The sequence below is a fragment of the Pinus tabuliformis genome, chromosome 8 (assembly GCF_031772625.1).
Source record: "Pinus tabuliformis cultivar Carrire ecotype Pingquan chromosome 8, CPIR1, whole genome shotgun sequence".
NCBI classification, from domain to species: Eukaryota; Viridiplantae; Streptophyta; class Pinopsida; order Pinales; family Pinaceae; genus Pinus; species Pinus tabuliformis.
Window position 1 is genome coordinate 710249922 of NC_142294.1, and position 144179 is coordinate 710394100.

General features: G+C 36.6%; 1 pseudogene; it reads right to left on the reverse strand.

Moving 5' to 3' along the window:
* Positions 1-65738: 65738 nt before the first annotated feature.
* On the reverse strand, positions 65739-67393 carry LOC149237586 (very-long-chain aldehyde decarbonylase GL1-1 pseudogene; annotated as a pseudogene).
* Positions 67394-144179: the final 76786 nt, after the last annotated feature.

A 144179-nucleotide genomic window follows, 5' to 3' on the forward strand; every position in this document is an offset into this window, starting at 1 on the left:
CTCAATGTACCACTTGGAAGCATTGCTAGTAAGGGTGCGGGGGAAGAGTCTGAGCTAGATACTGTCATCAACCATGGAGTTCGATACACACCATAAATGGTAGGTGGTGACATGTGTAGCTGGATCATCCCCTTGTTTCCCTTCGAATTTCAGAATGTCTGCAGGTATCTTGTGTGGATTTGAAGGCCAATACAAGTTGTGATTGATGGGATCATTAGTCAACTTATATAGATCGGGGATATAAAGTGTTTCCAAAAAGGGCAAAGGTGTAGGTTCCCCCGAATCTGACCAAGGTGGTGCACGATTACTTGAAGGACTAGAAGGTCTCCCCTTCAAGTTGTTTCCAACATGATACATGGAATTCATCAGATAATAACATCTTGGTTATGGTGGTACAGTCATATAAGGTGGAGGTCCATACTGGACATTAGGTTGGGTGGAAAAAGACCGATTTCCCCTTGGATAGAAAGTGACCCCATGACTCAATTGTGGTTAAGGAGGGGGTGCCCAAATGGATGTAGCAAGAACGGGTTGAGGGAGACTAGCACATGGATGACACTAGAATAATGTCCACTTGGAGGAGGTAAGTTGATCAATGAAGAACCAGGTTGTCCTATAGGCGGAAGGGGAACAAAAATGCCCCTGACTGGTATATGCATGTTGGGAAAATTTCCCCTAGGCATCTGAACCTAGGGGTTAGAACTTAGCAATGGGTTCCAACCAAAAGGGTTATTGAAGGCAATCATGATAACAACACTACTAGGAGTGATAGCTAATGGTCCAGGAGTTGACACAAAAGGGGTGGAGACCAGGATGTGCTGGAATCCACTCATAACTAGTGTAACAAGGTTGCTTGGACTGGGCATAGTCTAAATAGTAGGGTGACCAATCAACTATGTAGTAGTGGCCATAGGCAGGGGAAGTGATGGTGGAGTGAAATTGTCCACAAAGGACCATGACCCATTTTTCACCACAAGAATATTGGATGTGGGAATTGATGAATACATGACATGTACAAGTACTACTTGAACAAACACTGGACTAAGAGGATCGGTGAGGGGACAATTGTAAGGAGGTACAACTCCTTTGTGAAAAAAGTCCTGAGGAAGTATGGCTTCTTGGGAAATTATATGTGATTCAGTGTTGGAAACTCGAGACTAATTTCCCAAAGAGAGAGAATCTGACTTACCAAGGCTCGACAGGTCCTCCAAGTTTAGTGGAGGAATACCTCATTGTCATCTAGATAAATGATAAGAGCCAAATGTAGCCACGGTGCAGATATATTTTATCAAAAAATATTTTAAGTGATATTTGTTATAGTCTTAATGTCAATAATCAAACACCTAAAAATCAAGAAATACTCTAAAGGAAATTAGCAAGAAACTAGGGAACATAACTCTTTCTGTTAACCACCACTAGGTGGAGATGAAAACCAATATCACATTGGATAAAAGAGAGAGCCGACAAAATGTATAGTTACGACTACTCCTGAGCTTCACATGAACTTCTGTAAGAAGGGGCCAAACACTCTCGTGAAGATGAGCAGCCTCCCAAAAAACCAAAGATAGAGTAGGTTTGTTTGTTTAGGTACCAGGGCAGCCTGCCCTAGTCACCTTGTGTTCGTCCCTAAAAATTATGGCCATTAACCTCAAATCACAGACACCACCGAGGGGGTCACGGTCTTAGATAGTACACTCTATGGGTATGACACCTAAGTCCCTAAGTCATATCTGATATCCTTAAGGGGATACCCAATACACAAAATTCCCACAAGAAATGTAATCAAAATCGGGATACCTTCTCTCACACTCTGATGTTGTCTCGTGCTTAACTCCTTTGTGAGGGGAGCAATCTTGGATGATATGAGTGCAACAATATTTTACTCTCATTAATGACACTAGTCTCAGTTTTGTGATCTTGGGCAGTTTACTCACCACTGCCTAGCCCAAGACCCTAGCTTAAACTAATCTGTGTGTAAGCTCAAAAAGAGAGTTGCTGATTACTTTTATTAAGTGATTGATTTTATGTGAACTTGTATTAGTGTCTCTGGAGGGGGTGTTGACGTATGGAGTTCAATGAGACTCTGACTCAAACCATGCAAGAAAAATGCTTTAAGTTTTTCATTCGATGAGAGAGCTTCTTACAAGGAGATATTATACATCATTTCAGCAATCTACATCCAAATACAGAAAAACACATGCACAAAATGCAGATATACAATGCTTTAACAACTAACCCAATATAATCAAAAGAAAACCAGCTAAAACATAAAGATAAAGTAATTTTTTTTTTTCATTTTCTGAAAATAAAATGCAATTAAGTTGTTCTCTAAAAATAAAAATGACCATTCAAGAAACCAACCAAGCAAAATTCACAGTTGCAGATCCCAAGGCCACACCACAAGCAACCTATCAACCCAAGAATCCATAGAAAAAGGTGGATGTCAATATAATGGTTTAGTAACGCATCATAGAATTACAATCAAAGCATTATCAGCAGGACTAATGCATTGCTCCAGAGACTGGGAAGTGTTATAGTGCTTTGGATTACACAGGGAAGCACATTACATAGAATCATGGTGCAAAAAGTGTCTAGTCAGGGTCTAAGCAGAAGATGTGAGTAGAAGAAGAGGTTGGGAAGCACACAAGGTGATCAGAATATGAATCTAGAAGAGCAGGAAGGCTGGGAGAGAAAGAGATATCTAAGAACAAGAAGAAAAAAGCTAGGAACTAAGAGCATTCCCAAATGGAGTCGCCAATTCTGCTGTAGGGATTAATGCACAGGTGGTTGTGGATAGAAAAACCCTCTCGAGTCTCCTGGGACCCAAGGAAGATGAAATTATATGACCTGCAACTACTCAAAGACACATGCACATATTCATGTTAATCTAGAATCGACAAAGTAAAAGAGAATAGTTACCTCTCAATCTCTAGTGTAGTTCCACTGGAGATCTTAGTGTGACAAAGGGAGAACCATTTCGCCTACTCCTAGAACCGAACATGCACATAGACAAGACAAGAAGTAACCTTCATAGAATATAGACCTTGATGATTAAAAACATTAACATACAAGAATATGTAAAACTAACATGCGTCTAAGAGGACTATCAATCTAGAAATGGTATCAACATATACTGAAAAGAGGTCTCAACATCATCAAGTAGACATAATCTGAGAAGATCTATATTATCATATGAGAGAATAATTATTACAACCATGGTTTCTGAATCAAGTATTCCCTTATCTTGTTGGCTCCTTTCCCTCTCTCTCTCAACTCTTCGACAACATAACAATATTAGTCTTAATATTCAGATCCCTATTACAATGGTCGAGCCTTTGAATTATAGATCAGGAGAGGCTCTCTCCTTTAAAATTTATTCATGAGTTCCAATGAGGAAAAATCTTGGATGTTACCTTCATTTATTTCTCTTTCCCTTCCCTTGAAGCTTTGTTAGGATTAGCAATGTCCTTAGTTAGAACTGAGGAGGATGTTTCCTTCTTTTCAAGCTTACATTTGAGTGAAAAGCAGAGTTTTAGACAATCAACTCATGATTTGACCTCCAGAATACCAAAACTATCCAGTAATGCTTCCCTTTAGGCAAAACAAAGCATTAACCTATGGACTAATGCTTTTTGTTGAGTCATGGGTAGCATTATAACTCCCTTTGTCTGTTTTTGGGATGCATTACCCTAGAAAATGGGCCTGCAACTTAGTGTTTTTCTTCCAGTCAAAGTGACTTCTCCTCTGAGCTGATGAGGAGCTCATTTTGTGTATAACACTTGTACCTCTTGTGGTGCATTGGCATAATTTTTATAACAAAATATGAGAGGTCGAGGGAGTTAAATCCTGACCTCCCCATCGTGGTGGTGTGATAAAATATACAAATATAAAAAATTTAATATGTGGTGGCGAGGGTCTAGCCATACCCACCGCCCACTCCCTCCATAATATAAAATGTATAAACCACATGGCCCGTGGAAAATCCACCATATAATAACAACCTTATCCCTTCATTAAAAATCACTCCATGTAACTCCATTAAATCTAAATCCCATATTATAATTAAAATATGGCTTTTAATTAACCATATTCCATGGCATAAAATATGTCACCCATATCATAATGTGTTTACCATAGAATAATTCGTTGGAGGAGTTGGAGCAGAGTTTGGATATTATATTTGGAGTGTCAATGGATATGGTGGAGCCCACGTGTTTCCCTAATATAGGGACATGTGTCACTGTGCAATTGGTCCATATGCCACCAACCAGAAACTGCCACTTGTCTCTCTCTCGTGATGCCACCTGGTGGTCATAACCATGACCTTTGACTTCCCAGAACCATGAGTTTACCATTTATTTTGACCAGTTGACTTTTACTTTTTGGATTTTTCCATGAAAAGTTTAACTTTGCATAAATTCTTCATACGAAGTCGTATTTTTCCCATTCAAGTTGTGTTGGAATCCTTTTTCCAAGTTGTACGTGATGATGCTTATTTCACTCAAATCCAAGGAATTTTAATTTTTTTCCATTAATCCCTTTTGGTTCAATCTGAATCATTTCTTGGTCATTTTAGATCATTCATGATCAACTGGGTAACTCGAATTATTTGCATGCAACAATTATTTTGGTTTGATTGATTAGTTAACTGGTGGATCACTTAGTGTGGTTGAATTTCCACTTCACAACTTGACCTTCACTAGTTCTTCTAATAGTTAGAACTAGTTAAACTAACAATAACTCAAATTAACTGAAATATATTGCTACAAATTAGCAATCAAACATACTGAACTAAGCTCAAGCTTCCCCATATTGAATTAACTGGTTTAACTGAGTGACAAGAGCCATGTCACCTTATTTAACTACCTCCAATATTTCTGTTAAAATAGAAATTCGAATTTTAATCTAGTTTGACCAAGGCAAAGTCAAAACTAGATTTTCTTACTACATTTTCAACGCTCCCTCTTAGCAAGAAAGGGATTATCAACCACCCATATCTTGCACTTGTGGAACTTGAAATTCCCTCTTGACAAGGAATTTTTCAAAATATCTACATCTTTTTCCTCTATTGGAATGTACTGCAACATCATAATCTTCCTTTTCACATAATCCCGTAGATGGTGATACTAGATACCAATATTCTTGGATTGATTGTGCAAAACAGGATTTTCAGAGAGTTTGATACAATTTTTATTATCATAGTAAATCATAGTAGGACCCATCATCTAACCAAATATGCCAACAAATATATTTCTTATCCATATCGCCTCACATGTTGCTTGACTTGTAGCCATGTATATCTACTTCCTGTTGTACCAAGAAATTGTTGCAGACTCAACATTGAAAATTCCAGCTGATGTGTTATTCCAGTATGATGGACTACCAGCCCAATTTACATCTATGAAGCCACACAACTTCACTCCCTATGTCTGTCTGTACAAAATTCCAAACTAGGTAGTGCCTCTGAGGTACCATAGGACATGCTTAATTTCCCTCCAAATTAGTTTGGTTGGCCTAACCATAGCTTGACTAAGCTGGTTGATTGCATAACACATGTTTGGTCATGTGTTCACAAGATACATGAGTGAACCCACCAACTACTAGTAAACAGTCGCATCCACTTTAAGAGGCATCCTCCTTCCTCCAATTGGTCGCTAGAGGAGTCTCCTTGGGTTTTCACCTATCCATGTGGAACCTATGAAGTATCTCATTGGCATACTTTCCCTGAGAGACAAATAGTTCCCCATCACCCTGCCATACTTCCAATCCAAGGAAGTCATGCATGAGACCCATGTCCTACATCTTGAACTCTCTTGCAAGGTCCTCTTTGTAAGATCTAATCAGCTTCTCATCACTAGTCAGGATCAAGTCATTAACATACAAAACAATAATCAACAATTTACTTTTTACCAAAATATGATAGATGTTTTAATCTTCTTCACTTTTGGTGAAGTAAAAACCAATGAGATGTTTATTAATCTTGGTGTATCAAGCACATGGTGCTTACTTGAGACCATAGACCTCTCGCTTTAGTATGCACACATGAGACTCTCGACCAAAAGTCTCAAATCCTTCTAGTTTCTCGATATACACCTCCTCCTCAATAACTCCATTGATGAATGTTGTTTTCACATCCATCTGGTGGATCTTCCACCCCATCTATGTAGTCAAAGCAAGGATTGATCTGATGGATGAGTACCTTGCTGTAGGTGAAAAGGTATCCTCATAGCCAATCCCCTCCACTTGAGTGTACCACTTGACCACAAATATAGCCTTGTACTTTTCTATGCTTCTATTTGCTACATGCTTCACATTAAAGACCCATCTTAAACCCACAACTAATTTTTCTGCTAGTCTTGGGACCACTTCCCAAACATTTTTCTTTACAATGGAATCATACTCCTCCACCATTGAATCAACGCAAAATGGTTTCTCTACTACTTCATTGAAAGAGGATGTCTCAACCTCTACTAGCTCAGTCATAAGAGCCATGTAGCCAGTGTACTGATCTAGTGGCCTTCTCTGCCTACGCTACTTTGAAGGAGCATACACATTCTCCCTCACATCCTGCACAAGTCTCTCATCTTCTCTGGTTCTCTTCTTACCTTCTCTGGGTGGTTTTGCTTGAGTGGTTGTCTCCACTCTCTGCTCCTCAATTTGTGGCTACTCCACAACATCCTGAGGTTCCTTCTTTGGAGCTAAGAGCTCCTCCTCTCGAGAGATATGAAGCTTCCTCTCAAGAGAGTACCACATGGATTTGTCTTCATAAATTCCACATCCCATCGCACAATTGTCATTTCGAGGGATGGAAAATATGCACAGTAGTTGTGGGGAGTTTCTATCTAACCCACAAATAACCCCAAATTTTTTGTCAGCTCCAACTTCTTCCTTGACTCTTTGGAGACATGGAAATAGATAAAGGCTCCAAAGGTCCTGAGGTGTGACACATACGACTTCCTCCCTGAGAAAGCCTCTGATGTGATCATGCCAAGAATCCGATGAGGACTCTTATTCTGCAAATAGACTATTGTGTTGCATGCTTCAAGCCATAAGTGTATAGTTAGGATTTAGTCATGCAACATCGCTCGTGTTGCTCCCACATGCTTTGGTTCTTCCTCTCAGCCACCCCATTATGCTGTGGATTTTGGGATGTTGTCAACTCTCATCAAATTCCTTCTTTTGCAAAGAAATTTTAAAACTCATTTGACACGTACTCACCTCCATTATCACTCCTAAAAGCCTTCATCTTCTTGCCCGTTTCTTTCTCCACTAGCACATTGAACTCTAAGAAATTGGAGAAACTCTCATCCTTCCTCCACATGAAGAAGATAAAACACTTACATGAGTAATCATCTATAAAGATGATAAAATACTTATTCCTAGAAGTAGAGGCTATCAAGAAAGGTCCACAGATATCAGAGAGGATCCTTTCAAGGACTGCATGTGCTCTGTTGTCCTGATCATGGAAAGTGGATTTTGTGCACTTCCCTAAGGTACAACCTTTGCATGTGTTCTGCTGCTCTAGTGGTCCTTTCAGGAGGCCTATGGTAATTTGTTGCATGATCTTCAAAGCGAAATGATGCAAATGGCCAAGTATTCTATGCCAAAGTTCATCGACATCACGACTTTGCACCTTCTCCACCTTTGTTCTCAATGTAGCACAATCCTCCACATATAGCTTGTAGAGGTTATTCAAAAAAACCATGATCTTCTTCACCTATTTCATAGAAATGTGTATCAAGAATTCCTTTACTTTGTTGAATATCACATAATAACCACAGTCTTCTAAAAATGCGACGGAGACAAGATTCTTCTTTCAACCTAGAACAAACATCACATCCTTCAGCCTGAGAGGGGAGCCCGACTCCCTTTGAATGGTGATTATATCAATCATGGTTGCATTGTACCTTCCATCATCTCCCATCACAATGTGCATATGGAGATCCTCCTACTCCAAATCACTTAAAAATATCTATTCCCTGTCATATGGAATAACGCACCACTATCGAGGCACCACACACTTCCCATCATTATGTTGGCCACGCATGCAATAAGAATAAAATAAAGCTCAAGTTGTGAAGCTAGAGCTTCACCTTCTACTCCTCTAGATGTCTTCTTGCTTGTCTTCTTGTGTGGAAATTTCATGGCATAGTGCTCGAATTCATGACAATGAAAGCACTTGATTCTGGATAACTCCTTCTTTCCCCCTTGACTAGATTCTACTTTGGGTTGGGATTTGATCCCTTTCCCTTTCTTTTCCTTTCCATCCAAGGCACAATTCTCCTCATCCTCACCCTTGGATGAAGTCTCATCTCTGGTATTTCACCTTATTTCTTCTTACACCAGGTTGGACCATAAACTCTCCCAACTTGGTAGTTTCTCTCTACCATTTACTGAATCTTGATAGGTATGCCAGCTTTTAGGAAGGCCCAGAAGGGCTATAACTACCAAGTCTTATTTAGGGACATTAACAACGACCCCTCTAAGTTCATCAAGACAATGTGTAAACCTACTCAGGTATCGCGGAATTGTGTCATTCTTCTGCATCTTGATACTTTGAATCTTGTCCTTGAGTGTCAGCTTCTTGTGGTCACTATTGTTCTCGAACAACTCTGTTAGTTTTTTCCACATCGTGAACGAAGTCTCTTTTCCATGGAGATTTAAGATAATATGATCCCTTACTCCATCCAATATGATTCTCCTCGCTTCGGCCACATCTTTCTTCCACTGATAAATATTATGAGCATCAGATGTTTGGGCTTTTTCTACATCTATATTGATGTATTCTAGCAGCCCATTGTCATCCAATATTACTTGCATGTGGTCCTTCAATGCAAAAAAGTTTGAGGTTCCTTCCAAGGCATACTCGAGCCTGAGTCCATTGAAAGCCATCTTCTAAGTCCTGAAGAAAACTTGAAACACTGATCTTCAAATTCAAACCTCCTGTAATGACAACTTCAAAATATCTTCTCTACAGTGATTCCAGCTATGATACCATATATAAATTAATGTGTAGATTCAATATTTCTCATGAAATTTACTAAATCAAAAGACTTGAAGCTACTCTACTGATTTGTGGAAGTAAATTCACCATCTAGAACAAGAATTATAGACATGCAAAACGAATCATCACACATGCACAAAGATTTATCTCGGGTAAAGAAACTTCTCAAAACCCCTTACTATCTATGTTGCATTAATAAGAGAATAGAGAAGAAATACATTTGCTTTCTCAAGCCTAAGCACACCCTGCAATTGTATAGTCTATCCCTTTGCCTAAATGACTGAACCTAGCCAAGACTTAGTCAATTTTTCAAGCCTCCAAGTTCTTATTTCCTTGTGTCATTACCTTGGGAACTTTCCCCTATTTTTTTAGGAATTTCACACCCACAAATTGCGCAATTTTGGTAAGTCATTCTCTGACTGCATGCACCACCTGTATACATTGGAATATTCTACAATTGATAGTACAATGCCTTGGAATCTCCATCTGAACTGGCCAACTCAAATTATATGCATGCAACAATTATTTTGGGTCGACTGATAAGTTAATTGGTTGATCATTCAGTGTGGTTGAAGTTCCACTTCCATAACTTGACCTCCACTAGTTCTTCTAATAGTAGAACTGGTTGAATTGACAATAACTCAAATTAACTGAAATAGATTGCTACAAATTAGCAATCAAACATATTGAACTAAAATCAAGCTTCCCCAACTCGAATTAACTGAGTTAACTGAGTGACAAGAGCCATGTCACCTCAGTTAACTACCTCCAAGATTTCTGTTGAAACAGAAATTCGAATTTTAATCTAGTTTGACAAAAGAAAAGTCAAAACTAGATTTTCTTGTTGCATTTTCAACAATTTATTGTTATGACATGGTGGTAGCTCCCTGATTCCTTCACATGGATTAACCTCAATATGTGTATAACCCTAATATTTAACAACTACAATTTGGTTCTACCTGATCAACAGTTGAGGAGGTTTAAGTTTTAATTGGTTGCATTGACTATCCCTTATGTTGTTTGTTTTCCCATTCTTTCACTAGCTCAAGGATAGAGCTCTCCTCGCTTTGCAACTAATCATACCCTAAATTTTCCACCTTTAAAGTATATGTGATAGTTTGAAGACTCCTATTTTCTACAAGCCTTCGTTATTTTTTCAAGGAGGAAATGTTTGGCCAAATGCTTCCACTCATTTCTGGATTTTTTATTAGAGGCAATTTCTATTTTTATGGAGGGTTTTACAACATATACTCTAATATTTTTATAACTTTGGGTCTATGTTTCCAATACTAACTCATTATTTTTTCCTTATGTTGCTTTATAGGTTTAATAAAGGGTTTTTGTATTGAATCTGGTTCATTTTCCAGTTCCAACCTTTGGTAATAATTTATTCTACGAAGGTTTTAATGACTTCATTACCACTAGTAGAGTGATACTAGTTATGTTCTCATAATTTTATGGGTAAATACAAATCATACTATTTTGACAATCTACTATTAATAATTATTTTCTTTGTAAGTTTAAGTTTCCAAGAGTTTAACCCAAACAATTTTGGTTGTAGAGTTTTCAAGTACTTCCTGGCCATTCCCAAACTAGATTTAGCTTTCATTTTCCAATAGAATTTGTTCTCAAACTCTTGGAAAATGATTTCTCCTATGCTCAGGTAAATTTCCTTAAATTTCTAAAGACTTGTTTTTAAGTGCACTCTTCATTTTTCTAGTAATACCATGTTTAGGGTTTCTAATTAATAAACATAACCTTCCATGGTATGTGTTACAGGTCATTTTGTCACATCCAATTAAATGGATTGAACACTGGATCAATCAAAATCCATTAACACTTTTCATTTATTCTCTGCAAAGCCTAGAACATCCTCTCTCCAAAAAGGTCAAGAATTCTCAGTTAAACAACTTAAAAACCTAATTTTTGGCCCCATCACACTTTCCCTTCATGCAACCTACAATGTTGCAAGTTTTACATAGAGAAACTTTATTGACCAAATCATGTTGCCTTTGCTGCAGGTGCAATGGCCTCTGGAATTCAGTAAAAATAGAAAAAAATAAAACAATTTTGAATCTTATCTTTCTAGAAGCTTCCTAAGTGGTTTTAACTATTTACTATTAGATAAATATCTTGAATTCCTATACTTGAGGTCTTATCTCTTATCCCTAGAACTTATCCTCCCTCATATATGGATCTAATTCCCAGATTAGTAAATTCAAAACCGCCCTATTTACCCTATAAATTCACTGCCTCCCATAGAGTCTGGGTTAGATTTTTGAGACTCTTAGTTATGCCCTCATGTTGTTGCTTTGTGCTTAGGGATCCATTATCCATCCCTGCACTTGATTTGTGATTGAAGGCTTTCTTTATGGAAAAGGAAGGAAAAGTTAGTTGGGAGACATCTACAAGGGTTGTATTTTCTCCTACATTCATTAATAAAAAAAGTGCCTTATACTTATGTCTTATTAATGCATATGTATTACAATGCCTTCTTGACTCATTGTTTGGAGATGTTAGTACGCATTATTTGTATGTTGTAGTTCTCTTGATTGTTTTAGCTGTTTTGCAGGTTCCATTTTTAGCATTCATAATTGGAGTTAAAGATTACAAGAAAGGAGAAGAGGATAACTTGCATTGGATTCTAGGTAGGTCTTTCCTCCATGTTCTAATTTCTCAAAGGAAAGCATACGTCTTTTTGTCTCCATTGTTTCTAGATCGCCACTAGGTTTAGGGAGTTCACTTCTGTCCACAAAAGGGAATTATTCGTCAAATAGTATGTATTTAATTTTTAATTTGTTTAGTCCAAATTTATTATCTTGGCCGCTCCTATGTGCACTTGGGAATGGTTGTAGAATTCGTTTGTTTCGTGTATATATTTTATATAAACCTATACTATATTTTATTTAGGGTTTTAACCCTACAAGAGTTTTCACATTCCTCTCTTATACTTGAGTTGTTTTATATCATATTCGAGATATTTAATTAATGATAATTCTATTTTTCTCATTCTATAACTATTTTTTTAGCCATATGTTTGTTGTTAGTTTGCAAGGTTAAAATGTAACATCCCACAATGTTTAATTCTCCAGGTGAATATGGTTCTCAGACATCTGATTATTATTTACTTAGTATTATATGAATTTTGGTTAAGATTTATCCATCGACTCTAACCAAGAGATTTGTTCTTTGGATACTTGTAAATAACATATAAAGCCTTGGGGAAATGTTGAAATTTTTTCCTTCAAAAGCTACAACTTAGAAATATTTTCCTTAGTATAGAATGTTGGCTTCCTTTCTGCAGGTTAGGTGTTCTTGAAACTCCTAGTTACTTCTCTACTTGTGCCTGACTCTGTGTTTGAGGACAAGATGCCAAGGTTTTCTATATTTTTAAATTGATGTCTCAATATTAATTCCTATTAGGAAGCTTATATTCTACGCGATTTTATGCTTGATGTGTATTTTGTTAAAGGTATTTCAACCAAAAACATTTAACAATTGTAATTTAGTTATTGTTCTTCTCATCATTTTTACCAACACTGCAATCTTAGTAGTTTATTCCTTGTTAATAAAAGCATTATGTGTTGACCTATTCAATTTAATGACTATATATGTTTCTTTAAACATTCTTATACTTTTGTCTCTATGTTTTTTATTTAGAAGTATTCATGTGAAATGTTTAATGCATCTATATATTTAAACAATCTATCAAGAAATTCATATATAGTATAATTATTCTTATTTCTTGTTTAATACAAAGTTTTCTCATGTATTTTCGACCTTTTGTACATAACTTGTATAGTACATTCACAACGTATTTATTTTTACTAGACCATGTTACAAATGGATTTTTCTGAGTCTTATACTTTGTATTTATGTTGTAGTTCAAACTACCTAATACATGTACTCACTATTATTAGTTAAGCTCCACTCTTTCTTTTTTTATTTAGGTTATGAGTTTATATAACCTACATACGTAAAAGTAATCCAAATTAGCCTTGGTTGATTATCAACATTTCATTATTTACTAATCATCATTCTTATATTTTGAAGTTTGAAGAGTATTCATTCACTATGTACATATACACAAAATAAATCTTCTTGTTCAAGCCACTATTTTGTAATTTCACTATGCACATAATGAAAATGCATATAACATCATTATAGCTATTTTTAAAAGACAACTTTAAGTCTTTTCATTTTCTCTTTTCCAACCTACTTACTCAAAGTTACTTTTTCCATTGTAGAGAAATTCATTACTTAAGCACCTTATAACTTAATTTCATAATATAATAACATAAGGAGAATTTCAGAATACTAACTTAAATAACATAAATTTAGTAACTAATCTTGGAGCTAACCAGATCCACCCAACCTTGACACCTTTATCCAAAATCACCCCCCTCAGCCCCCAAGCACTTAGGTTTGCAAGTTTCTTTCTATAGCTATCCTGTCACTTTTTGCCTCTCACTAGTTTTTCATTGTGTGGATTTTTCCTTTGCAAAATATAAAATAGGAACCCATTTACCAAAATATTGGTAGTTGGTAACCAAATATACCTCATCCAATAGGTGGCAAGTAGTTACTAGCTCATTTATGAGCTCCACTTCCCCACTCTCAAAGATAGCATCCTACCTTTAATAGAAGTGATTTTTCAATGTTTTCCATCATAATTAATAATTTAATCATGTAGATTAGGTTCCTAGGACCTAATAAATAGGGGTAATCACTTTCCATAATCAATTTGCAACCTTATCTCTTTAAGCCAGATGTAGTTTCAACAGTAATTTCCATATTATTTTATTTTATTGACAACATAATAATTACAAATTTGCGTTTAACATGTATCAGCAGTACAACAATGATAAACTGGTTCCAAATAGGTCTTCAAATTTAAATAATAACCACACTAATCATATATAAATTTACAATATAAACTGGCTAATCACATTTTCCATTAATGGAAACACCATCAGGCATTGAGGATCATTGATGGACATAACATGAACTCCCCTTGTCAAGTTGTTGCTAGTTCAAGGTCTACTTTTTCTACATTCTCTCCCAATTTCTACTTTCTATCCCTCTATATCTAATTTATGTGTGCTATTTTCTCAATGTATTCTTTCTCTCCCCCTTTGAAATCAATGGTAAAGGGTGCTACTAATCATGCCTCCTCATTAATGCTTCATAATTGTTCTTTCATTTTCATGTGGACCTATTTGATTTGTGAATGAATTTTTCCCCTCAAAATATGCTCTCTATCATGTGAATCTCCCCATGTAAATAAACTCTCTTTCAGTGAAGTTTATTTCTATGTAAACACTCTTCCTATGTAGGCTTGTACAGAAACTCCTTTATAACTGCTTATTTCCATATGATTCTTGAAATCATCCATGTATTTTATATATGAGATATCACTTCCACCCATCATTTTTACAAATGTATTGATATACAATATTTATCCCAATATGAGTTGCTCAACTTCCCTAGACTACTTAATTGCTCCTTTTGATTGATTTTTCTAGTCAAATGGTTGTACTCCTCTTGCATAATCTTGCTTCTTCAACTTTTATTACAAACATCTGTATGCTTGAAGAACCTATCACCAATGGATTAGATATGAGTGCTTAGATCTAATCTTCATTCTTCCTTTTTCGTTCTCCATTCATTGGTGTTCATTCTTGAGTTAATAGATATTCCTTCTCCCTTGTACCATCTCAAATTGATCTTAAAATCATGAGCTATATGTCCTTCATTGTGACATTAGTAACATTCTATATTGGGCTTGAATATTGATGGGAATGGCCCATATGACATGTTGTTTTTATTTCTGATTTGATTATTTACATATTTGTTCCTGGGAGACTTATAATGTCCTCTATATATTTTATAGTCATTTATGATATAGTTTTTGCAGTCCCTTGTTTTATGTCCAAATTTACTGCATGAAAACCAATGACCCAAAAATATATTTCGATACCTAGTTGCATGAAGTTGACTTGATGAAGCATGTCTTTTGAATTTTTTCCTTGGAAGAGATTCATCTCCTTGCTAGTTTTTAACTCCTGTTCCACTGCGACTTGTGGAACTATTGGAAATATATTCCATCATAGTGGTCCTTCTACACTCATTTTTGCCTCTTTCTTTACTTGGGCTAGTTGTATTTTTCTGATTCTTGATGTGTTTTTTAGTGCTATCTAAAATGTTAAAGTGAATGTGCTTAGGCTGATCCACTACTTGCATGGAATCTTCAATTGTTTTTCTACTTGATCTAATGAATGCACTATGCACATGACTCTTAGGTAGTTCTCCATTTGATGTCTTTGAGAGATCTTCATCTTTGGATTTCTCATGATCATCCTGATAACTAGGATATGTTTTACTGATGGGAGATATTTGGATGTTGAGGATGTGATCTAATGACTTAAACCATTCAATGAGCTTCAAGTTTCAATTGATATGATATAACTCTCCTATCAAAATTATAATTTCTTCTTCCAATCTTTCATAGAGTTTGTCCCATTTGTTTAGTTGTTCTGAAAGAAATTCCTTTATTCTTTTATCTTCTTCTAGTTTGAATTTGAGAAAGATGATAGAGTCTACATCTTGATCTCTATCTTTCAGTTGTTGTTCTAGTTGATCCATCATCTTTCTAAGATACTTTAGCTCCTTCAATGCACTTATGAGTTCTCCTTCAAGGTCTACTTTTGCTTCTATTTTTTCTTCTTCAACTATGAATAATATTTCATCATCAGATGCACTTCCATTTATTTCATAGTCAATCTATTCATTTGAGTACAAGCTCTTCTTTTTGGCATTTCATCTTTTCTTATGATATTTAGATTTGAATTTCACTTCATCATTACTATCGTTCATTTTTTCATAAGTACATTTAGAAGCATAGTGTCCTATTCTTCCACATTCAAAGCATTTAAATGGAAGCTTACCTTTAAATTTCTAGTTCCCTTCTTTAGATTTCTAACAAACTTGGCTTCTTCTTTGTCTGATTCCTGATTTGAGTCTTCTTGATTCTCGTGCTTGCTTCCTTGGCTTCTTAGAATGAAATTTATTTAATCATTGAGTTGTCTTTTTCTATCATCCGTTCATATGTAGTAAGAGTTCCATGAATCATGTGCATGCTCAAGTTATCCATGTCTGATAACTCTTCAAGGGCTGATACTTTGGGATTTAATCTTGAAGGGGGTGATCTCATCATTTTCCAAATAATGTCAACTTTGTTGAATTCTTCACTAAGACCTATGACAGAGTTGAAAACATTGTCTACTTGATGAAAGTTTGAAGTGATATTTTCATCTTCTTCCATTTTAAAACTTTCAAATTAGTCATTGTAAGTTTACATCTTGGCCCCTTTTACCTTCTTATCTACCTCATAACAAATTATGATCTTATTCCATCAATACTTGGCTTTCTTGCAATGTTTTCCTTTTAGAAACTTAGTATCTGATAAGCCAATATATTGGGTATGTTTTATTTTATTTGCATGACTAGCTCTTGACATTGCTATGTTGTAATTGGGGGGGGGGGGGGGGTGGGAGTGTTACAGTAGACTGGTAGCCCCCTCTACCAGGGGGTTTTTTGGGTGGAAATAGCCCTCCTGCATGGGGTTCGAGGTACTGCCCCAAACATATTTTATTTATGCAGACCCAAGGATGGTTGGGTGGACCCAAAAATGGGGAGTAGACCCAAGGATAGTGGGAAGACCTACCCATGGTTTTTGTGCATGGTTTTAGGAATGATGGCTTTGGCCATGGTATTTTGTATATTTGGTCAAGGGAACTATGGTTATGTTCTAATCCAAGGTTAATGGATTGGGGTTTATGAATGCTTCAACATGTATATAATGTATTGTAACATTGAAAGGAATATAATGAAAAATCAATTTGGTTTTCCCGATTTTGGGTTCCAAGAGAAAATTCTCTATGTATATTTTGTCTTCTTGCCATTGTATATTTTTTGTTTTTTGTTTTTAGAATTTGTTTGCAGGTAATTTATATAAATGGTTAAAACCTTCATTTGGTATTAGAGCAGTTAATGAGCCACAACATTACTATCATTTAACATCTTATTTTCCTTATATTTAATCCACTTTCATTTATGTGTAACCCTAATTAGCCATTTTAATTCTCATCTCTGAGAATTATGAAAAGTTCCTTCCATTTATATTTCTTAGTATTCCATTAAATTTCTAATTAACATTAGGGGAAGTAGTGGACTATGTATTTACTTTTGAAGTATTGGCTCACACATTGACAAGTTGTTATAGGGTTCTTCTTCAAAGGTTCTAATATTCCAGATTCTTCAAGCATTGTCATTAGACATCTCTTACCAAAAATTAAAATCTCTTGCTACAGCTACATGGTTTTTATGTTCAAAACAGTCTGCTGCGAATTTTCTGTAACAGTCTGCTACTAAATTGGTCATTATGAAATTATGATTGTTTGCTATGAAAATATATAACAACCCATTTTTTGAAAAATTGGGCCTGTAGTGTATTATTATGGAATTTGGCACATGGTTCTCCCATCTAGTGGCCAAGACAAATCCAACATGTGATATAAAGCAATGGTAATATTCTCTTGGGTGCATTTAATTCACATAATTAAGGACTTTTTGAACTATTGTGTAATTAATGAAAGATACCACAAGTGAGCCCATTCAATAGAACATCTGCAACAAAATTAGATAGATTCCCCTATTATTGAACTATTACACTAACAATAATTGAAGGAAATTTTTTTTTAACAACTAGTATATGGAAAGAATTCATGAGGAACCCCATAGCTTACTTATCGGTTTGCTTTCCTAGTCATGAAGAAAGGGTCCAACGTGGAAATTTATGGATTAACATGATTTTGCACAACACGTAACATCAAGTTTTACTTTTAATTATTAAAATATTTATTTTAGAGGTAGACCATTACTATTTTGGGGTTTCACATGAGCTTGAGTGCAACCTCCATGCACAACACTCTAAATTTTAGTTCATAACCAACAACATAACATCCATGAATATAAGATGTTGTTATTTCTACTTCTATGCAGAAAACATACCTTCACATGTTATATACATAGGGAAACACTCTCTGTTTAGAGATGGTGAATTCGCTATTATGTGACCCTCTGTAATTTTTGCATTCTAGTTTAATATATACTTGGTCATGAATGTCTTGTGTTATTTACTAAAGTTTGTGTTGCCAATTTTATAGTTCGACACATAGGCCGAAGTCTTGGAGGGGGCCCACTCCAAGGCAAAGGCATTGTTTATGCTCTGTACATATTTTTGTGGTAGGTTTTATTGTTTACTTTTAATCATTAGTGTTAATTACTTTTCTAGTTTTTATGTGTGATTAGTGTGTTTATTAATTACTTTCAGTTATAGCATTTTTTATATAATTTAGCAGGCAAGTGTGCTTTAATTTTCTCCAATGAAATTTTTTGTTTTTTTTGTTTAAGGTGGTGATTCCCATGGAATCCAATTGCTATAGATATTTGTAGTAGTTATCATGGGATCTATATGGTGGAGAATTTTCCAAAGTTTAATTCCATCGGAGAAACATAGATAAACATCCTAACTTTGGATGTGTGGGGTACCACGTAGCTATGCTTTGGGGCTAAGTTGTAGAAATGTCTTCCACCCAAACTCTGTGTCACATTAGGATTTCCTTTCTATAGTGTAGGTCATTTAGGAAATGGGAAGAGTCATTTTCTTGTGTATATTGCATGAGATGCCTCACAAGATTAGTGACCTTGGTCTTCCAAATAAAATACATAATGTATCGCAAAACCTAATTAAAATAAATAACATATAAATACACCATCATTTTTGGCGTTGTTGTCGAATAGGCACTCAAAATAATTAGGGCTCGTTACCTTGGTTAAATAGGAAATATACTAGGAGTAGAAGTGACAAAAGGGAATTTTCGACTACCCCTTTCAATAACCAATGTCCTTTCTATCCAACATTAGGTCATATAAATGCATGAATTAACTTAAATTATAAGAGCCACCTATAGTACTAAATTCTTTTGCAGGAAGCTCGATAGGAGAAAGAAGTATTATTAAATCAGGATTCTATTGAAAGAAGGGTCAAGGAGAGGTTACCTCAAGAAGGTATATTTCATGAAAAAATTTAAGCCTTCCATTTTTTTAAGAATTTTTAAATGAATATCCATTTTTAAATATTCTAGATTCTTTATAACATAGTGTGTAAAAATTTCATGGATAACGAGAGACTCTATGAACTCTCTAGAGTTCTCATGGTGGTTATGTCAGTTTCTCGTTTCATACTTTAGATGATGGGGCACTTCGTGGAATCTCTAGGGTTCCCACGGTGGTTATGTCAGGATCTCATCCTCTCATACCACATTTGAACTAGATGCTTCAGTAAGCAAACCTTTAATGATTCCACTTCCAGTTCATCTTTTGTGACATAATGGTTATAACATCGTTCTACATCCATTATGTTGTGGAAACCCCTATTGTTGTCTTAGGCTAATAAAGAATCCCTCAAATGTATATGTTTCAACTTATTTCCACAATCATTCCATGCAAACACTTGTTTTCAATATTCTACATTCATATTTATTTACACACACCTAGTGTATTTGATCTTGAGAAACCAAGGAAGGAGTAAATATCTCTTATGTCTTGGTTGTGCATTTAAATAATTCCATAGGGCTTGTGTTGTTGCAAGATAAAAAAATAAATGTTCAAATACCTATTTGAAATAGAATATTATTTTTGATTCTTGCACTAATCTTAAGCATTCTTGGTACTTGTTTCCCAAGGTTCTATAAAGGAGGCTCTAATTGAATTATAGTATTATTTCTAAAAGGTTTATGCTTACAGGTCAAGATAGGGTTGATGGTGTTTGTTGAGAAATCTAATTGATTATTAAATTACTTCATTAATTTTCAACCAATGTTCATGTACTTATGAAGTGCATGTGCACAATATATGCTAGGAGTTTTATTTCTTATTATAAATTGACACAACAATTTTTTTATCTATTAAATAAAATTGCAAAATGCAATAACTCAAGATCAACTCATCTCAACTTTACACACATGTTATTTCTATCAAAACTTGAAAAGATAAACTATGCTTTCAAAAACAAGATTAATGACAAAAATTAAATTTTTTCTACTTGCACCAAATTGAGTTAAATAACTATTGTAATTGCAACAAGAACTATTCTAATTGAGTTAAATAAAAAAGACTATGCTAATTGTGTTAAATAGAAAATATTATTCTAATTACATCAAATTGAAATAACTAATCTAATTGCTCAAATGAAATCTTGATATATTGCAACAAATTAAAATTCCATTATATTAGCATAATCCAAACTAGTTCCAATACCCAATTGATTGAAATCAAATTTATAACATGAATTAAAGAGAAATGAAATTTCAACATGTGATAGATTACTAGTGTGTGCAACGAATATCTGAATAAATTCAAACATCTAAATCTGACACTAAGTGGAAAATATTAATGAAAATAACAATTGAAATATTTTTGGTTTTTTTCGATTTTTAAGGAAAGCTCAATCCTGTGCAATAAAATCAACAGTGAGTAAATGAAAAAAAGAAACTAGTGGCAACTGTAACTAATTGAAATAAATATAAGTGTAACTAATTGAAATAAAAACAAAGCATATAAACTATTTTACAACTCTCTAGGGGGCCCTCCCGTTGAGTGTAAGGTAAAATGAATTCAAACCAAATTGACTAAGGATGCATCCACACTTTAGGAGCATAGTATTTGTATTAATGAAAAAATAGAGTCTTCCCAATCGAAAAAATTATTATATAACTTAAGGATTGGTCATTATCTCTCTCCATGGATATTTATAATCCCCTTTTGAATAACAGTTTGAACAGATATAAGCTAAAAAGCTAGATTGTTTTTGACAGCTAGGTATCATAATTAAAATAGGAATCATGCTTCTCATGATTTGCTACGAAAAGAAAAAATCATGGGATGATTTCGATTATGATTTCAATTTTCCATGTTATAACTTTGATTCCAAAATTTTCTCATTCAATGCAACCCTCACTTAATGATGTCAAGAACTCCCTTGAAATACTATGCAAAACTGGAGTATTATAACCATAGTTGACTTATGGTTTGACCCTCAGATTTCTCAAACCCTGTGAGTTGCCAAATTGTTGTAATAGTTGGATGTCCATGTGTTCACCATTTTTCATCTACCTATATTCTTTGTTCTCCTTAAAACATGCTAAAACCTATTTAAATATGGACGTGGCTACAAAATCTCTGATTAGCTACAAAATTAGCGCAATTCGGTAGCTATAGAAATGTTTTAGATTAAATTTCATCAATAAACTAGAGACTATAAAATTCAAATGAATGATACATTTTATTATATTTGAGAATATTTAGAGTGAATTTATAGCTTGAAAATGTAACAAAATTATCATATAAAAGATGGAGATAAAGGAAAGGTAGTGGCAAAAAGAGGACAATTCAGGATCGCCCCCCACACCAAATATTTTTCATGTCCTTATGCAACAAAACTTCAAAATTGGAAAAATATTATGTTTATTTGATTAAGACATCCAAACTAGTGGATCCCATCTGAATTTTAACATTGAGTGCTAGTCTTGGATTTCTCATTAAGATCCTTCCTTGTAATCTTCTAACTTAGTTTCTTAGAATCTTGTTGTTGGCCTTGAGTTTATTTTTTTTCTTATACCAGTGGAATAATTTTAACAACATACTATCATCTTGAGCCCTCAAAATTTCATGTTGTATTTTCACTACCTCATTTTCTTCTTTTAGATGTCCGTTTGATAATTCTAACTCTTGTATATCTTGGTTCAGAGAATCTACAATTCCTTGTTCTTTTTTAGGAATGACATCAATCAAAGGGACCTTTTCATTAAAAGTGTCTCATATTCATTTTGGAGAGGAGAATTTACCTTGTGTTATGCCCTCTGTTCGAGTGTTTCAAAGTAGTCATAGTTGAATAGGATCACTTTCAGATATTTTCCTTGTTGGACTTGGAGCTTGATAAAATAGAGTCTCTACTACTATTTCTGCTTCATCCTCATATTCTTCTTCAAGATTTACATTTTCTAGAGGCCCTTGTCATTTAATTTATAGTTTAGAAATGTTCTTACTCCTTCGCAATTTTGGTTATGACTCCACTCGCACAACTTTTCTCTTGTTTCCTGGTTTCCGCACTTTCTTTTGTTCCTTATTAAATGTCTTTGTCTCCTTAGCCACTTCTGATTTCTTGATGTTTGAGCTAGCTTTCTTTCTTCTAACATTTTGTTTTTCATTTTTCTATTTAAATTTCTCCAAAAGTTGATGAAGGGGAGTATTATCTTCAAACTCGTCTGGTAGGATTTCCATCCCTTCTAACTCATTAACATTCAAACCCTTTTTTTCATTGGTTGGCTCAAGGTTAGGATTTAGAATTGTCCCATGCAAAATTATTCTAGTTTTTATCAAACCTCTTCTTTAGGAATCTCTATAAAATGATTTCAAACTAGAAAATTTTTCCAGTTATCCCCTTTAGTCCTTAAATGAGCTTCAATAATAATTTTGATTAATGCATGATGATACAGGGCATTGTCAAGGTTTTCAAAGTATTTTTGTACACTAGAGGTTATTTTCATGAGACTACATAGTAGGAAATATGGTAAATTCAACTCATTCCCTTCAATGAAGTGCATAAATAGCCAAGCATGATAGAAAAACATTGTGCCATATCATTCTTCACAAGTCAAAATTTCTAAATGACTAGAAAAATGTTTCTCCATTTGGTTTTTAATACATTCACTGGTATCCCTTTTTTGAAGATGGAATGATCCATACCTAGGTTTTTGAGGAAGACTATCCATTCTTTTTCTTTGAAATTTCTAATTTTGAACCAACTCTCTCTGTTCCTAGGTAAGCTTGTTTCCTTTTCCATCATAGACTCTGTAATGATTAGCTTGATGTCCCCAATTTCAACCTCTACTCCATTACATTCCAGATTAAATTCCTTTGTAACCTCCACTTCATATCCATCAAATTTCTCAAAGAAATCAAGCTAATGTACTTTATGCAATTGAAATCTGACCCATGGATATGATTGAAGAAATTTAACTCCATAGGGCTCAAATCTAATGATGATATGCATGGTGAAGGAGGATTTTTGATCCTGAATTGAATCTTATGACAAGCATGAAAGGAGGATATTGAATGGATTTGATAGTAACAAAATTAGAGGATGAGTGATGGGGTAAGTTGGCAGATGGATTAGAGTAAAATAGGTTTCTCTTAAGGTGGTGGATGATTCCCTATGTAATTATACCTCTTCCATCAATAATTCACTAGGATTCGAAGTTCAATTTTTATAGGACCCTTCAAATCTTAGTGATTTTCGAATGGAATGGAGAGGTCTTAATGTGATAGATAGGGTTATGATTATATCTAATGGACTAGGAATGTTCTAAGGTCATGATTTACTCATTTATTGAAATAAGTGTATCATTATCATTCAATAAGTCTCATGTATATCATTTCTAAACTAAAAATAACCTAGCATTGTAATTGCACACCTTATCACACATACCTTTAATGTTGATGCTTTTCTCTCTTTTGTAGGTCCGAAGTACTTTTGGAAACTTGACGATCCCACAGGTTAAGGGTATTTGAAAATTTCATATTGGATGCATAATTTGTAATCTACTATAGAATGTCACATATTTTGTAGTCGTTCCTTTAAAATTTCTTGGAATCCCTCATGTTGTTGATGTAGTTGGTCCTATTTGGTGTTCATGATTTCTGAGAATACTTAAAGGAAAAATCAGGTCTCAAACTATTTATTAGACTTGAAAAAAATTATTAGGGGAAAGGAATAAGGGAAGAAAAGAAATGGGACAAGATAAGACAAGGGATTGTGAAAGTTTAAACTACCAAGAATTCTTGGTTTTCATATATATATATATATATATGTGTGTGTGTGTATATATATATATATATATATATATATATATATATCTATATATATATATATATATATATATATATATATATAAACTATGCCCATTAATAAGAAAGGTAATATTTTCTTCATCAACGGTCTTGATTCTAACTGTTCCATTATCAAAGATAATATCTATCTCGGTAATTATGCAGTATCTATCTTAATTCTCGTCTCTGAGAATTATTCTCAAAGTGCCTTCCATTTATATTTCTTAGTATTTCATTAAATTTCTAATTAACATTAGGGGAAGTACTATACTATGTATTTACTTTTGAAGTATTGGCTCACACATTGACAAGTTGTTACAGGGTTCTTCTTCAAAGGTTCGAATGTTCTAGATTCTTCAATCATGGTCATTGGACTTCTCTTGCCACAGATTTAAAATCTGTTGCTACAGTGACAGGGTTTTCATGTTCAAAATAATCTATTGTGAAATTTTCTGTAACAGTTCGCTACTAAATTGCTCGTTATGAAATTATGATTGTTTGCTATGAAAAACTATAACAACCTATTTGTTGCAAAATTGGGCCTGTAGTGTATTATTATGGAATTTGACACATGGTGCTCCCATATAGTGGCCAAGACAAATCCAACACGTGAAATAGAGAAATAGTAGTATTCTCTTGGGTGCAATTAATGCACATAATTAAGGAGTTTTGAATTGTTGTGTAATTAGTGAAATATGCCACAAGTAATCCCATTCAATAGAACATATGCAACATAATTAGATAGATTCTCCTATTATTGAACTATTACACCAACAAGAATTGAAGAAAAAATTGTTTTAACAGCTAGTATATGGAAGGAATTCATGAGGAACCCCATAGCTTAGTTATCGGTTTGCTTTCCTAGTCATGGAGAAAGGGTACAACATGGAAATTTATGGATCGACATGATTTTGCACAACATTTAACATAAATTTTTACTTTCAATTATTAAAATATTTATTTTAGAGGTAGAGCATTACTATTTTGGGGTTTCACATGAGCGTTAGTGCAACCTCCATGCACAACACTCTAAATTTTAGTTTGTAACCAACAACATACCATCCATGAATATAAGATGTTGTTATTTCTAATTCTAGGCAGAAAAGATACCTTCATATGTTATATACATAAGGAAACACTCTCTATTTAGAGATGGTGAATTCGCCATGATGTGACCCTTAGCAATTTCTACATTCCAGTTTAATATAGACTTGGTCGTGAATGTCTTGTGTTATATACTAAAGTGTGTGTTGACAATTTTATAGTTCGACACACAGACCGAAGACTTGGAGGGTGTCCATGCCAAGGCAACGACATTGTTTATCCTCTATACATATTTTTGTGATAGTTTTTATTGTTTACTTTTAATCATTAGTGTTAATTACTTTTCTAGTTTTTATGTGTGATTAGTGTGTTGATTAATTACTTTTGGTTATAACATGTTTTATTTAATTTTGCAAGAAAGTGTGCTTTAATTTTCTCCAATGAACTTTTTAGTTATTTTTGTTTAAGGTGGTGATTCCCATGGAATCCAACTACTACAGACCTTTTTAGTAGTTGTCATGGGTTCTATGTGGTGAAGAATTTTCCAACTTTAATTCCATCGGTGAAACATAGATAAACTCCCTAACTTTGGATGTGTGAGGTACCATGTAGTTGTGCTTTAGGGCTAACTTGTAGAAATGTCTTCCACCCAGACGTTGTGTCACATTAGGATTTCCTTTCTGTAGTATAGGTCATTTATGAAATGGGAAGAGTCCTTTTCTTGCGTGTATTGCATGAGGTGCATCGCATGCTTAGTGACCTTGGTATGACAAATAAAATTCACAATGTATCGCAAAACCTAATTAAAATAAATAACATAGAAATACACCTTCATTTTTGGCGTTGTTGTCAGAGAGGCACTCAAAAGAATTAGGACTCATTACCTTGGTTAAATAGGAAATATACTAGGAGTAGAAGTGACCAAAGGGAATTTTTGACTACCCTTTAGTAACCAATGTCCTTGCTATCCTGCATTAGGTCATATAGATGCATGAATTAAGTTAAATTAGAATTCTCTTTTGTGGTGTAGTAAGAGCCACCTATAATACTAATTTCTTTTGCAGGAAGCTTGATAGGAGGAAGAAGTATTGTTAAATAAGGATTCCATTGGAAGAAGGTTCAAGGAGAGGTTACTTCAAGAAGGTATGTTTCATGAAAAAATTTAAGCCTTCCATTATTTTTAGCAAGTGTTAAATGAATATCTATTTTTAAATCTTTTAGATTCTCTGGAACATGGTGTGGAAAAATTTCATGGATAACGAGAGACTCTGTGAACTCTATAGATTTCTCATGGTGGTTATGTCAGTTTCTCGTTTCATACTTTAGATGATGGGGCACTTCGTGGAATATCTAGGGTTCCCACAGTGGTTACATCAGGATCTCATCCTCTCATACCTCATTTGAACTAGATGCTTCACTAAGAAAACCTTTAATGAATCTCTTCCAATTCATCTTTTGTGACATAATGCTTATAACATCGTTTTACATTCATTATGTTGTGGAAACCCCTATTGTTGTCTTAGGCTAATAAGGAATCCCTCAAATGTATATGTTTCAACTTATTTCCACAATCATTCCATGAAAACACTTGTTTTCAATATTATACATCTATATTTATTTCTAGATGACTAGCAAAATATTTCACCATTTGGTTTTCAATACAGTCACTGGTATCCCTTTTTGAAGATGGAATTATCCATACCTGGGTTTTGGCATTCTTTTACTTTGATCTTTCGAATTTTGAACCAACTCTCTCTGTTCCTCGATAAGCTTGTTTCCTTTTCCATTATAGACTCTTTAATGATTAACTTGATGTCCCCAATTTCAACCTCTACTCCAATAAATGTCCGAGAAAATTCCTTTGTAATCTCCACTTCACATCCATCAAATTTCTCAAAGAAATCAAGCCAACATACTTTATGCAATTGAAATATGACCCGTGGATATGCTTGAATAAATTTAACTCCATAAGGCTCAAATCTAACGATGATACCCATGGTGAAGGAGGATTTTTGATCTTGAATTGTATCTTATGACAAAGATGAAAGGAGGATAGTGAATGGCTTTGATAGTAACAAAATTAGAGGATGAATGAAGGGTAAGTTGGTAGATGTATTAGAGTAAAATAGGTTGCTCTTAAGGTAGTGGATGATTCCCTATGTAATTATACCTCTTCAATCAATATTTTACCAGGATTCAAAGATCCATTTTTATAGGACCCTCAGAATTTTAGTGATTTTCAAAAGGAATGGAGAGGTCTTAATGTGACAGATAGGGTTATGATTATATGTAATGGACTAGGAATGTTCTAAGGTCATTATTTACTCATTTATTGAAATAATTGTATCATTATCATTCGATAAGTCTCATGTATATCATTTCTAAATGAAAGATAACCTAACATTCTAATTTCATACCTTATCACACATACCTTTAATGTTGATTCTTTTCTCCCTTTTGTCGGTCTGAAGTACTTTTGGAAGCTTGACAATCCCACAGGCTCAAGGTATTTGAAAATTTCATATTGGATGCATAATTTGTAATCTACTACAGAATGTCGCATATTTTGTAGTCGTTCCTTTAAAATTTCTTGGAATCCCTCTCATTGTTGATGTAGTTGGTCCTAGTTCGTGTTGATGATTTCTAAGAATACTTAAAGGAAAAATCAAGACTCAAAAGGTTTACTAGACTTGAAAAATTTTATTAGGGGAAAGAAATAAGGGAAGAAAAGAAATGGGACAAGAGAAGACAAGGGATTGTGAAAGTTTAAACTACCAATAATTCTTGGTTTTCAGTTAAGATGTTTTGCATAGATATGCCAACAATGTTTTTTTTCATATATATATTACAATGTAGTTGGAGGATGACAAGAAAAATCTCATTTTTCAGCCAAATTGATGTCAGAATTGAATTACAAATATTTGACAAATTATTCTCTTGTTAAGAACTTATGATATAACTTTAACCTATGCCCGTTAATAAGAATATCCCAATCACCTCGCTTGAAGTTATTGGTTTTGATGAATTTATCATGCCATCTCGATCCTTGTTGCTAGATTTTGTTGGTTCTTTAGATAACATCTTGTTGGATAACATCTAGCTCATTAAATTATGCTAATATTTTTGTTTGAGATTCAAATAGATCAAGTCCCAACTTTTCTGCTATTTTATAAGTCTCGACCTGGAATTCAATTGGAAGCAAGGATTTCCTTCCATAGACAAGCTCATATGGAGTATGTCTAGTAGTGTTTCTCCTTATGGTATGGTATGCCCAAAGTTCCCTCGGAAGTCTTTCTTCCCAATCTCTTCTATGAAAATGTATAGTCTTGGTCAGGATTGCTTGAAGTACTTTATTGGTGGATTTGACTTGCCCATTGGCTTGTGGATGGTATGGAGTATACTTTCTATGATTGATTTTGTATTTCTCTACAATTTTCTTCACCGAATTTGATGTGAATTGACCACGTTGATTTGTTACAATTTCCCTTGAAACACCAAAACAAGTGAAAATATCCTTAAAAAGAAATGTAACTATAACATTTTTAATAGAAAAAGGAAGTGGTTTAGCTTCTACCCATTTTGTAACCTAATCTATACAAACAAGAATGTACCTTTTTTGTTTAGATGGAGGATTGATTGGACCAAAAAAATATAGAGCCCACTTTTCAAAAGGCTCTATAACTACCTAAGGTTGTAGAGGCACTTCATCTGATGTATGGATCTTCCCATTCTTTGAAAACTATCACATCTTTTGACATATTCCTTAGCATATCTAAAAAGAGAATTCTAGTAACATCCCAAAAGAAGGCCTTTGTATGTGTTTATTTTATCACCAAAGTGTCCTCCATATGTTCCATCATTATAGGCTTTCAATATCTTTGGTACTTCATCCTCTTGAACACATCTTCAGATAATTACATCAAGTCTAGTATGTTACAATTCACCTTCTATCCATGAATAAGTGTTGGTATTTATAAATTTTTGTCTTTCTTTGGTTGATAAATGTTGAGGAAAATTTCATGTAGCTAAATAGTTAGCAATATATGCAAACCATGGAGATTTAGTAGATACTGCAAAAAAATATTCATCAGGAAAATTTTCCTTTACAAGGGCATCAATATTATCATTTTGCGTACTAGAAAGGAAATCAACAACTGTATTTTCCTTTCCAGATCTATCTAGAGTGGTAATATTGAATTCATGTATTAATAGAACCATCTATTTATTCTACCATTAGTAATTGGTTTATTCATCAAATATCTAATAGAAGAATGATATGTATGAATTCAAGTTTCATAACAAGTAATATAATGTCAAAATTTATTGATAGAAGGAATAACAACTGAAAACTCATTTTCTGTTACTACATAATTTAACTTTGTAGGAATCATATTTTTACTTGTGTAATAAATAACATAATGTGTTAGATATTTTTATCCGAGTACAACTCCTAAAGTTGTATCTGAAACATCAATTGAAATGTGAAGAGGAAGAGACCAATCAGGTCCTCTTAAGGTTGGTGCTTCAGTATTTTGCTACTTCAATAATTCAAATGCTTTATGATAGTCACAATTCTAAACAAACTCACAATCTTTTGTGTTAAGTTTAAAGAGTGGAGAAGCTATTTTTGTGAAGTTCTCTATGAATCTTCTGTAGTATAATGTAAAATGAAGAAATTTTCTAACATCTCTTTGACATGTGGGAATTGAAATTTTAGAAATTACCTCTACTTTAGATGCATCCACCTTAATTCCATCCCTTGAAATATGGTGCCCTAAAAAAACTCCCTCATTAAAATCATAAAACAATTCTCATGAATTAATCAAATATTTGTTTCTTTGCATCTAATGAGTACTTTTTCTAATTTTTTCAAGAACTTCTTCAAAAGTGTTTCCATAAATAGTGAAATCATTCATGTAAAGTTCTACACAATCATGAATTAGGTTAGAAAAAATTATGAGAACTAGTCTTTGAAATGTTGCAAGTGCATTACATAATACAAAATGAAGTACCCTATAAGCATATGTACCCCATGTACATGTCAAAGTGGTTTTGTCTTGATCTTCTGGTGCCAATTGGATTTGGTTATATCCACTCAAACCATATAAAAATGAAAAATACTTCTTCCCTACTAAAATGTCTATGACGTGATCGATGAGAGTTAATGGAAAGTGATACTTTAAAGTAGCCTTATTCAATTCCATATAATCAATGCTCACTCTCCATTTTCCATTATTCTTATGAACAATTACTAAATGTGAGACCCATTGACTCTCTGATATTGGATAAATGAAATTGACATTAAGCAATTTTTGTAGTTCCTCCTTAGTAGTTTCACCCATATTGGGATTCATCCCTATTTGAGCTTGTCTAATTGTTTTAACATTTTCTTGGATGTAAATGTGATGCATACATGTGTTGGATCAATTCCCTTCATATCAGTGTATTCCCATGCATATGCATAAGAATGTGTTTGTAGTATATTTATTAATTGTCTCTTTTAGAAATATTCCAAGTTACAACTAATGTTTAATGTTTTACCTGGAAATATTTCAACTAAAGAATTGCCAAACTTTTCCATAGAATGTAAAACTACTTTAAATTGACGAATTGATAAATATTCAATATTACATTTTTCTTGAAAACTTTTATCTTATTCACAATATGAAGAAGGATAATTATTATTCATCAAATGTATTAATTGATCCTCCTCATCAATTTTTGAAAGAGTAAATATAGGATAAAAATTTTGAAAGTCTTCATTATCATCATCAATCCAAGTTTCACTTTCTACTTTAGTCATTGTTTTTGTAGGTGGATATAATGTGAATTTCTTAGTATAGATGGCATCAGAAACGTACATATCACCAGATATACAACTTATTAATGCATCAATTTTAGTTAGCTAATGTCTACCAAGGACCAATGGATGGCCTCCTAAATTATTCTTGGGAGTTAAAATCAGGAAATCAATAAGAAAATCCCATGAATCTAGAGACACAGATACATCTTGTAATATACCATCAAGTTTGATAACAAATCTATCTACTAATTGTAATAAATTTGGGGTATACTAAAGGTTGTAAGCTTTAAGTGATCCATTGTTTTCTTGCTCATGCTATTAATGGTTGCTCCTAAACAAATCAGATTGTTTGGAATTTCAATACCATTGATGTGGATATTCACAATAGGGGTACCTAGAACTAAATATTTTTGAATTATTGGTTTCCCCATCATAATATCTGCAATATTTCCTATCAATTGAATCTTATATATATATCTTTTGTTTTCCTTCCTGATTTTTTAGTGCACAACTCCTTTATTATATTTGCAAATATAGGTATTTCATTTATAGCTTGAAGTAAAGGAATTTTTATGCAAATAATTTTTAATTCATCTAGCATATCATAATTGGTAAAATGATGCCCTTATCAATTTGAAACCTTCCTAGAAAAGGAGGATTTTGTATGGAAATAGAAGGTTGATCTACTAGAGGAGTTGTAGGATTTAATTTTATTTGGTTGTCACCTAATTGAGTAGGAACATCTTCCTTTGGAGGAGTCTTTTCTTGATCAAGAGGTGTCTCATTTTCAAGAAATTTATCCTCCTTAAATTCTTGGATGACAACTGGTGGTGACTTTTTCTGCAAAACCCTTCCACATCTAAGTTGGACATCATTCAAACCTAGAGGAGATATCATGCAGGCTTGAAAATTTTGACCCTCAATATTGTAAATGGGTTGTTCAGGATTTTTATTGTTTGGATTCAGAAGTGGTTGAGGAGGTATTTGATTATAATTTTGAGGAAATAGGGCATATGGAAGAGGAAGTGGTTGATTAACCAATTGGGTTTGAAATTATGGTTGAGAAGGCTCTGAAGCTTTAGGGGGGTAATATTTTAGTTGGTATTGAGGATATGTCTCTTGGAATTGAGGATACTGAGGATTTATACCATAAAAAATTTGCCAACCTTGTACCCAAGTTGCTTTTTCTGGTTGAGGTGGCCAAGTTTTCCAAGGCATAGGTGCATTCCAATTGCTCCAAGGTTTTGTATATGATTGATATTGAGCATTGGGACGTTATGCCATACCTACTTGTTGAGGCTACCAAGGTCTCTTATCTATAAACCAAAGTGATTCAGTGTGGCTTATTCGAGCTTCATCTTGGAAAACAACCCTAAGCCTAGATATTGAAGGACATTCTTTGGTATCATGGTTTTCTAGACATATGACACATATCTCAACACTATTAAGAGGAAATTATCATAGAGCATGTTTTTTCATACACTTGGGAGAGAAGATAGATTATGCAACATTCTCAGCTTTTTTCTAGTTTTATATCTTCAGAGTGCCTATTTGTTCACTAAGATTTCCGTGGATATCTATTTTAAAATTTTAAAGCGAATTTCCTAATTATGCTCTACTTATTGTTTTGAATGTATATTTTCTTACTCTATATAGGAATGGATCTCTTTTATTATTACCATATCTTTCCCTTCCTCTTGAAATATGTTTTCATAACTCACGAATTTCATCAAATGACAGCAGGGATACATCTCCTTTTCCCATTAAATTGAGAAGATCATTCCACTCATCCATTATAGTTTTTAGAAAACGATCTTTTAATGTTTCCTCATCTAAATTGTGCATCTTAGCCCTTGTGATATTATAGGCACATCTTTCCACCAATTCTTCAAGTTTTTCTTCCTCTATTTGAGCCATCTTAAATACTTCATCCTTAAGGTTGTGGTGCATACAATAATCCTTGTATTTTTCTAGGAATATCCTTTTCATTTCATCCCATGTTCTAATAGAATGTGTTCCTAGGCCCATAAACCATTTAAGAGTTGCATCTTTTAGAGTGGCTGGAAACAATTTCAATTTTTGAGTATCAAGTAAATAATCATATGATCTACATAGTACCTCAAACTCAAAAAGAAATGTTTTAGGATCCTCAGTTCTTAAGCCATGAAAATTAGGAAGGATAGAAGGTGAGATATTTTTCATGGTAGTTGTGGTATCTTCATCCAATATAGGGAATCTAAAAGTATTTGCATCTCCACCTCTATCACCTCAACCTCTTCTACCACCTCCCATATCACCTCCTCTACCACCTCCTCTACCACCCCTTCCACCTCTTCCACCTCTTCCCATACCAATCCTAGGTCCACCATCTCCATTATGTACTTCTCCTTCCCCTTCTCCTGCCATTGTAGATTCTTCAGAGCTAATGTAAGGTTCAACAATGGGATTGTCTACTTCTTCCTCTGGCTCTTCTACTAGGGGTATGTCAAAAAACAATTCCTCCTCTTCACTAGGCACTTCCAAATCCTATCCTAAGAGTTGTTCTCCTGTTGAAGAGAGAAATATGAATCCTTTAGTAAGGGATGTAAGTTCTTAAACTATAGCTTTTATAGATGAGGTTGGTGAATCCCTTGATTGGATTTCAAACCTATGTAGTTTAGGAAGTATGTGTCTACCTGTTATAAATGGAATGCAAGTGTCGGTGGATGGTGTAGCACTACATGGTCTAGTAGGGGTGGTAGGTAATGTTGGTATTGAACTATATCCTCTAGCTATACTTATAAATATACACCTAAAATCTTGTTCTCTGTACACGCATTCTAAATTATTTTAATATGCTTTTATCTATGCATCTAGAAAATGAATGTATGTAATATAATATAAAAATCAAAATAAAACCCTATATATACTTCCCCGGAAATGGCACCAAAATGTTGAGAAATCTAATTGATGATTAAATTTCTTCATTAATTGTCAACAATGGTTCGTGTACTTATGAAGTGCATGTGCACAATATATGTTAGGAGTTCCATTTTTTATTATAAATTGACAAAGCCATTTTTGTATTTATTAAAGAAAATTGCAAAAATGGATTAAATCAAGATCAACTCATCTCAACTTTAGGCACATGTTCTTTCTATCAAAACGTGAAAAGATAAACTATGATTTTAAAAACAAGATTGTATGAAATTAAATATTTTTACTTGCACCAAATTGGAAAGACTATGCATTGGATTGAATGAACAATTTAGATTGTGTTAAATCGAAAATACTATTATAATTGCTCAAATGAAATCTTGATCTACTGCAATGAATTAAAATTCTATTATATCAACATAATCCAAACTACTTCCAAAACCCAATTGATAGAAAGCAAACTTATTGCATGAATTAAAGAGAAATGAAATTTATACTTGTGATAGATTACTAGTGTGTGCAATGGAGATCTGAATCAATTCAACCATCTAAATCTAAGACTAAGTGGAATATCTTAATGAAAAAAACAATTAAAATATTTTTGGATGTTTTCAATTTTAAAGAGCACTCAATCGTGTGCAATAAAATCAATAGTGAGTAAATGAACAAAATATACTAGCTACAATTGTAACTAATTGAAATAAAAATCCAAGTGTAACTAATTGAAATAAAAACAAAGCATCTAAACTATCTTACATCTCTCCAGGGGGCCCTCCCATTGAGTGCAAGGTACTATGAATTCAAACCAAATTGACTAACACACATCCACACTTCAGGAAAGAGGTATTTGTATTAATGAAAACATAAAGCCTTTCCAATAGAAAAAATTATTATAGAACTTAAGGATTGGTTATTATCTCTCTCTAGATCTCTTTATAATCCCCTTTTGAATAATAGTTTGAAGAGACATAAATCGAGAATATAGTTTGTTTTTGACAACTAGATAACAAAATTAAAATAGGAATCATGCTTCTCATGATTTGCTACGAAAAGAGAAAATCATGAGATGATTTCTATTATAATTTAAATTTTCCATGTTATAGATTTGATTCCAAAATTTTCTTGTTCAATCCCACCATCGCTTAATGATTCCATTACCTGCCTTCAAATCCTATGCAAAACTGGAGTATTATAACGAGATTTGACTTCCTGTCTGACCCTTGGATTTCTCGAACTCTGTGAGTTGAAAAATTGTTATAATAGGTGGATGTCCATTTTTTCACCATTTTTCATCTACCTATATGCTTTGTTCTCCTTCAAACACGTTGGAACTTGTCCAACCATGGATGTAGCTGTAGAATCTCTGATTAGCTACATAATTAGTGCAATTTGATAGCTATAGAAATGTTTAGATTAAATTTCATAAAGAAACTAGAGACTTTAAACTTCAAATGATTGAAGCATTTTATTGTATTTGAGCATATATGGAGTGAAATTATAGCTTGAAAATGTAACACAATTATGATAGAAAAGATGGAGACAAAGGAAAGATAGTGTCAAAAAGAGGACAATTTAGGATATAGCCATTCCCCCACAACAAAGATTTTGCATGTCCTCATGCAACAAAATGTCAAAATTGGAAAAAAAAAATTACTAAACGATTTCTAAAGCTTGGATTAAGACATCCTAAATAGGGGATCCCATACAAATTTTAACATTGAGTGCTAGTGTTCGATTTTTCATTAAGATCCTTCCCTGTAATCTTCTGAATTTGTTTCTAAGAATCTTGCTTTTGTCCTTAAGATTGAATCTTATTTTTTTTATACCAGTGGCATAATTTTAACAACATACTATCATCTCAAGCCCTCAAAATTTCATGTTGTACTTTCACTACCTTATTTTATTCTTTGAGATGCCTATTTAATAATTCTAACTCATGTATATCTTGTTTCAGGTCATCTACAATTCCTTGTTCTTTTTTAGGAATGGCATGAGTCAAAGGGCCTCTTCATTAAAAGTGCCTTCATATTCATTTTGGAGAGGAGAATTTACCTTGTATTGTGCCCTCTCTTCCAGTGTTTCAATGTAGTCATGAATATATTATTGAATAGGATCAATTTCAAGTTTTTTCCTTGTTGGATTTGGATCTTGATAGAATGGAGACTCTATTATTGTTTCTACTTCATACTCATCATCTTCTTCAAGATTGACATTTTTTGGATGCCCTTGTCATTCAATTGATAGTTTAGAAATGTGCTTGCACCTTCACAATTTTGGTTTTCACTCCACCTATATAAATTTTCTCTTGTTTCCTGGTTTCTGAACTTTCTTTTGTTCCTTACTCAATGTATTTGTCTCCTTAATTTCTTCTGATTGCTTGATGTTTGAGCTAGGTTTATTTCTTCTAACATTTTGTTTCTCATTTTTATGTTTAACTTTCTCCAAAACATGACTAAGGGGAGTATTATCTTCATACTAGTCTCGTAGGATTTCCATCGCTTCCAACTCATTAAATGTCAAACCATCTTCTTCATTGGTTGGCTCAGGGTTAGGGTTCAAAATTGTCCCACACAGACTTCTTCTAGTTTTTATCACTACATCTTCTTCTGGAATCTCTATAAAATGACATCGAACTAGAAAACTTTGTTAGTTATACACTCTTATCCTTAAATGAGCTTCAATAAGAATTTTGATTAATTCATGATGATACATGGAACTATCAAGGGTTTTAAAGTCTTGATGTACATTAGAGGCCATTTTCTTGAGACCACGTAGTAGGAAATATGGTAAATTCAACTCGTTCCCTTTAATGAAGTGCATCAATAGTCGAGCATGATAGAAAAACATTGTGCCATATCGGCCTTCACAAGTAAAAAATTTCTGAATAACTAGCAAAAGGTTTCTCCATTTTGTTTTCAAAGTAATTATTCATATCCCTTTTCTGAAGATGAATTATCCATACCAAGATTTTGGAGGAAGACTATCCATTCCTTTTCTTTGATCTTTCTAATTTTGAACCAACTCTCTCTGTTCCTCGGTAAGCTTGTTGCCTCTTCCATTATAGACTATTTAATCATCAGATTTATGTCCCTAATTTCAACCTCTAATACATTAAATGCCCGAGCAAATGCCATTGTACCCTCAAATTCATATCAATAAAATTTCTAAAAGAAATCAAGGCAACCTACTTTCTGAAATTGATCGCTGACCCATGGATATGCTTAAATAAATGTAACTCCATTGGGATCAAATCTAACGATGACACCCATGGTTAAGGAGGAGTTTTGATCTTGAATTAAATCTTATGATATGGATGAAAAGAGGATAGTGAATGGTGTTGATAGTAATGAAATAAGAGGATGAGTGATGGGATAAGTTGACAGATGGATTAGATTAATAGGTTGCTCTTAAGATGGTGGATTATTCCATATGAAATTATAGCTCTTTCATCAATAATTCACCAATTTAGATATCCATTTTATAGGACTATTCAAATCTTAGTGATTTTTGAATGGCATGTAGAGGTCTTGATGTGACAGACAGGGTTATGATTATATTTAATGGACTAGGAATATTCTAAGGTCATGATTTGCTCATTTATTGAAAGAAGTGTATCATTATCATTCGATAAGTCTCAAGTCTATTGTTTCTAAATGAAAAATAACCTAACATTCTACTTGCATACTTTATCACACATACCTTTAATGCTGATGCTTTTTTCACCTTTTGTAGATCTGAAGTACTTTTGGAAATTTGACAATTGCATAGGTTCAAGATATTTTAAAATTTCATATTGGCTACAAAATTTGTAATCTGCTACAGAATGTCACAAATTTTGTAGTTGTTCCTTTAAAATTTCTTAAAATCCCTCTTGTTGTTGTAGTTGGTCCTAGATGGTGCTGATGATTTATGAGAATAATTGAAGGAAAAAGTAGGTCTCAAAAGCTTTATTAGACTTGAAAAAATATATTTGAGGAAATAAAGAAAGGAAGAAAAGAAATGGGACAAGATATGACAAGGGATTGTGAAAATCTAAATTGTGAAGAATTCTTGGTTTTTAGTTAAGATTTTCTACATAGATATTCCAATAATGTTGGTTTTCATATCTATACTTATTATTACTGTTATATATATAATGGGATGGGACAAGATAAGACAAGGGATTGTGAAAATCTAAAATACTAAGAATTCTTAGTTTTTAGTTAATATTTTCTGCATAGATATGCCAATAATGTTGTTTTTCATATCTATACTTATTACTATCATATATATCTATATATATATATATATATATATATATATATATATATATATATATATATATATATTACAATGTAGTTGGAGGATGAGAAGAAAAAACTCCTTTTTCAACCAACTTGACTTCATAATTGGATATAACTATTTGGAAAATTCTTCTTTTGTTAAGGGCTTATGATATAACTTTAATCTATGCCCATTAACAAGAAAGTTAAGATTTTATTCTTCAATCATCTTGATTATAACTACTCCATTATCAAAGACAATATCTTTCTCGTAGGGACCAAGCTATTGAATTTGAAATTTTCCTTGAAATTCCTTGAATTTAGAGTAAAAAAGAAGAGCCTAATCACCTGGTTTGAAGTTCTTGTTTTTTATGAATTTATCGTGTAATCTTGATATTTGTTGTTGGATTATGTTGGCTCTTTGGATAACATATTGTCAGATCTCATCTAACTCGTTCAATTGTGTTAATAATTTTTTTTAGATTCAGATAGATCAAGTCCCAACTTTGTTGTTGTTTTATAAGTCTCCACCTGGAATTGAATTGGAAGTAGGACTTGCTTTCCATTGATAAGCTCATATGGAGTATGTCCAGTAGTGTTTCTCCTTGTGGTATGATATGCCCAAAGTTCCCCCAAAAGTCTTTCTTCCCAATCTCTTCTATGTAAATGTATAGTATTGGTTAGGATTGATTAAAGTACCTTGTTGGCGGATTATGCTTTCCCATTAGCTTGTGGATGGTATGAAGTAGAATTTGTGTGCTTGATTTTATTTTGCTCAATGATTTTCTACACCAAATTTGATGTGAACTAAGCACCTTGATCTGTTACAATTTCCATTGGGACACCAAAACAAGTGACGATATGCTTAAAAAGAAATGTAACTATAACATTTTCAGTAGTGGAAGCAAGTGGTTTAGCTTCTACCCATTTTGTAACATAATATGTACAAACAAAAATGTACATTTTTGGCTTAGATGGAGGATTGATTGGACCAACAAAATATAGAGCCCATTTTTTAAAACACTCTATAAGTACTTGAGGTTGTAGAAGCATTTTGCTTGGCTGTATGGATCTTTCCATTCTTTGACAACTATCACAAATCTACCCCTAGAATCTGTAACAATAAGCTTGATGTCCCGAATTTCAACCTCTACTCCATTAAATGCCAAAGAAAATGCCTTTGTAATTTCACTTCATATCCATAAAATTTCTCAAGGAAATCAAGCCATCCTACTTTCTACAATTGATCTCTGACCCATGGATATGCTTGAAGATATTTAATTCCATTGGGCTCAAATCTAACAATGAAACTTATGGTGAAGGAGGAGTTTCAATCTTAAATTAAATCTTATGAAAGGGATGAAAGGAGGATAGTGAATGGCTTTGATAGTAATGGAATTAGAGGATGAGTGATGGGGTAAGTTTCCATATGGCTTAGAGTAAAATAGGTTTATCTTAAGGTGGTGGATGATTCCCTATGAAATTATACATCTTCCGTCAATAATTCACCATGATTCGAAGATCCATTTTTATAGGACTATTAGAATCTTAGTGATTTTCAAATGGAATCGGGAGGTCTTGATGTGAAAGACAGGGTTATGATTATATGTAATGGAATAATACTTTTCTAAGGTCATGATTTGCTCATTTATTGAAATAAGTGTATCATTATCATTTGATAAGTCTCAATTTTATCGTTTCTAAACGAAAAATAACCTAACATTCTAATTGCATACCTTATCAGACATTCCTTTAATGTTGATTATTTTTTCTCATTTGTAGGTTTGAAGTACTTTTAGAAAATGACAATCCCACAGATTCAAGGTATCTGAAAATTTCATGTTGGTTGCAAAATTTGTAATCTACTGTAGAATGTCATAGATTTATAGTTGTTCCTTTAAAATATTTTGAAATCCCTGATGTTGTTGATGTAGTTGGTCCTAGTTGGTGTTCATGATTTTTTAGAATACTTGAAGGAAAAAGCAGGTCTAAAAAGCTTTATTAGACCTGGAAATTTTTATTAGAGAAAATTAGATGAAAGGAAGAAGGGAAGAAAAGAAATGGGGAAATATAAGACAAGGGATTTTGGAAATCCAAACTGCTAAGAATTCATTGTTTTTAATTAATATTTTCTACATATATATGCTCACAATGTTGGTTTATATATATATATATATATATATATATATATATATATAGATATTACAATGTAGTTGGAGGATGAGGAAAAAATCTCCTTTTTCAACCAACTTGAAATTAGAATTGGATTGAAAATATTTGACAAATTCTTCTTTTGTTAAGAGATTATGATATAAATTTAACCTATGTCCATTAACATGAAAGGTAATATTTTCTTCATCAATAGCCTTGATTCTAACTACTCCATTATCAAAGACAATATATATCTAATAGGTACCAAGCCAGTGAGTTTGAAATTTTCCTTAAAAATCCTTGAATTTAGAGCAAAAAGAAGAGCCAAATCACTTTCCTTGAAGTTATTGGTTTTGATTGGTTTATATATATATATATATATATATATATATATATATATATATATATATATATATATATATATATATATATATATTACAATGTAGTTGGAGGATGAGGAAAAAATCTCCTTTTTCAATCAACTTGAAATTAGAATTAGATTGCAAATATTTGACAAATTCTTCTTTTTTTAAGAGATTATGATATAAATTTAACCTATGTCCATTAACATGAAAGGTAATATTTTCTTAATCAATAGCCTTGATTCTAACTACTCCATTATCAAAGACAATATATATCTAATAGGGACCAAGCCAGTGAGTTTGAAATTTTCCTTAAAAATCCTTGAATTTAGAGCAAAAAGAAGAGCCCAATCACTTTCCTTGAAGTTCTTGGTTTTGATGAATTTATCATGCCATCTCGATCTTTGTTGTCAATAACATCTTGTCGTATATCATCTATCTCATTCAAGTGTGCTAATATTTGCTTTTGAGCTTCAGATAGATCAAGTCCCAACTTTTTTGTTGTTTTGTAAGTCTCCACCTGGAATTAAATTGGAAGAAAGTCTTTCTTTCCATAGACAAGCTCATAATGTGTATGTCTAGTAGCGTTTCTCCTTGTGGTATGCTATGACCAAGGTGCCCCGAGAAGTCTTTCTACCCAATATCTTCTATGCAAATGTATAGTCTTGGTCAGGATTTCTTCAAGTACCTTATTGGTGGATTCCACTTGTCGATTGGCTTGTGGATGGTATGGAGTAGACTTTATGTGCTTTATTTTGTATTTCTCTATGATTTTCTGCACCAACTATGATGTGAACTGAGCACCTTGATCTGTTACAATTTCCCTTAGGACACCAAAATGAGTGAAAATACCCTTTAAAAGAAATGTAACTACAACATTTTCAGTAGCAAAAGGAAGTGGTTTAGCTTCTACACATTTTGTAAAATAATATGTACAAACAAGAATGTACCTTTTTTTAGATAAAGGATTGATTGGACTAACAAAATATAGAACCCATTTTTAAAAAATCGCTATAACTACCTAAGGTTGCAAAGGAATTTCATCTGACTATGTGGATTTTCCCATTCTTTGACAACTATCACATATTGACGTATTCCTTAGCATTTCTAAAAAGAGAAGGCCAGTATTATCCACAATAAATAATTTGTATGCAATTATTTTATCAGCAAAGTTTCCTCCACATGGTTCTTCATGACAAGCTTTCAATATATCTAGTACTTCATCCTCTTGAACACATATTCATATAATTAGATTAGGTCCATTTTGATAAAATTGTCCTTCTATCCATGAATAAGGTGCACTGAGCTTAATAACTGGCAGTCTTTCTTTGGCTGGTAAATGTGGAGGAAACTTGCTTGTAGACAAATAGTTATCAATATTTGCAAACCAAGGAGATTTAGTAGATACTGCAAAAGGATATTCACTAGGAAAATTTTCCTTTACAGGGGTATCAATATTATCATTATGCATCCTAGAAAGGAAATAAACAACTGTAACTTCGAATCCAGGTCTATCTAGAATGGTAATATTAAATTCCTATAGTAATAGAAACCATCTAGTTATCATGCCATTAGTAATTTGTTTAGTAATTATATAAAAATGATCTTTATGAATGAAGGTTTCATAACCAGTAATATAATATCGAAATTTATTGATAGCATGAATATCTAAAATATCCTTTTCTGTTACTATATATTTTAACTCTGTAGGAGTCAAATTTGTACTTGTGTAATAAATAAAATAACAAGTTAGATATTTTGGTCCCAATATAACTCTTAAAATTGTATCTGAAGCATCAATTGAAATGTGAAAAGGAAGATACCAATTAGGTCCTCTTAAGATTGGTGCTTCAATAATTCAAATTCTTTCTCATACTTAGAATTCCAAACAAAGTCATTGTTGTAGCCCAATATTTCCACAATCAGAATTTATATTTTTGGGTTAGAAGCGAGGCTAGCAATCAAAATTAGAGGAAGCTTGTTTCAATGATGTCATGAAATCAATTTACATGTTATTTCCTTCATACTGAAGCCCCATGCTTATAGTTTTATTTTTGTTTAAGAAAGAATTATATGAGCATCAATATACCCTCGGCCTTTTATGTATGGGAGTGATGGCAATAGAGATATTGAAAAAGATGAAATGCCTACTAGATAAGATGATTCTAGTCATTGTTAAGTGAATAAAGATGAGCTGGGGAATTTAAATATGGAAGATACAAGTTTTGAAAATGAGATCTTATGCAATGCATCTACAGGTGGAAAGAAAAACCCAGATAAAGGCTAATCATTTTCTGTCTAATTCATAGGTGGCAAGGAAAGTGGTATGTCAAGCCTTTGTTACTGAAAAAGTTGTTGAAGAGTGATATTCTTCATCTACCAATAAAATGAAACAATCATCCACACTTAAGGAGTTTCCCATATCAAAATAATCAAGTGCAGTGGATGAAGTAAATAAAAATGAAATATTATGTCAACTTGATGACAAAGGACTACAAAATCAACATAATGTAAAATCTTTGAAATGTACAAAACCTATGACTGTGGAACACATTGTTGCAGAAAATATAACCAATAAACCTAAAGTTTATGAATAGTGTGACTAGGGAGATAGTTTCTTGCAATGATGGGGATGTTCCTCATAATTTGAATCAGCTTAAGGCAATGGTAAATCAACATCCTGAAATTTTATCTGAGGAGGACTTAATGAGAGAGGCAAAAGAAGTTGACATTTCAAATTGATGAGGTGGAGATCAGATACACAGAAAAAGAAGGCATTTCCAGGTCATGAATTCCGGACTCACATTTTGAGAAAATGGTGTCAAATTTTAAAAATTCGCGATCTAGGTTTTTTGCAGAATAGCCCCAATTGACTTAAAAGTGGAAATTTTCCAAAAATTCGAATCAGTTTAAGATATATCACTAGTTCTTCTGTAAGGTATAGGCCTAGCATTTGTAAATGCCTGCAACAATTTTTTTTTTTTTCCAAGTAAACTAGATTAAAAACCAAGATTTTTTCAGTTCCAAAGCAATGGAGTTACGGTGGCACAAATTCCACAAAGCTTAATATGAGGAGTGACCCTGGAATAAGTGGAAATGTAAAACCACTTATCTAAAAATCTACGGCTATAGTTGATTACAACATCACCTCCCAAAAATTTTGAAATTGCGAGAGATGTTCCCTTAGGTAGGAAATGGTTTCCACATTTAAACCAATGGAAGTTTTAAATATACACAACATTAATAGCGGGACCCACATTCCATCTATATTTACTATCATTCCTAAAGAACATAGGTCAATAGTTGGTCCAGTTCTCATTTATTTACAAATTTAACTTTATTTAAATGTAATGAGAACTAAATTAAAAGCCTAAAGGATAAATTTGTAAAAGGAGAAGGCTTATTCCTTTTAAAATGCAAAGGGGTGAAGGATATAAAACAATATTATATATATATATATTATGTTATGTATATAATATTAAAACTATGAAGGTACTTTAAAATGAGTCTTACACATCATAAGAAATCTTGTTTGTAGAAATGCAAAAGACAATTATGTAATTGTCTTTTAATTGATTTTGTAACTAAATTATTCTTGGACAGTTAAAGTAAGGAGAAAATAAGAGTTTGAGATCTAGATTTGGGAGGGGCTTGAAGATCAAGGAATTCTGGGAAAAATGTAATGTGAAATTTCCTTGGGGATGAATGAAAAGATCAGTGTGATTCTAGCTCCTTGATGCATTGTAGTATGTCATGTTTACTTCTTATGTATTATTTTCATGCTTGTTTTTATTCATGTGAGGCTGATGTATGATGTAGTTGGTCTTTCCTGAACATTCACAAGTTTATTTATGCTATAGTTTATTGCAACCAATACCTGGGTCTATTCAGAGAAAGCCTTAAAGGGCCCTCCATAGCCTCAGCAATCTCATTTCCTTTGTTTGCAATATTTCATTAATCATTGCTCTTGGCCCAATGTGAGAAACTACGTTTCCAACTATTCCTTCTTTCATTTATGAATTTGAAATATGCAGTCTTTAAAGAAAAGGCCACCTTGGTCCATTAAGTTTGTCTCCAATTTCAAGATGACATTACATTCAATGGTGTTTGGTCTTCAGGCAGATATTTAATCTTTATTGGTTTTGTGGCTATATTGGGCACTGACCCCTTGCAACCAGGGGTTGTCCCAAGGGTTACAACATCTTTTGGAGCCATTTCTGGGGAACAGAGACACGAAATTATTTTTCCCTAGGTATTAAGTTCTATTTCTTGATGGTGAACAAGATTTAGATATAAAATTGGCTACTTATTATTCACCTGGAAACTCCACTAACGAAGGCTCCATTAGAAAAGAAATTTTGCTAGCAAGAAAATGAGGAAGCAACATTGAAAATTCAGGTATCAGACTTTTGAGGTTTTTCAAGGAAATTCTATTTTTTATTATCAGCTTTGTGGTCCATTTTCCCCTACACATCAAAAATATTGTTTCCTGCTTTATATTCTCAGAATATTGTAAGACCCAAAAAGTACATTCTTTATTGAAAAAATAAGACCTCCCTTCTTATTGTATTATTGATTTTGGAACAACTTCACCTCCTTAATCTAAAGATAAAATTGATTATTGCATTACAATTCTTGAAGATAACCAATCACAATCTGAACATAAAGAAGATGATTCATCATATTTGACAAATATCACTATGCCTCATAAAAAATCCACTAATTTTTAGCTCAAAACGAGGGAAATATTTAAACACCTAGAACTTCCTACAATCCTTCATGAATATCCTTCAAAAAGCTTCAAATTTATGCCACATTTCTTTGGAGAGAATGATGATGTTACAACTGAACAACGTGTTTTAGTATTTTTTGGACATATTTGAAATTTCTCATGAAAACGTGGCTATAAGGTTGTTTTGTCATTCATTAAAGCATGATGCTCAACAATGGTTCCAACATTTAAAGGAAAGTTCTATTAGCTCATGGCTGGATTTTTAGGATATTTTTCTTAGATATTGGGGACAACACAAGTCATATGAACAATGCCTCTTGGAATTATATACTATGCAGAGGGAGAGTAGTGAATCAGTCATTGAATTTAATAGGAGGTTTCAGAAAATGTATTTCAGCATGCCAAAAGAAATTTGACCTCCTGAAGTTGCCACTATGGTGTATTATTCAAAGGCTCATCCTATTAACTTGGCCTTTTATCTCAAGGAGAGAAATCCTTACACATTGGAGCGAATGTTTCTTTATGCACAGGAGATTGAAGATCATATATGGGCTTGTGGAAAACATTCTTATCATATTGAAATAAAATGTTTTGTTGAAGACAAGAGGGTCTACCAAGAAAACAATGGAAATTATTTTCAATAAAATGCAACTTTAAATATAAGGAGGGGATTTCAAGAGGTGACAGAGGATGCCCATGTTCTTGAAACACAAGAATTCAAGAATTCTGAGAATTTTAATCAACAACTTGATGAAAAAAATGAATGACATTTTGAAAGACTGGAAGATCATTATAGTCTTCATGACTTTAGTAATTTTATTAACAAAGGAGGATCTAGTATAGTTTCTCAAGCGTTATTGTAGAAAGGTAAAGAATAGTTTCAAGAGTTGGCATTGCATGAAAATCACCAACAATATGGGGAACAAATTATGGATTATTCTACTCATCCTAAATGGTTGTCAGTGGAAAATAAAAATCAATCTTCTGACATTTTAGACCTAAAAAGTGGAGTTTGTGCAAAATCTAATTAAAAAAAAAACTACTTTGAAGATCTAGTGGCAAACATAATGGATTCTTACTTTTCTGAGTCTTTAAAAAGTGCAGATTTTAGCATATTGGTAGTTTCCAACTATAGATATGTTTTTTTGAAAAAGTTTTTATGGCTCAGGTTATGTTATTTGCAAGTTTCATTAGTTAGCTATGCAAAAGGAACTATTTCTCTTAAAGTTTTAGTCACTTGGTTTCTTTGGAAATTCACGTACACTTAAGTAAATGGTCAGTGTAAATAAATAGGCTCAGTAATTGAGCATTTCTTTTTCAATTTTCAAATTCCAGTAGTTTTAATTTTGGTTTACAATCTTCAATAAAGAGTGACAATCTAGGAAATAAATCTACCTGGATATTTCAATTTTTAGAAAGCAATTTTGGTTTGACTCCATGCGCAACCAGAGGCCACTGGTATATGATTCTCAGTGCTTTGCAAGCAAAGTGTTGTCCTCAGGTGGAGCCAGATGTTGTAGCCCAATATTTCCACAATCAAAATTTATATTTTTGGGAAAGAAGCGAGGTTAGCAATCAAAATTAGAGGAAGCTTGTTTTGATGGTGTTATGAAGTCAAAAATTTAGATTTTTGGGAAAGAAGTGAGGTTAGCAATCAAAATTAGAGGAAGCCTGTTTTGATGGTGTTATGAAGTCAGTTTACATGTTATTTCCTTCATACTGAAGGCCCGTGCTTATAGTTTTATTTTATTTTGAGCAAAATTCTATGAGCGTCACTATACCCTCGACCTTTTATGTATGGGAGTAATGGCAATAGAGATATTCAAAAAAATGAAATGCCTACTAGCCAAGTTGATACTAGTCAAATGAATAAAGATGAGGTGGGGAATTTAGGTATGGTGGATATAATTTTTGAAAATGAGAGCTTTTGCAATGCATCTATAGGTGGAAAGAAAATCTCAGATAAAGACTCTAATAATTTTCTGTCTAATTCATAAGTCATAAGGAAAGTGGTATGTCAGCCTCTGTTACTGAAAAAGTTGTTGAAGAGAGATATTTTTCATCTCCCATTAAAATGAAATAATCAGCCACACTTAAGGAGTTAACCATACCGAAATAATCAAGTACAAAGTGGTTTGAAATGTGTCGACCTAATTCTTCTGATGTGATTTCTTCCGAAAATGTTTTTATTCAAAATATGGATCACAAAAGCTTAAATTCGAATATGAAAGATTATGTCAACCTAATGATAGAGGACTACAAAATCAACATATTGTAAAAGCTTTGAAAAATACAGAACCAATGACTATGGAACACATTGTTGTTAAAAATATAACCAATAAACCTAAAGTTTGTGAATAGTGTGATTGGGAAGATGGTTTCTTAAAATGATGGGGATGCTCCTCATAATATAAATTAGGTTAAGGTAGTGGTGAATCAACATCCTAAAATTTTATCTGAGGACTTAATGAGAGAGGCAAAAGAAGCTGACATTTCAAATTGATGGGGTGAAGATCACAAACACAGAAAACACAATCATTTCTAGGTCATGAATTTCATACTCACATTTTGAGCAAATTGTGTTGAATTTTAAAAATTTGTGATCTGGGTTTTTTGCATAGTAGCCCCAATTGACTTAAATGTGGAAAAATTCTAAAATTTGAATCAGTTTAAGAGATATTGCTAGTTCTTCTAGAAGGTATAGGCCTATCGTTTGTAAATTCCTACAACAAATTAAATTTTGTTTCTAAGTAAATCAGATGGATCACCAAGATTTTTTCAGTTCCAAATCAATGGAGTTACGGTGGCACAAATTGCACAAATATTAAGATGGGGAGTGCCCCTGGATTTAGTGGAAATTTAAAGCCACTCATCTAAAAATCTATGGGTACAGTTGATTACGGCATCACCTCTAAAATTTTCTGAAACAGCTAGAGGTGTTCTTGTAGGCAACAAGTGGTTTCCATGAAACCAATGGCAGTTTTAAACATACATAGCATTAATAGTGGGACCCACATTCCATCTACATTTACTATCATTCCTATTAGCACATAGGCCAATAGTTGGTCTAGTTCTCATTTATTTACAAATTGAACTTTATTTAAATGTAATGAGAACTAAATTAAAAGCCCAAAGGCTAACTTTGTAAAAGGAGCAGGCTTATTCCTTTTAAAAGGCAAAGGAGTGAAGGATATAAAATAATATTATATACATATTATATTATGTATATAACATTAAAACTATGAAGGTACTTTAAAATGAGTCTTACACATTATAATAAATCTTGTTTATAGAAATGGAAAATATAGTTATGTAACTGTCTTTTAATTGATTTTGTGACTAATTCTTGGACAATTAGAGTAGGGAGAAAATAAGAGTTTGAGAACTAGATTTGGGAGGGGTTCAGAGATCAAGGAATTCTTCGAAAAATGTAATGTGAAATTTCCTTGGAGATTAATGAAAAGATTAGTGTGATTCCAATTCCTAATTGATGCATTGTAGTATGTCATGTTTACTTCTTATGTATTCTTTTCATGTTTGTTTTTATTCATGTGAGGTTGATGTATGATGCAACTGGTCTTTCCTAAACATTCACAGATTTATCTATGTTATAGTTTATAGTAGAAAATATATGGGTTTATTTAGATAAATCCTTAAAGGGCACTCTATAGCTTCAACAATATCATTTCCTTTGTTTGCAATGTTTCATTCATCATTGTATTCTTAGGCTATAAGCATTGGATTCCTTTTGGCCCAATGTGAGAAAATTTGTTTCCAACTATTTATTCTTTCATTTATGAATTTGAAATCTGCAGTCATTCAAGTAAAGGCCACCCTAGTCCATTAAGTTTGTCTTTGAGTTTAAGTTGACATTACATTCAAAGGTGTTTGGTCTTTGGGTAGATATTTAATCTTTACTAGTTTTGTGGATGTCCTGGGCATTGACTCCTTGCAGTCAAGGGTTGTCTCGAGGGTTAAAACAGTTACAATCTTTTTTGAGAAGTTTAAAGAGTGGAGAAGCTATTTTTACGAAGTTATCTATGAATCTTTTGTAATATTCTGTAAAACCAAGAAAACTTATAACATATCTTGTACAAGTGGGGACTAAAATTTTAGAAATTACCTCTACAATAAATGCATCCACCTTGATTCCATACCCTAAAATATGGTGGCCTAAAACAATTCCCTCATTAAACATCATAAAATAGTTCTCATGAATTAATGAAATATTTTCTTCTTTGCATCTAATGAGTACTTTTTCTAATTTTTCAAGAGCTTCTTCAAAAGTGTTTCTATAAACAGTGAAATCATCCATGTAAATTTCTACACAATCATGAATGAGATCACAAAAATTCCTAGAATTTCTCTTTGAAATGTTGCAATTGCATTACATAATCCAAAAGGAAGTACCCTATAAGCATATGTACCCCATGGACATGTCAAAGTGGTTTTGTCCTAATATTCTAGTGGCAATTGGATTTGGTTATATCCATTGAAAAAACCACCTAAAATGAAAAATACTTCTTCCCCGCTAAAGTGTCTAGGACCTAATCAATGAGAGGTGATGGAAAGTGATATTTTAAAGTATCGTTATTCAATTCCATATAATTAATGCACATTGTTCATTTTCCATTCTTATTAGGAAAAATTACTAAATGTGAGACCCAATGACTATATGATATTGGATAAAAGAAATTCACATTAAGAAATTTGTGTACTTCCCGCTTAACAGTTTCTCTCATATTGGGATTCATCCTTCTCTGAGGTTGTCTAACTAGTTTATCATTTTATTGGATGTAAATGTGATGCATACATGTGTTAGGATCAATTCCCTTCATATCAGTGCATTCCCATGCATATGCATAAGAATGTGTTTGCAACATCCTTATTAATTGTCTCTTTCAGAATTCTTCCATGTTACTATAAATGTTGAATGTTTTACCTAGAAATATTTCTACTAAAGAATTTCCAAACATTTCCATAGAATGTAAAGCTATTTTAGACTGGCGACTTGATAAATATTCAATATTACATTGCTCTTGAAAACTTTGGTCTTGTTCACAATATGAAGAAGAATGATTATTATTCATTAAATTTATTAATTGATCCACTTCATCAATTTGTGAAAGAGTAAATACAAGCTGAATATTTTCAAAGTCTTCGTTATCATCATTAATCCAAATTTCACTTTCTACTTCAGTTATTGTTTTTACAGGTGGATATAACGTGAATTTCTTAGTAGATCTAGCATCATAAATGTACATATCACTAGATATATAACTTATGAATGCATCAACTGTAGCTAGCCAAGGTCCACTAAGGATCAATGGATGGCATCCTAAATTATTCTTGGGAGTTAAAATCATGAAATCATGAGGATACTCCCATGAATATAGAGACACAAATACATCTTCTAATATACCATCAGGTTTGATAACAGATCTATCTGCTAACTGTAATAAATTTGTAGTATATTGAAGGTTGGTTAGACTTAAATTATCCATAGTTTACTTTCTTATGATATTAATGGACACTCCTAAATCAATCTGAGTGTTTGGAATTTCAATATATTTGATGTTGATTTTCAAAATAGGGCTACCTAGATCTAAATATTTTTGAGCTATTGGTTTTCCCATCATAATATTTGAAATATTTCCTACCAATTGAATGCTTTTTATATCTTTTCTTTTCCTTCCTAGGTTTTTAATGCACAACTCATTTATTTTCTTTGCAAATATAGGTATTTCCTTTATAGCTTGAAGTAAAATAATTTTTATGCACATATTTTTTAATTCATATAGCATTTCATAATCAGGTAAAATGATTTTCCTTTCTATGCCCTTATCAATTTGAATCCTTTCTGGAAAAGGAGGATTTTGTAGGGAAATAGAAGGTTTCTCTACTAGAGGAGTTGTAGGAGTTGATTTTATTTGGTTGTCACCTAATTGAGTAGGAACATCTTCCTTTGGAGGAGTCTTTTCTTGATTAAGAGGTGTCTCTTTTTTAGGAACTTTATCCTCTTTAAATTATTGGATGAAACTGGTGGTGACTTTTTCTACAAAACCCTTCCAGATCTAAGTTGGACATCGTTCAAAACTAGAGGAGCTATCATGCAGGCTTGGAAATTTTGACCCTCAACATTGTAAATGGGTTTTTGAGGATTTTTATTGTTTGGATTCGAAAGTTGTTGAGCAGGTAGTTGATTATACTTTTGAGGAAATGGGGAAAATCAAAGAGGAAGTGGTTGATTAACCAATTGGGGTTGAAATTGTGGTTGAGATGGTTGTAAAGGTTGAGTGGGGTAATATTGTGGCTGGTATTGAGGGTATTGTTGTTGGAATTGAGGATTCTAAGGATTTATACCATTAAAATTTTGCCAACCTTGTACCCAAGATAGATTTGGGGGTTGAGGTGGCCAAGTTTTCCAAGGCATGTGTGCATTCCAATTTCTCTATGGTTGTGTATATGATTGATATTGAGCATTGGGACCTTGTGCCATACCTTCTTATTGAGGCTACCAAGGTTTCTTAGCTATAAAGCAAAGTGATTCAGCTTGACTTGTTCTAGCTTCATGTTGGAAAACAACCTTAAGCCAAGTTATTGCAGGGAATTCTTTGGTATTATTGATTTTTGCACATATGACACATATATCAACACTATATGATGGGAAATTCTTGTAGAACATGCTTTTTCCTACACCTGGGAATGAATATAGATAATGCAACATTCTCAACGTTTTTCTTGTTTTGTATCTTTAGAGTATCTAGTTGTTCACTAATATCTCTAAGGATATTTGTTTTAAAATTATAAAGAAAATTTCCTAATTTTTCTCTACTTGATATTCCGAATGAAAATTTTCTTACTCAAGACATGACTGGATATCTTTCATTATTACCATATCTTTCCATTCCTCTTGAAACATGTTTTCACAACTCACAAATTTCTTCAAACTATAGTAGGGATATGTCTCCTTTTCCCATTAAATTAAGAATATCAATCCACGAATCCCTTATAGTTTTTAGCAAAAGAGGCTTTAATGTCTCCTCATCTAAATTGTTCATCTTAGTCCTTTTGATATTGTAGGGAAAACTTTCTGCCAAATCTTCAAGGTTTTCATCCTTGTTGTGAGACATCTTAAATAATTCATCCTTAAGGTTGCAGTTCATATAATAATCCTTGTATTTTTATAGGTATATACTTTTCATTTCATCCCATGTGTTATGGTGTGTTTGTTGCTATGGAGTAGCAAAGACACCTTCTTTGGAGTTGGTTTTATCTACAAGGAGCATACAGATAATTGGTTATTGTTAGTGGACAAACATGGATAAACAAAGCATTGAAAGTAATGGAAGCAATGCATAAATAAATATACACTAAAAAATATACTAGATAACACATAAACAATGGTTAATGAAGAAAATGCATAAAAAAGGGTTAGGAAAAGGGTCTCCTTTATTGACTACTGAATGTAGAAGAGTTACAATAGATGAATAGAGAACACTTGGAGAGAATTGTTTGAGAAATGGTGCTAAAAAATACTCAACAAGGAAGTTCCTTTCTCAATCTCCTTGCAAGATTTCTCTCTCTCTCAAATAAGTATAGAAGATACTATGAATGATGGAATTCTCTTCTCAATGAAATGCTTGACTCCTAAGGGAAATTTTGACAACATAACAATGCTCTATTTCTTCTTGTTTCTTAGCTCTCCATGAACTTGTATTTATAGAGTTTCTTGGACACTCCTCCCCTCCTTGGCTCATTAATGTGGTGGTTCACCCCATAAATGATATGAGAGCTACCATTTCCTTGCCTTTAAGGTTTGTTGGGGCTTTGGGGCTCAAGGCTCAAATTTTTTAGCCCATCATGTCAAGTTTTGGATTCTTTCTTAAGGAAATTCGCGACCCGAGGTGCTCACTAGATTTTTCACAATTGTGCGACTATCGAAGAAATAGTCTTGCGACTGTTAATTTCCAATAATGGTGCACCCACACGGTTCAATATTTTAACTTCAAACTTAGGAAATATTTTAATATTTGGTCTTCGTGGTCCTTTCAACTGAAAATGCAACCTTTGCATGTATTGATCACTGAATTTGAGTGTCTTCTAATGTTTACAGATGATTGTACAATCTTCACACGATAACAGTTGTCCCCTAATGTATGACGTTAGGACCAAGCGTATAGCTGAAATACATCACATTTTTTTTGATCTGATTGAGAGTCCTTATAAATTCCTGAGAGATAGGTAAACTTAATGTGGAGATGATTAGGGAAAATCCTTTTCTGAGAACTAAAGAGAACCATGCTCTGCGTAAATACCTATATAAAAGTATCTATATGAGGCGGGCATATCCTACACTCATTTTGATGATTGTGACTAAGTATTACAATCATACACGAAAAGGTCCTGTCACATTAACATTGACATGGATGATGTGATGAAGGTCGATGAAGCCCTTAAGGGTTTCTTTGGAAAATAGACTTAACTAGGTGCCCCCATGAATCAAATTTGAAGCACTATTGAATGAGGTGTTAAGGGATTCATGGGTCTTCGACTCTAGGTACCTTCCATCCATCGAAATGTACGTACTGCTATATCAGGTGCTAAAGGATGAATGGGTCTTCAACTTTGGTTACCTCCCATGCACCGAAATGTAAGAACGTTTCAATGAGGTGCTAAAGGATGCATGGGTCTTCGACTAAATGAGAGAACTACAACAGTCACAAAGTATGATACTATCTTCAAATGAAAATACATTTTGGTGTCAAATTTCAGGGAGACCGATGACATCAATGGTTAATAGTGATTCCCACTGTGCCACCCAAGGTGGTCCCTTAAGGGGGGAAGTAACCAAGATATTTCTTTGATCCTGGAAGTTAAGTGTTGAAGTAGACAGGAAAGAAGTGCCAACTGCTCGAAAAGTTGTTTTGAGAAATGGTTTTGAAGGAATAAAGTTGGATGTGATATGATGGGTCATAAAGGCATGATAATAAGAGTTGAAAGTATGGGTAGATACAAAAAACTACCCAAGGTTGGAGTTGTAATGCAAGTGGCGGCAACCAAAACATTTTTTTGGGGGGAATTCCCTTGGAGTTGGTAGGAAATCTAGGGTGGGTATGAGTATGTTCTAACTGTCATGGTAGGTAATAAATGAATATGGGTCATGGTGTGGTGATGAAAGCAAGCTCAAACCAAGGGTGACTAAGGACTATCGCTAGGTGACTAACACAAAAATATGGGTGAGAATCCTTTTCCTTAAAATATTTGTGTACACATACCAAAAGAATGTAAAATTGGTTTGGGATGTAGAAACACGGAGATGGTTGCCCTGAGAAAATGGTGGCCTATGTAATTATGTAGGTGGGATTTTCGCTGAGGGAAGGGGGCCCGATTGGTTGGTCTCAGTGTTAAGTTGATGAGGCAGATAAACTCACGAAAATGGGCTATGTTGTATGGAGGGGTGATAGGCCAAATGTAGAATGCGAGTGTGCATTCAATTCAATCTGATAAAGAATAAATATGGTGGAACAGGAGTTGATTTGGTAAGAAATAAGTAAAGAAGAGGAGAATAAGACTAATCTTCAAGACATTTGTATGAGATCACTCCTAGGCTTTGGGGAATGTTCATGGATCCCAATAGTGTAAGGTGAACTACAAAATAAGGTGATCCATGTAGGTGAGGTGTTATCGACCAACGTGGACATTTACCATGTGTAGGTGGAAGGTCATGGTAAATGTGGTCGAGATGATGGACCCTATGGTTTATTTATGAGAAATGATGTCAATATATGTAGAGATTTCAAAGAAGCCTATCATGTTGAGTGGAGAATGATACCTTAACCATTGATTATCACCAAGGGACTGATTTTGCTGAGAAATTGCAAGGAACCTACAAATTAGATAACCAATACCCCAAGTGAAAACATCTTGATGAAATGAAATGTAAATTGAAATTCTCGAAACAATATGAATCAAAAAACACAGAAAGACACACCTGATAGGTACTTTGAAAAGTGAAACGAGCCCAAAAATGAGTATGTTGCTAAAAATAAAAGAAGGGGATGATGATGTAGATGATGATGTACTGATCCCAGTGCTACTTATGGTTTTGTGAAAGGAGGTCATGAAATCTTGAACATGCCTATGGAAAATGATAAAGAGGATGATATATAGGGGGTATGGGCCACATGCCACCTCATTACTTGCTGACATGGACTCCAAAGCAAGATCCATGAGCTATTTTCTCTTGTAGTGGCCAGTGATAGCATTCAAGTAGTGCATGAGGAGAGCCAGGTAAGAGGTCATGACCCCATCTTTGTGATTTCATTAGTATAGGCTAAATAGGCCATACAGGAATGGCACATATGGACCTTTTTAGGGAAAGAGTGGAAACCTATGCAGGCGACTACGAAATAGTTGTGTGGGGGTGCACTGGTAAGGGTGATACAATCGCGTGATGCACACGACTATGACTGAGACAACTATGAGGTTTTCGAGCCGAATATCTCACAACTTAATAAGTGATAGCCGCATGAATCACGTGAATTTGTTTGAAACAATCATGTGTATCACGCATCCATGTATACAACCTTAGGGATAAGGTCCTCACAATTATGGGGTGTATAGTTGCACTCGACTATATAGGAAAAATTAGCATGGTATCACACACCTGTTTTTGTAACAGATGTGCAATTGCGTGCTTGTTCGCAAAACAGTCATGCGATGCTGATGAAGGTGAAATTTTTAGGTTGAATTTTTTTCCATGCTTTGGTCAGGATGTTTGCAACATGGTGTGAGTAGTACTGGGACCACATACACACAAAAATACCTACTGTTACTCAGGCTTGAGCACAAATGGCCAGATGGGAGTTATTGAAGTTTGTTCGAAACCATCTACTGTGATCACAGGAGGACTTCCTGCGATTCATAATTTAGAGATGGAAGTTAGACCAACAGGTGTTCAACATCCAGTGCCAGGATGTGGCATTCACCACTAAGTTGGATGTTTATTTCATGATTGGGTTAGTGCCTTGAGGTGAGGTTATACCAACAAAGCTTCCTCTTAGTCGAGTGGACCTGCTAATGTGGGCCGACTTGCACTGCAAAGAGGATCCATTCTAGGAGGGGTGCATCTGCATCGCCTCTATTTTATATGTAGTTAAGAGAACAACATCAGCTATGATTGTATGGATACTGGGTTCAATAGCTATGGATTGAATTTTTGGGCCACAACTCAAAGTCCTCGAGAGACTTCAGGTGATATTTTTCTATGACCGAGTGGGTTTCCTTCAGAGGAGGATGATAGCATAGTTGACACTAGTTCACAGAGGCAAGGCGAGGAGATTTTGCTATAGGAGTGTGATGTGAAAAATTCTATACGAGAGGGTTCTAATGTTGCACCCTATGCTGGCAGTGTTGATTGGGCCACAAAGGCATCCATAGATGTGATGATGGGTACCATTGATGCTGCGGGTAGGTAGGGGAGAGGTAGGGTGCTACTAGACGCCCATCTTTGAGGGTTGGTTCTTGTCTAACCCTCGAGTTATTATGGAATTCCCTTATGCTGGCGTAGATTTCTGTGGAGATATAGAGATGGGATTTCCCTTAGGCAATTCTTGAGGCCCAACAAGTATATGATTGTGATTTCCGCATTTTAATGATTTATATGTACTCATGATATATCTCCATATTGATACCATGTATGTTTGATTGCAGATGTTGGACCTACTAGCCCATTGGCCATATTGGTGGGCAATGATCCTCAGTGTCCAGGTGGAGTGGGTGTGGCTAGTGGGCCGTGATGCCAAGTAGATGAAAAGGTGGAGGGGGACCCTTACAGGTCGGTTCAACGCCAATGTCTAGAGATAGGTGGCCCCTATGGAGAGGGTGAGGTTTCATCTCTTTGAGGTGAGGTGGAGAGATTGTGGGCTCATGTTGAGGCTACTAAGGCATGAATAGAGGTTACCGAGGATGGATAGGATTGTGTAGAAACCTTACACTAGGGGATGGATGATGTTTGAGGACGATGTGATCGCGAAGATGATGGCCTATGATAGGATGAGATGCCATGTCCTCTATCATCTTGTAGTGGTAGTGTCTACTTCTCGACCAATCTTGGTTCCAACAATGAGTGAGGTAGGAGGGCCTCATGTATGGGTGCAAGTGGTGATAGGGAGGTTGGGCCCAAAACCTAGATGTATATATATTTTTTTTTGTATATACTAGGGGAAGCACCCATTATGAAGGTGCTCCCATTTTTTATGACTCATTTTTTTCGGCACATTCTAGCAGATGTAAATTTGTATATTTTTTGATGATGATATCTATATATATATATATATATATATATATATATATATATATATATATATATGAGTTTAGTTTTTTATGGCTCTCATGATATGTCTATGTGATATGCTTTTCATACATGTGATGTACTTTTGCATTTATTGATGGATATTCTTATCATGATTTATGTGTCTCGATGATGATATATATGTGATGCATGCCAGTCTAGGATTTGATTAACTATGCGGTCAACTACATGATTTTGATTTTTTGGTATATGTGAAAATGTGATATGATCAAAACCACGAGCTAACCTTTGTGAATGCAGATATTTTCAAAAAGGCAAGGGTCATGTACCCTGAAGGTTTTGTTCAAATGTGATACGACAAGTTGGGAGTTAAGGAACACATGCATATGGCTAATACCTAGGTGAGAGGCATCGATCAAGAAGTCTATGATGCCATCCTATTCAACTTGATTTTTGGTGGTTGACTTGATGCAAAACCCATACTAGTGGAAGGGTGTCAATTTAGGAGAGTATATGGCCTTGTTGCAACGAGATTTTGTGACCATCAAGAAGCACCATCAATGAACCCATGATGATAGGCTATTGGGTGATTCATCCGCGAAACATAATGAGAGTATGGTTTTAGTGTACATCCGTGATGAGGTGATCATCATAAAAAATAAGTCATGGTGCATATTGTACATTCTAGGGTTGAATTCAATGTTATGGATATAGAGCCCATTGACTAGGTCTTTGAGGCAAGTCCCATCAGGCTCTACTAACATGTATTCTCCTTTGAGGAGGCAATGTTTAACTATGTATGGTCCTTTCCATAAGGTTTTGAACTTCCCTAGTCCTAAAGCTTTTTTGGAAACATCATAACGAAGGACTAGTAGATCCCCTTCTATGAATAGGCGAGGGGTAACATTGCGATCAAAGGAGGAATTTGTCCCCTTTTTGTGGGATTCTTTATTCTGGAGAGATTCCTGCATACTTTCATCGACGTTTTCCAACTGTACTAGCCTCTACTCTAAAGGTGAGGTATCTAAGAAGAGCTCTATGGCTGAGTGTAAGGTAGGGATCTCACACTCAATCAGGAGCATTGCTTCAACCCCAAACATTATTTGGAAATGTGTGAACCCTGTGCACACTTTGACTGTTTGCGATACGCCCATAGGGCTGACAGAACCATGTGATGCTAATTGGTTTTGTGGTTGTTCACCATACACTGCAACATTTATTTGAGGACTTTGTTGACAACTTCTACTTAACTGTTAGACTGGGGGTAATATGGGGAAGAAAACTCATGTGAAAAACGAAGGTGTCAGGACAGATCTTGAAATGTCTCGAAGTGTTTTCCATGATTCAAGAAGAACTCTTTGGGAACATTGAACCATGTGATGACATAATTGAAGAAAAACTGTGCAGCCATTTCAACGATGTTATTATAGGTGGGCATTGCTTCTAGCCATTTCGTAAGGTAATCGACAGTGACCATACCGTACTTGTGGTCACCTTGATATTATGGGTTGTAAGTCATGAAGTCTATGCCCCATTTATAGAAAGGGAATGTTACAACGCCTGGGTGAAGGGTAGCTAGAAGAGCTTGCTCTTGTGAGTGTATCGTTGATAACGTTCACATCGTTTGACTACTTGAATATAGTCATGAAACAAAGTGGGCCAAAAATAACCAGCGTAGAGGACGTTTTGGGTAGTGTCCATCCCTGATAGGTGGTTGATTCATACATTTAAGACCTATTCAACTTTCTCAAATGAAAGGCATCGACAAATAATGGTGTCGATGCCATGACGAGAGAGGACGTCCCCCATAAGAAGGTAATGGGGGGATTACTAGTGAATGTGCCTTTGATTGTCACAGGTGATCAGAGGGTCGAACTTCTAAGTTTGAAGAAAGAGAAGGATATGACCGTACTAGGAGTTGTTCATAGATATGATGAATTATTGTTTGTCTGGGAAATAGACATTGATGGGATACCCTTGGGATTCTATGTGGAGATCCACGATGAATTCTGCAAGGACAAGATATTCTTGCTTTTAGGGGAAGAAAATTGTAATTCAAACTCTAGAAAAATCACTTCCCATTGGGCATACTTATGGTTCATAATGCAGTGTGTGAGAAATTATCTCATGGGGTTAAGCTTGTTATTATGGTTGTGGTTTGTAAGATGATATAGTACCAAAGCTTCTGTACTAAGTTTGCTCATACTTTAAAGCAGGATCAGAGAGGTTTTTGTTTATGTAGTAGATGACATGTTCTCTATTATCTGCTCCTTCTTGGACTAATACCCCCTCTATGGCTACTTATGATGCAGATAAGTAGAGGGTGTAGTCCTTGGTATGGTCAAGAGGTTTATTCAACAATGCCTGGGATAATGTATATTTTAATGCTTGGAATGATCTTTGGGCTACTTCATCCCAATGGAAGGGAATGTCCTAATGAAGAAGTTGTAAGAAACTATGTGCATAAGTGGCATACTCAGGGACAAATTTGTGTAAGAAATTGGCCTTACCTTGCAGGCTTTGTAATTGCTTCAAATTTTTTGGAGGTGGGATTTCTCGGATGGCTTGGAACTTCAAAGGGTTGACTCTAATACCTTGTTGGGAAATGATGAATCCTAGTAGTTGTCCTACGTTGATGAAAAATACACACTTGAGAGGGTTCAAGCATAGGTTGTATTGGCTATATCTCTAAAAAACAAGGCAGATATCTTCCAAATGGTCTAAGCACTTTTTGGATCGCAAAGTAGGACATCCAAATAGGATATTATAAGATGAGCCAAGTCGTGGAAGATATATTTCATGGTCCGCTGAAAGGTGGAACTAGTTCTCTTAAGGTTAAAAGGCATTACTTGATAGGTGAATGTGCCACATGGGGTTGTAAAGGTTTTTTTTTACTGATCGGTATGTCATATCTGAATCTAGTTATACCATGAGAAGCCACTCAAAAGGATAAGGATTCATGACTAGTACATGCATCGATTACTTGATCGATGAAGGGTGTAGGATAATTAACTTAGGGACATGCCTTTTTCAGATATTTGAAATCAATACAAACTCGAATGGTTCCATGTTTCTTCATGAAGGGTATAGGGTTAGAAACCCAAGACATGTAAGCAATCAGGTATATGAAACTAACCTTATGGAGCTGATCAAATTCTTGTTTAATTGCTTATGTTTTAGAGGGTTGGAGTGTTGGGCAATTTAATTGCTTAAATTGCTTTCATTAAATAATCAACCAGGGAAACTTGTAAGCTTGTGATGATGTCAGCAAAATATATGCGGGAGTAGGCAACTAACTCTATGTCTAACTAAATTATTTACAATTCAATATAATATGCAAGGGAAGAGGCTCCTAATTAAGGAGGTCTTGGTTGTCCTTCCCTACAGTATCATAGATTGAAAAGAAATCCTTGATTACATAAAACCAGAAACTTGAAATAAAGACAAGAGAATGAACTTTAATTGTTGTTCAGATTCAAAGAGAGAGAAAGACTAACTTAGTCTCTTGATTGTCCCCTCATATACTAATCCAAACTAAACTAAGATTCATTCAAAAGCATAAGAAATGAAATAACTTGAAACATAAAAGCAAAAGAATGAGTTTCATTATCATGCAAATCAAATGGAGAGAGAGACTAACTTAGACCCTTGGTTGTTCTCTCATATGCTTGATAAGATTTTAATTTAAAACTCATTCATCAATCACAAACAAATCCTCAAACATCTAAGCAATGAAATAAGATCTATTATGAAATAAAATGTTCCTTTGATCCTTTTAGAGTGAGCTCAATTCTCCTAAGAACAAAGTGACAAGTTATTCCATAAATTCATATCCTACATTAACACAATTTATATCTAAAACTATATAATGGAAATTTATGTAAAATGAAGCTTTATTCTATTCCATCATAAGTTGGATACATGCTCCAAGAGTCCTCCCTTGGAATGGAGGAGGTACTCCTATTTATACAATGGGATGAGATAACAAACTCATAATGATGATCCACTAATCTCTCTTTAGTTCCATACATTTCTCAACCATCTAGACACATAACCCCCTTTTGTCCTTGATCTTCTCCATGAGATCATGATCTTTTCCATGAGGCTTATCTTATCAAATTCGAATTTGATCATTCAAGGCCACATAAAGATGCCTTGGAAGCTTCCTTTGTACCTACACATGTCAACAAACTCATTCTAATTGTTAGGTATAAGTATAAGCATATTATTTTCTAAAGTTTAACCATAAATCCACTTTAAAATGTTAAGAATTAATAAACTTTGGAAAAGCATAGTTATAACCCAATAATGAGGTAAATGTAATGATGTGGAGGTGGAATGGAGGTGACATGAAGGTAAAATGTGAAGATATTGGTGAATAATGGAGTGAGAATAAGGACAATTTTGAAGCCCAACATACCCCCAAACTGAAGGTATTGCATGTCCTCATGCAATCTATTACATTACTTTTTGGTACTTGAGCTTTGGCTTAAACTCTGCATGATATCATTTACTTAACTTTTGCAAAGCGTTATTTTGATGAACTACAACTTGGTTGGTTCTTGTGTTTCAACCATATTTTGTTTGTTGCATTCAATGTATGATCTTTGCATATTGATAATGTGATTTTTATTGCAGAGTATTTTTGTTGGAATGCATCATAGTTGGTTCTTGTGTAACAACCATGATTGTGTTGGCATCCAATTAACTTTTAAATACTTTTGACAAAGCCATTTGTATGCTCATGTAATAGTGAATATATTTTGAAGGTAAGTGGGGTTTAGAATGTGATATATGAATGTGGATGTTATATGAATGTGACAAAGTATGTATGTAAATGTATCCTTCCCCTTAAATAGATGGTTTGGGTAGTTATGTGAAATGGGGAAAGGAAGGGGAAAGGAAGTGAAGTTTTTCCAAAATTATTATTCTAACTTTTCAAGGAATTTAATGGTTAAAAGTTAGAAAATATCATACCTTGACTTACCCTTCCAAAAATGGATGAGAGTCGTGAATGTGTGGCTGTAAAAATTGTTGTTCATAGTCTTCTTTACTTGGTTGTGAAAATGGTGGATGAAATCGAAAAAGTGAATCTTTTATTGTTGCTGCATCTACTGTTGAATCTGTTGTTGGATCTTCTGCTGAATGTTCGGAATCTGCTGCTAAATGCGGCTGAAAATGTATAAGGCTTGGAAGGTATACAAAATATAGAAGTTACATTTCCCCCCCAGCCTTATTTATTGACTTGTCCTCAAGTGATGACAAACTGAAAAACAATGAAAGGAAATTGGCTTCATCTGCTACAAAATATGGGTCTTCAAGTCTTCAACGCTCGATGGCACAAATCTTACTATGTGATTAAATGTGTCGATGTCGAACATAGCAAGAAGTTGTTGACTTAGTGGCCGTTAATGAATGCCCCTAGCCAACACAAGAGCTCCCACCATTGATTCCAATGGGAGTCAGGATGCCTAACACATCTTTGTAGGTACGAATAAATTTGTCGTGGTCGAGTCACCTACAAGATCCAATGAACAAGGGATATTAATGTACTCCCATTTTTCATTGGCAAGAGTACTTGCCATTAAGGCATGCAAGCCTCTAGGTGTTTTTTTCAATGATACTTAGACTCTAGGACATTGACTCAAGCAGGGTTTTATTTGCGGAAATGAAGGGGAATGGTAATGACATGGAAAATGACAATAAGCTTGTAAGGAATGGATGTAAGGAAATGCATGGTGTATGAATAAGAACTCTTGCTGTGAAAAATGGATATGGAAATGTCATGCTTACAATTGGTGGAATTCAAAATCTTTTTCAGAAAGGGAGGTGCAAGGTAGTGGTTGTGGAGATGGATTTGTCTTCAGAATTTTTCATGAATTTAGTCTTTGGAAGACTAATTGTCGTCACAATGCAATCTCCTTAATGATCACTTTATTATCCTGTAACCTGTAAAAAAACTTGGCAGAAAGAAAACATAAGTTTGTTCAAGAAGAATTGCGCATTTCCTTCATGATTCTTATACAAAAATTTCATACCAAATAAAACAGATTTAAGAAAAATCAAAGTGTTGAAAGTAACTCAATTCATGATATCAATTTCAATCCATTCTTAAATATAACCATGAAAAGTAATACTCCTTGTCAGATAACTCATGAAATGTGCTCGGCAAAAAGATTGACATTAGAAATATCTGTTGTGTTCTGCATATTAGTATGTCACATAAAAGCATTTAACAGAAAGATGTGATGAGTTAATGCCAACTTGAAGCTATCGAAACAACAATCTGCCAATGTTTGATAAATCGATTTTGAAATTTGTTTCCAAGTATTCCATTTTTTTATTTTCAAATCTGTGTGAATTTTGTGAACTTTTATTTTTTATTTATTATTTATTATTTATTTATTTATTTATTTTTATTTTTTTAAACAACAAATTTTAAAAAGAAAATATCAAAAGTAATAAATAAATGAAAACATAATTTTTTTATTTTCTTTTTATGTTGATTTTATTTATTTATTTAGATTTTTTTTAAACAACAAATTAAAAAACATAAATTTTTTTAATTTATTATTTAAGTTGAGATTTTTTTTAAGTTGTAAAATCAACAAAATTTTATTTATTAAAACCTAATAAAGAAAAATTCTAAAAATAAACTATAACTAAAATGAAGGTTTTTTTTTTTAATTAATGGATTGTCTTCCAAACTCATCAACGTTTTTGTTTGTTTTTTTTTTAAATTTGTTTTGTATTGTTATTAAAAATAAAATAAAAATAAGAAAATCACAAGAAAATTGTTTTGTGTTGTTTTGATTTTTTTTTTTTTAATTAGTATTTTGTTTTTTTTTTTTTTTTAACAATAAGAAATAAAAATCTAAATAATATATTAAAGAAAAGAAAAAAAAATGAAAAGATAAGTGATATATAAGAATAAAAATAATAATAAAAAATGGAAATCTAAATAGGCATATATCGTATGCCTGGGATTTTATTCTTACTAAGATTAGTCTTCCCTCTCATCGACAGAAAGTGTTGAGCGAATGAGTGGAAACGGTGGCAACCAACCCATCAGAACTGACGCGCCTTTTAATGTTCATGATTTTCCTCATGTGACCTTGTCCTGTAGAGACTTCATCAGAAAACAAGTAATCTAGTCTATGAGAAAACAATTTGATAGTTCCAGTTTCATTTGCTAACATAGAAAACATGACTTAGCAAAATCGTTGTCAAGATCTGGACCAACTATTGAATAAGACTGCATAATCCAATAGAACCCCAACACCAATCCAATACCAGTACACATATGGAAATAAACCCCGAGATTTGAGAAATATTACTCCTAAAGTCTCATTACCAACACGCTTATGCCACGAATGCCCCAGAAATTCATTCACGCTAACAACATTCTGACTACGCCTTTTCTCTCTGGACATTTAAAGCTGAGAGATTCAAAGAAGCCGAGCACGTCTTCTCAAGGTCCTTGATACACAATTTGACCTTCCGATAGAAGAATAATGTCATCAAACAATTCAAATGTTTCGGGAGCAGGCTGCAAGAGCGAGATGACGGTGGTGCCATCTAACGCATGCATGGATTGACGCAGGTACCTAATAATCTGGAAAGTTGTGGAGCTATCTAAACCCATAGATATATCATCCATAATATATATTCTCTTATCTCCTTAGTTCTCCAGAGGCCTGCGTTCTGTGACCAGAGGCCTGCATTCTGTGAAGACTCTGCCTCTTCTGTTTTATAAATTCCATTTTGATTTGAAAAATATGCATGCGAGGCCATACTAATAACGTGTTATGCATGCAACAAAATAGAGTTAGATTACTGCGTTGTTTCCATAGTGTTTATGCCACGATACATGCGACTATACCTATGAATCTTATCGCCAAGCCACATATTTGTTAAACTCATGTCATCTGATCCTTAGAGTTATTGCTTCTAGAGTTTTTCGGCGTTTTTACCTGGCTATTGACGAGCGCTGAGGAGTGTTAAATGGCGCTCTGAATCCCTGTGACTGCGTTTGGCTGACTGGTGGCAAGAGCAGGTGCGTTAGTCATTAAATATCAGCAATGTTTCAACACGACTCATGGTTTGCTAGCTAAGTAAATCCCGCCATTACCTGAGTTATCCCGCGATTTCAAGATCACTTTGCATTGTATTCGGGCGTTTTACCTTCTTATTTCTCCACAGACCGGCTTCAGTTTCTTCTTTGCTTGCGACTGTGCAGCTCTCAACACAACACTCTGAGCTGTTTGGCACTTCTTGAGCAAATGGTATGAAATACTGGAATCCAAATCTTGGAACGATCCAAGTCTGATGGAGTCGGCCTTTCAATCTGTGACCTGTGTTGACGAATGGTTTAGCCCATACCCACATTGCCAAAGCAAAAGGTATGACCACGGGCCACAGAGGGAGGAGAAACCACCATGTTGCGAAAGGTGTCGAGCAGAATCCCCGAAGCAAAAACGTACATGAAGTGATGAAAGCACGTCTACAATATGAGCTAGGAAAACGTAGTCTGGCACTTCCTCCACTTGTCCTGCACTCATAGAGCGATGTACATCCCATGATTTTGAGTTGAGTGTATGCCCTAGATAATCGTAAAGGGGCATAAAAAGGCAAAAATTGGTGTCCATTTCAGTGTGATGCAGAGTATGATACGAAGGAGTATATATAAGATATTTGAGTGGGGGTAGCCAACGGAAGATCGTATCTGGCACGATTTCCACATTGCTGTGGCCCATATATCTGAGAAAATCAAATAACAAACAGTAAAGGTAGATCATGCCCATTGATGCACCTCCCATCCATGAGGCTCCCACCATGGGAACTGCCATGATGATCGTCAGCCCAAAATGCTCTAGAAAGGTAGCCGTCCCAGCTGTTTGAGGCTGCAAAACCATCGCAGCGTGATGTAGGGAATGATACCGCTGGAAGAGGATATCCTTGTGAAACGCACGATGTACCCAATAATACAAGGCCTCAACTGGCCCCATGTGCAAAATCGCAAGGAAAATCAGCCCTCCTGCGTTCCACGCAGGCATGTCACAGAGAAATGGTAAGAAATGATGCGTCGCAGTAGCCATGAACGCCTGCAACAAGAGAAAATTGTCCTAGTCCCATTCTCGGTCCATTTGATCGAACTCCGCATCTTTTTTTTTTTTGCAAATTTTATATTTTGCAGAGAGGCAGTACATGTTGGAGTAAGTGGCCCAGAGTTGGTAGGTAACATATCTGAGAAACGTAAGCAATAGGATGTGCAAGCACCAATTATCAACCTCATTGCCCCCATACACGTTGGTGTGCACAGCTTTGGCAATCAGGGGACCATACAGGACGTAAGGCAACACACTGTGAAAATTTCAAGAAATTTGTTCTGCTTTTATTTTTCTGATGAGAGATTCAGGCAAGTCTACGAGTACCACAACAACAAGATCAACTGCCATGCAAACGATTTTCAAATAAACCGAGATTCCTACACCTCAGGCTATCATTGCAAGTTTTTATTCAAACACATCATTTTGCCCACAATCCAAATTTGTTCAAGCAAAATTATCGAGATATATATATATATAGTTCAAAATTTGTATTTGCTTGAGAAAAACAGATCTGCACAGTTTTCACACTGAATTTTCCGAGATTATAATTGGGATTGCGTACAATCACTGGGGAAAATTGAAATCTTTAGTTACGGAGAGAAAGTTCCCAATCAAGCTATAGCAAGAAGGAGGAGGTTTTCCTTGAATTTTAGCCTTTCGAGATTCTTCCGGGAACGCCATAATTTATTTTTATTTTTAAGATTATTAAAAGAAAACTAAATTTTATCTAAAATTTTAAGATGATCTTTTACCTACTCACAAAATTCTTTATTGTCGCATTGCAGATTAATTTTCCAGCAAGAGTATTTTTATTTGAAATAAATCAATGGATTTTCTGATCTTCCTGATCGCACGAAGCGCAGGAAGAGAGCATACTAATCGCTTGATTTGTTTTTATTTATGTAGGGGGGTTTTAAAAAGACTGAATTTAAAACTAGCTAAATACTAAAACATCAAAAAACTCAAACTTGAACTCCTTTGTGAAGATCCTGCTGTCACCAGGTTTCACAAGTTAGTTTTTCTAAAGAAAAATACTAGTACTGAATTAAATTCCTAATGCCTGATCCCTTAGCACCATCCCCGGCAACAGCGCCAAAATGTTGGGCAATTTAATTGCTTAAATTGCTTTCATTAAATTATCAACCAGGGAAACTCGTAAGCTTGTGATGATGCCAGCAAAATATATGCGGGAGTAGGCAACTAACTCTATGTCTAACTAAATTATTTACAATTCAATATAATATGCAAGGGAAGAGGCTCCTAATTAAGGAGGTCCTGGTTGTCCTTCCCTACAGTATCATAGATTGAAAAGAAATCCTTGATTACATAAAACCAGAAACTTGAAATAAAGACAAGAGAATGAACTTTAATTGTTGTTTAGATTCAAAGAGAGAGAAAGACTAACTTAGTCTCTTGATTGTCCCCTCATATACTAATCCAAACTAAACTAAGATTCATTCATAAGCATAAGAAATGAAATAACTTGAAACATAAAAGCAAAAGAATGAGTTTCATTATCATGCAAATCAAATGGAGAGAGAGCCTAACTTAGACCCTTGGTTGTTCCCTCATATGCTTGATAAGATTTTAATTTAAAACTCATTCATCAATCACAAACAAATCCTCAAACATCTAAGCAATGAAATAAGATCTATTATGAAATAAAATGTTCCTTTGATCCTTTTAGAGTGAGCTCAATTCTCCTAAGAACAAAGTGACAAGTTATTCCATAAATTCATATCCTACATTAACACAATTTATATCTAAAACTATATAATGGAAATTTGTGTAAAATGAAGCTTTATTCTATTCCATCATAAGTTGGATACATGCTCCAAGAGTCCTCCCCTTGGAATGGATGAGGTACTCCTATTTATACAATGGGATGAGATAACAAACTCATAATGATGATCCACTAATCTCTCTTTAGTTCCATACATTTCTCAACCATCTAGACACATAACCCCCTTTTGTCCTTGATCTTCTCCATGAGATCGTGATCTTTTCCATGAGGCTTATCTTATCAAATTCGAATTTGATCATTCAAGGCCACATAAAGATGCCTTGGAAGCTTCCTTTGTACCTACACATGTCAACAAACTCATTCTAATTGTTAGGTATAAGTATAAGCATATTATTTTCTAAAGTTTAACCATAAATCCACTTTAAAATGTTAAGAATTAATAAACTTTGGAAAAGCATAGTTATAACCCAATAATGAGGTAAATGTAATGATGTGGAGGTGGAATGGAGGTGACATGAAGGTAAAATGTGAAGATATTGGTGAATAATGGAATGAGAATAAGGAAAATTTTGAAGCCCAACATGGAGTTGATGCTACTTTTTTCCTAATGAGGTATGCTTCAAGCCATGTGTCAATGTGGTGCTCCATAATTATGGGACTAATGCCTATAATTTTGAAGTGAGACCATGCAAATGTATCCCTATATTCTTAAAAAAAGGCTTTGTATGAGGCCACTTTGTCTTGGGAGTGTGTTTCCCCCAACGAGATTTTTTCAACTATGTCAGGCTTGGTGGAAATATCTACCTTGGTTGTAAGTGAGATATTAGACGTATTCCCTTCCTCAAATGCATATGGGGTAGGAATGGTATTTTTTAACCAATCTACCTATCACAGTGGTACACATTCCTTTTGTTTCTCCTGTGAAAATATTGTGGCTGGTTGCATCAATAGGTGAGAATGATTTTTTATGTAAAAAGAAAGAGTGATGATGCATGGCATCCCAAGGACACCATGGCTCCATCATGCACTCATCTGAGTGAAAAATATTTCCTATTGTTGATAGAGGTTGCGGGAGGTCATGAGGATGGAATTGGGACCTAGTGGTGCTAGTTGAAAAATAAGGGAATGACTTGGTGGTCATTATTATAGAACCCAACGATGTTAATAATGTGAAAATTGCATGGGTCTCCACAGTTGGGGTTGGTACAACTTTACAGTGGGTGTAGCGGTCTTGACACCAAAAAATGATGAGTAGATAGCATGAATCAAGGTTCCTATAGTCGAGGAAATGAATCGTATGTGTTGTTGTGTGTCATCAACACCAACTAGTGGGAGAATTTTTGTGATGGTGGCTTGATGATCTGTGGGAGATGGTTCCTGAGATAATGTTTGCATCTTAGGAGGCAATAAATATTCCTATGTGAGAGGAGGGTGTACATGGATGTCCTAAACCGGGTGACATCATATGCTAAGTTGTCCAAATATTTTCAACATAGGATATGTCTTCAAACTATGAAAATTGTTGGTACAAATGTTACATGGGTGTACTACACATAGCGAAGGTTCTATGCAAATGTAACAAATGGTGTGTGTATCAACATTTCTCATGGTTTGTGAGGATGACGCATGGTTGATGTCATGATGATCTGAAATGGAGCAAATTAGTAATGTTGTGCTAATTCCCCATTCAAAATAAAACCCAAGATGCTTATCATTTTCTTATCAAGTGCTTAAGGATTCACCATTTTTGCTTACTTAACTAATTCCCATGAGAGTTTCTTATGTAAATGTTATAAACAATTTAACATAAAACATATGCTGAACAACAACAAAATAACAACAAAGAACATCAAAATAAAACACACAACACATAGACTTGATGAGGAGTTCACCCCTCTTGGGCTACGTCTCCTTGGTTAGCTTCCAATGCTTGGGCCTCTCTATTATGCTCAAAATTACAACAAAAGTGTGTTTACAATGCTCGAATGCCTTTGAAGCCTATCTCAATGAGTTCAGAATAGCCAAAATTGTTAGTATTAACTTTTTTTGTAACCAATTTGGGTAAGAACTGAATAAGTTATGACTTCTCCTAGTTTTCCCACTATTCGTTCCACAATTTTCTCCACATCCGGCATGATCCGACAAATTAGCCCCAAAAACCGCTAACTGGGCGAAAATTTTTCCTGGTCATAATGTGTTGGCGCCGACTGTATTTATCGCATATCACAATCAACGTAAAAACTTGACGGTATTATGGTCTTGTGAATAAAGCGAGCGATTGTGTGATTGCGATATCGGCAGACTCGATAGGATTATTCACCGGAATGAATAACTTATCGCATTCAGGATCCCATCACACATCGCATTCAGTTCTGAATTAATCGTAATAAAATGTGGGACTTTGCCTTTTGCGGGTTGCGATTGTGATATCACATCACAACTTGGTACCTGCCGGGGTTGATTATGTAGTGATGTTTCCTTCGCCAATCTGTGATTACGACCATCGCAACCCGATTCTTTTCGAAGCCGATTTCTGCAATTCCTTCCCTGTTGCAAAGTGTGATTGTGATTTATTGCATTGCAACCCTAGCCTTTCTTGGCACCGTTTCTTTAATGCAACTCACCTGTGACTTGTGATTGCGATATGCGGGGGCCAATGGTGGCCTGCCACTTGGCACCTCCTCATTCACTGAAGGCCCTACCATGTCATCCAATCCTGCCATGTGTCTAAGTCAAACTTGAATTTTGACTTGCTCTAACTTCTGCATATGAGCTCAGATTTGAGTGTCATTCACACCATTGGAATCAGAATGACGATATCTTTGATCTGAAGTTAAGTTTAACAAAAATTTGACACTTTGATTTTTTAGCATAATTTTGAGCATGTGATCACTCCTCCCCACTAGAAGATTTTGGACCCCAAAATATTATATTCAGTTATTGAAAAGATTAGGGTATTGTTCCCTCACCTTCCCCTCTTCAATCCATTTGGCCTTTAATGGATATTTATCTTTGAGATCCACTCAAAGATAATCAACATTTCCCCTCTTTGATGACCTCGTTCGTCTATCAAGTATGGTGTCTTGCTGAAGCTCATCAAGAAATTATGGAGAAAAATATTCAATTGATGGAATCTATACACTTTCTCCTTCATCTTCAATCAAAGGAGGCTCATACAATCTCAAATTTTCAACATTAACATTGGAATAAATTTGCATATATGAAGGCAAATCAAGCTTGAAAACATTATTACCAATATTTTCCAGAATTTTAAATGGACCATAACGGATTAGTTTCAACTTTTTACCTTCACCTTGAAGCCTTTCCTTGCTAATGTAAAGCCAAACTTCATCACCTATTTGAAATTGATGATCCACGCAATGCTTATCATGCCTTTCCTGATACTTTCCTTGACTCTTTTCTAGTTGTTTTTGAATTGTTTGGTGAATCAACTGAATTTTCTCAATGAATTCCTTTTCTCTCTCTATGTCTCTATGTCCATCTATAGCTACATATTTCTCAAAGATGAAATCCAACGGAGATTTAGGAAAATAACCAAGACATGCCTCAAAATTCGAACTTAGTGTAGAAGAGTGTTTTGCTTGGTTGTAAGCATGTTGAATATAATGCAACTGTTCATCCCACAACTTAGGATGTTTGCTACAATATCCTCTTAGAAAATGAATAACTATCATGTTAACCACTTCAGTTTGACCATCTTTTTACGAACGAAAGGCTGTACTTTTCTTCAACTTGGTGTCCATCAAGTTCCATCAATTTGACCAAAAATTCCCAACAAATCGGGAATCACGATCACTTACAATAGAAGTAGGTAATCCAAAATGAACCCATACATTTTGAAAGAAAATTTAAGTTGTTTGTTCAGCTATAATTTCTTTTTTACAAGGCATTAATATGCACGTCTTTCTGAGCCTATCCACAACTACGTACAAATAATCCTGACCTTTTCTTGATAAAGGAAGACCTCCTACAAAATCCATAGAAACACTCTCTGATGGACATGAAGGCCATGGAAGTGGTGTGTACAATCCTAGTTTCCTATTACTAGGTTTATTTACTGCACACAATGAACAACCTTTGATAAAACATGACACACTTTCAAGCATATGAGGCTAGTAAAAATACTTCTGAATATTTTCCATTGTTTTAGTAACACTAAAATGTCCAGCAATAAGAGAAGTGTGCACTTCCCTTGTGACATTTACTCTCTCTCCCTGTGGAACACAAATTTTTCCAAAATGATACAACAGATTATCATGTACATGTAGTCTAATTCCTTAACTTGGTGGCCTTGACTCAATTTTGAATATACCTCTTGAAAGTCGGGATCATGTGCATATTGTTCAATATAAATTTCAAGCAAAACAGAATGATTCTTGAGTAAAATGGCTACATTAGCAAGTGATCTAGAAATCATATCAGAAACTCTATTGTAAATACCTTTCTTGTACCTGATTACCAAGTGTAATTACTGTAAAAATCCCATCCAATGAAAGTGCCTTGATTGCTGCAATTTTGTTTGAGATTGTAGATATTGCAAAGGTTGATGATTGGTGTGAATAATGGTTTCTTTTCCCATTAATTAATGCTTCCATTTCTTCACACTTTTCACCAATGTGTAAAGCTCTTTATCATATGTAGGATAGTTAATAACAACACCATTAAAAATATCAGAATGAAATGAAATGGGCTTACCATGCTGTAAAAGAATTGCACCCATGGCATAGTCACTTACATCTGTTTGTATTTCAAATGGTTGTTTCAAATACGGCAATGCTAAAACTGGGGCTGAAATGATATTTTGTTTTAAAGCATCGAATGCTTCTTTTTGTTTGCCTCTCCACTTGAAGACAAACTTCTCACTGGTCAAATCATGTAGTAGATCTGCTATGGAAGATAAATTGGCAATGAACTTCCTCTAGTACTACGTTGCTCCCAGAAAAATCCTTACTTCTATGACTAATTTGGGTATTGGGCAATTCAAAATGACCGAAACTTTAGAGGGATCAATCTCCAGCTCACCTCCTCCAACTATGTGGCCCAAATACACTAAGGAAGTTTTCCCAAATTCACATTTAGACATCATCAGAAATAACTGTTCATTTTTCAAGACATCCAACACTTTCCTCACATGCTTGACATGCTCTTCTCATGATTTGTTGAATATCAAAATATCATCTAAATAGACAATTACAAACTCATCAAAAAAGGATCTTAAAACATCATTCATAACTCTGATGAATGTAGTTGGAGCACTGCAAAGACCGAAACAATCCCTGTTTGTTTTTAAAAGCAATCTTCTAAATATCCTCCTCAGTTATTCTAATTTGATGATATCCACTTCTCAAGTCTAATTTAGTGAAATAATTTTCATTCTTCAACTGATCTAGCAAATAATCTATTCTGGGTAGTGGGTATTGATTCTTTATGGTAATTTTATTCAAAGCTTGATAATATACACACATGCACCAAGTTCCATCTTTCTTGGGTACCAAAACAATTGGTGAACCACATGGCGAAGTAGAGGGACGAATTATACCTTTATCTAACAATTCATGGAATTGTTTCTTAATTTCTAAACTTTCTAGAATTGGCATTCAATACATATCGATATTTGGGAGTGGACAATCTTGCTATAGTTGAATTTCATGTTGAATTCCCCTTTTTGGTGGCAATCCCTTTGGTTCTTGAAACACATCTCCATATTGATTGACCACATCAACCAATTTGGATTTCAACTTCACGTCATAGCCTGCAAAGGATTCATGCTTTGTGTCATTCTTTTGCTTGATCATAAGGAGAATGAGATTCTTGTTGGAATTGACCAGTCACTTCATTTGCCTTGCGCTTTCTAAAGATAGATTAAGATTTCTACAATGGGCTCTCATGATATACTCCACTCCATCTTTGAACAAATGATATTTGTTCTCAAATCTATGGAAAACGGCTTTCCAGTCATACAAATACAGGCTTCCCAACACAATTCTAGAAATATCCAGTGACACTACATCTAATTCGACTACATCAATGAAATCGGTAGTAATATCAAACCTGAAAACGCATTTCCTTGTGACCAGAAGATTTTCATCCTTGGGTATCCAACCCAACATATACGGTTTATGATGAGGCACAGTTTCTAGATTCAACTTGTTGACCAAGTCTATAGAAATTAAATTTGCCTGGGATCCATTGTCAAACATCATATCAATCTTGGTGTGTTTGGAAATAACTCTGGTATGGAACAACTCAATTATGTTTTTTTCATTTGAAGAACTGTTGTAGATATTTGTTGTGCTGGTTCTTGCCATGACTTCCTCTTTGCTTGTTTTTGCAATGACTTTTTGTTTAGTGACTGTTGCTTTAATATTTGTTTCATCACCTAAGTCGGAGCCCAAGTCTTGTTGTATAGCAGGGTTTGTCTTCTATTTCCCTTTATTGTTAAATTTCTTCGATCTTAATTCAAGATGAAGCTTCTAGTAATGCGCTTCATCATGGCCCTCTTTGGAACGATTATTACACGTCGGTTTCTCCCCTTCTTTCTTAACAGAAGCATTTTTCTTATGCTTTCCTTTAGATTTCTTTCCTTTCTCAGCACTCTGGAATGGCTTCTTCTTACCTTCTTCTTGTACATTTTTCCCTCTTCCTTCTAGGTGTGTAGCTTGAACACAGACCTCATAAAGATTCGTGGGATTAAACATAAGAATGGTGTGTCAAAGATAGCTATGCAAACCTCCTATGTATTTCAGCAAAGTATCTTGTGACTGCATGTCTACTCCTAGCATAAGAGCTCTTCTCCTAAACTTGTGAGTATACTCTTGCACATTTTGACCTTTTAACTGTTTCAAATTTTTCCAATTCATGATAGCTTTTTTCATATGAGCTAAAGGGTAGAATTGTCTTTTTATAGCAGCAATGAAGTTAGACCAAGTAATAAAGATCTTACCATGTTTTTTAATCTCATCTTGAGTTCTTGATTCCCACCAAATGAGTGTTGCACCCTCCATTCTCAATGAAGCCAATTGAATTTTGATATCATCCTCTTAAAGGTTTTGTATTCTACAATACACCTCCAACTGACGAATCCAATTATCAAGCTTCTTTGCATTCACTTCACCAGTATACATGGGCAAATCAAATTTAACATCAAGTTTTAAAAACGATTATTTGCCAGTTCCTTTTGAAGAATGATGATGAGTATGAGTAAGGGTTGTATTAGTGGAGGCATGTGAAGATACTTGTGAAGAAGAATATGAAGAAGATGGTGGAGAGGGTGGAGGTTTGTCTCCATTCCTGTTACCTTCTTTTCCATTACCTCCTCCTGAAAAACCTTATCCTTTGGGAGTTTTGGAACTTTATCCTTGCAACCTGCTATTCCTCTCTTCATAGAAGACCTTCACCATCTTTGTCATATCAAAGAAATCCTTTCTGAAGGTCTTCTCATCTTCTATCATGTCTGTAGGTTCTCCTTCATGACACATGATCTCTGGAGTCTCAACTACAACTTGAGGCTAAACTGGTGTTGGAGATTCTAGCAACCTTTTTCTTATTCCCCTTGACCCAACTTCAGGGCTTCCAACCAACTTTCTTCTCCTCTTTTGAGTTTTAACCTTGTTAGGATGACACAAAACTAGCAAACAATACTCCTTTTTTGCATAAGCAAATCTAGTAAGAAAAAACCAGTGCTTTGATACCAACTTGATCTGAAATGGAGAAAATTAGTAATGTTGTGTTAATTCCCCATTCAGAATAAAACCCAAGATGCTTATCATTTTCTTATCAAGTGCTTAAGGATACACCTTTTTTTCTTAATTAACTGATTCACATGAGAGTTTCTTATGTAAATGTTATAAACAATTTAACATAAACCATATGTTGAACAACAACAAAATAACAACAAAGAACATCAAAATACAACACACAACACATAGATTTGATGAGGAATTCATCCCTCCTGGGCTACATCTCCTTGGTCCAACTTCCAATGCTTGGGCATCTCTATTATTCTCAAAATTACAACAAAAGTGTGTTTAAAATGCTCAAACGCCTCTGAAACCTGTCTCAATGAGTCCAGAATAGCCAAAACTACTAGCATTGACTCTTTTTGCAACCAATTTGGATAAGAAATGAAGAATTTATGACTTCTCCTAGATTTCCCACTATTTGTTCCACAATTTTCTTGAAATCCGGCATGATCCTACAAATTAGCCCAAAAAACCACTAATTGGTGAAAAATTTTCTGCGCGGCGGGCCATAATGTGTCGGCACCGATTGTCTTTATTGCATATCGCAATTGGCGCAAAAACCTGATGGTATTATGGTCTTGTGAATAAAATGGGCAATTGTGAAATTGCGATATCAGTGGACCCAACAGGATTATTAACCAAAATGAATAACTTATTGCATCTAGGATCCCATCACACATTGTAATCGACGGAAATAAAATGCAGGACTCTGCCTTCTGTGGATTGCGATTACGATATCACATCACAACCTAGTACCTTCCGAGACCGATTTTGTAGTGTTGTTCCCTTCTCTAATCTGTGATTGCGATCCATCACAACTTGATCCCTGTCGAGGCCGGTTTCTGCAATGCCTTCCTTGTTGTGAAGTGCGATTGTGATTTATCGTATCGCAACCCTGACCTTGCTTGGGGTCGATTCTTTAACATGACCCACCTATGAATTGTGATTGCGATATGCGGGGGCCAATGGCGGCTTGCCACTTAGCGCCTCCTCATTCACTGAAGGGCCTACCACATCATCCAATCCTGCCATGTGTCTAAGTCAAACCCAAACTTTAACTTGCTCTAACTTCTGCATACAAGCTCGGATTTGAGTGCCATTCATACCATTGGAATCAGAATGATGAGCTCTTCGATCTTAAGCTAAGTTTAACAAAATTTTGACACTTTGATTTTTGAGCATAATTTTGAGCACCTGATCACATGGGGTGGGGCATTTAAGGGTATGGGCCACCTCTCGATATTAGCATTGACGATGGAAGGAGGATTTGCGACCCCGATGCTAGTTTGATGAAAGGATTCTCTTGCTACTTGAAATCACGGGAGGTATTAACTGTTTCACGTATGATGAACTTGGGAATAAATGTGAAAATGATTTCTTATGTGTTGAGACTGGTTTGAGTGGGTAGGTTAGGGAATGTGGACCAACAAGAGAAAAACATCTCTAATTTTTCTCGATTCTCAACATTGATTAATCAAGTGGCCTAGTCTGTTGCATAGGGCATAGGAGTGGGAAGGTTTTGGAAATACAGCCTTTTGTAGATTTTCCATCCTTCTAGATACCAACAGTGGGTGAGAGGTAGAATGATAATGGGAAAATGATGAATAAGGCATGAAACTTCTTTCTCAAAGACACAGTAAATGGTTTTGGACCCATCATCTGTCATTGGCATGATACGAAGTGATGGTTTCACAACATTTACTTGAGTGAGGGCTCCCAATGCAACATGATAACAAGGAATGTTGGTATAGTGATGTTTGTAATGTTCATACTATGTGCATATAACACATGCATGGCTGGTGCGTAATACCTTATTACGTGTTGTTGTAGCCTTATCTCCTAAGGGTAGAGGTGGGGCTACTAGTGCTTTTGGGGTGTGAAGAGGAGATTTTAACTCCCCTAATTTTGGGCATAGGTTGGTAGTGTGCTCTACTACTTCACATAATGCACAGGGTGGTGGTACCCTAAATGAGGAAGTGGCTCAGGCTACCACCTTATTTCCTTTCTGCTTGTCCCTCTCGTTGGCACCTATTGTTGTTGATGTAGGTGTAGCTCATTTTTGGTGACTTCCTGTGGATTAGCTACATGAATGATGCTCATCTAGGTAACACCTGAGTTTGCTGACATGGCCTAAGGGGCCAAATACCAAACAAGTAACGTGAAAGCCATATTTGGCAACATCAATGTTACCATGAATTGGTGCGAGAAAAAACTAGGTGGGGGATATAAGAAAGGTGTCTGAGTGATTATGTGTGGTTGGAACATTGAGTCAGTAGTCACAACATTGGGGGTGTCTGAAACTAGTTCCTAGGGTAGAGGTGTGTTTGATGCATTTTTTTAGCCCTGGTATTGCACCAAGAGTGTTACAACTCGCAAGGGATCCTCAACTCTATTTATCAACCTAGGGTTCGTAAAAAATTTGAGGTGACAATGTTATATACACAGTAGATGGGATTCTACTCATGCCACCCTCAAATAGGACATTTGATCAACAATGCTCCAAGATCATTCTTCCTACTGAATTAGAAGGAAAACTAACTAATGAAGGTGAAATTTAGAAGCTACCTCTAATGATAAAAGTTAAATTCTTTTTGAACTTCAACTTGTAAATTCTATTGAACCAATTCATTAAGTTGACGCTTCGGTGATATGTTTATCTCACATGAGGACTCAAGGAAGAAAGTTACCTTATACCCACCTGCTAGATCCATATAGGAGCATCATGATACCCTATGGTTAGATGATAAGAGTAGTGATGAGGAATCTCAGTCACTTTTTGTCATATATTAGGTACATCAGTATATAGAGAGTATTGAGGAGAGCCATACCCATGATTTTCTTGTCATCTTGGACACGATGGAGAAATCTAGACTATTTGGTCATGTTTTTAGTTTGATTTTTCAAGATAATTGTGATCTACAAACCTTGTCACCTCTACAGAGCTTAGTAGCCACCTCAAATACTCATGAGCCCAATCCTACACTTGTTGAGGTGAGTTCAGAAAATATTTATATATTGACCCTAAACGTGAACCATCTCAATGAGAGAAATTGTTAGATATGTTGTGAGATCATCTAGGTACATTTTCCTAGAGCTATGCGGACATGAACAGTGTCTAGTCCCTATAATACTAGTGTAGACCCCTTATTGTTATTGTAATGTATTGGCAAGAATTATAACTCTTCAAACTCTCAACATAGAAGGATATATCAAGAAAAGAAAAAAGTAATAGTGTTGATCGATTCTGGTAGTAACCATAATTTTATTCATTATAAGATAACTAATGAATTGAATTCCTTTCTACATCCAACACCAGAGTGTCAAGTGATGGTTGCAAATGTATGAACTGTAAATTTCTCAGGGAAGTGCCATAGTATCAAATATAACCATGGGGGAATATGTGTTCAATAGTCCAATTCTTTCCATTCCAATGGGTGGTGTTGATGTTGTATTAGGAGTCCAATGGTTATAATCTTTGGGGATGATAGATTTTAATTTTCAAGAATTTTTCTTGACATTTTACTAGGAAGGAAAGGAAATGAATGAAGGGTCATCGTAGGGAAACCAGGGGAGATAATCAAATCTAATGGCATGACAAATCTTTTGAAGAAATAACAACAAGGCATAATTGTACAATTAATCTCACTATATGTTCAAACATCAAAATCTTTTATTTTTCCAAATCTCCAAAGAATCTTAGATAATCATTCCAAGGTACTTGAGACTCCCAAAGGCCTCCCAAATCATGGTCATGTTATTCACTTTCCAGGAAGTGTTCCTCCAAACATTAGACCTTATAGATATCCCTATTCCCAAAAGAGTGAAATTGAATGTACGATTGCAGAAATTCTAGAGGTATGCATTATTCAACCTAGCAAAGTTATTTCTCTACTCTAGTAGAATTGGTACACAAAAAGGATGGATCATGGTGTATGCTTCTAGATTATAGGGAGCTCAATAAGCTCACTATTAAAGAAGAATTTCCCATTCCTATCATTGATGAATTATTGGATGAACTACATAGAGAAATTTACTTCACCAAGTTGGAACTTCGTTTAGGATATCATCAAATTAGAATGAAAATTGAAGACATTTTGAAAATAACATTCATAACTCATGAATGTCATTATGAATTTTTTGTCATGCCTTTTGGCCTTACTAATGCACCTTCCACATTTCAAGGATTTTTAATTCCATTTTTAAACCTTTCCTTAGAAAAGTTGTGTTAGTATTTTTTGATGATATACTAATCTATACCTAGTCTTGGAAGGATCATGTTCAACATGTTGACAAGGTGCTCAACCTATTGGAGGAGAAACAATTGTATGCAAAAACCTCCAAATGTTTCTTTCGAGTATAAGAGGTGGAATATTTGGGTCATATTGTATCTCATGAGGGTGTTAAGGTAGACCCTAACAAAATTAAATCCATTAAGGAATGGAAAATCTAAAAAAAACAAAAGCATCTTCGAGGATTTCTCAAGTTGATAAGGTATTATCACAAGTTTGGTAAGAATTATGTGAATATAGTAGCACCTCTAACAAAATTACTAAAGAAAGATGCATTTTTTTCACTACATAATCAACTAAGTCCTTTGAATATCTTAAAGAGGAAATGTGCCAAGCTCCAATTTTAGCTACTCCAAACTTCACAAAAACCTTTATGGTGGAACGTGATTCCTCGGGAAATGGAAATGGTGTTGTTTTAATGCAAGAAGGAAGTCCCATTTCTTTTGAAATATGTCCAATCAAGGGAAAGTATTTACAAAAACCTATTTATGAGAAGGAAATGTTGGCAATACTACATGCCCTGAAGAAATGGTGCCCTTACCTAATGGGAAGACACTTCAAGGTAAAAACAGATCATGATAGTCTTAAATGCCTTTTGTAACAAATATTATCTTCGAAAGAGCAGCACAAATGGGTCACTAAGATGTTGGGTTATTACTTTGAAATCATCTACAAAAAAAGGAAGCAAAATGTTGTTGCAGGTGCACTCTCAAGAAGGGATGAGGATGTTGAAGCATTGCTCTATGCCATTTCTATTATCCAACTTGAGTAGATAACTGAAGCAAGGGAGGAATGGAAGAATGATGAAGAGTCGTGGACACTCATTCAAAGGTTGTTAGAAGATCCAAGTAAATTTGATACATTTATCTAGAAAATTGACTCATTATGGTACACATATCTCTTATATATATGTAAGAATTCCCAACTCAAACAAAATATTCTTTTGGAATTGCACACCTCTCCTTTAGGAGGGCACTCAAGATTTTTAAAAATTTACCACAGCGTCAAGAAGGAATTTTTTTGGGATGGGCTTAAATCTGATATTCATAAGTTTGTGGTGGAATGTTTAGTTTTCCAACAAAATAAAGTTGAGAAAATTTAGACCCCAAGTTTGTTACAACCTTTAGTTATTCCAAGTCAGCGTTGGGAGGAGGTCTCAATGGATTTTATCATAGGTTTACCCAATTCTTAAGGAAAGAGTGTCATCATGGTGGTAGTTGATAGACTTACCTACTATGCACACTTTTGCGCATTATCTCATCCTTTTAAACCATGTACAGTTATTACTACATTTATGTAAAAAATTCAAAAGTTACATGGAAACCCAAAGATTATTGTAAGTGACAGAGATCCCATTTTCAATAGAAAATTTTGGACAGAATTATTTTCTTATCTTGGTACTTAATTAGCTCATAACTCATATTATCATCCTCAATATGATGGGAAAATAAAGATAGTGAAAAAATATTTGGAAGGGTATCTTCGTTGCTTTGTATCTGATAAACAAACATAATGGGTCAAGTGGTTACCTCTGATTGAATGGTGGAATAAAAATTCTTTCCATACTACAGCAAAAATGACCCCATTTATGGCACTTTATGTATATCATCCACTGTCCATCACATCATCTTTAAGATAAAATTCTAAGGTTCAAGTAGTGAAAGATCACATCAAGCATCAACAACAAGTTCTCCAACTCTTAAAGGATAACCTCACTCTAGTGCAGAATAGAATGAAACAACAAGCATATCAGCATTGCAATGAAAGAAGTTTTGATGTAGGTGACTAGGTATTTTTACGACTACAACCATAGAAACAAATGGCCCTCAAGAAAGCTAAGAAGGATAATAAATTATCACCCAAGTACTATGGTCCTTACAAGGTGTTGCAAAATATATGGCATACAAATTGGAGTTGCCTGCATCTTCCCGAGTACACCCAGTTTTCCATGTTTCATGCTTAAATAAGGTTATTGGTGACAAGCTCCCAGTTCAAGAAATATTGCCAAAACTTGATGAGGAAGTAAAAATCATATTGGATCCTAAAGCATTCATGGAAACAAGACCTTGATAACTACGAAATCAATCACTTTCAAAATATCTCAATAAGTGGAAGAACTTACCCACTAAAGATTCCAAATGCGAGGATGAAATTTTTATACAGAAGCATCCATAACTACTCAAGCATTGAGGACAACACTTTTTTTGAAGGATAGGGGCATGTTAGGTCCCTATAATACTAGTGTAGCTCCTTTATTGTTACTATTAGTGTAGCCCCTTATTGTTATTGATGTGCCCCATAGAAGCCCATTATTGTTATTATTGTGCCCTTGCATTATTATTGTTACGTAGGATTTGATTATATTGTGACCCCTTAGACTCCTATATATACCAAGGAGGTCTTGTCATTTGAATCATTCAAGAATGATTCATTTATGGGGTGTAAAGGAGGTTTCCCCCTCAAAGAGGTGAATTTTCAAGTCATTGATCTATTGTTTCTTTTGCTTTTTGATCTAGTTGCATAACAAAGGGTGTCCCTCTTGATAATTGCACTCACCATAATTATATTCAATAAGGAGTTTGTCCTCTTTGAAATCCTTAGAGCATAATGAACCCCATGCTCTAGGACATTTTTAAAGAAGAGCTTCAAAATCTCCTAGATGTCGGCCTTATTTACCTGATTTATGACAACCAATGGGTCTCCCCATTAGTAGTTGTCCTGAAAGAATATGGGAGATGGAAAATTTGTGTTGATTATCGATAAACAATAAAGTCACCCTTAAAGATTACTTCCCACTTCCATTTATCGATCAGGTATTGGATCCCTAGCAGGGAAGAAGTACTTCTGACTTCTAGATGGCTTAGATGGTACAACCAAATACAGATTGCACATGAAGATCAGGAAAATACCACTTTCACATGTCCATGGGAAAAATTCACCTATCGAGTTCTTCCCTTTGGATTATGAAATGTCTCGTCTACCTTTTAGCAGGTAGTGTTAGTTATCTTTGCTGATCTCAATTGGGTATAGGTTACATGGATAATTTATATGTATTTGGTGATTCCTTTTCTAATGCCCTTCATAATTTGAAGAAAGTACTGGTTAGGTACCACGAAGCCTACCTTGCTTTGAGAAATAAGAAGTGTATATTGATTTGTAAAGTGGGGATAATTATTGGACACTTGATTTCCAGTGAGAGTATATAGGTGGACCCTGCAAAGGTTGAGATCATTATCCACCTGTTAGTACCCAAATCTCAAAGGGAAGTGAGGGGTTTTCTTGTTCATGTAGGGTATTACATATATTTATCGAGCACTTCTCTAGGATATCTTCACCTCTTTTTCATTTATTAGCTAAAGATATTGATTTCTCTTGGACTAATGCTTTCCAGTGTACCTTTGAGGAATTAAAGGAGAAACTAGTCAGTGAACCCATCCTGAGGGAACCTAATTGGTCTGTCCCTTTTCATATCTAAAATGATGCCTTAGATACTGTGTTGGCACAACCTTAGGACAGGAAGAAAACTAGTCACCTTATGCTATATAGTTTTCCAGTAAAAACTTATCACATGTTGAATTAAACTATACAATAACTGAAAAGGTATTTTAAGTTGTAGTTTTTGCTATTAATAAATTCAGACACTATATAACAAGTTATGAAATATTTTTTCATTCTGATCACTTTATAATAAAATATTACTGAAGATATGAATGGTTTCCAGGTGGTTTTTATTACTACCGGAATTTAATATCACAGTTATTGATAGACCTGGAAAATAAAACGTTGTGGCCGATTAAATTTTTAAATTAGACAATCATAGTCAATTTATTCCTATAGATGATTCATTTACCTCGACTAACTCACCTTGGTTTTCATATATAGCAAACTATCTTGTTACAGGAAAAACACCATGTTACCTATCTGCTAGAGAGGGGAAAAGAATTGTTAAAAATAATGCTTCATGTTCCTAGATTTAGAGAGAACACTTTTACATTGGGCCTAATTTAATCATCCACAGATGTATAAGAGAGGAAGATGCATTTGAAATCCTCAAAAGGAGCCCACAATGAACCTTGTGGGAGTCATTTCACTGACAAAAGAACAACATATACAATGCTTCGTGCAAGCTACTTTTGGCCTTCCCTTTTTAAGGATTCCAAGAAGTATGTCAGCTGATGTGACAGTTGTCAGCGAATGGGTCAACCGATACAAGCTGTTGAAATGTCCTTGTGTTCACAGGTTATGATAGAGCCCTTTAAAAAATGGGTTATCTATTTTGTTGGACATATTGCACCTTTATCTTTAAACAATAGGTATATTTTATTTTGTACTGATTTTTTGGAAAAGTGGGCAAAGGATAGAATTTTTAATTTTGCTACCAAAAAGTCTATTATTAATTTTTTTTTTTATGAAATATTTGCTAGATTTGGAGTTCCTAGAGAGATTGCTACCAACCATGGATCACAATTTACCTCTAATCTAGTGAAGGGAATTATAGACCGATTAAGAATAAGCATTGGAAGTCATCTCCATATCAACCATAGGCCAATGGCTAGGTGGAGTCTACAAACAAAGTGATAAAGTCAATCCTGACAAATACAGTGAACATTCATAGAAAGGACTGGGAAGTTAGGGTATCTGAGGCCTTGTGGGCATATAGAACCACTTGGAGAAACAACATCAGTCATACACCCTAGGAGCTTGTACATGGAAAACATGTTTTGTTAATGATATAGTTACAGATAAAGACTTTTAGAACTGTAGTCTAGCTTGGATTAGATCTCTTGGAAGCACAATAGCAACGTCTCTTACATTTGAGTGAACTTGATGAGATGAGGAGGGATCTTATTCAATATACCATTTTGATTCAACATCATCATAAAACTTGGCATGATAAATTGATCAAGAAGAATCAATTCCATCTAGGTGATTAGGCTCTCCTATATGACTCTAAATTAAAAAAATTTAAGGGGAAATTCCACACATGTTGGCTATGACCTTATGAAGTAATTATAGATTTCAAGAATGAAGTTGTTGAAGTAAATACTATTGACGAGCATGAGACTACCTTCCTAATAAATGGGCATAGATTCAAAGTGTATCAGAAACCCATTACTAAGGAGGAATTCACATGGGAATTCAATAGATAGATTAAACATCAGCCAAATTTAGAACTGGTAAGAAAGGAGGACCTTTGGCCTACTATGATTACTTTTTGACCATTTATTTTCCTTTGAAAAAAAAAAAAGAAATAAAAAAATGAAAAGATAAAACAATCAAAAAACGAAACAAAATTAAAATAATAATAATAAAAAATGTGTGCAATTGTGAAAACTAGCTTACTAGTGAGGTTATGCAAAGGGACACCTGAAAACCAGGGCACTAGCGGGCAGACCCTCTTTTAAATTTCTAATAAAATGGGAGATAATGCTGGAATTTGTATGCAATCTAACATTGTCACTAAGAAGAGACGTATTTCTAGAGATAGTTTGGTGGCAACAGGTAGTCATCTATAGAGAATATGTTCCTTACCAAGTTTGGGGCAGTCAGTTTGCCTTATCTCTATCCAACTGGCATCATGCTCTCGCTGCAACTAATTTTCCTCTCACAGGTTACAACATTAATACAAACAACAAGATTATTACATTCAAAACTTGGTGACTCTGTTTGGTTCTATTTCCCGCTTCTTTATTCCCTATCCTCCCCTACAAATTTAACCCTTGTCCCTATATCTATCGTCCCATCTAATATTCCCCAAGTTTTATCCCTTCCCATTCTTTAAATTATTCATGTCCATGTTTCTTTCTTCCCATCTATATCTTCTTAAGTCTTATTCCCCACCATTGTTTATTCTAATCATGTCCCTATTTTTGTCTTCCCATATGATATTTCCTTAGTTTTATTCCTTCCCATTCTCCAAATATTCCTTTTCCCAAATTATATCTTCCCCTCTGAATGTCCCTAATATCATATCCCCTCTTATTCTTATATACACACTCTTATTCCCTTCTCCTTATTCCCTGGTTTTTAACTTTTGGAAACTATTTAAAAAAAGAATCTCCCTATGACTCATAAGAAACATGTTGGAAACCCCTCGTATCAAATTATTGTGTTGCAGAAAAGAATTCAGACTAATATTAGTCATGATCCAGCACAAAAATATCTCTTTGAATAGCCAATAAATTATTATCTTCCTCTAAATAGTTATAGCACACGGAATTCATTCTTTTTTGTATCTTTGAACAGGAGTGCAAAAATGGTTTTATCAGTGCAGGAATATATGGAGTTTAATTTACCTTATTCTTGTCTGAACTAATCAATTATTTTGTGTTACAAATCAAGTAGTTTCAAGGATATGATCATATATAACTTAATGTTTTTGTTTCTGTACATACAATGACTTTATCCTTTGAATTTAAAAAAAAGGGAAGTGATACAAGACTGCTCTTTTCTTTTGGTATTTATGGCTTGCCTTTAATATAGACTCTTGATAATATATAAATGAATTGAATGGAATATTTGATTTATCATAAACCTATCCCAACTTTCTAATTTTAATTATAGGCAACTACTCAGTCTTCAAACATTGTGTTCATTAGGGTCTAGGTTAATATGATAATGGCTCATTCCCAAGCCATTTCTTTCATCATCACTATATGGAATCCCGAGTACTATACCATTACTAAAGAGTTAATTTCCTTTGATTTGATTGTTGTTTCCACCCTCCATTGAAAATATCATTGCATGCCTCGTAATCATTACTCTTTCATTCAAATCCATTATCCATAATTGTTATCCATGCCATCATCCTATATTCATGCCCATTATTATTCTTGTTGTGATTTGAATGTCTTGGGTGGAAGTTAATTTTAATAAAAAAATAATTATGGTTTTATGAGCACGGGGAGCTTTAGTATGTTTCATATTTCTGAACTTCATTTTTTTCCTAGACTATGTATTTGTAGTGTGGAATTATTCTTGCACCTTGTGTTTCCAGTCAACTGAAGGGCTGTAAAGTGCGAAGAATTGCAATTGCAGGGCTATAATTAAGAGTGGTGGTGAGTTCTCTTTGTCAATTGTGGTGATAGCATAGGAAAGTGTTATGGAACCTGTAAGAACAGAGCCTTGTTCAGTAAAGGAAATTGAAGGGACCCCTAAATATGAGACTAGCCTCCCAAATTTACAGAATGTAGGATGGCTTCCCTTTTTGTATAAATTTGATGGGTTTGATTTAGATATTACAAAAGCTTTTGCAGGTAGCTTTGATGGTAGAACAACTAATACTGACACACTTTTGTTTGAAGTATTTGAACAGCATATCTCCCAAGTGAAAGAGCTTCCTTGTGTGGGTGAGAAGTGGTTCAAGAAGGCTGAGGTGGAAAGAGGATCTTGGCAGTGATTCCTTATGGAATCAAATTATAAAGTTGACTAGAAGAAAGGGGTTTCTTAGAATTATATGGTAGAAAAATGGAGAAACCTTCTTTTTGTATTCAAAATTATCTCACATGCAAGGGATGCTATTCAGTAACATTCCTTTATCATATCCAACTCTTTTTGCACATCGAATCTAGTCAGTATATTAACTTTCCTTTTTTTATGTTGAAGATCTTAATCAAGATTTCCAAGGCAGTTCAGATTAGCATTGTTATTCAAGTAGGGTATAAATTGTTCCATTATGGTTTGATTAAGGTATTGGTTATTGAGGAACTGAAGAAGAAAGGTTCAACATGGAATTATTTCCTTGTGTCCCATCAAACTAGAAACTCTATTGTTGTAGTGTCTACAATCACCCTCCAAAATTTTGACTTAGCTTCATTTTGGAGCCTCCCTTCCAACCTTCAAAGCAGCTTGCCTTGCTTCATCAAGATAACAAGCTTCAGTGTTTTTCTTGCAAAAAGGCAGTCTTTCGATCATAGCTCGATGAATTCCCCTCACAGGATGATCACCTGGACTTGGTCAAGCTACAGGCTGAGCAGCTCCCCCAAGAAATTGTGCAATTCTGGAGGGCAACCAGCCTTCCCTCTAGAAATTGCACAATCCTGACTGGCAACCTATTGGGCTCTAGAATTGCGCAATACTGGAAATCAATACTCACAGTGAAAATTGCGCAATTTTCCCTAGCAGGGTTGCTTAGCCCATAATCTACACAAATCTGGGAAGCAGTCAGCTTCTTTGCCCAAAAATTGTGCAAATCTCCTGGATAGCTAGCCCAGCTCCTAGCTAGAAATGCACATTTTCTCCTAGCAGTCGAGCAACCTCTTGCATGTGCAGCTGAGTTGACCAGTTCCCTCAAGGACTGAGCAAAATAGACTTGCATGCATGGGCTACTTCTCCCAAGGCAGCATGCAAAGGCATCCCTTGTTTCAGGGATCTATGTTTAGTAGTTGGAGGTCACATGCAAGGTTCATTTCAAAAACCTCCCACCAAATGTCACTTTCCCTAGATTTGTGGCATGCGCGTCACAACCTCGATGTTATCAAAACTCATCAATTGGATGCTTTAGAGCTCATTCCTCACATCAACCTTGCAGCTCTGGCATCCCACATCACATCTAGGAGCAGTCTACACATTTAGCTTAGTTGTTTTGGGGTAAGCCTACTTTCCATGCCTTGTGTTTCATTTCTATCGCTTTTTGTGTTTTTGCTTGTGTGAGTATTGTTTTTTTATTTCTTTGAATGCTTACTGTCGTTTACATGTATGCTAACTTGTCCTAGCACTGTTTCAGTTTTCGTTGCTATCTCACTGCTGTCGCATGCATGAAACAGTTTTCACAAAGGGTTGTTGATTCAGCCACTAGCCTCACCCACATGCATGTTGTTTCATTTTCTAAATATGTCATTCACCGTTTTCATGCATGATCATTCACTTATGCTTACACTTAGTATCACCATGCATTCACACTCACATTCGTGTTTAGTTTCCTATTGGCGAGTCTAGGCAACCATGGCCCAGACTTTGTCTTCCCCTCCAGAAATGCGCATTTCTACCTAGGTACTGTCCTCCAGGATTGTTTTGTGCATTTTTGAGGGATAGTGACTGCTGGCCTAGAAAATTGCACAATGAAATCACTGATCCTGCAACCACTTCCAACTGAGATTGTGCACTGCACAATTCCAATAGTCAGCAGCTAGACTGGAATGTGCGTTACGTAGTTCCAGTAGTTAGTCAGTCTCCCAGTAGCCCATACTGTGCCTTGCGTAGTCTTGGAAGTCAGTGTCCCGACCTCCCGACCAAAATTACGCAACCTTCATGATCAGTCAAACAGGTATGTTGCAAAGTAGTTCTCAAGTTCATTTTGGTTTTCGATTGACAGATTGATTTCCATGAGTATTTCCATGTCTCCATGTATTGCAAGTGTTCATCTACCTCTCAGTAGTGTAGGTACAATGGTTTCCAAGAGAGTAGAGTTGAAGACACCATTCAGAGCACACCTCGAGATGCAGTCGATAAAATTTCTATGAGCTTGCCTACTCACGAAGATATCAAGTTGTTCATAGACAAGGAAATCAATATATGACAGAAACAACATCACAACAAGCAGCATCATGAATAGAGGCTGACGACAGCATACCAAATGCAACAAATGAAATAAATGCAATGAATGCAAGAGGAAGGTTGTTGACAACATAGAGGCAAAACAATGTTGCAAGCTCAAGTAGATCCACTGATGATGAAAGCAACTTTAGAGACTCAGGCTATGATGTGACGACACGACATGAAGATTGTGCGAAGACAGAGAATGGAACAAAGAAGGAGTTGCATGTGTTGAAGCAGTAACTCAAGGAAGAACATGAAGTTGCACAGGTAGACGAATGAGTTGTAGCAAGAACAGGAACAACAGTGGGCACAACATGCACTCGCAGATGAAACTGCACCCGTATAAGTTATAGATCTATCCAAGTAGCTGACATGGAGCATACATGGTGAGAAGTGTTATTGATCGCATCCAAGGGATTCAGCAGCATGCATGTCATTGTGTGCACACATGCAATCCAACACATTCAGCACAATCACCAAGGCGAAGACAAGAAACAAGTCCAACTGGGGCTGAACATGTACTTTGGCAAGTTGATGCGCATGACCACCAGCACACACTTGAAGATCAACACGGATGGTATGCATCAGTGTGTTACCAGTTCAACCGCACCCTAGAAGACCATGCACATGTTAGGAGACGAGTTGGATGAAGGAGCTGTATAACCAATGCATTGGATGCAAAGGAGGAAAGAGTTATATTCAGCAAGATGTCACCATGGGGTGCATGCACACCATCACGGACAACCAAGCTTGGCATCAGCTCATCACCTTCACCATCACAAGCATGCCAAGGAGTTGGTCTCACACAATGGACTGAGTGTCAGTGATGTCTTGCATGGCTTGCTCAAGCCATGTTGTCTCACAGGTGTACATGTGCATTGTAATGTAATGTCTTGTCAAGTGTAAGTCAAGTATCGATAGTTGGATGTAACAGTGATAGAGTAGATGAAGAGTCATGACGGTAGTTGAAATGTCACAAAGGGGAATGTCAAGGGTCACCCCGCCCTTTGCTATAAATAGTCCTTCCTAACTCATTGGATAGGCTTTTGGTCAGGGAAGCTTCCGATAAGACTAATTTGGATAGAGCTTGGATAGTATTGTAATGCGCTTTCACTTCTCCACTGCACAGAGCTAGTTCATCTCTTTGGAGGAGTAGGCAGATGTGGTTGTAACATTCCACTATTGGGGCTAGCGGGTGTACATGGATGTATTGTATGAATGGAACTTACACTTCTTTATATAATAAGAGCCAACACATTTCATGCATATGTTGTATTGTATTCCATCTATCTTGTTTACTCTAAATGACATATGTATTTTCTTTCTTACGCATGCATGTATGGAATGTTCCATATGAGTATGTATTAATCTTTCAAAAATGTGTTGATTGGTTTAACCATCACCTTGGATTGCTAGTTGACTTGCTTTCCAGCTTATGATGCATCTTCGCTGGTGTGTTCCTTTCCCATCCGAGTATTGTTACAGGTTAGCAAGGGGTGCACTCATCTCAAACCACCAGTGTTAGAACCTCTCATGCACCTTCCTTGACTCACTGCAGTGGTCACACCCTTGCTACTAACAGAGTTATCTTGCTTGCCTCTGTGCGAAATTGTGGTCAAGGAATTACCGTATGACCCACTGCTGGGACTCCTACACCAAATGGTCTGAGGTCTAATTGGGACTTCTTACCGAGGAGATCCCTTTACATGTTGGCGGGTCTAGCACCGTCAAAATTTTGGTACTAGAAGGAGGGAAATATGAGAAGCTAAATCCTCACATCTGTTTTGAATCTCTACACATCTATCATGACTAACTACCAGGTTGCTCTTCTAGAATGTATGTCTTATGGAAATGATTTCATCATCTCAGAAAAGCTCTCGGATAACTTGTCTCATAAAACATTTGATGGGGGAGGCCACATAGCCTTGGTTAGGCATGCAATTAGCATTGTAGGTTCATGTAAAAGACATGGATTCTTTGAAGAATACATGAGATGCGAGTTGTTCATCTACACACTATGAGGGTACCCCATGCACTGGTGTGCCACGCTGCCTAAAAAATATAATCATTCTCTTGCTCATCTAGTCGCAAAGATAGACTGTGCTTTGAATCACTTTAATTGGAAAGTGCTTGATCAAGAAACTATGAAATTACGAAAAGCACCCAATGAATTCGTTGACCAGTTTTACACATGCTTTTGTAATCTTGAATATCGATTCCCTGAAGATGAAATTGATTGGGAATTTCTTTATGGAAGATTTGAGTATATTCTTCACATATATAAACCCTGCTCAACACACTTAGATGATGGAGCTACACAATCACAATCAGGCACAATTGCTGTCACAAGTGACTGTCTGCCTTCACGTCATCAAACAGCTCCACCACCGCAGAATGATGTGGGAGATCATGCACACACCTCTGTTGAGATGTCACATCCTCCCACCCTACATGCTCTTGAGAGTTGCACAGATTTGGCTTGCAAGCATGTTGGTTGTCATGTGGACTCATTCCCTCGACCTCTGTCCTCGCGTTTTGTTGATCCTCCAGATTGTACTGTCTTTTGTTCTCCAATTCTGGAATCCTCACTTGTTGTGAACGAGGATCAAGTTGTTGACGGATTTGGTGTTATGCAGCCAACTTGCACCATCATTCATAATGAGTGTGTGCAGGAATCTAAAGAAGAGCCCATAGTGAAGGATGACTCCCTTCCGACCGTGCTTCATCTGCTTCATCCTAACATCCCTTGTGATTCTGCCACTGCTAATTTCCCCTGTGAAAACCCATTTCCGAATGTTTCTACTTCCAATCATTCACAAGACACCTTGAATGTCAGTCTGTCATTACAGTGTGGAGAGGACACATCTTCCTAATAAAATCAATCCAATCTATCATCTATCTTTCCTAAAAACATAGAGGGTGAACATATTTTCTTCTCATTTACCCCTCTGCCCGATTCATCAAATCATGAGGATGCCGACGAACATCTTGAATTTTATGATCTTGGTTGTCATGATCTATTCACTTCCTCATCCAATCATAATGTTTATTCAATCATGGTTAATCTATCCAAGACACTGGTCTATAATGATCTATCTATCAACGAAGTCAAAACCCCCCAGACTGTCGAGGCACTTTAGCCCGAGCTGATGGTTATGTCAGGCCCTCGCTGTCCTGAGGTTGGTCTCACTTCCAGTCAAGAAATTGTTGAAACACTCAAGGCTCCTCATCATTTTCTGCTTTGCACTAAACATCAACCAAACATCCAGATTTCAGTTCCTCCACTTGAACTACACGATCCCATTGCTCATGCATTGGAAGAATCTTACACAGCAAGCACGCATGCACAACACAAGTGGTCTACCTTTCTCACATTTTCTTGCATGTCATAGTTAAGGGAATGCTTACACTCAACATCTGCACACAGTGTAGCACAATACCATGGCAGCACCACAGAATGCATGTCATGTGCTCTCACTCATATTTGTTTTGTGGTTGCTTGTAAGCTCGGAGTGTCTTTGTCTCCACTGTTACATATTTCTTGTTTGTTGGTTTGCATTGTTGTCTTGTTCGCGAATCATACCTTCACCAACATGGGTCAACCAATGCACCGGTGGCTGCATTGGAAGTATCACTTCATGTAAGATGACCCGTGCACTATTAGCTTAGCAGTAGGAGTAGTGTTCTCTTTTGAGTTGTTTTTTTGCGCGCTTTTTTTCTTACTTGCTTTGTTTGTTTGTTTGTCTGCTTGCTTGTTCTCTCACTTGATTTTCTTTTGCTTTTGCTTCGGCTCTTGCTTTGCTTTTTTGTTTTTTAGTTCACTTGTTTCATTTCATAGCATAGTTTCGCATGAAACCATGTATGACTCTTGAAGCAAGATGGGTAAAGTACAAGAGGCTTTGTGCTGCTATCACTACTTGGTTAGTTGTCATCCTGCCTCTATATGAAGAACTTGTTACTTTTTTTCCATGATATGTCGAAGGAAAATATGTACTGTTTGAAGTGAACCTTGGTGAAAACACAACGCTTGTGTGCTAACTAGTGTCACCTTCTCTAGTCAGTTGTTTTTGGTTTAACCCTTGTCAGCTCAATCAAGTAGAGTAAGGTGAGGGGGAAAACCTAAACAAGCATGTCAGAGATATAATAAACTACTTATCTACTAGAACAACCTCTTCTGCTCTCAATAATTTGAGATTCCTCTTCCGCCTCTGAAATTAATAAGTGTTATGCATAGTTATGAAAATGAAAAAGTGAAAAATTTCGAAAAAATTAAAAAGAATAAGGCAAAAGAAGAGAAAGGCTTCCTGCAAAGAGAGGTGATTCAAGTAACTCCGCCAGGGTACTGACCAGGCTCGATGATAGTGGATCCATGCTTGTGTTCCTATGTGACTCCGCCGGGGTACTCTCCAGGCCTACTGGCAATGAAGCAACACCAAAGATGAAACTAAGACTCCGACGACTATACTTCCTATTTACCAATATAGCCCTCAACCCCAATTGAATCAATTATGTTGCCTTGGCTTGGAATGTGTGTCAATTGACCAAGATCTTGGTAGATGCTACATTTTATAATCAAGCTAGTGTGAAACCAATGTGAGCTGAGAACGGAACAATACTTTCGAAGCTATTAGACTTTCTTTTCATGAACAAGGTTCATTCGGAGAGCTCGAGTTCTACCAGTGTGTCGCCAAGTGTTGTAGCAACTACAACCACCCTCAAAAAATTTGCCTTAGCTTCATTTTGGAGCCTCACTTCCAACCTCCACACCATCTTGCCTTGCTTCATCAAGATCACAAACTTCAGTGTTTTTCTTGCACAAAGGCAGCCTGTTGATCACAGCTCGATGAAGTCCCCTCATAGGATGATCACCAAGACTTGGTCCAACTGTAGGATGAGAAAATCCCCCAAGAAATTGCGTAATTCTAGAGGGAAACCAGCCTTCCCTCTAGAAATTGTGTAATCCTGACTGGCAGCCTGCTGGGCTCCATAATTGCGCAATTCTTGCAGTCAACACTCAAACTGAAAATTGTGCAATTTTCCCCAGTAGAGCTGCTTAACCCTAAATTTGCACAAATATGGGTAGTAGTCAGCTGCGCTACCCAGAAATTGTGCAAACATCCTAGGCAGCCAACCTAGCTCCCAACCTAAAATGTGCATTTTCTCTCAGCAGTCAAGCAGCCTCTTGCATGTGTAGCTAAGTTGACTAGTTCCCTCCGGGACCAAGAAAAACAGACTTGCATGCATGAGTTGCTTCTCCCAAGGCACCATGCAAAGGCATCCATTCTTTTAGGGATCTATTTTTAGCAGTTAGAGGTCACATGCAAGGATCATTTCAGAAACCTCCCACCAAATGTCACTTTCCCTAGATTTTTGGCATGCGCATCACAACCTCGATGTTATCAAAACTCATCAACCAGACACTGCAGAGATCATTCCTCACATCAACCTTGTAGCTCTGACATCCCACATGACATCTAGGACCAGTTTGCACATTCGGCTCAGTTTTTTTGGGGTAAGCTCGCTTTCCATGCCTTGTGTTGCATTTCTATCGCTTTTTGTGTTTTCGCTTGTGTGAGTATTGTTTGCTTGATTTCTTTGAACGCTTGTCATCGTTTACACGTATACTAGTTCTTCCTAGCACTGTTTCAGTTTTTGTTCTATCTCATTGCTATCACATTCATAAAATTGTTTTTCACAAAGGGTTACCGATTCGGCGACTCGCCTCAGCCACATGCATGTTGTTCCATTTTCTGAATATGTATTTCACCATTTTCATGCATGATCATTCACTTATTCTTACACTTAGTATCACCATGCATTCACACTCACATTCACGTTCAGTTCCTTGTCGACGAGTCTGGGCAACCTTGGCCCAAAATTTGCCTTCACTGAGACAACATTATGTAATCCGGGGAAGGAAGGCTCTATCTTCCTCTCCAGAAATGCACATTTCTACCTAGGCACTATCCTCCAGGACTGTTTTGTGCATTTATGAGGGACAGTGACTACTGGCCCAGAAAATTGCATAATGCAGTCACTTAGCCTGCAACCATGCTAGTTGAGATTGCGCATTGCGCAATTCCAGTAGTCAACAACCAAACTGGACTATGCATTGTCCAGTTCGAGCATTCATTCAGTCTCCTAGTAGCCCAGACTATGCCTTGCACAGTCATGGAAGTCAGTCTCCTCACCTCTCAGCCGAAATCGCGCAACGTTCATGATCAGTCACACAAGTATGTTGCAAGTCAGTTCTCAAGTTCATTTTGGTTTTCGACTGATAAATTGCTTGCCATGAGTGTTTCCATGTCTCTAGGTATTGCAGGTGTTCATCTGCCTCTCATCAGTGCAGGTACAATGGTTTCCAAGAGAGAAGAGTCGAAGACACCATTCAAAGAACACCTAGAGATGCAGTCGACCAAATGTCTATGAGCTTGCCTACTCACGAAGATATCAAGTTGTTCATAGACAAGGACATCTAGATATGGCAGTAGTAGCATCACAATGAGCAACATCATGAACAATGGCTGACGGCAACATACCAAATGCAACAAATGCAAAAAAGGCAAGAGGAAGGTTGTTGACAACATAGAGGCAGAACAAAGTTGCAAGATCACGCAGATCCACTGATGATGAAAGAAAATTTGGAGACTCAAGCTATGAGGTGACGACACAACATGAAGATCACGTGAATATAGAGAATGGAACAAAGAAGGAGTTTCATGTGCTGAAGCAGCAACTCAAGGAAGAACCTGAAGCTTCGCAAATAGATGAATGAGTTGCAACAAGAACAGGAACAATAGCGGGCGCAACATGCACTCACGGATGAAACTGCACCCGTACAAGTTATAGATCTATCCCAGCAGCTAACACGGAGCATACATGGTGAGGAGTGTTGTCGTTCGCACGCAAGGGATTTAGCAACATGCATGTCATTGTGTGCACACATGTGATCCAACCCATTCAACACAATCACCAAGGCGAAGACAAGAAGCAAGTCCAACTGGAGCTAAACATGTACTTTGGCAAGTTGATGTGCATGACCATGAGCACAGACTTGAAGATTAGCACAAACACTATGCATCAGTGTGTTACCAGTTCAGCCTTACCCAAGAAGACCATGTGCATATTAGCAAATGATTTGGATCAAGGATCCATACCAATGCATCGGTTGCAATGGAGGGAAGAGTCTGCTTCAATAAGATGTCACCATGGGGTGCATGCACACCATCACAGACGACCAAGCTTGGCATCAGCTCACCACCTTCACCATCACAATCATATCAAGGAGTTGGTCTCATCACAATGAATAGAGTGTCAGTGATGTCTTGCATGAATTTCTCAAGCCATGTCTCATAGGAGTACATGTGCATTGTAATGTAATGTCTTGTCAAGTGTAAGTCAAGTGTCAATAGTTGGAAGTAACAGTCATAGAGTAAATGAAGAGTCATGAGGGTAGTTGAACTATCACAAAGGGGAATGGCAAGGGTCACCCCAATATTTGCTATAAATAGTTCCTCATAACTCATTAGATGGGCTTTTGGTCAGCCAAGCTTCTAATAAGACTATCTTATAGAGAGTTTGGACAGTATTGTAAGGCACCTTGGCTTCTCCAATGCACGAAGCTAGTTCATCTCTTTGGAGGAGCAGGCAGATGTGGCTGTAACGTTCCACTATTGGGACTAGCGGGTATACACGGATGTTTTGTATGACTGGAACTTAAACTTCTTTATATAATAAGGGCCAGCATGTTTCATGAATATGTTGTATTGTATTCCAGCTTTCTTGTTTACTCTAAATGGCATATGTATTTTCTTTCTTACGCATGCATGTATGGACTCCTTTGTATGAGTATGTATGAATCTTTCTAAAATGTGTTGATTGGTTTAACCATCACTTTGGATTTGCAACTGAATTTATTTCCAACTTGTGATGCATCTTCACTCATGTGTTCCCTTCCCATCCGAGTACTGTTACAAGTTGGCAAGGGGCGCACTCATCTCAACCCACCAGTGTTAGAACCTCTCATGCACCTTCCTTGACTCACTGCAGTGGTCACACCCTTGCTACTAATAGAGTTATCTTGCTTGCCTCTGTGTGAAATTGTGGTCAAGGAATTACCATACGACCCACTGTTAGGACTCCTACACCAAACGGTTTGAGGTCTAATTGGGACTTCTTACTGAGGAGATCCCCTTACATGTTGGCAGGTCCAGCACCGTCAAAAGTTTGGCACTAGAAGGAGGAACAGGTGAAAAGCTGAGTTCTCACATCTGTTTTGAATATATACACATCTATCATGACTAACTACCGAGTTGCTCTTCCAGAATGTATGTCTTATGGAAAAGGTTTCATCATCTTGGAAAATCTCTCAGATAACTTGTCTCATAAAACATTTGATGGTGGAGGCTACACAACCTTGGTTAGGCACATGGTCGGCATTGTAGGCTCATGTGAAAGACATGGATTCTTTGAAGAATACATGAGTTTTGCATTGTTCGTCTACACGCTTCGAGGGCACCCCATGCACTGGTGTGACACGCTGCCCAAAAAATCTATTCATTATCTTGCTCATATGGTCACAGAGATAGACCATGCTTTCAATCACTTTAACTGGAAAATGCTTGATCAAGAAATTATGAAATTACGAAAAGCACCCGATGAATTGGTTGATCAGTTTTACCCATGTTTTTCTAATCTTTCATACCGATTACCTGAAGATGAAATTGATTTGGAATTTCTTTATGGAATATTTGAGTATATTCTTCACATATCCGAACCCTGCTCAGCACACTTCGGCGATGGAGCTACGCAATCACAGGCAATTATTGCTACTGTCACAAGTGACTATCTGCCTTCACCTCATCAAACAGCTCCACCACCGTGGAATGATGTGGGAGATCATGCACACACCTCTATTGAACTATCACATCCTCCCACCCCACCTGCTCTTGAGATTTTCATAGATTTGGCTTGCAAGCTTTTTGGTTGTTATGTGGACTCATTCCCTTGACCTCCATCCTTGCATTCTGTTGATCCTCTAGATTGTAGTGTCATTTGTTCTCCCATTCTGGACTCCCCACCTGTTGTGAATGAGGATCAAGTTGTCGATGGAGTTGGTGTTATGCATCCAACCTGTGCCATAATTCATGATAAGTGTGTGCGGGAATCTAAAGAAGAGCCCGCAGTGAAGGATGACTCCCTTCCAACCACGTCTCATCCACTTCATCCTAACATCCCTTTTGATTCTTCCACTGCTGATTTCCCCTGTGAAAACCCATTTCCAGATGTTTCTACTTCTGATCATTCACAGGACACCTCGGATGTCAGTCTGTCATTACAGTGCGAAGAAGACACATCTTCCTTAGAAAATCTATCCAACCTATCATCTATCTTTCCTGAAAACACAGAGGGTGAACATCTTTGCTTCTCATCTACCCCTTTGCCCGATTTATCAAATCATGAGGATGCTGACAAACATCTCGAATTTTATAATCTTGATTGTCATGATCTATTCACTTCCTCATCCGTTCACGATGTTGATTCAATCATGGTTAATTTGTCTAAGACACTGGTCTATAATTATCTATCTATCAACAAAGTTGAACCCCCCAGACTGTTGAGGTACTTCAGACCAAGCTAATGGTTATGTCAGGACCTCGCTGTCCTAAGGATGGTCCCACTTCTGGTTAGGAAATTGTTGAAAAACAAGGCTCCTCATCACTCTCTGCTTTGCACTGAAGACCAACCAAACATCCATATTCTGCTTCCTCCACTTGAACTATACAATCCAATCGCTCATGCATTAGAGGAATCTTACACAGCAAGCATGCATGCACAACACAAGTGGTCTACCTTTCTCGCGTTTTCTTGCATGTCACAGTCAAGGGAATTCTTACACTTAACATCTACATGCAGTGTAGCACAGTACCATGGCAGCACCACAGAATGCATGCCATGCACTTTGACTCATCTTTGTTTTGTGGGTTCTTCTAATCTCAAAGTGTTTTTGTCTCCACTGTTACATCTTTCTTGTTTATTGGTTCGAATTGTTGTCTTGTTCACGAACCATGCCTTCACCAACACGAGTCAACCAATGCGTCAGTGGCAGCATTAGAAGTATCACTTCACGTAAGATGACCCATGCACTGTTAGCTTATGAGTGGGAGTAGTTTTTTCTTTTGAGTTGTTTACTTGCATGCTTGTTTGCTTACTTTCTTTGTTTGTTTTTTTTCTTCTTGCTTGTTTTCTTACTTGATTTTCTTTCGCTTTTGCTTTTGCTCTTGCTTTTCTTTGTTGTTTGTTAGTTCACATGAAACCATCTATGACTCTTGAAGCAAGCTGGGTAAAGTACAAGAGGCCTTGTGCTGTTATCACTACTTGGTTAGCTGTCATCCTACCTCTATATGAAGAACTTTTTACTTTTTTTCAATGATACGTTGAAGGAAATTACATACTGTTCGAAGTGAACCTTGGTGAAAGCACAACGCTTGCGTGCTAAATAGTGTCACCTTCTCTAGTCGGTTATTTTTGGGTTAACCCTTGTCAGCTCAGTCAAGTAGAGTAAGGTGAGGGGGAAAACCTAAATAGGAACAACCTCTTTTGCTCTCAATAAGTCAGGATCCCTCTTCTGCCTTTGAAATGAATAAGTGCTATGCATAGTTATGAAATTGAAAAATGAAAAAATGAAAAAGTAAAAAAGTTTGAAGAAAACAAAATGAATAAGGTGAAAGAAGAGAAAGGTTTCTTGTGCAAAGAGGTGATGCAAGTAACTCCGTTGAGGTACTGACCAGGCTCGCTAGTAGCGAAGCCATGCTTGTGTTCCTATGTGACTCCTCCGGGGTACTGTCTAGGCCTACTAGCAATGGAGAAACACCAGAGATGAAACTAAGACTCTGACGACTATACTTCATGTGCACCAATATAACACTCAACCCCAATTGAGACAAATTTGTTTCCTTGGCCTGGAATGTGTGTCAATTGACCAAGATATTGGAAGATGCTACATCTTACAATCAAGCTAGAGTGAAACCATGATGAGCTGAGAACTGAACAATACTTCTAGAGGTGTTAGACTCGCTTTTCACGAACAAGGTCCATTCAAAGAGCTAGAGTTCTACCAGTGTGTCGCCAAGTGTTGTAGCAGCTACAACCACCCTCCAAAATTTTTCCTTAGCTTCGTTTTGGAGCCTCCCTTCCAACCTTCACAACAGCTTTCCTTGCTTCGTCAAGATCACAAGCATTAGTGTTTTGCTTGCACAAAGGCAACCTACCGATCACAACTCGATGCATTCCCCTCACAGGCTGATCATCCAAACTTGGTCTAGCTACAGGCTGATCATCCAAACTTGGTCTAGCTACAGGCTAAGAAGCTTCCCCAAGAAATTGCACAATTCTGGAGGGAAACCAGCCTTCCCTCCAGAAATTGCGCAATCCCGATTGGCAGCCTTTGGGGCTCCAGAATTGCACAATTCTGGTAGTCAACACTCACAGTGAAAATTGTGCAAATTTCCCCAACAGGGCTTCTTAGCCCTGAATTTGTGCAAATCTGGGCAGCAGTCAGCTGCTCTGCCTAGAAATTACACAAATCTCCTAGGCAACCAGCCCAGCTCCCAGTCAGAAATACACATTTTCTCCCAGCAGTCGAGCAGACTCTTGCATGTGCAACTGAGTTGACTGGTTCCCTCTAGGACCGAGTAAAATAGACTTACATGCATGGACTACTTCTCCCAAGGCACCATGCAAAGGAATCCCTTGTTTTAGGGATCTATGTTTAGCAGTTAGAGGTTACATGCAAGGATCATTTCAGAAACCTACCACCAAGTGTCACTTTCCCTAGATTTCTAGCATGCGTGTCACAACCTCAATGTTATCAAAACTCATCAACCGGATGCTGCAAAGCTCATTCCTCACATCAACCTTGTAGATCTGACATCCCACATCACATATAGGACCAGTCTGCACATTTAGCACAGTTGTTTTGGGGTAAAACCTCTTTCCATGCCTTGTGTTGCATTTCTGTTGCTTTTTGTGTTTTCTCTTGTGTGAGTATTGTTTGCTTGATTTCTTTGAACGCTTGTCATCATTTACATCTATACTAGCTTGTCCTAGCACTGTTTCATTTTTAATTTCTATCTCACTGTTGTCGCATGCATGAAATTGTTTTTCATGAATGGTCATCGATTCAACGACTCGCCTCACCCACATGCATGTTGTTCCATTTTCTGAATTTGTCATTCACCATTTGCATGCATTATCATTCACTTATGCTTAGATTCAGTATCACCATGCATTCGCACTCACATTCACGTTCAGTTTCCTGTCGGTGAGTCTGGGAAACCTTGGCCTAGACTCTGCCTTCATTGAGACAACATTGTGCAATCCAGGGAAGAAAGGCTCTATCTTCCTCTCCAGAAATGTGCATTTCTACCTAAGAATTGTCCTCCAGGACTGGTTTATGAATTTCTGAGCGATAGTCACTATTGGCCCAGAAAATTGTGCAATGCAGTCACTGAGCCTGCAACCATTGCCAACTGAGATTGTGCATTTCACAATTCCAACAGTCAGCAGCCAGACTGGATTGTGCATTGCACAATTCCAGCAGTCAACAAGTCTCCCAACAGCCTAGAATATGCCTTGCGCAGTCTTGGTAGTCAGTCTCCCAACCTCCCAGCTGAAATTATGCAACCTTCATGATCAGTCACACAAGTATGTTGCAAATCAGTTCTCAAGTTCATTTTGGTTTTTGACTGATAGATTGCTTGCCATGAGTCATGTCTCCAGGTATTGTGGGTGTTCACCTACCTCTCAGCAGTGCAAGTACAATGGTTTCCAAGAGAGAAGAGTCGAAGACACCGTCCAGATCTCACCTGGAGATGCAGTCAATCAAATGTCTATGAGCTTGCCTACTAACGAAGATATCAAGTTGTTCGTAGACAAGGACATCAAGATATGACAACAACAACATCACAACAAGCATCATCATGAAGAGTGGCTGACACCAGCATGTCGAATACAACGAATGCAACAAATGAAACGAATGCAACGAATGCAAGGGGAAGGTGATGATGAAAGCAACTTTGGAGACTCAGGCTATGAGGTGACGACGCAACACGAAGATTGCGCAAAGACAGAGAATGGAATAAAGAAGGAGTTGCATGTGCTGAAGTAGAAACTCAAGGAAGAACATGAAGCTGCACAGAAAGACGAATTAGTTGCAGCAAGAACAAGAACAACAATGGATGCAACATGCACTCAAGGATGAAACTGTGACCAGAAAAGTTATATATCTATTCCAGCAGCTAACACAGAGCATACATGGTGAGCAGTGTTGTTGATCGCATGCAAGGGATTTAGTATCATGCATGTCATTGTGTGCACACATGTGATCCAACCCATTCAGCACACTCACCAAGATGAAGACAATAAGCAAGTCCAATCGGACCTGAACATGTACTTCGTCAAGTTGATGCGCATGACCACGAGCACACACTTGAAGATTAGCATGGACACTATTCATCAGCGTGTTTCCAGTTCAGCTACACCTAAGAAAATATGCGCATGTTAATAGAAGAGTTGGATCAAGGAGCCATACCAATGCACCGGATGCAACGGAGGCAAGAGTTCACTTCAGCAAGATGTTTCCATGGGGCGGATGCACACCATCACAAACAACCAAGCTTGGCATCAGATCACCACCTTTGCCATCACAAGCATGTCAAGGAGTTGGTCTCATCACAATGAACCGAGTATCAGTGATGTCTTTCATGGCTTGCTCAAGCCATGTTGTCTCATAGGAGTACATGTGCATTGTAATGTAATTTCTTATCAAGTGTAAGTCAAGTGTCGATAGTTGGATGTAACAGTCATAAAGTAGATGAAGAGGCATGAGGGTAGTTGAAATATCACAAAGGGGAATGTCAAGGGTCACCCCACCCTTTTCTATAAATAGTCCCTCATAACTCATTGGATATGCTTTTAGTCAGCCAAGCTTCTGATAAGACTATCCTGGAGAGAGCTTGGATAATATTGTAATGCACCTTGGCTTCTCCAATGCATGAAGCTATTTCATCTCTTTGGAGGAGCAGGGCGATGTGGCCGTAACGTTCCACTATTGGGGCGAGCAGGTGTACATGGATGTATTGTATGACTGGAACTTACACTTCTTGATATAATAAGAGCCAACACGTTTCATGCATATGTTGTAGTGTATTCCAGCTGTCTTTTTTACTCTAAATGTCATATGTATTTGATTTCTTATGCATGGATGTATGGAATGTTTCATATGAGTATGTATGAATCTTTCTGAAATGTGTTGATTGGTTTAACCATCACTTTGGATTACTAGCTGACTTTCTTTCCAACTTGTGATGCATCTTCGCTCATGTATTCCCTTCCCATCCGAGTATTGTTACAGGTTAGCAAGAGGTGCACTTATCTCAACCCACCAATGTTAGAACCTCTCATGCACCTTCCTTGACTCACTGCAGCGGTCACACCCTTTCTACTAACAGAGTTATCTTGCTTTCCTCTGTACAAAATCGCGGTCAAGGCATTGCCATACGACCCACTGCTAGGACTCCTACATCAAACAATCTGAGGTCTAATTGGGACTTCTTACCGGGGAGATCCCCTTACATGTTGGGGGGTCCAGGACTGTCAACATCTACGTAGGTTATTAACATCTAGGAGCAGTAGAAAGAAAGGTTTACTATGAGAGGTAGGGGTTCCAGTTCCAAGTCTTCCTAAGGTAAGAAAACTAGTTCCAAGTTTGTATAAGGTAATAAAACTAGTTCTAGGTCTACCCAAGATAAGAATATTAGTTCTAAGTCTTCCAAAAGTAAGAAAAACAATGCTAAAGGAGGACAAGGGATTGTTAAATCAAAGTATAAAGAGGTGAAGAAAGGTGTGCCATCCAACGTATCAGTGTTAGAACTGACCTGGAGAATAACAAGAGGGATGGAGAAAATTGGACATGCCCCTTCTTCCTCTAAAAAATGTCCTTACCAGATGAAAACCTTCAAGCCTCTTTACTAGGTGATGATTATAATGAAGAACAGGAGTTTGCATGTGGATGAGAAGGTTCATGTATAACCAAAAGTGCAAAAACCCAATGATTAAACCTTGTAAAGGACATTTTCATAGAAAATGATGGTAAATGCATATTCAATGATAAAGGATTAATATTTGGAAGGGAACATGTTCTTAACCAAGGAAAATTCTTTGTTTTGGTGGACACAGCAACTTCTCTCAATGATTGTAGTAACAATTCTAGGCTTGGAATTCCTGAGGAACAAGAACAATCAATCTCACTTAAGTTTTTAATGAGAAAATATAAGGATGAGAAGAGTATTTGAGCTTTGAAAACTAAACTTGAGGAAATTGAGGTCCTGGACCATTAATTGAAGTCTCAAAACTCTTTATTGAGGGCTAGGAACCAAGAAATGGTAAAGGAGACATGGGACTTAAAAGAAAAAGTCAAGAAATGGCAGATGCATTCAACATACATGAAATCTAAAGTTAGGAAGCTTAGGAGGTAGTTGAAGAAGGTTCAAGGTGTAGGTCCAGAAATCAATATCCAAATCAAAAAGTGATAGAGTTGTGATTTCAAAATTTTGGTTTTTTCACAGAGGGATTTGGCACACCCCTTTTTGTGTGAGGACACACAAAGAAGTCAGGTTGGGGATGTACGACTCCTAAAATGTCTTATTTTTGTCCCTATAACACTCTCGTCACTCCCCATGCTTTACCAATTTTGAAGCCCTTTTCTAGTATGTCCATGCTCTTTTAATGTAATCTTGAGGATTTTGGTGTAAGTTGCTTGATTTTAAAAAGTTGGTAGGAAAATTTTTAATTTGATCAAAATTACCTCATTTATTGTATTTTTCAAGGTATATAATTTTTACTAGTCATTAACCAAAGTGGGTGTAATTCTTGTTCTCATCATGAATTCTTCCACTTGTCACATTTACTACACTAGTTCTAAAGTTCCTACACCACAGTCAAAGAGCACGTAGACCGTTAGTTACTAGAGCTAGCCACAAGGGCTAGTGACAAGCTATCAATTCGAGTATTTATGAAAATATCATATGAAGTGAGATTAAAGGATGGAGAGTGCCTACCTTCCCTTGAAGTAAACAAAGAGATCGAAAAAGAAGAAATTTTTTGCTAAAGAAACTCTCATGCAATGGACTAGATATATTTGGTTAAAAGATGGCCTTACCATATTTCTATCACTAGCATATTGTTGTGATCTGTTTCTCATTTTTCTCTATACATGACTACCTCCATTATAGCCATATTTGTAATGTAATCTACTATATAAATTGAGTCATAGTTTAAAGATAGGTTAGCAATGCTATGGTGTTGTCATGTTGTTAGTTTGAGATTTGGTATCGCTCCTGATTAGATGGGTTTGTATCATTGAGCTCATCATGTAATGAAAGACTAAACTTCATTAATATAATATAGATGCTAGGTTCTTTTCCATTCTTTTCATTTTATGTGATGATATATTTTGTTCTGTAATTTAATCTTGTTTTAAGAGGGTGTGAGCTAGTTGGTCAGGGCCCAACCAACCCAACTCATCACACCTCCATTAGATTAGTGTTGTGTGGTTTCTTTACTCTAGATTTGGTGTTGGATTTGTTACAATGTGTTTATATTAGCTGTGGGTTACCATTTAAATGTGCTATGGTTCAGTTTACATTTATTCTTTGTCATTTTCAAATATTTCCTTGATAACTTGGTTTGTGTCACCATAAGTGAATGAAATATCTTTATCCCTTTCATATAAGTTGGATCGTGAAAATAAAAATTTTTTCATAGTCATATTTTGTATATTCTCAATAGCAACAGAGCTTTAGTGTGAGTTTGTTGTTTAGGTACTGGTAAATATCATATTTAAAATGTTATAAGAGTTATAGTGGTTCATTGTTATATTAAACAGATATCGTCTAAATCCTTCGAGTCATTATAGACTTAATAGCTAAAGGTATCTCGACTTTTCTAAAATAACCATATCTTTGTATAAATGTACCATCAGACCTGAGGTTATTAAAAATCTACATCATTTCAATAACACACTGGGTTATGTGTGATAGCTTTAGTATGCAATAGAAAGACCTATGATCATGTTTGTTTGCAGCAAATTGAACCTCAACTTTTCTTTGTTAGATTTGAAGCACCCTCATAAAGATAACCACTATTTCCCATATTGAGTTATGAAGACCTATTAAAAACTATGTTTTCATAACATAACTGTTGGAGCATTGTTGATCTGTAATGATATTATTCAAGGCACACTATTATGGCAGATAAATCACTCTTGTGGACAAGAGAGATCTCCTTAGATTCAAAAGATATATAGTAACAAGCAAAACAATTGACTTCTACCTTTCCTTAATTTACAATTGAATTATGAAGTATGAGATATGCAAGAGCCTCTTACCTTTCTATGAAATGCCTATGGAAGTCCTTTTGATGCTTTCAAAAGCCTTTCCTCATCGTTTCACAAGAATATTTGCATGAACATAAACAAACAAGTCATTAAATCATATCATAGATAAAGATGAAACACAAAATGAATGAAAATTGTGACGTTGCATATATCATGAGATTAAACCAATGTTCAGTTATAAATGATGCAAAAGATCAAGGAGCTTTTCAAAGAGCATTAAAAAAAGTTCCATTAGGAAAAAATAGTTGATTGTATTAATTTGAACAAGAAGAAGTAATACAACCTTGTCGTGATGATATAAGCCTCCTCCCAATGGTCTCCAATCCTCCCCTTATGTGACAAGGTTTCTAGCTTTATTCCAACAATATAAGTTTACTTTTTGAATTCAGGCTTCTATGATCCATAATATGTTTGACAAAAAATCTTTCGGTAAAAATCACATAGGAGAAAATCTCGTCAACACGTTTCGAACCAGCTAGTGTGGTTCATCTTCAGGACAAGATGAACCACACTAGCTAGTTCGAAACGTGTCGATGATATTTTCTCATATGTGATTTTTAACGAAATATTTTTGTCAAACATAAGTTTACATTCAAAAGTACCCCTCACATCCTCTGGTCTGTGTTGAATTTGTAGGCTAAGAGGAGGTTTGAGATCCTCTTCTCAAGGGATGAGATCCTCAAAAGGAAGGATTAGGGTTCCAAAAAGGGAGGGAGTTTGTTCCATGAACATAGGAATGATGCCCAAGTATGTAGAGGCTCAAGGCATTCAGTTGGGAAATATTTCTCCAACAAGGCTTCTATAAATCATTTTTTAATTTATACTCTCATTAAGAGATTTGTACAGTTTTCAATGGAATAAAGAGTGCAAAATTGTACTGTCCGAAATGGTCAAAACTACACTTGTGCAAATATTGGCTAGGGAACCGTGCAAGTGCTTAAAAGTAAGTTTTTGAGCAATGTAATTTAGGATTCTTGTTATCTTTGGGATTGCTTTTCTTCCAACATTATAGGGGAATGCTTGGAACACTTCATCGGATAGCAAGAAATCCGAATTAGTGTTCATTTTCCTAATGGTAACAAAATGATGTGTAAGAGGTTGCCCCCTAAAGTGCAATGTCAAAAAGGATGTTGTGGATTGAAGCACTTTAACATGCCAAAGACTAGATTAGAGACTAATTGGTTGGAAACCTGAAACAAACAATCAAGGATTATGATATAATATTTGCATATAAACATCATTGAGGTAGGAATTCCCATACTCAGGGTAGAAGTATCTCAAAGAATGAGTATGGAAATATGCAGAGATCCATGTCAACAATAGACACAATATGGACGCAATCATTAAATATGGATTTATTTTTTAATCATGAATATATTGAAACTTCACACAGCCTAGATGGATGAAACTAGATCCAGGGTCTTGGTCTTCATCTCCATCGATCCATGGTATGAATATATCCATGTGAGTCAATGTCTCAAAGTCAAACATGGTAGAAACCACCTGATTATCGGTCAATGATGTGAATCGTTAACAGGTGCGAGAGAAACCACCAATAATGTCAGTGCTTCTCAAGGCACTCCAGTACAATCTATGAGGTGTGATTAAATGTCCCTAACTTGAACACTCATAGAATCATTCGATCGAATTTCAATGATGAGAACCTATCATCAAAGGTGAGAAACCTGCCATTAAGGCATGCAAGTTTCAAGGTACCAAAGGAGGTTTCTAGATCAACTTCCTAGATATAGAATTGAAGTCTATAGGAAGTAATCTATCATAGGAGGGCCTATGACATGAAACTCATGTCAAGTTTTGAAGAACAAATTTGAGTGATTCAAGACTGACTTAGGGATGGACAACGTGATTGAAGGCTATGAATGGCAAGGTAATTTTTTAATGAGTTTGGACTTCTCTTGAACATATTGGTGACATGACATTTCGACCTAGCAATAGTTGACTCAAAAAATAAGACCCAAAACCAATATGAATATTTTCAATAAGGTGTGATCAATTTGAGAGGAAAATGGATTTCCCAACCCAGACACAAAGGTGACGAAGTGTCATGTTCAAGAGGGACATACTACCTTCTTACAATATGAAAACAAATGTTTCTTTCCAATTTCTCCCCAACATTAGAAGTAAGTACCTCTTTATTTTTATGCAAGCTTGAGGAGGATAACATATGCTTGTCCTGTAAGCTCATGCTGCAGATGAGTCCTTCAAAGTATTTTTAAAGAACCTTAGGAAGGAGTCGTTCGGTCTCATCATGATTGACGATTCCTACAATTTTTATGTTTTACGGTCCAATGAAGCTATAACTTGATGTCATTTTCATATTTAAAGAGTTTGAAAAAGGAACGAAAATAAAACTCATTCATTTCTTTCAACATAAAGTTTTAATGAGCTTGGAGAAAGAAAATCTCGATGTTTTTTATATTTAGGGAGTCACGAGAAAAACATAAGTAAACTCTGGAATGCCCTTTTCATATATTTAATCTCTCAAGCCTGTAAAAGGGTAAAATAATGTAGGAGAGAACTCTTTTGACCATCGTTAATCAAAGTATACCTTTTTTTTAAATATTATACATGATCCGTAAAAAGCATAAACTTATATCAAGTAGACGTTTTCTGTTTACTTTAACGAGTTCAAAATAAACAAGAATACTAAAAAAAAAAAATCTTGTTTCAAGAGATAGAAAAGAGCTTAAAGGTAACTCTAGTGTTTTGCTTTTTCATAATTTTTTAGGAGCTCGAAAAAGTGATAAAATTTTACTTGTCACCAAAATTATCTATTTTCAAGAATAATTCTGTAAACTACACATTCATGCCCAAAAATTATCATTATTGTTCAAAACAAATAGTAAAAAAATAAAAATAAAATTTGAATTTTAGAAGCTATAGGCAAAAAATATTATTTTAATAGGCCTATTTTGCTTATAAAAGGTCAAAAAGTGAAAAAATCTTTACCATTTCATTTTTACCATTTGGGAGCTCTTTGAAAGTGCATTTCCACCCAAAAATTCTAGCAATAGATTGTGATCATACTGGTGGACCATTTCACAAGTCGTTTTCTCCAGGTAGAAGATCATCCTTTCCTCTTCACATCGAAATTTTTAAATATGTAAATTAATGGTGATTTTCTTGTTTTTTAGCATTTTAAACAACCTAAGGTGTGCTCACAGGATTGCGCAGTTTCCCTTCCTTGGGATCACTCAAATCCAATTATTTTCACTATTAAAAAAAGAAATTGTGCATTTTTAAGAACTAGAGCAACACAAATCCACATTGTCCCTAAAATTCTACTGCGTAAGTTGGTGAAGGCATCCAAAAAAAAAAATTCATTCAATTTTTTTTGCAAAAATCTTCTATGTTTGTTTCCTAACTATTTTTCCACCATTGATTTCAGGGTTTTTTTATTGCTAAAATGAAATGGAGAGAGAGAGAGAGAGAACATGAATCTCGAGATGTTGAAGCTTTGGATGATCGACTACACTACAGCTGTGAGAAACTGTGGCCTACTCAAATATTGTATGATTCTAGGGATGAAAGCTCAAGTGGATCTATTGGAATGTCTAAGAGCAATGTTTTTTTATTGGAAATTAGAGACTAACCATCGATCCCAATTATATCTATTTTTTTATTGGGATCTCATGTCATGGGACTAATATTTCATTATTTGGGAATAGGCTAGGCGGTGAAACAATAGGAACTTACTTAGCTAAGTATTATGTTCCTAGGGCGAAATTTAGTGGTGGAAGAATTGAGATAAAATTCATCCAAAGGCTTCCACTTAGGACCATTTCATTTACTATTGCTCAGTTATGTGGAAGTGCTACACTTCACCTTTTTACCAAAGCCCAAATGCATATTTCCCTAGAGTGCATGCAGCCCACTGTATTTAATTGGTACAAAGGAGTTTTTGCCAATATCAAAGGGAAACCTACCAGAGAAAAGAATGAAAAACTAAAGAAATTTGGGTATGGAGTTATAGTTGTATCATTTTATTTAGAAATAATTCCTTTCTTTTGTCCACTGGTGTCCATGGAGATGCGATGACCACGAGATCCTCACATGCAATAGTGGGTTACGTTGATAGCTCACCATAAAGGTGGTGATGGTCTGGTGGTGAGATATACTCCTACATTTTTCAGAGGCTTGAACCACCAGATCATCATGATTAAGGATTACCCATATGTGGGTATGGATTATACAGGCGATCCAGGCATCCCACTCCCTGTAGGAATGCAATGGCGTGACATAGGTAAACATTCTCAAAAAAAAAAAATTGCATCTGAGACCAATCATATAAAATTATAATACAGATGTGGGACCAATTATAATGACATCGATGCAGGGATTTGACCGACGTGATGAGAATTCGGCTCCTGTGGCATAGAATCCAGAGGCAACAGAGGCTTGGACCAAAATTGAGAGTAGCCTAGAGATGTTAACTCTAGATATCCCAGACATTGGGATTAATTATTTGCCTCTTCATTATCATAGGCACATAGTAGGTGTACCTAGGCCGATTAGCCATCTCTTATGATGAGTAGCACGTACCATTTTCTGCTATCATGATCATCATGCTTAGTTGGTAGTCATAAGGCTAGATTTGTATTATTTTTTCTGGTCTATCAGCATGTTTGAATAATAAAGGCCATAGGACCTCATATGTCTTGGATGACATTTTTGTAAACTCAAACTTTTTACAAACATTATGACTAATGAAAGCTACTTCTATTTTCTCAGCTTATTTTGTCAAATATGTAAATGAGTATTGTTTTTCTTTTTACAAATGTTGCAAATGTCGATTTAATACATAATTTTCCAATGTATTTGTTCATGTATTTAAATGTCTTGGAATATTTTGGTATTCAATGGAATCAAATTCTCTTTCCAAGAGACGTACCCGTAAAAACAGACTTAAAATTGTATAACTCCTAACTGAATAAACATGATTTAGATGTAATGCTATGAGTTAATAATACATTCTAACGATTAAATGATGAACTCCAAATGATATTGCATTGGATAATAGTTCAATGGTCGCACTATATTCTTCAATATTATTTGCCATTTGACCAAGGAATATTCCATGCAAGCTTACTAGCTCATTGGTGGGCGAATAGATATCCCAAGTTGTGGAAGACAGATTATGAGCACTACGACTAGCGCCATCAACATATCCAATCTACTTTTGAGGGAGTGTCAACATCTGCAAATTAAGTGTAACACAATATAAGCAGGGAAAATAGAAGGAATTGCTAAAAGAAGTAAAATTGTCACACATGCAAAATATGATACAACAATGTACAATGTACCCATGCAATAAATCAAGCATAGTACTTTTTCAGGTAAATCCCATTTCTGGGCTTACTCAAAGGAACATCATCATAGTCAATTAGCTCATAGGCACCCTTTGCAAGTACACATTTTACGATATAGGGGCCATGACACATAGGTTCAAACTTACCAACTCCTGACTTATCATGTTATTGATCTTAAACCAAGACCAAGTCACCTTCTGAATACGTGTGAGGGTTTACATTTCGATCAAATTGTGCCTTAACTCATTTTTTATTAGTCTCACTAGCTAGTGTAGCATCACGGCATGTCTCATCTAAACGTGATAAGTATAAAAAACATTCTTCCTCTGCAGAAGTAATAGGAAATAATTTGATTGCTATTTTTAATGACATAATTTCACATTCAATGGGTAAGATTGCCTCCATACCATAAACTAGCTAGAAGGGAGTAAATCCGGTTGCAGTTTTCACTGAGGTACGATATACCCACAAAGCTGAGAAAATCATTAAATACCAACTTCGCTTATGAATTTGATCTAGGTGGATATTGGTGGCCACCCGCTAATTCCACTTGGATCCCCTCTAGTGCTTCTTACAGTTTTTTCAGTTTCCTTAATTATAGCACAATTTACTATTTTTAGCAGTTTTTCGGGTCCTAAACTTCCGGAGCCGTTTTGAGGCCCTAAACAACGTTTTTTGGGAAATCCACCGCCAGCGCTTTTTTTGATAAAAATTGTCTTTTTTGTCGTAGTCCTTGAAAAGATATTTCCAACGGGCTATCATGCACGTCAAACGGAGATAGTACGACCAATTCGCGACCTCGAGAAGTTGATGTACCAACTTACCCAAAAACAGGGCCCACAATTTGGCGTTTCATCTTCTAGGGTTAGGTTTTGGAATGTGAAGGGTTTTCCATTGTTTCTCAACAATAAATAGGCCTTCGAGCCTCATTGTAAGATAGTTCAGAGGCATGTCGCCACCACATATCTTCTCAGAGATAAGCTACCATCGCCCTAGCTGGTTTATTTCCATTTCTGTTTGTAAGCATATTTCAGTATTTTACAGTAATGAATTGAGGTATTATTTCCGCTGCATATCTGTCTTTATGGTTATCTCTGTATTTTATTGCGTTCTTGTTTAAATCCGGATCAGTGGTATCAGAGCGGTCTGCTTTTCTTCTCTATTTTTCGTTGCATGTCCCCAACGAGGTCGGGATATAAGGAGTTAGGGCTTGAACTGGTCGAACCTTTGCAAGACCAGCCTCGCAAATCCCGACGACCTCCCATGGCAGATGAAAAGAAAGATGAGGGGGCAGGAGATCCTATCAAAATCTTGCTCGAAGAAGCCCTCGAGCGACAAAGGAACGCGATGATGGATAACTTTGCCCAAATCCTTCAGCGGCTACCCAGGGGCGACGCATCGCCTTCCAACAGCAACTCTGGGAACGCCACACCATTTAAGGTACAAGTTAATTTTGAAATCCCCATATTCGAGGGTTAGATAGACGCAGATGCCATCGATAAATGGTTAAATGTGCTAGAAGGTTATTTTTCTGTTCATGATTTTTCCAGTCGGGAGAAGATTATTTTTGCTCTTCTCAAAGCAGCCCCCCACGTCAAGGATTGGTGGGAAACCTACTGCGAGCAGAAAGATGAAAGTACAGGCTCACTATTTTCACTCGCACCGACTTGGGATTCATTCCGAGATGCCATCAAGGAGCAGTACTACCCTGTCGGAAGCTATGAGGATCAATACATAAAGTGGACCACGCTACGACAGGGAAGGGACCAAGACGTACCAGAGTTTACCAATATTTTCCATACCTTTCGCACAAAGTTGGGTATCAAGGATACAGAGCAGCATTTGGTACTAAAATACCATGGCTGCCTGCACAAGTACATCCAAGAAGAAATAGAATTCCTAAACATCTCCTCGCTCGGCACGGCATACCGATATGCCGTCAAGGTCGAGCAAAAGTTTAAACAGAAGAAGCGAGACTTTGGGTCTGCGAATCCGAAACAAGGGAAAGGTGGCTCCAAACCGCAGAACAAAGGACAAAGCCAAGGCGTGGCGGCCCAAGACAACTCGCCAAAGCTGCAAGCAAATAACAGCGCCGCGAAGCCGAAAAAGGACACCGGAAAGTGGTGTGAGTTCCATAAGAGCTCCACTCACAACACAAGTGAGTGTCGGGCCAAGCAGTCAATGGTGGCCGAGCTAAAGGTTTCAGAATTAGATGCATGTTCTGACTCTGAGTCAGAACTTGATAAGGGGAATGACAAAGGGAAGCAGATTATCGATGCGGAGCCCAACGCCACTATTGCCACCACGAAGATCCAGAAGGAGGAACCTGAAGATCCAGAGGAGGAGGAGCGTCTCTTCCACTCCCAGATGTGGGTAAAGGGCTCCCCGCTACAGTTCATTGCCGACAGCGGGAGCCAAAAGAACCTCATTTCGACAGAGGTCGTGAAACGGCTGGGCTTACCGACCACAACACATCCACAACCATACACCATTGGGTGGCTGTACCAAGGACGGGATCTTTGCGTGAGCCAACAGTGTCGCCTTCCATACAACATCAAGCCCTTCACGGATGAGGTATTGTGTGACATTGCACCCCTTGAAGTTTGTGATGTGTTATTAGGACAACCATACTTGTGGAAGCGACATGTTGTGTATGAGTCAAGGCCCCGTGCTGTTATTGTTACTTTCAGAAATAAGTTGTACAGGATACCAGAGGTAGCACCGCCTACCGCCATCTCTTTGGTTACTGCAAAACAATGCAGTAAGCTCATTTCCAAAACCGGGAAGTTTGTTTCCCTGATGATATGCCCTCAAGAAAAGAAGAAGACGGTGGCCACGACCTCCAGACAGGGCCCTTCCGCACGACAACTACAGATGGACAAGGTCGTGGAGGAGTATGAGGACATCTTCACCTCCCCCGTAGGGGTTCCTTTGCACTGTCAGGTCAAGCACTCCATTGATCTAACCCCAGGTTCGCCGCTACCCAATGGACCAATCTATCGGCGCTCTGTTCTGGAGAACGATGAAATCAAGAGGCAGATTCAGGAGCTGCTGCAAAAAGGTCACATCCGTCCAATTTCATCACCCTGTGGGAGCCCGATCGTGCTGGTACAAAAGAAGGATGGGACTTGGAGACTCTGTATTGACTATCGGGCTCTAAACAAGATCACTGTCCGTAATAGGTACCCAATCCCACGGATTGATGACCTCCTGGACCAACTAAAAGGGGAAAAATATTTCAGCAAGATCGATTTGAAGTCAGGATATCACCAGGTACCAATCGAACCCTCCGATGTGTGGAAGACTGCCTTCAAAGCCAAGGAGGGCCTTTTCGAATGGTTGGTTATGCCTTTCGGATTGACAAATGCTCCTACAACCTTCATGAGGCTAATGGACGACATATTGTGGCCATTCACCAACTCATTTGTAGTGGTATACTTGGATGACATCTTGATCTTTAGCAAGACTTGGGAAGAGCACCTCCACCACATCTGACAGGTTCTCCAAACACTGTGACAACACAAGTTATGTGCCAATTTGGAGAAATGCACTTTTGGCATGACCCAGGTTCAGTATCTAGGATACATTATTGATGAACGGGGGGTACATGTGGATCCAGCCAAGATCCAAGTCATTCGGGATTGGCCATCTCCAACCACTCTGACAGAGCTTCGCAGCTTTCTAGGCCTTGCCAACTTCTACCGCAGGTTCGTGTTGGGATTTTCTCATATCACTTGGCCCTTGAGTCAGGTCACCCAGGGAGGAGCAAAAGCAAAAAAAATTTGGTCCGAATCTCAACAGAAGGTATTCACAGAGTTGAAAGATCGACTCTGCACAGCACCAGTTCTTGCATTACCAGATTTGCAACAACCATTTGAGGTCGAGACAAATGCCTCTGACTATGCTATTGGGGCAGTCCTTACTCAACACGGGCATCCAGTGGCATATCACAGTGAGACACTTTCAGACACAGTCTGGAAGTATCCCACTTATGACAAAGAGATGTATTCCATTGTGCAGGCCTGTCGACAATGGAAGCATTACATTTTGGGGAAGGAAACGGTCATCCACACAGACCACCGACCCCTGCAGTTCATACAGACCCAAGGGAAATTGCAGAATGATCGCCATCAGAAGTGGTCCACATACCTGCAACAGTTCCATTTGAATATCAAGTATAAGAAGGGCAGCACCAATAATGTTGCAGATTGCCTCAGTCGACCACCAATCATGGCATTAACCACCATGCTCAACTCTTGTGGGCACGAGACCTCTGATTGGCCACTGCTCTACAAAAGCGACCCGGAATTCGGCCACACATACCAGACACTCTTGGAGGGTCAACATGTTCCAGATTTTCACCTCCAGGACGACCTATTATGCCACCTAGGTCACCTTTGTGTTCCTTCAAGCGAGCATGCCAAGATGATCTGGGAAGAACACTACAGTCAGGCCGTTGGGCATTTTGGGGTTGAAAAAATGGTGGCAGTACTACAGAAATATTTCTATTGGCCGAATCTTCGACAAGATGTCGGGAAGTACATCAGATCATGCACTGCTTGCGCCATTTCCAAACCGACCATCAAGAAGCAAGGCCTCTATACCCCGCTGCCTACCCCTAGTCGACCTTGGGAATCCATCTCCATGGATTACATGTCAGGCCTCCCTTCCACTAGGCATGGAAATGACTGTGTTTTTGTGGTCGTCGACAGGTTCTCGAAGATTGCCATTATGGCAGCCTGCAAGAAGAATATCACAGCAGAAGCCACTGCTAAACTCTTCTTTGAACGAGTATGGGTACACTTTGGGATCCCGCAGTCTATCATTTCAGATCGGGACAGCAGGTTCCTCAGTACATTTTGGTCTAGCCTCTGGTCGATGCTGGACACCAAACTCACAAAGTCCACAGCCTTCCATCCTCAAACTGATGGCCAGACTGAGGTCGTCAACAGGATGATTGTACACATTCTACGCATGTACAACTCAAAGCATCCACGCACATGGGATGAGAGCCTCCCCTATGTTCAGCACAGCTACAACCGGGCTCTCCACAGCTCGACTGGCCACAGCCCTTTTCAGGTGGGATTGGGATTCCAGCCACTATGTCCCATCGATGTGGCCATACCATTTGCAGCTACTCACGCAGATTCTGCTCATGTCCAGTCTGAAACAGGTAAGGCAAACAGCTTCATTGAGCACATCCAACATATTCACTAGCAGGTCCATGACATTCTGGATAAATCAAATGCTAAGTACAAGCAGCGACATGATCAACATCGGGTGCTACACAAGTTTCAAGTGGGCGACAAAGTCTGGTTGCATTTGAAAAAGGAACGCCTTACCGGAGCCTATCGGAAACTCAGACCACTCCGATATGGCCCTTACACCATTACCAAGGCTGTGGGAGACAATGCATTTGAGCTCAGCATTCCCCCATTCCTTGGCTTGCACCCGGTGTTCAATGTCGACCGCCTTCGGCCATACTTTCCACCATTACTAGACACATCCGACATTGCAGAACAACTCACACCCACAGAGTTAAATCCAGCTTGCATGGAACAAGCTGCAACTGATCGGATCATGGACACACAGATCAAGCACACTCGCCAGCAGAATATCCAACTGTATCGAGTTGTCAAAGCAGGACAACTCCTTCACCAGGGCAAGTGGCTCACCAGGGACCAAGTGCAGCAGAAGTTCCCTCATCTCATGGAGGAACTCAACGCAATGGGGACCATTGCTTCCTAAGGGGGGAGGAATGATTCAGGTGGATATTGGTGGCCACCTGCTAATTCCACTTGGATCCCCTCTAGTGCTTCTTACAGTGTTTTCAGTTTCCTTAATTATAGCACAATTTACTATTTTTAGCAGTTTTTCGAGTCCTAAACTTCCGGAGCCGTTTTGAGGCCCTAAACGACGTTTTTTGGGAAATCCACTGCTAGTGATTTATTTGATAAAAATCATCTTTTCCGTCGTAGTCCTCGGAAAGATCTTTCCAACGGGCTATCATGCACGTCAAACGGAGATAGTACGACCAATTCGCGACCCCGGGAAGTTGATGTACCAACTTACCCAAAAACAGGGCCCACAATTTGGCGTTTCATCTTCTAGGGTTAGGTTTTGGAATGTGAAGGGTTTTCCATTGTTTCTCAACAATAAATAGGCCTTCGAGCCTCATTGTAAGACAGTTCAGAGGCATGTAGCCACCACATCTCTTCTCAGAGGTAAGCTACCATCGCCCTAGCTGGTTTATTTCCATTTCTGTTTGCAAGAATATTTCAGTATTTTACAGTAATGAATTGAGGTATTATTTCCGCTGCATATCTGTCTTTATGGTTATCTCTGTATTTTATTGCGTTCTTGTTTAAATCCGGATCAGAATTCCTATAATATCTTGAAGCATAGTAATTAAAACTTTGTTCACAGCTTCTACTTGTGTAGGTTTTAACCCTGTACAGAAATTACCTGCATACAAATTCTAAAACACAGAAAATAAACAATGCGAGAGCATAACACATAAAACACATATACACAGAGATTTTCCCCTGGATCCCAATACCAGGACTACTAGCTTGCTTTTTCATTATATTCCTTTCAATGTTACAATACATATTTATACATTCCAAAGCATCCAATACCATGGACCAAAAACCATTGCGTCCAAAACCATGGACCAAAAACCATCGCATCCAAAAAAATCCATGTGTGAAAGTCATGCACAAAACCATAGGTAGGTATGCCCAACCTAATATAGGGTCCCAAAAAATAATTTCCCGGGGCACTGCCCTAGACTGCGTAGAGTGGGGCTACCTGCCCTCCTCAAACCCCCTCGCTTCGCAATCGGCGCAACGAAGGGGGGGCTCCACTGCCCCTCTAACCCCCTGGTTCACTACATGGGCTAGTCGTGGAAAGAATAACACAACCCAACATTCTCCCACTTGTTGTTTTCTTTCCACAAGGGGCCATAAGAGAGCTTAGTCATTTATCCAACCTTACAATGCCCATTGTTTCTCTACACCAAGAGAACTTCTCAGAGCTCACAGATTTTGTCAATGCATCTGTAGTATTCTTCAAAGTGTCCACCTTTTCCAGCAACACCTTTTTGTCTTCTATCATATCCCTCTCAAAGTGATACTGAACATCAATGTGCTTTGTCTTTGAATGATAAGCAAGGTTCTTTGTCAAGAAAATTGCACTTTGGTTGTCACAGTCTATCCTTATAGCTCCCTGTACTAACCCTATACTTGAACACAATCTCTGCAACCAGACTGCTTCCTTGCTTGCATGAGTGGCTACCATGTATTCTGTCTCTATAGTTGATAGTGCCACTACAGATTGTTTCTTACTCATCCAACTGAATGCACCTCCAAATAGGTTAAACACATACCCACTTGTAGATCTTCTCTGATCCAGATCTCCAGCTCAATCCACATCAGCAAATCCACAGATATCCAAAACTCTGTCCAATCTTGGTCTTGCTTGGTAGCACAAACCATAATCACTAGTGCCATGCAAATACCTGAAAACCTGCTTCACTTCTGTCCAATGCTCCTTCCCTGGTTTTGACATAAACCTGCTCAATACTCCCACTGCATGTGTAATGTTTGGTCTAATACAAACCATCGCATACATCAGGCTACTAACTACACTTACATATGGAACACGGGACATATCCTCTTCCTCTTCTTGTGTCTTGGGACACTATTCAATAGATAACTTTACACCTACAGGAATAGGAACCTTCACCAGTTTACTATCCTGCATATTAAACCTCTGCAATATTGTCTCGACATACTTCCTCTAGTTTAACCAAAGCTTCCTCTTTGCCCGATCTCTTTTAATTTCCATGCCCAAAATATAGTTTGCAGCATCAAAATCTTTCATGTCGAATTTGGAGGACAATTGGGTCTTAAAATCCTGGATAATTTCTTTATCATTTCCAACCAACAACATATCATCCACATACAAGACCAGATAAATAACACGGTCACCAATTAATTTAAAATACACATAGTGATCTTCTTTGCTTCTGGTGAAGCCAAGTCCCCGTCTAAATGTATCAAATTTCTGATACCACATCCTTGGTGATTATTTTAACCCATACAGAGACTTCTTTAACTTTCATACTATTTCTTTCTTACCCTTCACCACAAAGCCTTTAGGTTGCTTCATGTAGATCCCCTCTTCTAGATCCCCATGAAGAAATGTTATCTTCACAACCATTTGTTCTACCTCAAAATCAAAAGCAGCAGCAACAGATAAAAGTAATCTAATATAAGCTACCTTAGCAACAGGAGAAAAAATATCACCAAAATCAATTCCCGGCACCTGGGAATAACCTTTTGCTACCAAATGAGCTTAGTATTTCTCCACCTTTCCTTCTGCATTTGTCTTCTTCTTGAACACCCATTTGTTGCCAATGGGTTTCCTTCCAACTGGCAACTCCACCAGATCCCAAGCCTCATTTTTGTGCAAAGATGCCATTTCATCAACCATGGCCTCTTTCTAGAGTTTTCCATCCTCTGAATCCACTGCTTCCTTCACAGTTCTGGGATCATCATCAGCAAAATTTGAATAGAAAGCAGATGGACTATACCTTTCTGGTTGTCTTCTTTCTCGAACTAATCTTCTCACACCCAGAGTTTGTGGCTCTTCATCTTCTGATTCCTCCTCTACTGTAGAGTCTGATTCTTCCTCCTTTAGCTCAAACTCTATCTTCTCAGGTTCCTTTGGTTGGACTTCATGTTTAATAACATATTTCACCTCTCTAAACACCACATCTCAGCTATACACAACCTTCCTTGTTATTGGGTTCCAAAGCTTATAACCCTTTAAACCATCCTTATACCCAATAAAGATGCACTTTTCAGATTTACTATCCAACTTGGTTCATTTCTCCTTTGGAACATGTACATATGCATCACATCCAAATACCCTCAGATGTGAAAGAGAGGGTTTCTTACCAACCCATACCTTTTGTGGAGTCTTATCCTCCAATGCTAATGAAGGTGATCTATTGACCAAGTAACATGCTGCCTCCACCACCTCTGCCCAGAATTCTTATCCTAACCCGGCACCACTAAGCATGCTTCTTGCCCTTTCCATCAACGTCTTGTTCATTCTTTCTGCAACTCCATTTTGCTGAGGTGTATATGGAGTAGTCTTCTACTGTGCTATACCACACTTCTTACGGAATTCTTCGAATTCCTTACTTCAAAACTCTCCACCGTTATCTGTCCTCAGCACCTTTATCTTCTTCGTTGTTTGGTTTTCCACCAGAGCCTTAAATTCTTTAAACCTGTCAAGGACTTTAGATTTCTTCTTAAGGAAATATATCCATGTATTCCTTGAGAAGTCATCTATAAATGATACATAGTACACAAACCTACCTAGTGATGGAACCTTCACAGGTCCAAACACATCACTATGCACAAGCTCTAATATATGTTTCACCCTCTTACCACTAGAGAGGAAAATCACCTAATTCTGCTTCCCATATACACAATTTTCACAGAAATCAAAATCCAGAGAGCTATTACTCATACCTTCTACCATACCTTTACCATGAAGTATTTGAAGGCCCTTCTCTCTAATATGTCCAAGCCTTTGATGCCACAGCATGGTATTCTCTCCAGAGACCACTAGATTTTCTGCTCCTCTTTCAAGAACCACAGAACTGTTGCACCCATCAATAACAGGCTACCTTGCAGCTTGTACAGAGTTCCAATCTGAACTCCCTGCATCAATACCAGTGATCCCCAAACCATCTTGTAGGTATCCTTCTCGAACACTATTTTTACACCTACATCATCCAGCTTGCTTACAGAAATCAGATTTCTGGCCAATGCAGAAATATGCAGAACACCCGAAAGTGTTCTTACCCTTCCACCTTGCAACTTCAACTTTACTTTTCCGCGGCCAAAAATTCTAGCCTTCATGTCATCCCCCAATAAGACATCACCACCATCATATTTCTCATACTCGTAGAACCACTCTCTATGGGGAGTGAAGTGAAAGGATGCACCTGAGTCAATCAACCATGCCTCATGATCTACATGTGTACTTGAAGAAGCCAAGTACACATCCCCACCTTCATTTGAGGTGGTTTCCGCCTCTGCAGAAGGATCATCATCAGATCCCTTTCCTTTGTCAGGAGCTTTAGATTTACAATCCCTTTTGTAGTGCCCTTGCTTTCCGCATTTCCAGCAAACCACCTTTATAGGTTTTCCTGGAGATTTAGATATCCCTCTAGATTTAGATCTCCCACTCGATGACTTATTTTTGTTTCTGTTCTGGGACCATCCTCGTACGGATAAGGCATCACCATTCTGGCTCTCCATATTTTTCCGTCTCATCTCCTCCATCAACAAGGATGAGACTATATCATCAAACTGCAAGGCAGTTGCATTACTACCTATTGCAATAACCAGACTATCCCATGAATCTTGTAGAGAACACAACAAACTGATGCGCTTATCTTCATCTGAAATTTTAATATGAATAGACGATAACTGACTTACCATATATTAAATGTATTCATATGCTTTGTCACTGAGTCTCCATCTTTCATCCTTAGGTTATACAACTTTTTCCATAGGAACAGTTTATTCACCAGAGACTTAGATTGGTACAAAGTCCCTAAGTTGTCCCACAAAGCCTTCATCATAGCTTCCTCTGTTACATTCAGAAATACTGAATCTGAGACACACAATCATATTGTGCTCTTTGTCTTCTAATCCAAATTCTTTCATTCTTCATCGGACACTCCCGTTGGTTTAGTACCTGGATCTACTGCGATCCACTAATCTTTATCCACCAACAAATCCTCCATCTTGAGTTTCCACAACTCAAAACTTTGACCATTAAATTTCTTGATCTCTATCTTTCCACTGCTCGCCATCTTCTTTCACCACCAGAATTGATCTCGCAAATCTCCCACTGAACAGGGTCTACCACAGGCCCGAGCGAAACCCCTCAGCAACAAAGGCGTCCCCTTGAAGCCAAAACAGCTTTGATACCAAATGTAGGTTTTAACCCCATACAGAAATTCCCTGCATACGAATTCTAAAACACAGAAAATAAACAATGCGAGAGCATACCACATAAAACACATATACACAAAGATTTTCCCCTGGATCCCAATACCGGGACTACCAGCTTTATTTTTTAGTATATTCCTTTCAATGTTACAATACATATTTATACATGTCAAAGCATCCAATACCATGGACCGAAAACCATCGCATCCAAAAAAAAGCCATGTGCAAAAATCATGTACAAAACCATAGGTAGAGATAGTCGTGGAAATAATAACACAACCCAAAAACTTGTCCATTTTCTTGCGGGTAATATGGAGCTGAATTATCATGATGCAAGACTATCTTTGCAATAAGTTTAGTCAACATAAAGTTTCAAAAATGGCTACCATGGTCTATGATGATGGTTTGTGGAACACCAAAACTAGCAATTACATGATTGAATATGAAAAGAGTAGCAGTTTCACCAACATCCTAAGTTATATGTAGGCATCGCCTTAGCCCATTTTGTAACATAATCCACGGCTAGGATAATATACCCATGCCCCCCAGTCGAGTGAGGGTTACATGTAATAAAATTGATGCCCCATTTCGCAAAGGGACCAACAATGATGATTTGGTGAAGGGTAGTGGGAGGTTCATGCATTTTGTGATGATATACTTTACGATTTTGACATTTCTGGATTGCAGTAATACAATCTTTGAACATGGAAGGCCAGAAATATCTAGCGTGCAAGATTTTTTGGGCAGTGGAGAACCCTAACATATGACCACCATATGCTTCGGAGTGGCAATCATTTAATTCTTCTTTAGCTTCATCATGCATCAAAAATCATCTAAAAATAAAATCATCAACATGACAATAAATTGTATCGCTAATAATTGTGTATTGTTTAGATTGGTACCGAATATGACAATGTTTAGTTCAAGATATTTCAGGGTGAAAATTATGAGTTTGAAGATAAACAATAATATCTCTATACCAAGGATCTAGTGTATTGATGAGAAATAGTGATTCACTTGGAAGAGAATCCTCTACCACGTTTTTTGCTTTAGCGTAGGGAAAGTCACAAATCAATTCAACAAACGTCAATGATTTCTTCAACTTGGATTTCAGAAATTCCAAGTCAAATTCCTACAGGATAACTATTCATTTAGAATATTTTCCCCGAAGAAATTGTCTAGTAAGAATGTAAACCATAGGGTTGTAATCTGAAATCACTGTTGTTTTACACAAAATAATATAGTGACGGAATCTTTGGACATCTTGCACAGCTACCAAGGCCAATTTCTCCACATGTGCATATTTAATCTCATTTTTAGTAAGATTTCTGCTTAGATAGTAAATCACATGTTCATTGTTCAATTCATCCTATTAAACTAGTACCATACCACTGGTAATATTAGCTGCAACTAAATACAAAAAGTAATGTCAGTGATAATCAAGCAGATGCAACAAAGTTGTGCGAGTCAACACGTGTTCAAGTGCATCGAAAGCTTTTTGAGAAATTTCATCCCATCCAAAAGAGATGCCCTTTTTCAAAAGTCAAGTAAAAACTTTAGTTAGCTCTGCATAATTTGGAATGAATCGACGTAAAATGTTTGCTTTCCTTTACAAACTTTGGAGTTGGCGTTGACTTGAAGGAGGAGGAAAATTTAGAATAGCCTCTACCTTAAGGGGGTCAACACGAATTCCTTCCTTAGAAACAAAAATCCCATTAATCGACCAAATTTTACATAGAAAACACATTTGTGTGGATTTAAGCGTAAATTGTAATGCCGACATCTAGTAAATATTGCTCTTAAATGTGATGGGTGATCTTTGTGTTTCAATGAATGGATTGGTAGATCATCTAAATACGGTTGTAAAATATACTTAATGTCATGAAAGGAATAATACATAACCCATTGGAAGGTAGCGCCAACATTATTTAGTCCAAATGGAAGTTTTTGATAAGAGAAAGTTCGTAATGGACAAATGAATGTGGTTTTATGTTGATCCGTAGGGAGTATGTTAATTTTATTGTATCCAAGAAATTCGTCCATAAAATAAAATATTTCATTCCCAGCACAATCATCAATTATTTGATTGATATAGGGTGTAGGATAGTTTCCCATAGGACAAACTTTGTTAATGTCCCTATAATTGATTCATATTCTAATTTTCCCTTGTTTCTTGTTAACAAGAACAATGTTGGAAACCTAATCAGTCAAGGGAACATGATAGATAAATCCCGCTTTTAGAAGTTTTTCAACTTTAGCTTTAATGGTGGAATATTTTCTAGGATGCACTAGACATAATCTCTGCCTAACAGGTCTAGCATCCAGGTAAGTCTTGATTTCATTAAACATTATACTCCGGTCAATTCCTGCCATTTCCTCATAAGACTAGGTAAAGATGTCATGAAATTCTTGGAATAGGGCCTTGTAGGTTTGGATTTCATCAAGTAAACATGAGGCACTTGTGTGAACATTCTCTGTAATTCCAGGTTTCACTGAGATATTAAGTGGAATATTTGCATTTATATTCTCTAAGTTATTTTTATATTTGGATTCAAAAATCGATATAGGGAATTTAGGGTTATCTATAATCTGAGGTGAAAACATTGTGGAAAATTCGTTCTCAATCTTTTCAAAGCTTGGAAGAAAATAGGAACGATGATGATAATTTTCCCAAGGCATTTCATCTATGGTCATAACTTCCATGATGCTTTCATCTATTGGAAGCAAATTATCGAAAGGATCAAGAAATGAGATTGGCTCCAACCAGGAAGATTAAGAATAATCATCAACGATCACATTCACTCGATCATTTTCAATGGGGTGTGGCTCTAAAAATGATTGAACAACCTGATAAGCCAATTCCATTGGGCTTAGAGGCATTTGGTCACCATATGTGGTCAAATCAGATTCTGAAGGCACAATCCAAGGATCATATGATTCAAAAGTGCTTGATGAGATCATATTGACTTGGGAAACATTAGAAGAAATGTTGGGTGGAGGGAGTGCAAAAGTTCCCATTAATGATGAATCCTTAAGCAAACCAACATCAATATCTTCATATGGAGTAATTTGTTTCCCCACAAAGGGTACACTACTAGTAGAGCTAGGGTCAAAAGTATAATAGGACAACTGGTCTACTTTCAATATACTCCCTTGATGAGGAAACAATATCATTCTGAAAAGTGATGAGACCAATGCAGACATTGCATAAGTCCAATTGGGTCCTAGTAAAAGGTTGTAATCAAGTTTGGAATCAACAAATTCTACCTCAATTGCAACTGTTTTACCTGCTAATTCTACTAGCATGTAATTTAGGATATTGAAAGGTTGAAATCCTATGTTTTCAAAGGCTTTACGAGTAGTAGGTGACTAATTGATAGTTGGAGAACCCAAATATTTCCAAACAAGCAATAGACATAATACGCATAGAGGCTCCCTCATCAATTATTGTATGAAAGACTTGTTTGGTTTTTAACAAAAACTAGTATTTGAAATGCCAGCTGATGTGGGAGTCTAGGTATATGGCTTTTGAGATCAAAGATGATGAGATTAGAGTCACGAGGATGAATTTCTCCAATGGATGACAATAGTAATTTTCCTTATGTTGGGCATGTTTGCAGCACTTCAAGGGCTAAAATTGTTGAAGGAGACTAAGCCAAGTCTTCAACAATGTTGCGATTTTGAGCCGCTATAGCATGTGGATTAAAATATGACTTTCTATAACACCTTTAGGAGGTAGACAGATTACTATGTCAGGATTTGTTTTCTCAATATGCAAAGGTTTAGAAGGAAGTGGAACTGATATGGAAGGTTGACTAGATTGACTAGCATCATTTCCATTTACAAAAGCTTTAGATCCATAATCTTTAGATTTGGTTACTACTGAAACTTGTGAATACATCATCATGATATCAACTGATACAGATGAAGAGGATAGATTATGAGAAATCATTTTACTGTCTCAAGAAGGGAAAGGATCTTTCAAAATAGCAGGTGTGGAAGAACCTTTAGGGAATTTAGTAACATCGGCATGATGTGGGCATTCCTTAGTATAATCATCTTCATTACAAATTAAACAAGGATAATGAGTTTTTTTTCTCTTCAAAAGATTCAGTTTTTGTTGGTTTCTCCTTTTGAGAGGCATTTTGTTTTTATTTTCCTTTTCCTTTTTTCTTACTTCCATATTGTTTACCAGTAGATGATTTTACTGCATTGATTTCAGAAGTAATTTCTGGAGAAGTGTTTTCACTGGGTGAATTTTGTGTGGCCATAGTTTGAGTATTCTTAGAATTATTCTTAGATGATTTACCTTTTGACTATTGGTTGACAGAACCAATTACACCATCAGCAGTGTGAGATCCTGTAGGAGTTGAAACTTGTTGAGTTGAATTAGATGGGTGAGGTGAATTGGGAATATTTTTGTACAAAGTGCTAGATTGTGTATATATAAGGTCTAAATATTGGGAACAATCTATAACCTACTCTTCTGTTACAAATCCTCCTTTGGAAAAATCTTCCATTATATTGGAAAGCAAAGATTTAGTGAACCATTCTGCTAATATTTGGTCTGGAATATAAACTTTGACTAAACAACGTCTATGCCTCCATTCATGTATGTGATCTAAAATGTGAGTAGAATCAAATTGTTTTAATGAAGTCAAAATTTCAGTACCAGTATCATATTGAATGGGTAACTGAAAATGCATTAAAAATCTGTTGCTAGGGAACTAAAATTGTGGAAAGAAGCATGTGGTAATTCAATGTACCATTTTGTTGTCGAACCTGTTAGAGTTTGTTGGAAAAGATGTAATATGATGGAATCATCATTTAATGAATTTGATGAACACCATAGGTGATACGTCATAACATGATTTGATGGATCTTCTCCTAATTTACCTTCAAATTCCTGTATATTGCTTGGTAATTTAGTCGAAATTGTCAGCTAAAAAGGATAATAATAAGTAGGATCATTTATGAACTGGGATAAATCTAGTAAATCTAAAGTTGCTATAAAAGGTAATTATTAGTTAAATTCTTATTGAGGATATTGATACCTTTGAGGATTAAGTCAAACCCCTGGAGAAGGATATCCAGGGTATCCTGGAATAGCTTGAGAAGTTGTAATTTGCATTCCCCTAGGGTAACGAGGGTAACCCATACCGGGTTGAGGTTGATATGGAATTTGAAAAATTTGACCTCAGTATGGTTGAATTTGAAAAGGTTGATTCTGATATGATTGACCCTATACCATTTGACTCAAATAAAGTTGGCCTTGCATAGGTTGACCTTAAAAAGGTTGTCCTTGAACATTTTGACCTTGAAAACGTTGACCTTGAAAAGGTTTACCTTGATACGGTGCTTGAAATGATGCTACACTAGGTTTCCCACTAGGTATTTGCATTATAAAATGAAAAGTAGGAACAATTTGATTAATAGATGCTTGAGGCATATTCTGTGTAGGTTGTTGAACCAATGTTTGAGGCGTATCTTGAATAGTCCTTTGGGGCATTGATTGGATATGTGTTTGGGGTATACTTGGAACCAATAGAACAATTATCTGCACAGTAGGCTGAACAAGTGTTTGTGGGATACTATGAACGAGTCACTGGACTGATACTTGTCGGGTCCCCTTGACATGTTTTTGAACAGGTGTCTATGAATTACATCAGACAAGTTACTCGCCGGACACTTGTGGGGTTCCCTGGATAGGTGTTTGTAGTATAGATTGACCAATAGCCTAAATTGGTTGATAAATAGGCACTTTTGGAGAAGTTGAACACGTTGTTGAACATAAGAAGGGTTCCAAATAATACTCCCCATTCCTAGAAAAGGAGCACCAATCAAGCATTGAAACACAACAGGTGGACTTGGATCAACTTAAGGTATCTAATCAAAATTTGTCTAAGTTTCGGCAAGAGGTTGCCCTACAACTGGGGGATACATTCCACTAGGGGTTGTCCTCCTAGTGAAACATAGGATGGTTTCCCCCCAACTGGATAATAAACACCATTTGGAGTTGGTTGAGGAATACCTATATTATCATATATCATATTAATGTATTGGTCAGATGTCAGAGGTATTCCAGGCATAGAAGTTATGCCTAACGAAGTTACCTCTAGATTAGAGGTAGATCAACCAGATGAGACTCCAGAAATCCAACCATACACTGGGGGGGCAGGAGTGGCTCCCAAAATGTTCTAGTAAGTGACTGATATCCAGAGGGAAACGAAGGCCCACCATATAAAAATGACTCCAGATAGCTTATAAACATGGAAGTTATAGTAGATTTTCTTATAGGAGTAGTTTTTGACATGATTTTCCTAGGTGTGAAATCAAAAGGAGTACGTAAGAAAGGAATAGCTTGACCTAAATAGTTCAAAGGGGTGAAATACCAATGACTAGGTCGAAAAGAATCAAAAGGAAGTCTTGGAAGAACTAATGGATCAATAGAAGTGAGAGAAGTGTGTGGTTATTCTTCCTCCTCACCTTCAGTAATATCTTCAATACTTATAAGACCAGGAGGTAAACCAATTGTGATTATAGTTCTTCTTTGAGATGAAGATGGTAAAGGAGTAGGATCTATAGTAGCTGAAGGTGATTCAGGCTCATAAACATCCAATTCATGTTTTTCAATTTCAAATCCAGGTAATTTTGTATCTAAAGTTTCACCAATCTTGGATTCACCTTGAATAATCTCAGCAAATCTAGTTCCAAAGTGAATTGTGTCTGATTAGGTTTGCGTAGTTGAGTTACTTCAATTTCTATAGTTTCCAATTCTACAACTGCAGATGTTTCAGGTTGATATGAGGGTCTAGATCCCATCAATTTCAATCTCTCTACTTTGATCTTCTCCAATTAACTAGGTGTGTACTTAGGGGGTAAACCATGCATTCTATGTGAATATATTAGTAACTCGGCCACGATGAATGTTATTAAGTTTTTGTTCCAATTTTATTTAATTAAATAAACAACCAAAATAAAAAATAAAGGGTTAGTTATAAAGGATTACTAAGCCACTGCGAACTGCGGAATACCATTACCATTACGTGCAGGTAGCCTCCTCAAATGTTTTGTTCGGTGTATCACAGATGAAAAAGTGGCCAACTCAGTTACTTATGGGTGGTATGCAACCTAGAAGGGGGCCTCCAAAATATACTTGAGGTACATGGAGGTACAGTCTGTGTTAGCACTATCTAATGTGAGCCTATATGATAGGAAGCATCCCCATATACTTTTCATACATGGAATGTCATCCGACATACCCGAAGGTACATGGATAATATTCCCATATACTTACATACGTGGAATACCAACTACTCACAAAATGTGTCACACATGAAAAATGACATATGTTATGTTTATAAACGCCGAAACACATCTTCTAACCTATAACCACTAATGTTTGGTTAATTTCAAATTTGATTTCTTTTATAGTTTCTCTTCCATTAAATTTGATTTAATATATGTGGTGTAAATGGTATCATTTTTCTCTTCCAAACCTAATGCAACAAATATGCGAAAATGAATCTTTTACTTCGATGAATTTCTAGCTATGGTAAAGAGAGAGTCTTTTAGATATTCAAACAGAATGTAAAACTTCTAACTTCACCATGGTTTCTTTTCAGTAAATGCAAAATTTTCACTTTCAGATTGATTCAATGTAGAAATTTCACTTCAATTCATCCAAAATCACAAGAATTATAAAACTTATTTTGAACACACAACACCAAAAGTTTTCAAAATGTGAAAATAAGACCAACAAATCTTTAAAATGAATGTTTCAAATGAATGTTATGAATATGACATTGTCTAAAATATAATTCTGAGATGTTTCACTACTAAAATAAGAATAACTTTTCATTTCAATTTCAACAAAAGAAGCACTTTTATGAGTGAAAAATAACTAATCTTTAAAAACAATATATTTCATTATCTCAATGATTCTTCACACATGGGTAAAAAAAATACTAAATATGATCCTTTGAAAGAATAAAGACAGATAGACACAAACTCAACAATTACCAATCCTTCTTTTGATAAATCAACAAATCATCATATGAATCCCTTTAACCCTAATTCATAAAGATAAGAATTTCCCAAGAAGGAAATTCACAACATTCAATCAAATTGAAACAAACTTTTGCAAAATGTAAAAAGCTCCAAGAAAGCATAATAATAATAAAAAATCAGGACACAACAGTGAAAACCCTAATTTTTCAAAAATTTAAGAGACTTGTGCAAGAAATCAGTTGGATTTGGTGCGCTGACGCACTGTTGCTAAAGGAAAAGTGTGAAAATAGGTGCACTATCGCTAAATAAATCATGCACAAATCGAGAAAACTTGATAAAAATTTAAAAAACAAATCCAACAATCCATAACTTTAATCTTTCAGGGTCCAAAAGATAGTCAGGCAAGGCTACAGAAAGCAATCAAAGGTCATAGGAGGACATAATGAAGAACAAATAGTTCCCTAGTATGGTCGCAAATTTTTTGTGGTGGACAAATCACTCTTGTGGACAAGAGCGATCTCCCTAGATTCAAAAGAGATCTACTAAAAAAAAAAACAAGTGAATGCTACATTTCCTTAATTTACAGCTGAAGTATGAAGTATGAGATATGCAAGAGCCTCTACCTTTCTACAAAATTCCTTTGGAAGTCCTTTCGATGCTTTAAAAATCCTTTCCTCATTATTTCATAGGAAGATTTGCATGAACAGAAATAAACAAGGCATACAGGCATATTGTAGATAAAGATGAAACACAAAATGAATGAAAATTGCGACATAGCATATACATTAAGATTAAACCAATATTCAATTATAAACTATGCAAAATATCAAGGAGCTTTGCAAAGAGAATTAAAACAAGTGCAATTTGGAAAGAAAGAGTTGTTTGTAATAATTTAAACAAGAAGAAGCAATACAACCTTGCCTTGATGATGTAAGCCTCCTCCCAATGGTCTCCAATCCTCCCCTTAGGTGACAATATTTCTAGCTCTATTCCAACAACATAAGTTTACATTCAAAAGTCCCCCTCATATCCTCTAGTCTGTGTTGAATTTATAGGCCAAGAGGAGGAGGTTTGATATCCTCTTCTCAAGGGATGATATCCTCAAAAGGAGGGATTAGGGTTCCACAAAGGGAGGGAGTCTGCTCCATGAATAGAGGAATGAGGCCCAAGTATGTAGAGGCTCGAGGCCTTTAGTTGGGAAATATTCCTCCAACAAGGATTCTAGAAATCATTTTTCTTTTACTCTCGTTAAGAGTGTTATAGCTCCAAATCTCACTCTTAATGTTTGTGATGCTGCACTCATGGCCTAGGGAAACTCCTCCTTCTAGACCTGGTCCAAATACTTAAAAAACAGTGTTTTACTCCCTATACGTGACATTTCCCTGAGCTAAAAGCGTGTGTATGTGGGTCTATGTATACCCAACCCGCGTATATGTCTTAAAACACTTTAAAAAAATAAATCTCCTTAATTTTGGGCAGAGATCATGGGTTTTAACTGTTGATTACCTATTAGTGCCCGTGGCCCAACTGTTCCCAACGAATTCCCAACTAAAAAACTACTTTGGGAGAAGTATAAAAAGGCTTCAATGGGAAGGCCTAAGGGAGGAGAAAATAGATAGAAAAATCACTCTATTGAGATTATCCCTGATCAGGTTTGAAGATCCTTGTGCTTCCAGCACTTCCCCCATTATAGGAAACCCTTGTTTCCTTGAGTTATGATGTCTTTTCACTTGTTGAGATATCCTTGAGTGAGTTATGGAAGGATCTTGTTGAAGGCTTGAGATTGGACAAATCCAGAGGACGGTTCCACTTGGAGCCTACGAAAGGAAGACTCGGGTGAAATCATTCCTTTTTGTACTTTAGTTATCTATAATAAAAGAAACACTTGTCTTGTTCTCGATATGAATCTTCTTCATGTTTATGATATCAAATGTTATGATTTACAAATGAATGACTATTTCAATTGCATAACTAACTTTCAATATGATATGAAGTTGATTTCTTTATGATGTTTAGTCCATATACTGTTGTACTTTCTTTAATTGATTGTTTTGCAGGTTAAAGGAGCAAAAGGAACTCCAAGAGGGTTTGGACCCTAGCTAGATCTTCCCAAACTAAGGACCCCCAGGTGCACCTCTCTTCGTCTAGTTTGTTTATATTAGCATCATGGCTGTGTGGAATGCTTGTTTTTCTTTATAGATAACCCCTGCTCTGCTAGGGTATTAACCCAAGACCCTAGGGGACATTGTCCCTAAACAGAATTGGCGACTCCACTGGGGAAAATAGTATTGTTGTTCCTAGTTTGGGTTTATTCAAGCTAATCAGGGCTCAACTGTTTATTTACTTGTTGTGACTGAGTAGTCTGTTCCTATAGGAACTTGAATTGTAAGTTTGATCAGTTTCTTCAGACTGTTTTTTGTTTTTTCTTGTAATCTATTATATACGTTGTTTTTCTAGTTTACAGAAGCATATGTACGCATGTTTCCTCAAGTCAACCCACGTATACGTAGGTTTCCTTGGGCTGAATAGCGTATACATGCAGTTGTGCACTAACACAGTCGCGTATACCCTAAAATGTGTAAGATTTTTCAAATTTTTTTGTTTCTAAAGATTTGTCTGCTGGTCTGAATCAGTCCTGAACAGTTACTTTTTTGTGTCAATCTTTATTTTTACAGCAAGTATATGATTTCAAACTCTCTCTGATTGTGGAAAGTGTTGGTCTTGTTTTGTTTTGTTGCAAGCGTCATCATTTTTGTTTAAGCACACAAGATTTCTTACTGGTAGTCTTCGCTGCTCTGGTCTTCCAGGGCAGAAAGATTGATCTCAATCTTTGTGTCAAATCTGGTTTTGGTGACTTTTTTGTTTGCGTGTCAAAACTACATCTTTGTGACCATCTGCTTTTCCTACTTTACGAAAGTTGTTGATTGACACTTTCTTGAAAGTTGTCTTTTTGATCTTTTGGTCTTTGTTGCCAAGCTCTTGTTGCTGCTTTTGATTGTTAAGAGCATCTTGAAACACATTTTTTTTTGTTGAGTTTTCACCCGTTTTGTGTTGTTAACTTGCAAAGTGTTTTGTTGCCTGTTCTTCGATCATAAAGTTTTAGTTTGATTCAGAGCACTTTTGAAAAGTCATTTTTGTTTTTGCTTTTGAAGAAAACTTCTTGAAAATTCGGTTTTGCTTTCTTGAACTTCATTTTGATTTAGTTTCTTTTTGCGAGTGAAAGTGCATTTTTGTTTGTCTTGAAACTTGCTTTTAGTGTTTGGAAGAAAATGAGCATTACCAACTTATATTCTATCTAAACATCTTAAGTGGTGAATTATAATTGATAAACAAGTTACTTTCACTTCTTTATTTACAGTAGTCTTAATTTTTGCATCAGCATGTACTCATTGCATTAGGATAGATTTGTGCATCTTTTATGGCATCCATAGTTTTGTTAATTTTTGTGAATGTGAAGCTTGAGTAATAGAAAAGAAAAGAAAAATTTGTTGCTTTCTTAGAAGTTCCTCTGAACCTAGTAGAAATTACTTTCATAGAAGAACAAAACGAGTGCATTTGCATATAGTTTGGTTTTTATTAATTTCTTTTGCATCAAAACACCACAAGTTTCATTTCCTCTATCCCTTGACTTAAAGAACAACCCATTTAAAAACAAGCGCTAATTAAAATACACTAAAACTTCTTTATAATTGTCAAGTTAGACACACCAACAAGTTTTAGGATATTTTAGGGCCTTGGATTAGGCGAGTGGAGAGAAAACTCTCCAAGGCCATTCAAACTATCAAACATAGGAGTCTGAATAGTGAGTGCAAATCCAATAGTGTTAGGAAGACCAGGAAATTATGTCACCTGGATAAGAACTATGTTATCATCGGTGACACGTTATATCGTTGAGGGGTTGATTCAATCCTTTGGCTTGTTTAACCCTAGAGGAAGCAGAGTCAGTGCTTAATTATTGCCACAGTGGAGCTTGTGGTGGTCATCTTTCAGGGCTTGCTACAGCCCAATGTATCTTATGTGCCAACTATTTTTTGCCTTCGCTCTTCAAAGATTGTGTTGAAGCGGTCAAACACTATCACCCCTGTCAAATCTATACTAGGAAGATGGGCACACATCCAGCTCCTCTTTTCCCCGTTGTCACTGTCAGTCCTTTTACTAAGTGGGGTATTGATTTTACAACTTTTAATCTGCCTTCAGCAGCGAATCACATGTACATTATCGTGGCCGTAGACTACTTCATGAAGTGGGCTGAGGCCATGTCCACTTATAAAAACGATAGTGAAATAGTGGCATTGTTCATTTTTAATCAGATTATCTCAAGGTTTGGTATCCCGAGAGAGATTGTCACTGACCATGGCACTCATTTCCAGAACCAACTAATGTTTGAATTGGCTCTTAAATTGGGTTTCCGGTAGGAGCACTAGTCTCCATATTATTGTCAAGCCAGTGGATAGGTCGAGGCAGTGAACAAAACCCTTAAGATGATCCTGCAAAGGACGATCGACAAAAATTGGTCCAATTGGCATCCTATGTTGTATCCGGCTCTTTGGGCATACTGAACCTCTGTAAAAATTGCTATAGGTTTTACACCTTTTCAGTTAGTTTATGGGATGGAATCTATCTTTCCTGTTGAATGTGAAATTCCATCTCTTAAGTTAGCTATTGAGCTCCTTCCAGAGACCTCTAGTCTTGAAGAGCACCTCCTTCATTTGGAGCATCTCGATGAGCAGCGTCGAGATGCCGCCACAATCAATGAGGCTCATAAGAAAAGGGTTAAAACTTAGTATGATAAAGTTGTTCGTCCTCGAGTATTTTCTGAAGGCGACCTTGTCTTGGTCTATGACCAAGATAAGGATGCCTTGGGGGTAGGCAAGTTCAAACCTATGTGGTACGGTCCCTTTATAATTAAACAAGTTTTAGAAAAAGGGGCATATGAGTTAATCGATTTTGAAGGAAACAAGTTGGCAGAGCCCCGAAACAGGCTCTACCTCAAGAAGTACTTTGCTTAAGTAGCAGCTAGGCAATGGCTTCTTTGTACATTTTGTATGTTTGTACATATCTCATCGGGAGTTTTTTGATATCGACACTTTTTGGTCTACTGTGGTAGGTGTTGATGGATGACTTGGTCTATTTTGGATTCGCCAATGGTGCTAGTCGGCACACTTGGAACCTTGCTTCCACAGCTTGGGTAATCTACTATCCAACTGGTCAATTGATGGTGTCAAGGGGAGTATGCATTGGTCCTGCTTCAAATAATATGGCTGAGTATACTTCCGTCATTAATTTACTATCCGAAGCAATTTCTTATGAAATCGATTCGTTGGTAGTCTATCTTGATTCACAATTGATAGTGTCACAACTAAATAACATTTATCGGGTAAGGGATCCATGTTTATATCGCCAGTATTTAAGGGTGAGGTTGTTGCAAAGATCATTTACTTACATTAATTATTTGCACATTCCAAGATCTCATAATTGGTTAGCTGATTCTATCGCTAATCAAGCATTAGACTGGCATATCATTCATTCATCACAATAAAATCAAGCATCAAAAAGTCAAAACTGTATATATATATATCATAAAACATCTCGAGTGTACATAAGTGTGTCCAAAATAATATACAAAAATTAGGACTCAAATTCCCATAATCATGTCCAATACATCTAATGCCCCAGCTCAGGATGAGCGGCTAAGTATGCAACTATTACTTTGGCCACACGCCTAAGAGTGTGAACCCAGCCTCGTGGCATGACAACCACATGATGCTGCATATCTATAGGGAGATCCTCTACGGCCTCCATCAGTACTTTGTGAGTTAGCCTCACCAAGTGCCGTTGAACTGTGTGCAGAAGTCGCTCTGTGTCTACAACTGCCTCTTCAGCCCTTCGGCCGCGACGTCTATGCCATGGGAACCCATTTGGTCGCACCGGCCCAATATCTGGAACATGATCATCATATTAGTAATTTGAATCCTATCAAAAATATTTTTCAAAATTCATTATTATAGCTGAAAAATCACAAAAAAATCGTAAAATCAAAAACATTTGTTACTTATCTCGCCCCATGTTGCGGTCGGTGGTAATATTAGATCAGGATCTCCTCAAAAGTCCAACCCAGCATAAGGGTAGTCATCTACGGAAATGATCTGCTGCTCCCACCAGGAGAAGAAGTCATCGTCAAAAGCAGTCTGTGGGATGTCCCCACTGTTAGCTCTATTATACAGCGAGGATTCCCTATGGTTAGAGACAGGCTTGATCCGCTTGGTGGTGCTTAAAAAGGGTTCAAAGCATACATGGAAGTGTTCAAAATCCTCTTAAGGCCTTCTACCGATCAGAACTATCGCAAGAGGAAAGCCCTTGGGAGGGCGGAAATACACTATCGGGAGGCAAAAACACTCCAAAACCATGCAAAAACCCAAATAGCAGGCTTAAAGGACCAAATGCGCGACAGCCGTTCAATCTGGCCGATCAACAGTCCAGATCGCATCAGCATTTCACAATCAGCGCAAGCGGGCAGTGGCAGCGACACGAGACACTGCCGATCAGCGATCGCCGATGGTCACATCGGCACGTTGCAATCGGCGCTTTCAAAAGGTCAGTGCCAATGGAGATCAGCGCTTAAGCGAGGACCGTTGATCGCGTGCACAGATCAATGGCTCACACTACATCGGCTTTTCGCTATCGGCGAAACCAAAGGGGAGAGGCTTTTATATAAGGCATGCGTACGACCCGATGGGTCGGACTCGATGGCATTTAAAATGATTTTTATAAAATTTCAAGTCCGCGCGCAAGCCATTTTCAATGTATTTGATATGTTTTCGGTCGATAAAGGACTTTCAAAGGAAGCCTTGGGCGAGTGCCGATAGCGATGAGTCTCGGATCCGAAAGGGTTCGGAAGTGAAATATATATTTTTTGAAGTCCGCCAAAGGCAATTCCTCAGTGTTTCTAGCGTTTTTTCATGGATTTGCAAATGTAAAGGAAAGCAAGGATCGGCCGGCTATGATATGCGACAGTGATAAAGGGTGGACCCGATAGAAAGTTAAACCATGTTTGAGGATTTTTGAAGTCCAAAAGAAGCAGAAATGGGCGGGATTTAGCAATATTGCAGCGTTTCGCTGTTTATGACCCGAACAGACACAATAACAGAAAAGAAACATTCACAGCTATTGTCTGAAAAGGACTGGTGCAGGGATTTCATAGGAACGATAGCCACTCCATTGCAGGTTCAGGCGACAAGCCATCCTTAAAGGAATCGTGCAGTTATGTTACATACCAGAAAAAGGATTCGGCGGAGAGACAGCGGCTGGCAAACAGAGCCCGGAAAGGGAAGGAGAAGGGCCACTACACGCCTCAACCCAAATCAAATCAAATCACGAAGCATTAACAGTCCGGCCATCACAGCAGTCATCCTAACAAACATGATGGGGCATCTTTGGCATGAGGGAGCTCCCATGCATCACAACAGGCCGCCCTAAACATTTGAATATGGTTATTCCTCTATCAGAAGAGGAAAACCTCCGGGCCATGCCTGCCTATTGAGGGAATCAAATGGCTATGGGATAGATCAGACAAGTCTAAGACTCCGAGCCTTCTAGAGAGCTCAGGAGCATTGTAAAGGGCCTATAAAAGGCAGAAAACTAAATGTAACAAGGGTTCAACTTTTGGAGATTATTCCTCCCCTGTTTTCTCAAGCTTCTCATCTGCACTCTTTAGTAATACAAGCTTCTTTTGATGCTACATGTTTAATGTCCATTTCTCTTTTGTTCTATGCTTGCGCTTGAATAGTTTGTTCAGGTTTTCGGTGTGTTTAAGGCCAGATAACTGTCATCTTATCTCTACTTTGATATACTAGATTTGCAAGCTTCCTTTGCTGCCTATGGCTAGCCATTTATATGTGTGATTATATGTGCATCTGCCAGTATAGTTAGTGAGTTCTTTTACTGCCTGTAGCTAGCCATTCATATAGGTCCATGTATGCTATCTTCTAGCATAGTCAGTGTTCTCCATCTATCCATTAATCTACAAACTATTAAGCATTAGCAGTCTAAAGCCTTGTATTGTTGGGGGTGTTCATGCATGTCTTGAGTGTGAATAGAGCTAGAATGGTTATCCGACTTGATCCAAACCATCTTTCATTCCAATAGTTCAGAGAACAATATTGAAGATTATATGTTACCAGGCATCTCTGATTTACAACCTCAGAGAGTTTCCTGGAGTGATAACATTAATTGGCGCCATTGCCGGGGAAAGAAGAATCGAAGTTCAAGCTTCCCTGGGAGAACGACATAGTTTCAAGCTTTGATGACAGACAAGGTTTGAACACAGACGTTGGTTGTAATCATCTGTTTGGCGACTCCATTGGTGGAAGACCATCCTTTGGCGACTCCACACTGAAGTTCTGGCTCAGTTTGTGAGGCATACTCGGAGAAATCCTCAGAAATCGCAAGCTGACCCAGCACCTGACCCGGGAAAGACCATCAAGAAGAAGAAAGTATTGCAGAAAGGAGCATCGAGTTCAGGTAAACCTAAACAATACTCTATATCTCTTCAGGAAGATCCTGCAATAGAACAAATACAGGTCAAGAGTACAGATTCAAATACTAGCAGTGAAGAAAAGCTCTCAGAAATTCATAAAGTTCCTTGTTCTATAGTTTCTCCTTTTGTTGTTAGCCCAAAGGGAACCCCACCTCCTATTCACCATACTCCTTTGGTCTTACCAATCACTCCTCCGCCTTCCATCTTTCAGACTCTTGGTACCCTTTTAGCCACCACAGTTATGGCAGGTCCGCAAGCACCCACCAAAATGGAAAGAATCATAGCCGCTAGGTATGGACCTCTAATACTGCCCACTCCTTTGAATGCTATGCCCACTGGAGAATATCAGAAGTATATGCCTAAGTTCACTGGGACTGAAGGTGTCACTGCTGAAGAACACCTTGAGTCATTTTATAGCTATGCTGATAATCTGGATATCAGTGACGATGATGTGTGGATGAGAGTCTTTGTCCGAAGTCTAGATGGGGAGGCTAGGAAATGGTTTAGAGAACTAGCCCCAAGATCTATAGCAGATATCGAAGCTTTAGATGATACATTCCTAAAACATTGGGGAGATAAAAAGGACCTGCTATACTATCATACGGAGTTTGGAAACCTGAAGAGGGAAAATGGGAATCCTTGCCTAATTTTAATAAAAGATTCAACCGTATGTATAGTAAGATACCAGCTGAGGTAAAGCCTACCCCCACCTCTGCCAAACTTTCCTATGCCAGTGCCTTTGACTGTGATTTATGTTTGTTGTTGAGAGAAAGAAGATGTGCTACCCCAGCTGAAATGCAGGATGCGGCACTAGAGGTCGAATCTAACATTATGGCTACAGAAAAGCTCAAAAGTCACACTGATAGAAGGAGGCAGAGAGGCGAGGCTTCTTCTTCCTTTGCTTCATCCTCAGATACCAAACTTGATAAAATGACTAGAATGATCGAGTCATTGTCTGCTAAAATTTCTAAGCTGGAGGTTGAGCAGAACTCTGGGAAGACAAGGCTCCCAGGCACATTCACACCAAGAAATCCAAATCCATTTAGAAGAACAAGCGAACAATCGCAAATCATTCAGAGGGGTAAAGAAACTAACGAAGATCAAAGAGTTAAGGCTCCTTTCCAAAATATGGTCATGGAGGAGGAACAGATTGAAGATGAGGATGAAATTCTCTGTATGGAAGATAAAGGCAGTGATGCCTTTTTGACATTGGCTGCATATGAAGAGTCTTTGCTGCAGGAGAAAGACAGTCAAAGGTGGGACAACGGCGCTGTTCTGCAATCTGGTGAGCAGCAGCAAAAATATAATCTAAGATCCAATGCAAAGAATGCCAAAGAAAATGTCGCACAAGAAGCTGCTGCCCGAACAGTGCCACAGAATACTAGGCAAAGAAGACCAGCAGCTGATCCTATCATCCTCGAAGCTCTAGTTCAAGAGGTAAAAACTGTTGACAAAGTATTCTCTTCTTTTAGTTTTGAGTCAGAAGTTCAGAAATTGAAAATATCTATGCCTCTGGCTGAGTTGGTGAAGAGTGAATTATTTAGAAAACCCATCCTTGAAGCCCTTGAACTAGAATCTAGACAAACCTCCATTGATTCTGTCAATTTGCAAGACGATAGGCCTGCAGTTGTGCTAAGCCCAATGACTGAACCTGCCAAGGATAATTCCCCATCTTTTTATGTCTCCTTGACCATTCATGACAAAATTCTCCACAACTGCCTCCTAGATACAGGTGCCAGTCACAATCTGATGCCTAAAACTGTCATGGAAGAGTTAGGCCTTGACATCACCAGACCATATCATGACCTATTCTCATTTGATTCAAGGAAGGTGAAATGTCTGGGATTGATTAAAGATTTAGCCATTTCCCTAACCCAGCTGCCCATGAAGAGCATGATGATGGATATAGTGGTCGCTGATGTCCCTCCTAAGTTTGGTATGTTGTTGTCTAGAGGGTGGATTAAGAGACTAGGTGGGACATTACAGAATGATCTATCTTATGCAACTGTCCCAGTGTTTGGAGGAGAAAGCAGGAGGTTATATAGAGAAGCACAACTGGCATATATCATTAGTGATGAGAAGAATCCTACAAACCATCCCATATATTCAGTGGACACTGATTTTGGAGCATGCATTCTCCAAATAGAAGAATCTCAGAAGGCCTCATTGCAGATCAAGAAATCAACAGCTCATGCCGAGCATGATATAGGAAGTCAGATTTGGGAGATGTTCTTTGATGGAGCATGTACCAAGGAGACTGCAGGAGCAGGGGTGGTGCTAGTATCTCCACGACAAGAAAGAGTTCAATTGTCTCTAAAGCTGGTTTTTCAGGTGACAAACAACATAGCAGAATATGAAGCACTGTTCTTGGGCCTTCATAAAGCCAAAGGCAGAGGAATAAAAAATCTGAAGGTATTTGGAGATGCTGATTTGATAATTTAGCAAGTAAATAAAACATTCCAAGCAAAGCATCTGAGGCTGAGAGCATATAGAGATGAGGTATGGAGAGTCAAAGAGTTCTTTGATTTTTTCTACATTTCATATATTCCTAGAGCCCAAAATTAGCTTGCTGATTCCCTTGCTGTTTCAGCTAGTTTGTTCATCCCTCCATCGCCTCCCAAACTAGTTTATGAGATACAAATGAAATATAGACCCTCCTTGCCCGATAATGTCCACCATTGGAAGGTTTTTGATGACGATGACAAGATAAATAGGTTCCTTCAAGTCATTGATGAGTTCTCTGAAATGCAAATTGACCAAAATAATGATGCTTTGTTAGAAAATCCCAAGTCCCAGCTTAGAAATAAGAATGGCAAGAATAGTATTGTTCAGCTTCCCAGCAATCATATTCCTAAGGGTCTAATTCCTCTAGAAAGACTGTTTGACCAAAACGATGTACCCTACAAGGTTGCCCAAAAAGAAGATCCATCTGAAGTCTGTCAGCATGATATAGGGAGCCCAGGTCAGCCTAGATATATAAAGTTGTCTTCTCATCTATCTGCTGACCAAAGTTCTGAATACTGCAAATTAATGAAGCAATTTGCTGATGTCTTCGCCTGGGAATATAGTGACCTGAAAACCTATGATAAAAATATCATCCAGCATAAAATCCCTTTAGAGAAGGGCACCATACCTTTCAAATAGAAGCTGAGACCAATGAATCCTATGCTCCTTGCTCTGGTTGAGAAAGAAATTAAAAAGTTGCTGGCTGCTAAGATTATAGTGCCTCTCAGATATTCTAAATGGGTGGCCAATCTGGTAGTTGTGAGGAAGAAGAGTGGAGAAATCAGACTGTGTGTTGATTTCAGGAATCTAAATAAATGTTCCAAAAAAGATAATTATCCTCTTCCAAAAATGGAGCATTTGTTGCAACAAGTCTCAGGAGCCAAAGTAATGTCTTTTATAGATGGTTTTTCAGGCTTTAATCAAATTGCTGTACACCCAGATGATCAAGAAAAGACTGCATTCACCACTCCTTGGGGCATGTTCATGTATTCCAAAATGCCGTTTGGGCTGATGAATGTTGGAGCCACCTTTCAGAGAGCTATGGATATAGCTTTTGTGGGAGAGAAGGACAAATTTGTGCTAATTTACCTTGATGACATAACGGTTTATTCCAGCAGCCATCATGATCATTTGCAGCATTTGAAAAGAGTGTTTTTGAAGTGCAGGAGGTTTGGAATTTCAGTCAATCCCAAAAAATCCCAATTTGCTTTGGAAGAAGGTAAGCTGTTAAGACATGTAGTGTCTGCTGCAGGCATTCA